Genomic DNA, 144,179 nt, shown 5'->3' on the forward strand with positions numbered 1-144,179 from the left:
CCTGTTAAAGAACATGGTGTGTCTTTCCATGAATTTTTCCTTTGTTGTGACTGCTAGTGTTTAAAATGTATTTAATTCCTTTCTCATTTAGTGTGTTCCTCTACATTATCTTCTCTTGATGCCATTACAGATTTGCTCCTTTTCCCCAGTGCAGCTTCTACCTGGTTGTTACATGTGCATATTGATTTGTGTACATTTACTCAAATCAATATGCACATGTATATTGCTATGGTTCTGAATTCTCCTATGCTCAGATTAGCTCTAGGTATGTGCATTTTATTACCAGACAATCTTGATAGTTTTCTCCTATTTCCATATTTATACCTCTATTTTGTTTAGTTGGATATTAAATAACAGTGATATATAAGCATTCATATCTTGGTCATACCTGTAGCGACAAAGTATCTAGTATTTTTCTACTGACACGATGCTGACTGTGGGGCTGAGGTATCTTCCATGAAGCCTGTCCAGAAAGTATCCAGCCACATAATGTGGAAAATGGGGACATGTATTGAAGAAGAGACAAGATACAAGAAATGTTGTACATAGGACAATGACGCCTCAGTTCCCTTCAAAGTACTTATGGTGGGACCTCACACAATTCCCCCAGTTGCCATCAGTAGCCCTGTTGTATTTTTCTGAAACTCATTGAAGGTCTGAAATCTCTTCCCTTTCAAAAGTGATTTTTAGTTTTGGGAAAAGCCCCCAAGTTGCAGGGCGCCAAATCTGGGCAGTAGGGAGGCTGAGTCACCTGGGTGATTAGATGTTTCACCAAAAAACTCTGCGTGAGATGTGATGTATGAGCAGGCACATTGTCCTAACGAGGCTGACAATTACAAACGGCCCATAGCTGTGGCCTTCTGAGTCATCTGAACAGTTTTTGAGGAGGAATGTTCAAGCCTAACATAAAATTTTATGCAGATTTGTTGCTCTACTGGCTCAGTCATTTCAAATGTGTTGGCCACACAGTACACACACTCGTTCATCTCATTCATTGCATCTACCACCCCCATTGACTAGTACAGTGAAGTCATCACTGTTCTCCCATGCACATTCCAGTCCACTCTCCTTGGCTACCAGTTTACATCGATGTTGTGCAAACCTCATTATATTAACAATGTCTGGGCTTTTTCCAGACAGATCTTGTATTATCTTATGATGTAAGCAGTATAATAAGTCTAGTAACCACCTATTACCCTAAACAGCTATTATGATATTATCATCTATATTTCCTGTGATATACATTACATTCTTTTGATTTATTTACTTTATAACTGGAATTTTTTACCTCATTCCTCTTCTCCTTTTTCACCCATCATTTACCCCTTTTCCTTCTGGCAATCATTAGTTTGTTCTCTGTATCTCTAATTTTTTCTCCTTAATTCCATTAATATATTGTATTACGTTAATAGATTTTCTAAATATTGGTTCAGTTTTGCATTCCTGAAACACATTTTACTTGGTTATGAAATATCTTTTAATATGCATTGTATTCTGTTCGCCAATATTCTATTTTAGATTTTTATCTATCAATGTTAATACAATGTTAATTGTACTTTAAAAAAAAATTACTTTATTGTTGTTCAATTACAGTTGTCTGCATTTCCCCCCCCCACACACCCTCCCACCCCAGCCAAACCCATCTCCCTCCCTTGCTTCCATCCTCCCCCTTGGTTTTGTCCATGTGTCCTTTATAGTAGTTCCTGAAAATCCTTCCCCCCACTGTTCCCTCCACCTCCCCTTTTGCTATTGTTAGATTGTTCTTAATTTCAATGTCTCTGGTTATAGAATTCTACACAGCAGAGAGAGAGAAGGAGTTCCTACCCTTTGCGACAGCATGGATAGAACTGGAGAGCATTATGTTAAGTGAAATAAGCCAGGTGGTGAGGGACAAATACCATATGATCTCACCTTTAACTGGAACATAATCAACAAAAGAAAGAAGCAAACAAAATAATTGTACTTTTTTGATGCAATAGTAGATTGTGATTTGATATTCTCATTTCATAAGAAAAGCTTGGAGCGTTTGCTTTTCTAAATATGTTAGTTATGTCTTTTCTGATATTTTTGTCCACTTTATAGTTGTTGAGAGAGGTAAAGTCTCCTACTACATCTGTGTTTTTGTCCATTTCTCCTTTTGTCTTCTGTAATTTCTGTTACATATTTATAACTGCACAGATATTCATAAGCATCATGCTTTCTTTGAACTTGCACCCTTTGGTATTATAAAGTGTCCTTATTCTTCTCACTTGATATCTTCTTAGAAAACTGAAATTCCTCCATGATTAATATTAAGTTCAGGACTGTTACTTTTTCATTTTTTGTTTGGATTTTTCTAGTATTTTCAAAATTTCTGAATTAAGTGTTTAGGTTTGTATTTTGTCTACCTCAAAAAGATAGTTTTACTTGTAGTTCAATTTGAAAACTTATTAATATGTAAGTTAAGCCCATTGCTTATATGCACCAGATATGTCGGATTTAATTCTGCCAAATTATTTTTATGTCATATTTTCCCTATTTTTTATCGTTGTTCAAAAAAGTACTTTAAGATAATCTATTTTTCTGGAATCCACTGAAATCAAAATTTTGTCTCACAAACTCCACTAAAACTGGTCTTGTTGGTGTTACTAATGACACCCATGTTGCCAAAAACATTAATGATATTCTCAGCTTCATTTTGGTTGAAGCTGTAGCAGCATGTGACAAGGCTAGCTATTCTAAATTTTTGAAACATTTGTTTTTAAATTAGCCTCTGACATAACACTCATCTCATGTTCTTTCTACCATACTGATTGCTCTGTATTATCCTCCTTTACTGGTTTCTCTGCCATATCCCACCTTTTCAATGTTGGGGGAAGTGACCCAAGAACTCAGGCCCTGAGTTTCTTTTCTCCTGTATTTACTTGTACTTCCAGAATGAATTCATCCAGCCTTAATGTTTTCAATACCTCCAATGTGTTGACAATTCTCATGTTCATACCTCAAGTCCGCCAGTCTCCTGGTCTTCAGACTCATGGACTGAATAACCTATTCCATATCTCTTCATGGATACCTAATAGAATCCCACTCTTAACATGATTAACACCAAACTCTTGATTTATCCAAACAGTGTCTCATACTTTCCTTTGTTAATAAATAGACACTTCTCTGAGGAGGACACACAGAGCTCCCAGAGACACATGAAAAAATGCTCAGCATCACTAGCCATCAGAGAGATGCAAATTAAAACCACAATGAGATACCACTTCACACCTGTGAGAATGGCCATCATAAACAAGTCAACAAACAACAAATCCTGGCTAGGTGGTGGAGAAAAGGGAACTCTAGTACACTGTCGGTGGGAATGCAGACTGGTATAGACACTGTGGAAAACAGTATGGAATTTCCTCAGAAAATTAAGAATAGAACTGCCTTTCAATATAGCAATCCTGCTACTGGGATTATACCCTAAGAATCTTAAATCACCAATTCAGTAGAACCTATGCACCCCAGTGTTCATAGTAGCATAATTCACAATAGCCAAATGTTGGAAGCAGCCTAAGTTCCCATCAGTAAATGAGTGGATCAAAAAACTATAGTACATTTACACAATGGAATTCTACGCAGCAGAAAGAAAGAAGGAGCTCCTACCCTTTGTGACAGTATAGATGGATCTAGAGAGCACTATGTTAAGTGAAATAACCCAGGAGGTGAAACACAGATACCATATGATCTCATCTATAAGTGGAACCTAATCAACAAAACAAACAAATGAGCAAAATAGGACCATAGACTTGGAAATAAGGAACAACCAACCAGAGGGAGAGGGGAGGGAGATGACGAGGGAAAGAAGGGGAAAGGGCAAAAAAAAAGATCGCGAATAGAAGACTCATGGGCATGGACAATGGTGGGGATTGACTGTGGGAGTTGGGGGGGCCAAGGCAGGGTTGAGCAATGGGAAAAAAGGTGGGACAACTGTAACTGAACAACAATGAAAAAATAAAAATTCACAGTGAATGTGACTGCAATCTCCTTAATGCTCCAGGAAAAAGAACAACAAAAAACAGAATAAAACAAAATTGAAACCATCCTTGACTCTTAATTTTATATCCACTCAAAGAGCATATCCTGTTGGCTCCAGTTCTGTGTATATCCAGGATTCTTTGACTTCCCACGACCTTTGCTAATGTGCTATTTTCAGCTACCATCTCTTGCCTAGACAACTACAATAGCGTCCGAACAGTCTCCCTGATTCCACCCTGTTTCTACTCTGCTTTCACTCTTGTCATGGTGTAGCTTATTCTCCACCCATCAGTCAGAGCTAAATTTAAAGTTTAAAAAAATATATTTATTTTTTTAGAGAGAAAGGAACAGAGGGAGAGAGAGAGGGAGAGAAACACTGATGCAAGAAAAACAACAACCAGTTGCCTCTTGTACACACCCCGACTGGGTATGCAGGCATGTGCCTTGACCAGGAATCCAACTGCCAACCTTTTGCTTTGCAGGATGACACCCAACCAACTAAGCCACACTGGTCAGAGCCAGAGCTAAGGGGATGGGGGAGAGGGATAAGGGGGGAAAGAACAGGAAGTGTCAAGTCAAAGAACATGTATAAAGGACCCATGGAAAAGGACAATGGGTCAGGAGATTGAATGTGTGAGTGGGGAGTGGGCAAGGCAGGGGATAGCAATGGGGGAAAAATGGTGACAACTGTAATTGAACAATAAAAATAATGAAAAAATACATGTCAGATTATTTTATTCCTCTTTCCCAAATCCTCCTGTCCTTCTAGAGAATAAAATTAAAAATCAACACCTTGGTTTTCAAGCCCTGGGTGATATAGTTACTAACGACCCACTCTGTGGTCTTATCTCTTTCAGTCCCTCCTTAACCAGACTCCACCACCTTCCTGAGGTTCTTCAAACTATCCTGCAGTGGAACCTGTGTCCTTATTGCCACGGTGCTGGCAATGCCTCCCACCCCCAATAACTGTACAGCTCTCTCATGTCTCTGCTTGAATGGCACCCCATCAGGGAACCCTTCCTGAACACCTGATTAAAAATAATACTACTCTTATACAATAAATATTTGCTGAATGGCAGAGTGAATTCCTAGGTAGATCTGAGGTTTAAGCAAGGTTTTTATCTCTTATCCCACGATACTTAAAAAAAAAAACAAGAATAAAAATGAAAGAAAAAATAAAGATAATCCCCTGGTGTTTGAATTGAAATAAGTTGCTTATTTTCTGGGTGGATCCTGTTTTGTGTAGCATGAACGTGCAGCCAGAAATGTGGAGTTTGTGAAACCCTGTGTGAAACCCTCTGTGGTGGGTAGAGATGTAGGTTCACTGTTAATCCTGTAGAGTTCTGGCCACACACATGCAAGCAGAGCACATGCTCCATATGGCGACAAGGTAAGATAGAGGCGACTCTCTGTCATCCTATTTTTTCTATTTGCATCCTTTGTTTCTTGCACGTTGTAAGCTGTGGTAATATTTCTCACTATCTAGCATAATGCTTACAGCACTTTTGGAATAAAGCAGTAGGGAATTTTGATCCAAGGGAGAAGCTGTCTCTGGGTTAAAGTCTGGGACTCTTTGATGTAGTCTCCAACTGGAACATAGAAAACTTTATTTTGTACTTGGGAGCAATAATACCATATTTAATTCAAAACTTTAAATTCTACATCTGCTCCTTTGAGCTTTGTTTAAAATTATTTGTATAGCTTCAATTGTAACTCTCATAATTTTAAACAAAGATTATGCAATGATAATATTTACTGTAGAAATGTCTGTTTGAAAGTAAGGTGAAACATATTACATTTTAAAATACCATTTAAATTGTAGAATCTGCATGGATGAACTCCATTAAATGGCAATGTTCCCAGTAGTGTGCTCTTTAAATGGATGCTCAATACACTTGTTGATATAAATTTATTTAATAATCTGATCTCTATTTTAAGGTAACGTTAGCTTGATATTGTGAATTCAATGCCATTTACTAATATATATCACACTTGATATTTCATCAGGTGACATACCTTCAGAGCTGATAAGTGATTACACAATGGGTGTCATTTATTCTGATATTCCAAACTATTAATGTAAACTACCAGTAGATCTCACAGGAATATGATTTTCTTATTTGGAATGTGGAAGATTAGATTTATTTAAACCCTAAGGTTTTAAAGTATTTATATATATACATCATCAATAACTACAAGGAAGTCCATGAGTAAAGCAAAGAGAATAGAGGAAATAAAACTGGCACCAAGATGGGTGTGTTGCATTTTGCAAGCAAACACTCTCCTAATGCAAATGTCTGAAGAGAAATATACTATTTATTTTGTAAAGTTTTATTTTTTGGTTTTTTTAGTGTGCTTTTTTCCATTACCATTTAGTCCCCTTATACCTCCCTCCCCCACCCCCCAGCAATCACCACACTGTTTCCATGTCCATGAGTCATTTTTTCTTTATTGCTCAATCCCTCCACCCCCTAACTTACCCTCCCCCCTTAGTTGTCAAACTGTTCTCCATCTATGAGTCTGTCTTTGTTTTGCTTGTTAGTTCAGTTTGTTCATTAGATTCCACATATGAGTGAAATCATATATTTGTCTTTCTCTGACTGACTTATTTTACTTAGCATAATGTTCTCCAGGTCTATCCATGACGTCATAAAGGGTAAAAATTTTTTCTTTTTCACAGCCAAGTATTATTCCATTGTGTAAATGTCCCATAGTTGTTTCATCTACTCATCTACCGATGGACACTTGGGCTGCTTCTATATCTTGGTGACTGTAAATAACACTGTAGTGAACATAGGGGTGCTTATGTTCTTTCAAATTAGTGACTTGGGTTCCTTTGGATATATTCCTAGAAGTGGGATGAATGGGTCAAAAAGTTGATCCATTTTTATTTTTTTGAGGTATCCCCATACTGATTTCCACAGTGGCTTTACCAATCTGAATTCCTACCCACACTGCAGAAGAGTTCCCATTTCTCCACACCCTCACCAGCACTTGCTGTTTGTTGATTTATCAATGAAAGCCATTTTGACAGGTGTGTGATGATCATTTTATAGTTTTCAAAATAGTGGTTTTACAAATTTCCTCCATTACCTTCTAAATTTGGCTTTTACCTCCCCCCATGGTTCCCCTTTCTCTTCATTTATATTTCTGCGAGTAAAAATTATGAAAGACTTTAAAAGGGTTAAAATCATTTTAATGCAGTATAAGCAATTAACACACTATAAAAACACATATACATAGTGATGCCTCATCTCGAAATGAACTTTTACTAGTTGAAAGCATTTTGTTTTTCAGATATTTCAGTGGAAAATAACATCAGGGAAACTGAATCCAATTTAAATGTCACTTTAATTCATTAGCAAGCCTCTATTCCATCTTAATTTAATTATTTCATAAACATCTGACAACAATTATTCTTCCAGACTATATTCAAATCTTTCACTGACTTGTATCATAATATATTGTAGCTCTATTATAATATTAAAATACTGTATTTGATATATATTGCATTCCTATAGTTTTTAAAATAGCCTAGAACACTTCAAAAGCTATATGTCTTCATATACTATGTCAGAAAATTAATATTTTTAATAGGGCAAAAACTGTAAGATTAGTGAATTGGCATTTTTTATAGTAGGAGTTGCTTAAATTTTCCGGATTAATGTAAGTGCATCATCAAAATCAAAAGAGAAATATGTCAAATATAGCTATTAAAGTATGAAATACCAAGTTCAATAGAACAATGGTCTTGAGATTGTTTTTAATAAATATTTTATATCTTATCATAGATATCTCTGTTAGTTCTCAAACTTCTGATGCTGGCACCTGGTTGTCTTTAAAATATTTACCAAATATGAAATTCCAGACCCTATTTTATTATAAAATCAGCCCAGACACAGTATCAGATATTAAGATGCATACATTGTTACATTATGTATTTGTTTTAAACATTCTTACCTAGTTTGCATGTATTTGGTTTTAGGCTATAAGACAGAATAACACAGTATTTACAAGCTCATCTTTCACTACAATTTTTTTACAAACTTCCAAGGTAATAAGAAACCCTATATCAATTAATATTCTTCATGTAAAACTTGCTAATTTATCTACACAGTAGAAATGGAAGGGGCAACATGGTTATCTACAGATACAGGGAAACCGATTCCCTGCCAGTTATGTAGTGAGATAGGAAAGCAGCAAGGTAGGAAATTAACTGATAAGGTTTTTTTGTAGTATCAACCAAGATGGATTCCTAATTATGCCAAAGTAGGATTGCATGTCACATATACTATTTATTAAGTCTCAAAAATGGATATGGCACAGGGTATAATTGTGATGTATCAGCAAATGAGTACCCAATATAGGAATTCTACTCGGTTGCCTTTGTTGTGAAGAAGAGGGTAAGTTGACAGGAATAATTAACTTTTTTTATCTGCTCCATTTGAAAGGGTAAATACAGGAAGGGTTAGAATATGCTGAGCAAAAAAACCAACTTCACCAATGAATATAAGATAAAGTTTTTAAACAAATGAAAAGCTAATTTTCCCTTCAAGTCTATAAGGTCTTTGCTAGGTCTCTAGGCAGAAAGAGTCAATTCATGCCCAATATGCATATGAAATTTTCAGTCTAATTTCTACACGAATGCATGCAGTAGTGTCCTAGAACTGGTTTATTCAGCCACAAGAATTGATTGTGGTAATCTTTCCTTATTTCCACATTCAGTGATGTCAAGTTGGCAGCTTGAAATCAGCCATGGTAGGACTATTTATACCATAGAAAGTGGCAAGCGTTACAAATAAGGGTTTTCCCCCATAGAGCTAGTTGTGAAACATTGACCAAAAACTCCTGAATTCATGGGAGTGTTTCTTTGTGGCAATCATTTAACATTGAAGTCATGGATCTAAGTCCTTGAGTTAGGAGTGGCACAAAGTAGTTACACAGTACTGCCTCTATTGTAAAATATAATCATTTAACTTCTCTGATTTTAAGACAATATTTTCAATATCATGGATGCTTTTCCCATTTAAGTGCTCACTGGGAAAGTCATGGCTGTAGCCTGTGCCCTCACTGATTGTGGACACCGTGTAAGATGCACTGCGAAGAGCTTCGGAGTGGGAAAAGCTTTTTCCAAATTGAATTTTATATTGATTCCAGTTTCTTCTCAGAATTGCTTGAACCTATCAATCCAAAAAAAAAAGAAGAAGAAGATGAAAAAAGGACAGGAACAATACATTATTTAAAATGAAGAGATTGTACAATAAAATAAGTTATGTATTATAAAAATATTTTAAAAAAAGCATTAATATTAATTAGTGAACAATATTACATTTTAAACTTAATTTAAAAATTAAATTGAGTGAATCATCTTTTTATTGCAATTACTTTGTACTTGTAGTTTCCATTAATATTTTTCTTTCCATACCTTATTTTTGAAACTTTAATGTTGAGTATAAATGTATTGTTGTGAAACAAATAATTAACCCAAACCCACTTATAAACATTTGTGTGCAACATTGAATTTTCTAGCAATATCTTTATAAATAGAATGAGAGGATGAGAGAGAGTATAAAAGAAGAGAGACAAGAGATAAAAGAAAAAGGAGAGGAGGTATAGGGAGTAGAAATTAATGTCATCATCATCAGCAGCAGCACCACACTTTTATTGAATGATTATTTTATGCCAGGTATTATGTTACATTCTGGGGAAAAAAACAGAACAGGGTTTTTGTCCTCATGGAGCTTACTAACCAGAACAAACAAAGTATTGGACAGATAATTACAAATGAAATGAGTATTGAGGAAAATGATATAGGTCATAATAAGTTGACTATGGTTTTAATTGAGCATAAGACACTAAGGTAATCTTCTTTACACTGATTCAGTGAGGGCAAATGAGAATATACAAATACATCTCCAACTTGATAAGCTGGGCATTTCCGGGGGTCTGATGAGTGAGGAGACTGGAGTGGTGGCCATCCATTTCTAGGTTATAAGTCTGTAAGCCATATTCCTGGGGCCTGATCTTTGTCTTTCCAAAGCATGTATAGCTTTAAAATTATCTTTCTCAAGCTCTCTACTGCTCTTTGATCTGTTCATTACTTCCACGAAGAGAATCGGAGTGTCTAAAGGCAAATCTCCAGAAATTTATGTACTATAAACATGCTAATGCAATAATTGTTTAACTTTTTACTAATTATATAAAATTCCTCAATTGTTTACTCAGTATATTCATGTGTATAAGTCAATATTAAATTTAAAACGGGGCTGGCTAATTTACATCTTTTCATTTTCTTGTTTAATAGATCAAAAAACCTTTGTTCTCCTAATTACAACCTCTAGCCAATAGGTATTCCTGGGTCGTGTGTGATTCTGTGGGGATCTTCAAAGTCCTGTTTGAGTCGCCCAAACTCTGTCACTTAAAATCACATTTCATGTTTGAGCATGTAGAAAAACAGTAGCAACAAATAGAATTAATGAGTTTCTTTAGTCAGAATTTAAAATGAGTTATTTCCTAGTAGCTTTTATCTGTTCTATAACTCACAAATTATGTAATGAGAAATGCAATACATTTGTTTTAAAAGATACATTGTTATTAAATTCAGAGCTTCAAGACTTTCAAGGTTATTTCTTTATATATGCTAAGTATACTTGAAAAAATAATTTTAGCCATATAATTTTTTAAATAAAATCATTTATAAGACCATAAATATAAATATCATGTAAACAATTATACTTTGTTTCCCTTATGGTTTAATAATATATTTCTAAATTCTTTAAATAACATATTTAAATTAAGGTAATTAAAAAATAATATTTGCATATGTAATATCTTCAAGAACATAAGGAAATGACAAATGCAATGGCTTTAGAGTATGACTTTTAAATAAATATTCAGAGATTTAAAACAAAAATGACTTTTTTCTAGATATTTCTAGATAAATATCTAGATATTTCTAAAGGGAATTATTTTTGACCCAGATTTTTATGCTAACCATTTCCTTACACTTCGTTACTAAATGATGGACTGGCTGAAGACATACACTATATATATTGTGGTTGAAAGGAAGTAGAATGTCTACGCAGCAGAGAGAAAGAAGGAGCTTATACCCTTTGCAACAGCATGGATGGAACTGGAGAGCATTATGCTAAGTGAAATAAGCCAGACGGTGAGGGACAAATACCATATGATCTCACCTTTAACTGGAACATAATAAATAGAAGAAAAAAGGAAACAAAATATAACCAGAGACATTGAAGTTAAGAACAATCTAACAATGGTCAGGGGGGAGTGGGGAGGGGACAGTGAGGAAAGGGGATTACAGGAACTACTATAAAGGACATATGGACAAAATCAAGAGGGAGGGTGGAGGTGGGGGAGGGAGGGGGGTTCAGCTGGGGTGGGGTGGAGGGATGGGGAGAAAAGGCACACAACTGTAATTGAATAATAATAAAAAATTAAAATTAAAAAAACATAAAAAAAGAAAGGAAGTAGAATGTAACTGTGTAGAAAATATTCCACATGTTATGAAGAAGCTGACAGGAAGTACTATCTTAGCTGTGAATGTAATACTTACAGTCTTAAGAGGGAAAGCTCAAACTCTAAAAGCCAAAATGGCTTTTGAAAAATCCGTTTGCTCTTGAACTGCTTTGATTAAGATTATCACCTTTTTTCTTCCTTGCACTTAAATCATCAAGCAACAACAACAAGCCATGGAAATCCAGTTTCCTTGAAGGGTGGGGACTGACTTAGGTTAAAAATGAGCCTAGTTAAAACCTACAGGCCTTGTAGACATCAGTTTGTATATGTAACAAACTGAAAACAATGTAATGTTTTCATTTGCTTCCTTTAATATAATATCACACCTGTTCAACAGAATTAAAGTGGCCACATTTAATGTACTTTTAATGAGAAAAATTTAATAGTGAAAGATAAGGAAAGTTGCCATTGGAATGGAAGGAAGATAGCCTGATGTTATTGAAGATATTAAACTGTTTTTCATTATTTTACATGGGTGTTATATAAATAACAAGGCCAACTGTTTAGAATATAACATTACAACTCTCTGTACCCTGTAACACCTGGCAGGGAACTAACTATACTTCTAACCTCACTCAATTAAAAGATATTAAGTAGGGATTCATTACAAAAATTCTACCTAGTTCTCATTATGGAATATGAATTTTGTTATGCTCAACAAAATTTTATTGACTTTATGACCACATCTATTCTCAGGTGTTGTTAAATGTGCTCCTTAGATCGGGAAGGGCACTTCTGATGACTAGAGTCCCTAGTTTACGCAGACAGTGCACAATTTTTGTCTGAGTGGACAAGAGATTAGGTGAATGTGGCCTGAACACTCATCAAGGCACAGTTATTTAACTAGTGAGAAACACAAATAGAAATATTTTGCCTAAAAATAAAATAAATAAAATGTGAGAATAAAACAAAAACACAGCCACTAAACTAAAGTAAGCTACCTGACCTAATGTGGAAAGCAAGAGGAAACTAAACCTTAGCAAATGATTTTAATACATGATGTAGTTGGAATCACACAAAATGAATTTGGCAGCTGTGTTTTCATGTCATGAGAGCGGGAACAACTAAGACGGAGACAATAAAGGCGGGGTTATAGTATTTCTCAAGATGAACATGAATCATACATAAAAGGAATTATATCTTAAGAGACAAAGAAAAGGGGACAGATACTGGAGAAGTGAAGAACTGAAAGATTTGGCAACAACTTGGCTCCAAGATTTTGTATTATTATAATTTTCCACTGCCAAAATTGTCTCAACTGTGGGACATGGCAGAAGATCAAGGTTGTGTCTCTTTTGCTTCCAGAGTGCAGCAAGAGTGTTAGGCAGTAGTTTAGATATTCCCTGGGCACTTTTTTCTAAATTAAAGGGCCAATTTGAGATATGAGCCCAACTAATGTTACCATTTGTTCATGTATTTTTGAAAATGAGTGACTCAGCAAATCTTATAATGATCTATAATGTATTGAGTATCTTCTGAGGGTGAAACATGGTGCTAAACACTTTATATATTCCTAGCTTATTTGAATCCTTGTGAGACTTGTGTGAGGAATTTGCTTTTACTTGATCTCAATGAACTTAGACACTGAAATACTGGGAGGTTCAGAGTTTTGCCCAAGATATATCGCAAACAGGAACACAGTGAAATCTGTGGGCTTAAATGCATTGCTGCAGCCGAGCTTTTATCTGACACTTCCACCTATTACAAGATATTTTATTAGTGATTATGTTTTGTACATTTACAACTTACCCTTTATAAAAATCAAATGTGTTTCTGCCGATGCAGTATATCTTTCATATTTCACACATGTTCTATGTGTGTTGTCCATTTCTCTATCATCTATGTTTAACTGTAAAATCCTATATAGGCAGTGAGTAGAATTATCTAATGCAGTTTATTCAATAATAAGTTTATAAGGGTACATAATTTCTGTTAGAATTTCTTATCAAAAATGATTTGTTTATTTTTCTTATTTGCATTTCGGTCTATACTTCTCATTGGCTTTAGAAAACAGTCGTTCTATCCTCTGGAGAGCAGAAGAATCATGGAAGTACCACTTAAAGATATCAAACATAGCCTGTTGTCTGACAGTCCTACACCACATTATCAGTAAATAAATATGTAACCCTGGCTGGTGTAGCTCAGTGGATTGAGCGCCAGCCTGCAAACCAAAGGGTCACCAGTTCGATTCCCAATCAGGGCACATGCCTGGGTTGCGGGCCAGGTCCCCAGTATGGAGCAAGTGGGAGGTAACCACACATTGCTATTTTTCTCCCTCTCTTTCTCTCTCTCTTTCTCTCTCTCTAAAAATAAATAAATAAAATATTTTAAAATAAATAAATCAATATATAAAATAAATAACTATATTAAAATTAAATATATTTTAATTTAAATTAAAAAAACAAATAAAGTTTTATTACATGCTAAGAGAAAGAAGTAAAATATTACTTAAGCAGAGGAAAGCAATATTTAATAATTTTTCATATGTACATGATTTCCATTATTGATTTGTGTTAAAGAAATGGTTGTTATAAAGTTATGCTAACTTTATATGTGTTTTCCATCTAAAGCTTTGTGATAAGCTTTGCTATTACCAAGTGTCCCAGTCTCACTCAGTTGCTGTCTGGATTTCTAAACTTTGTGAAAGTTTGCCAAAATCCTCCAACAGGTTAAATTTTCTCAAGTGGGTTAAAAACATATAGAGCTAAATCAATATAGTTCAAATTGCTGAGCTATAACACTGTTCATATGCCTAAGAAATATAGTACTACCAGTTTCTAAAATCCCTGAAACTTTTCAGTTAGGAAATACTTGGATAACAATGTTGAAATACCCAAGACTACTTCCCATGTTGCAAATTAGAGCACGCTAATTCTCTTAAATTTTCTAATCTACTACATATCTTTCTAATAAAACAGAGAGTTTAATTTTTAAAAATCTTTTGTATCTGTTGCCAAAGACCAGATTGTGGGCCAAGCAGGAAGAATTAAAAAGAAACAGAGAATGGGAAAATAAAAATGGGCCAATTCATTTTTCTGTTAGAGAATATGCATGTCCTATGAGGTTAAGGATTTCCTAGGACTGCACATAGGTCAAAGTTCAAACTTAACGGTTTAAAAGGTAGGTCAAAAGACTAGATAAATAAAATTCATTGATGAAATACTTTAAAGTGAGGCTGAACTTGCCCTAGCCTTGAACTCCAAAATATCCCAAACTTTTGGAAAGGAGAGTTGCATCTATGAAAAGAGATTCTATGGTTGTCTTTCCTGATCCAAACAAAATTTGAAATAGTTGTTCCTAGAGCATTCATAGTTCTATCTCATTTTTTAAAGAAAAAAACATTTTGCCAATATAAAATAATAGAAGGAATAACAACAATCACCATACCTCTCCATTAAAGAAGCAGAAAATTGTAGAGACCAAAAGACCCTGTTTAAAAAAAAAGAATAATATGATTCCAAAACAGAAAAGATACAGTACATTATTTGCAAGCAGTTCACTGTACATGCAGTCAAAAGTAAAACTATGTGGAAATTTAATACCAAATTTCTCAAGCTGCATTCTGGATGTAAGAACACCAGCCCCATACCTGATAGTGCACAAGAATGTGCATGATGTAGTCGTATACCTCCTCTGCAACCCTGCCTTCCGGTCTCCATGGAAGCAGCACAAATTCAATGCCCAGCAATGGCACCAGGATCAGAGTAGCTCTCACAGCTTTCATGTACAGATTGGATTCCACTTGGTGAGTGACTTTTAACTTAGTGACAAGAACACGTACAATATTTAATAGAAAAAAAAGATTCACCTAGAAGAAAAAAAAACGGCATAAGAAAAGTATTTCATATTTAACATTAAAGAAGCATTAGTGAAGGCTTTTTGATTTTATAAACCTTAGAATATGTTCAATGTATAAGAATGTGATATAATTTTATACTTCTGGAATTGTGATTTATTAATTTAACAAGTACAATGATTTTAATGGACTTAGCTTTTAGAAAAGTAAAATTATGGTAGAATTATTATGAAACACATTCAGTTGGGGGATATCTAAGTGTTTTTCTTAGCTCATTTTCTTATACAATATTTTTGAATTTTGCTCAGGTTCAAAAATAAAACTTTTAAATATTCTCAGCTCGAACGAAGGAAAGATTTGTTTTTAACAAATTCTAATTTTTAAGTATCTCTTCTGTATCAGTTCACATTAGGTACTTTCTGAATATATATTATACCATAATAATCATTTTCAGATTTTTGGTTTATTCTTTCTCTGTGTGTGTTTTTTGTAACGTTTTCCAAAGTCCTCCAAGATATTGCTGTAATACTCTTTATCCATAGAGTAGGCTGAATCACACACTTGAACTAGTTAATATTCAACTTTCCTCATTCTAGAGATAAACATTTGGCAGCCCACGGGGCCTTCTTATGTTAATTACTTTCTATAATTACATATTGACTATGTGTTAATGACTTTCTCCAAGAGAAAAAAAATTATCTTTGCAAGGGAGACATAAAACTTCAAAAATAGAGTGTGGGTAACTAAGTTACTCAGAAAATGGACAGAATTTTGGTGGAATATCTGTCCCTCCCCTGAATATTACATTCTGCCTTTCCTATATTGAGCCAAACAAGCATTGTTTACTTTCATCTATTTTCTCTCTGCCTGTTCTTTATGACCACGGACATTAACTCCAGAACAGCCCCTTCTTATGCTATTGTGCCATTGTCTTTCCCTTTTCTCTCACCCAGACTTGCTGCATCTGCGCTTGTTCTAATAATCCAAAACATTTAAATTATATACCAATATATAATTTATATCCACATACTTTAATAAATTGGAAAATAATGGCAGCATCTTATTTAATGCAGAAAATAATGAACAAATAACAGACGTTTGCTGATTTAAGACATGTGCTATGAAAATAACTGGGCATAAAAATATTCTGCTACTATTCTTAGAGAATTCCATGGGACATATGCTTCAAAACATAGCTCATTATAATCCTGATGGAAACACATCCACGAAAAGCAACGTGGTTACAGACACAAGAATGTCTCTGCTGAAGATGAAAGCAGAATAAGCCATTTCAACAGCTGTAAGAATGCCCTGACTAATCAACACATCAGCTGTTATTCCAGCCATACCACTATATTCTCTTCCTAAGCATTCAGTGCTCTTTTAAAAGTTTTGACTAAATAGAAAATACTACCCTACCATAGAAAAAATGATAACAATTCTCTTTTATCTGCTTATAAATTTAGAATATCAATATTGTATAATTATTGCAATTAGTACAATTTATGCAAAAATCATAAATTATAAAAATCAATAGAAAAGCTGCAATTTAGATGCCCATCACATAAAAATTTCTAAATGCAAAGTGCTTCTCCAAAATGGCAAGTCTGGTGTAAGGTATGAAACTAGAAACTAGGAAGTCATCCTACTTTATTTTCTGCAAACATTTCCATTTATTTTAAATAAAAGCTAGAACAATAATTTTAAATTTCAGATGAACTGTACCTGAATCTCATCTATCTTTGAGCAAAACTAAGTAAGAGAAGTAAGCTGTGTTACTACAGCACTCACAAAGTCCACACCCCTAGTAGGCACAACAGGCTGTTTTCAATCACAATGCCGCCGGAGGTCACGAAGGCAGGCAAGGTGAATCAGTTCATTGGTGGTGGGAGGAGTCTCAGGAGCCATTGCTTTGCTAGAACAGCCAGCAATCATTTAACTACGCACCAAAATGATCTAAATATCTCTCACTGAACCCAAATTAAATGTATCTCTTCAAACTTCCCCTTAGTAGAATCTCGAAAATGGTGTGGACACTCCAATACCATCCTGCTCAAGAGGAAATTGTGACAGAGGAAGTCTGAGTGGAAAGAAACTGATTGTGGTTGAAATCTTACTTATAAAAATTATATAAATATATGTGATCATGTAAACAATTGCTAGAGCCCCTCCCTGGACCTTGGAATTGACTGGGACCAGTGAGGGGCCCTGGAGCTTAAATAAGAACAGAACAATTTATCCTGGCAGAAAAATAGACTCCCAATCTTTTTTTAGGACAAGATTATGAAAAAAGTTTTATTCAAATAATGTGGATTTTTACTTCCTTTTTACTGAGCAACGTGGGCTATATTCCTATGTGATATCTTACCTTAGCGGCACTACCTACACTTTCCTCTCAGAGTTGATGGTGACAGGTTTTCCCCAAATTGTGTTATTTGCTGTTAAAATTTTTAATTTGCTAGGTGCTTTTACTTCTTCCTGAAGCTCTCTGATGTAGGCATTGAATCACACTCCGAATAGTCAGATCTCTTATAGTACAATTTCCCCCTGTATTTGATCTGTGAGCTCCTGGGTGGCCCAAACAATGTATCTCAATTTTGGGGGGGCTCTCATCAGAAAAGAATCATGCTACCATGTAGAAATGAGAAGTCAAGAAACCTTTAAAAGAATTTTTTGAGAATGTATTATATTCTATGTACTGTGTTAATTGCTTAATAGGACAAATTTAATCCTTACAATGTCCTCTGAGATATTTATTCTTATTATTCCATAAACACAGATGAGAAACAGTCACCAAGAGGTCAAAAACAAAACCAGCCTGAGATCCACATCAGTAGTGGTTAAATGAGGTTTCAATGCTAGGTCTTCTGAGCACAGAGAATACACAGCTAGAACATTTCAGGGTACAGCTTAAACAGAGCGTGTCATGCATGTCCCTAGGATGTGCAGGGAGAAAGAAAAGAAAAAAACCTTTTGCCTTTGAAATTTTCACTAGATTCTACACTAAGGAATACTAAAATTTCCATGAGACATAATAAATTCCATATTTTGATTTTTTGAACTGGTTTTCTTGTGTGGCTAGGCAAAAAAACAGACACTGGACAAATGCTACATGTTTTATACATGCCAGGCTGCGCACTTTTTATGTATTAACTCACTTAATTTCTTGTTTAAAAAATTAAGAGTCACTATTATTACACTCTCTATCTTACCAGTGAGGTACTTGAGGCAAATAGTGATTAGTTTAATGCCTTACAGTCGCACAGCAAGTAAGAGGAGGAGGAAGAATTTAAACCTAGGCAATCAGCCTCCGGAATTTACCTTTTTGAGATGGCTTAGCAATGATACATTTGGGAGTGGCTTGACCTGAGTTCACACATAACAATATACCAAATTGCAGCTAACAAATACAGTAAAATAACAGAAGAATATTTGTCTAAAAAACGAATCTGAAAATAAGGGTTAGGACACTTTGGATTTTGGCTGGGACACATATCACCTTTCTCTTTTTATATATAACCAAATGTCATCTGTAATTACACTCATACTATAATTACATGTTGTTCTTTAATGCATCATGAGAGAAAGAATATTATTTTGAATTTATTTCCCCAGTGAAACAACACAATAAAAGCTTTAAATGTGACTTCTGTTTCTTTGCAGCAACACTTAAAATGTGCAGTGCACTTGCAGTAAGTGATGATCATTATAATAATAAGACAACAGTTTAAGCAATACTCTCTTTTTTCAGATTAAAGTATTTTCTTTATTGGAGTTTTACTCTCATTACCGACACGGCCGTGCAGGCTTTCCTTGTTTGCCGGCCCTACTTCATGGATGGGTCCTCTGCCCTTCTCTGTTGTGCTCTGCGCCCAGGAGGCCCTGAGGTTCCTCTGACAACTGCCACCACCCTGGCTTTCTTACCCTCTGACATTTGCCGCTTTTGGCCAGTGGGAGGAACCAAGAAGCCAGAGCATGGCAAGGGAGAAGAGTGTGAATATTTCTTCCCCTCCTCTTTCCCACCAAGCCATGGTTTGGTCAGTGTCTGTGTTCCTCTCCCCAAGACCAGAGCTCCTGTGGGGCGACTGCTCCCAGAACATGTTCCCATCTCGTAACTGCACTGTCCCTTCTGCCCGCCTCTTGTTGTAGTGACAGCTTCCACTGTTGGCCCCTAGTGCTGCACCACCCCTTCGGATTTAGTCCTTTACTCTTCCTGCCAACACCTTTAATAAAATATAATGTAATGAAATGTAATGTAACTTAAAACACCTTCATCAAAGCCTTTTCAATCAAACACTGTGAGCATGTTGTCTGTGTCCACTGGGAACCTGAAGGATACTATAGACCAGATGACTCAGGATATGAAGTTAAATTTGAACGGTATTGAAAAAAGGAGAATTCTAATCACATACCAGGAAAGCAGCACAAATAGGGCCGTGGATAATGTAGAGAAGATGAGTATCAGAACTGATCCAGCAGCTGGGGCGGGGGCGGGGAGAGAAACAGAGAAATCTTGTTGAGGATTTGTGTTTCACTTAGGTCCAATAGAAATCAGAAAGAGATATTATCTTACTTGTCGTTATAATATAAGCTTCTGGCTACGGCATGTATACAAGCAGGAATCAGTGGAAATCCTGTAAATATCAAAAAAAATGTATAGGTGATCACTACAGATGGAACTCCTGAAATATGCTATGCAATGTGAAAACTCAGAGATTCTCTAGGAACAAAAATAACTGGTCACTTATGTTTATTGAGTAAATATTATCTGTATAGTCAACCAGTAAGTGTGGTAAAATATTAGCTATTTTTATTTTAAGGTTTGTGTGTATGTGTTTTCAAAATAAGCCATTTTGAATCAGTGGACTCCGGAGGCTACGTCTATGCATGTGCTGCCTCAGCCCTAAGGCTTGGAAGGATCCAGCATTCACGTATTTTCTGTAATATGGAATTGCCAATGTTTGGTAGATGGTCACCTGTGGAAAAACATTGAGACTGACTGACTATACAAAGAAAAGTGAAAGAAGAGAGAGATGTTTTTTGTATCAGAGATTTTGCATGTTCTGAACATTCTAAATCAGATCTTTCAAATACATGTTTTATAAAGATAATCTGAATGTACGAAAGACTGTGTATATGCATACATAATTGCACATGGGTGTATCTATGTCTATTGTCTGACAGGTTAGGTAGATAGGTACATAGGTAGGTAGGTAGATAGATAGAGAGAGAGAGAGAGAGAGAGATGGATAAATAAAGTATAATTTCAGTTATGTTTCTGGAAACTAGTCCTATTGAATTTATTTTCAGCATCTTGTATTTTGCATTATTCCTGTTTTATTTAAATGTTAGAAGTGTATCATTGTTTGCTTTGTGAATAATATCATGTCAGGAGATTTCATGGAAAAAATAGTTACGTTTCATGTTTTTTTCAATAACTCTTCCCTTTACTCTTAAATAAAATGACAATGTTTTTAATTTTTTTTTAACAAACATTTTAAAAATGGAAAGTCAAAGCTGGCTAAGCCCAATGTTCTCATTTTGCACACGAGGAAAAAGGAGACTCAGAACAGTACAGAGACCGGATCCTAATTCATAATTCTAATTCCATTGTTTTAGTCATGTAGTTAGCCAAGATACACATTGAAATATTAAATGGAAAAAAATTATTAGTAATTGACTTGTGACTACTGAAAACAATGAATCAGTGGTACTTTATTTAAATTTACAGCAGTAAGCAAAGGTTAATCACCTGGAATTACTCAAAATGATTAATAATACGTTTTTATTGTTTTATTACAAAGGAACTCTGCATCCTCCAACAGATTTCTTAATGAGGTGAATTAGCAGACATGTGTAATGAGACTTACCCCAGCCAAGAAAATAATACCACAGTAAGTGCTGCTTCTCCACAAACACAGCCACCACAATGAGTGTGTGTAAGTAAACCCCTTCGCAGAGCATCCAGAAGTAGTTACATCCCATCAAGTAAAGATGCATGAACTGGAACACTTTACACCCAACCTGTGGGAAGAAGAATGTAAAGCAATCAATATTCAGTTGTTTATCAATTTACATTTAAAGTGACAATCTAGTTTAGCTCAGTTATATAGAAACATGGAATTTTCTTTTATCTACACAAAATCTTACACACAAATGATTCAGATTTGTAAAATGCCAGTCTTCATTCTCATCTAATGGTACCTCTAAAGTTTTAGCCATTGACTCCAAAGATTTATAATGGTGTATTGAAAAGGAAATGTGTACATTCCAAATCTACTACATTTTGTGGATGCATTTTTCCCAACGTGTTTTAGTTATTATGTAATTTTGAATGTAAAAGTTTCATACATGGATGACTAACATCTATTTACATTTATTTTAATTATGTCTTTATGAACTCTTTGATTGTTGCATTCCATTGGAAAAAATCTGAATAATATATTAATAATTATAAAGGCAATTCATGAAAAGGGCCAAACACTTGGAAAGTCTTACATATTACATGCAAGATGTAAATACTTATTAAATATAATCTAATGACCCTATACTTTATCTTATCCAAATATAGGGTTTGAGGGTTTCATGTAGGTAAAAGGAAGAAAAAGTACTGGCTTTCCTTCCTCTTTTCCTGAGTTCTCCATTTTCTCTTGTCTACTCTTAAAGAGACAGGAAGAGGGAGATCCAATTTGGGGTAAGGAAAATACAAGGAGCAGGAGGTATAACTCTCTCAGCAAGGGACCTAAATGAAAACCTCTCCCAGAAATACAGGGCCAATACTTCCATTCACTCCAATGTCCAATCTGGAAGTCCATAAATATTTAGTGGCAATTATCATCATTTTTGAAGTAAATGTTTTTTTCACTAAAAAGAAAACTGGAAATGAAATGCACTGGAAAATAAATGTTGCATTATCAAAGAATAGTAATAACAACATTTGCATATGAGTTAGTTAAAAAGTATTTTAATATATTTATTTTAATTAATCCTTAAAATAATTCTGAGGCATGAGTTATTATTAATCAACCATTTCATAGATAAAAACTGTACCAAAAAGAATAATGACTTGCTAATATTCATACACTTCAATTAAAACTATACCCTCATTTTAAGACTAGTTATAAGACTAAACACAAGTCTTATAATTCAATTTTGTTTTCATGACTATACATAATGCCTTCTGATTAAAGGACATTTACAAAATCTATTCTTTCATCAAATATATTTTCAGATTGCATGACATTAAATTTTAAATAACATACCTTATGTCAAGCATAATACCATAAGCAAACTTCCATTATATTACAGAGAAATGATCGACTTCAGCTTCAAATTATCTAGTTTTTAGCTATTCATATTAATTTATTATTTAATTCCTACTTCCATTTTTAGAGTTAACCCATAAACTGTAGATAAAAAGATGAAAAGAACTTAAAACATGCTTCAGCAAAATATTTTTATGCTGGGTATTGATGATAAATACAGACAATAAATTTTCCAATGATATGTTAAAACTAAATATATGTAGTTTGTAATTCATGAGCTTGTATATAAATATAAGATTTAAAATCTCTTGCTCTGCAGCTTCATTACAGAGCTCTGAATGTCCTTGCTCCAGAGAAATTCACTCCAAAATGACAGAACATTGGCTGTGTTTTTCATACAGTTAATTATAGCCCAGCGTGTTTCCTCACCCCGTGACTTCAGAGTGGAACCTATAAAAAATTAAGCAATCCGGATGCACGTGCGCAAACAATGCAGGGAATTTTAGAATTTTGGAGATTACCCTAAAAACACACATAAAACACATACAGGAGCACTGTTTATTGACCCACCGAGTGAAAATTCCTTCTCTTCCCTGATTTCAGTAACTAGATAACTTAATCTTACAGTGTTCAAAACACTTTATATATACATATATACACACCCTTCCACAAATCCATATAATATTATAGCATAGGTATTTATATACTTTATGAAAATATGATTTTAAAAGCTTGAATATATTTGTATTTGTGCAGATATTTTAATTTAAATATAGCTTATGTAGATATGCACCTTACAAAAATATATACATTTGTATAGGGAAATGTTAGCTTCTTTTAAAAATACACTTATATTATGACAGTCTCTGTGCTTAGTTTTGTGTATCTTTTGATACCTACCCTAAAATTTTGTGCTTCCAAAGAAGTTGTAAGGAAAAAAGTATAAATGCTGAGACGTGGAGACTTGGTATAGCCCTTTAAAAACTTTATGATAATAAAGTTTAACAATTATATAGGGGATGTGTAACTCATTTCTCTCTGCTTTTACTAACTTTTTAAAGTCAGATACCCAAAATGTAATTTAAATTTTCCATTTTCATGTATCTAATTCCGTTTCCACTTTTCTAACTATATAGTTGATTTTTTAAAAATTTGATTGAGTAATTGTTATATAAACTCTTACGTCCTACCAGTAACAGGACTCTATCTATAAATTGAGGTGAAGATATGCAAAACATATATAGATAATTGAATCAAAACAGTGTTCTTCTTTTTAATATTCAAACATTATAACTTGAGGAATATTGAGATGTACTTACCTTTCTAGACTGAATATAGCTACATACATCCTCTGTATGACAGACCTTGAAATATACATGAGTACTGAATGACTTAATTACACACATAATCTTTACATCAGGACCTCTCATATCTCCCCTCTCACATCTTCCGTCTTTCTAGCTGACCCTTTGAACCTAAGGACACACCTCCTTTTACTTACAGGATTTGTGGCTACTAAGGCCTGGTTGTTAGCCACCACAGTGAATTGAATTATTGTTACAATAGAGTTGCAAATGAAGGAGAAGAACAGATTTTTGTGCAAAGTAATTCTTTGGCAACTGAGGCTCCTAAAAGACAAGAGAAAACAAAGTATGATGACATCATAATTCCACATTTTTAACCAATAATCATTCAAACAAGATGCATTCATAATTCATAAAAGAGCTGCTCCAAATTTGGAAGATTTTTCCCCCAGATTCACTCATGATAAAATCATAATTAGGGAAAACCTATAATTTCTTAAAACACAGAGATAAATGAAGTAGTTTAGGAGAGTAGACATATATAACACATACATAAAGATAGGAAATTTATCTGTACAAGGCCTCTACATAAACTTTTGTTAATCTTCAATATGATTAATATTTTAATTCATTCTGAAAATTCAGAAAGTAGGATTCAGTAAAGTTGATACAAAATGCAGCTAGTTAATTCTGAGAACTTTGGATTTGTGTGTCAGATTCCTACACAGATGATGATCTTTTTATTATACCACAGAGGTTGTTCTGTTTATATAGCAGCCACCATTAAATGAGTCTTTAGAATATCCCAAGCACAGGAATAAGACTTTATATCTCTATTAACAACCCCTTGGAAGTATCATTATCCTTTAATAAAATTGAGGTAATTTGCTCAAGGTTACAATCTTATTAAGTGATCTGTTGAATTTGAATGTTCAAGTTATTAAGAAAGTAATAAGGCTTTTCTTTTTTAAAAAATTATTTTATTGTTGTTCAATTACAGTTGTCTGCATTTACCCACCACCACTCCCCAACACCCCAGCCATCCCCGCCTCCCTCCTTTGCTTCCTTATAATATTTATTTAGTCACTTGTAACCATGTATTCATGAATAAGTGATACTGTATTATGTACTATGTTTAGATAATGGGAAAAAAAGTTTTGAATAATACAGAGCAAGATCCAAATCTTATGTTATTCATGTGACAGTGAAGGGTAAGTAGGCATGTCAATTACATAAAGTAATTCCAGATAATGTTATACACTTTTTATAAATTAAAATAGGATTAGGAAGTAGTTGAGGACTGTGGCCAGAGTATGAGGAATACAGATCTGAAACAGAAGATAGGGGAGAAAAATTCTAAACAGAGAAGGCATCCTGACTCAGTTTTTTTTTTTTTTTTTTTTTTAGCTAATGTTGAAGCTGAAAGTTTTTGAAGGGCAAGAAGGACAGACAATGTTAGTAGAGCATAAAGCAAAACTTCACATTGTTGTTTTCCATTCTAATATGAAAAAACTTAAATGTAAAGAGCATAATTTACAGAATGGCTTTTTGATTCTGAAACATATAATCGTTTGTGTTAGCTCTTAATGTTCCATCAACAAATGTTAAAAGCGCAATATCCAGTCATTCTTGGCTTTCGTTTTTCCAAGTTAGTAAAAAGCTGCTACAGTTTTCAGGGTTTACAGAGATAGTCATATCTTTCAGTACAGTCTAGCAAAATAAACTGTGCTTATAAGAGTGGAAAACCAAATTGCAAAATGTATTATGACTTTGAGAAAAAAATGCTATATTACTTACGTCTTGTATTTCATTTTACAAAGTTTTAATCCACTCAAATAAGTACATAGTTTTTACTCCAAACAATGGGTCATTAGTTATTTTGAAACAATTTGTCATTTTATTCTCATAAAATTTAGTTACGCTTAAGTAGCACTTATGTTTCAACTGTTCAAGCAAAACAGATAAAATACACTTATAAGGAAAGAAATTTCAACAGAAATATGTGATCTTTAATATTAACTTATAGTTTTTAATAACAAAATTACTGTTTAAAATAAGTCCAAATTCTTTAATTCAGCTTTACTTCCTATTTTCATTGCTGGGACTCTTCTCCATTAACCAGTAAGGCGATTGCATTAGAACGGGTTTTTGTTAAGAGTATGTCGACTACTTCTCGCTTCACTCTGTCATTATCAAATCTGACCCTCCAGCGGGGAAACGCAATACCTGTATTCTGTAATTGCAGTGGGCACATTTAAAAAGCTTTCCCACCAAGACTTGCATTACTGAATAGATATGTTTTCAGCTCTCACCACACTCAGTTTGAAGATGATGGATTTTATGGCACATTTATTAAAATGCATAAACTTGGAAATAGACCTAATAAGTGTAATCCAATAAAGTATTACATTAAAAACATAGTAATTAAATAATATCCAATGTTAAGCTGGAGGAAGCCATACAAGAGAATAGGATCTATCTCAGAAGCACAGTGCACACAAACTTACAATGAATGAGCACCAGGAGAGCTGAGAAAGCAAGGATGATTGGGGAAGGCACTGAGATGGACTGACTAGAAGACTATTTCTGAACTCAGCCATCGTCAAACCTCTGACAGTGTCAATATGCCACATTAAAGAAAAAAAAAACTTAAGTAAAAGTTTTGATTTGGCAAAACCTCAGGGTATGATTTACAGAGTAAGACTGTTTGCTCTCTGTTTCAATGTAGAATGTCTTTAAATAGTTAGCTTTGTTTAAAATGGATTTAAAGATGCCGTCATAGACGGTTTTCAGGAGAAAAATTATAGTTAAAAATGTAATTATGTTTATTCAAGAGAATAAAGAAACCACAAATGAGATAAAAGTTCACAATATTGATTGAAAGTATTCAGATATTATCTAAGAGAAAAGGCGAGAATTTGGCTCATTTGTCCTGAAAAGCAAAAATGTAAAACATTGAAGATTATTTTATTAAATTAAGAGTGCTTTGGCCCACCAAATGAATAGATTTTTTAAATTTATGCTAAATTTTATTTTGGACCTTTTCTCAACTACTAGAAAGGATATCATTTTCTATATACTTGTAAATATGAAACTTGGTTTTAAATTGGAATCAGTGCCTGAAATGTCAGCAAAATTAAGATGTTAAAAGAATCACTTTTTCCTCATACAAGTCAGATGTTATATGCACTCTTTTATGTGCAATAAGATAGAGCTGTTTGGGTTGAAAGAAAAAGCAGGATTTGCTATGCTCTCAGATTCTAAACAGTAATTAAAATATAATTTATGACTAATTCCAGTAAAGTTTATTTATTTATTTTTATCTAAAGGGTTCTGTTTTGTTTTCCCATTATGAGCCAGAGTCAGTGCTTTTCAGGGCTTGGCAAATCCCAAAGTTCTGTCTTTCTCTTCCCCTCCCTTTCCCTTTCTTTTTATCTCCTGCTCTCTTTCCTTTAATTGGCTCTAATATAAAACTGAAGTATATCTGATAGTGTTTCACATTTTCTGTTTCTAATTTAAAGCATGGATGAGTAGTATACTTTCCTTTCTCTAGACAAAAAAATAAACTGTATCTTAATTCAGTTTTTTGTGTGGTTCTTAGTTTTTATTAGGATGCATCAATTAGCAAATGGGAAAAAATGCCATCGCTACCAAAGACTAAGCAAGAATGACAGCAGTATGAAGAACTGGGTTAAGAAGTAGAAAGGAGCTATTGGTAGACGGTTTTTACACACGATGATTTTATGTGAAACATTAGCTCCTCTAGGAATTAGTTGGAAAAAGCTAACATTTCTATTGCTCTTGACTATATGAATATGCTTCGCCAGCCGTTCACTTCAGCATTTTCTGAAGTGGCCTTGGTCTCCCTTCAATCTAACTGCAGTGTCCAAAATTGTTTCACACAGATGCTTCTACTGATTAGCATTTTAAGGAATCTCAGTCTGATGATGGGACAACAAAGGCCACATAAATCCAAGGGATTGAATATTCTTATGCAGAATATTCAATTACAGAATATGTTGATGATTCTGATTTTAAATAAATTACATTAGGAAGACTAAACTTGTTAAAGCCAAGGATAACAAAATCAGGTCTGTATTTGATCTAAATCTTTGAAACTATTCCAGCTCAATTGTTTAGAATTGGACAAAGGTCACAAAAGTAGGCTTACTGAGGCTGATGAGACAAGGCCGGTGTGGTAGCACAGATACGAAGCAAACTGGATAGATTGGAGGTGTGTTAGGAGGTTAAATCCACAGAGCATGAGGAAAAATGATGGGGAAATTGAGAATGTGTCACTGAATACTCCTAAATTTCTGGCTAATAAAACTAAATGCTAGTGGTGTTATTTGTGAAGACGGGTCACGCTGGAAGAAAAACTGCTTTGGGTTAAAGAGGTAGATGTTATGAATTTGTTTTCAACGAGTTGATTTTGCGATACTTTTATGATTTCAAGAACCATAAAAAGATATATAACTTTTGAGCCCAATATCCCAAGTTTCCAAGAATATAGCCTAAAAACAGTGCAAAATATGGGAAAATTATGTCTGATAATGTCCATTATAGTGTTTTTTATAAACAGGAAAATTTGGAAGCAGTGTTAATGAGCAAATGTAGAGGAATGACTCAGTCAACTTTTGTCAACTTTAACTGATATATTATATACAAAATAAAATGGTTGTTTTAAAAACTCTTTAGTGACATAGAAAGTATTAATTATAAACACTAACATAAAATAGTTAAAATAATTTGTGCCTTACAATTAAAACTGTAAAAAGAAATGAATATGACACAACACTGAAAAAAATACAAGAAATTGCACAATAGAATATTGGAATTACAATGTACATATTTCTTAGTCTTATTTAAAATTAGTAACAGGCTTAATCTGTTTTTGATTTATTAATAATATTGCAAATTTAAATGCAAGTATTGTTCCTCAAAATTATACTTTGATTGTTATTAAGGGTTTCATTCTTTTCCCCAAAGTTAGAAATTTTTAAAACAACTTTTTTCTCAAGAATTTTGTAAAACAGTCTTAAAAATTCTTATGATTTCTATTTTATGCCTTTGGAGTAGAGGCTGGTGTACTTTATACTCATTCATAGTCTGATGTCCTCATGGTAAAAAAACTTCTAGCTAATATTAATTACACTTAAATCAAGTCTCTGTGTGTGTGTGTGGTGAATATGCAATTTTTGTGAACTGCGTTGTTTTTAAACTGTCTGGCCATTTTATTATACTAAATGAGAATTTGACATTTTAATTTCATTTGGTGTCTTTAAATTTAATAAATTAAATATTATCCCAGTTGTAGTGTCAAATTTTTACCAATCAGTGTGTTGGCATCAGCAACATTGTTTCGCTCTGTCAATTAGCATCAATATCACTGAGGACCTGAGTACTTTATTTAAAAATCTTCACTTTGTAAAATAGTTTATTTTCCATTTTTAGAACAGATATTTTTATTGTATTAGACAATCATACTACAGTTATTCTTACTCTGAAGATAATGTTCATTCCAAAAATGTTTTATAAGCTAAGGATGTAGTCAAGAATAAAGACGTGAAATTTCAATAAACTGTAGAGAAGCAACTGATATGCCACAACTAATTGGAGAGTCAGTGGCACAACTGGCAACTTGTTTTCAGCAAGAACCTTTTAGTGACTTCTTGAAAAATATAGTATCATCAATTTATCTTTAAGAAATGTTTTACATATTTTAAGATAAAATTTTCTTTCAACTTATTTTGACAAGTTTTTATGCAATTTACTAAGGAAAATAAATTGCATTTAAAAATGTGGCTTTATTCAGAGTGGATTTTTTATTTTTAGTCCATTTCCAGTGGTGCCTAGTGAATGTCATATATCAAAAATACTATTAAAAGGTTTCCATGTAGATTCCCTTACGTAACCGATGTTTAGGTTCTTAAGAAGATACAGGTTTCCAGAAATGGCAATTCTGATATAATTTCTAAATCCCATGACTTTGAACCCAAGAGAGATGATGGTTGGTTGGCGCATATATTATTTGATATACTCTGAATATGTGATGGACTATGGGCTAAAAGCTGACGCTCCAGTTACAGAGGTACCTAACATCCAGCTCTCTGATAATTTCTGGATTTGGATGATTTTGATGTGCCACGACTCTATTTGGTTCTAAAGCTGCCAGTGTTCCAAGATGATAGTAGAAGGAGAAGAAAAAGAAGGGGAAGAGAAGGAAGAGAATGAAATAGTGATGAAGCTGCAATAAAATGTAGCTACTCACTTTTCACATTGCACTATATAATTGTTGGTGGTGATCAAAACTATGAAAACCATGTTAGAACATAAAATATTATACATTTTGGAATTTACTTTCCTATCAATTAAAAACATCACTTATTGAATCAAGGAACTGGAGCTGACTCTCCCTCCCCAACAAAAAGAACTGTTATTTTAAGTAAAATTCAAGGTATAATTTAACCATTTAATGATGATTCCCCTAAACCAGAAAAAATAACCTAACCATAGTACATTAAGATTATTATTTTTAATAATAATATTTAAATGCTATTGTTATCATTCACACAAAATATCAGTTCCTATAATGCATAGTGTATACTGATGCTAAAATGGACCAAAAAGTTGAAAATTCAATTAAGAAAACCTATAATATCTGACAGTTTCCAAAGCAAATATACATAGATTTACATATTGATTTTGGCTCCTTTCTTACTGTATGACTTCATTTTTACATGCATACTAATTTTGTGAAGTTAAGCCGAAGATATTTCATCAATCTCCTTTCTATATATATTACAAAGTCAAGATAAAGGCAACACACTTCAAACATTCAATTCATTTTAAACATTACAAATATTCTATATTTCATAAACATGACACTGCATTCACCAAGGACAATTGGTACATTGAAAATACTTTATATGGACTTACTTGAAGTAAAAGAAAATGCCAAGTGATATAAGCAGCGATGCAATAGATAATCCATGTCCAATTATAGTCAGGTAAAACAAATTCAGTGCAGTCTACAATTTGTGTGAATAAAAAATGAAGGCTCATATTAATACTATAATCCTACATGTGTAGAAGATCAAATTCAATGCGATAAATTATGTATTTAAAAACATGATTTCATGGCCTTACCACTTAGCTTGCAAACTAATAAATACACATATACATCTGGAATGAAGACTATATATGCAAATTTATCCAGTGACATAAAAATTAATAAATCATATGCCCTTTTTATTTAAGAAATTAGAACTCACATTAAACATATGAAGGAATAAATTTATTGATCTAGGCTGTGTAATATACAAAACCAGCATTGTATTTGGAAGACACAGACAATTTTCACTATCATTTTGTGCACCTTAATTCAAATGGTATTTGATGATTTTCTTTTTGTTCTTCACTTAAATGCCATATAAGGCTTTCTTTGTCCACTGGGTCTCAGTTTTTCCCCTGGCAAATCTGAAGCTGAGACAAATATCCAAACAGTAACTCATAGGAGCCTATGATCTGTACATTCTAACTTTCTCCTGGTTTAGACCTTTTCTCTTTGGTTATTTTCTGTAATTCATTTATCTGTAACTTACCATTTTATTTTGTATTTTTATAATTTCCTTCCACCTGTTCTCTGAATAAGCAAAGAATGAATGAGTTATAATTATAAAGACAGCTGACAGTTTTCAAGTGCTTCACTATATGCTTGTTGGTTTTCTCAGTGTTTTCCTTGTATTAAGACAATCAGCATGAAAATTTTGAGGGTGGGTTTATTGTTATCCTCTTTTTATACATGAGAGAGGACTGAGGCAGAGAGAGGTTATGACTTGCTGAAGGTCACATAGCTGTTAAAGTGCAGAAACAGGAAGTTTAATCACTGTGACAAACTGCTTATTTATGTATATTATGTAAAGTGTGTAATATATAATTTACATAATATACAATATATAATTTATAATATATATTACATATATGAGAGATCTGTCTGGGAAATACCCAGTCATTGTCAATATAAGGAGAATGGTTCATGCAACAGCGATGTAACCTGGCAGCCAAGGAGAGTGGACTGGAATGCGTGTGAACAATGACAACTTCACTGCACTAGTCAGTTGGGGCGGTAGTCCCCATGCAGTGAGTCATTGCATTCAAAATGACTGAATGAGTAATGAATCTGCATCCAATTTTGTGTTAAGCTTGAACATTCCTCCATGGAAACTATTCGGATGTTTCAGAAGGCTGAAGATATGGGCAACTGGTGATTGGCAGCTTCATTAAGACAACATGTCCACTCATGCATCATGTCTTGTGCAGTGTTTTTTTGAGAAATATCAAATCGCCCAGGTGACTTAGCCCCTCTACAGCCCAGATTTGGCACCCTGTGACTTCTGGATTTTTCCAAAACTAAAATCACCTTTAAAAGGGAAGAGATTTCAGACTGTCGATGAGATTCAGGAAAATACAACAGGACAGCTAATGGTGATTGGGAGAACTGTGTGAGATCCCAAGATGCCTACTTTGAAGGGGACTGACACATCATTGTCCTGTGTACAATGTTTCTTGTGTCTTCTTCAATAAATGTCTCTGTTTTTCATATGACATGGCAGGATACCATCTGGACAGACCTTGTACATGTGTAAATATATGCAGCCACATTCTGTCAAACTTCTATTGTTGTGACAAACTGTGACTAACCTTGACTTAATATATGGTATTAAAAGCAGGAATTGGAGTGAAGGTGACCTACCAAGCCAGTCAGAATAAAAGCCTTCTGCTGAGGGACAGACAGAACTGCTTTAAAGCTCCTGGACTTGTATACAGGAGCACAGTTTGAAAATGTAATTCTAGAAATTCCATCACAAATACAAATTTTCTCTTTTATCACACTTTTAAAGTATTTTCTTTGGAAATTTTCATATTCCAGTCCTGAGCCATTGACTTGTAAATACACTATTACCTGGCAGAACTGCTTCCTAGGTATTATGATAGGAAACTAGTTAATTATTTCTACAAAGATATTGTTCTTATTGTTCTTCTCCAAGAATACCATGAAAAGGCTTTATGATGAAATGGAACACTAGCTATATTTCCTCCAAAACTGTGTTGATAACTATCGTTTTGAATAGATAGTGTAGGTTAAATTTCTTTTATAATTAGTACATACCTTCACTTTCTCATGTGTGTTAATATTGCACAGGGTATAATTTGTCCATGTTCTGTTGCTTAATGGATGTCTAAACCAGTTTCCATCTTGGTCACAGACCTTTGTAACTTTTTCTTTAAATTAAAAAGAAGAAAGGAAAATAATTTAGTTAACCTGGCATTCATTAAATAGAAGTCAGGGAGATGGTATGTACATTTCTGCTATTACCTGTGGGATCGAAGTCTTGAAAGTAATCAGGGCAGTGCTGCATGGACTCTGTGCCTGCAGCAACATCGTTCCAGCACAGCCACCCATCCCAGGTTCTGTTGCAGTAAATGCCTTAAGGGGAGGATAAAAATTAGGAATTACTGACTCGCGCTAGATATTCATGCAGACATAGAGTCTTAATGGGGGGTTCACACTGACGCAGAATAAAGACTATCTACTGAAAACGAAGACATCACGGCAAATCTATAGTGATGCACGGCTTAACGACGGGTGTATGTTCTCAGAGATGCATCATTAGAGATTTTGTCATTGTGCCCACATCACCTTTAGGTTTGTGTAAGTGCACTGGCCTGCTACACACCCAGGTGATGCGGTACACCACCTTCATGCATGCAGCTCTTGGCTGACGGGATCGTTATTATGTGGTACATGAGTGTACAGCAATTACTTGAGTTTTTCACCGTGCAAGTATTAGAATAACTAATTTCTAATTTTAAATTAGAAGCATCTGAAAACAATATGTAAAAATTTTAGCTATATACTCAGTAAATCAAATGATTTTTATGGGTTGTCCTTAACCATAAAGTAGTGATTAATCTGTGACCTTACACTTAATTTTTTTAATTATGGGAAATTAGAAATATTAGAAACATGTTTTATTTTAGAAACTGTGTTTATAGAGTAAGATGTTAATATTTTCTGAGGCAAATGAATGAATATTTCTATTTTACCCTTTGAACCCTGACACATACTTCTGTCGGCCACTCCACCAAATTCTAGTTCTTATGTTATTTTTCAAATGGTGCAGAGCGTTTAATATGCTCACATTTTTTCTCTTACCAATCTGAACTTAAACAATCTCTTACCAGAAACAGTAAATGTTTTTTAAAAAGTATAGAAGTATTAAATGACCAATTTTCCCAGTTTAACAGTCTTTAATCAAAGAAAGTAATTTTGTACCTTGTCAGGTAAACACACATTAACAGAAACCTGAATACTACATGACATGTTTAGTATTTTAAATTCTAAATAGATTTACACAGCAATCTCAGAATTAATCAAGCCCTTATGGAAGTAAAAAAATAATCTATTGGCCTGAGTGTCTAAATAATTCTAAGTTAAAAAAAAACTCAAATAATCTCAATTTTCTTTCCTGTGACTTTCAAATAGTTATTTAAGTAGTTTTTATCCATACATTACTAAGTAAAATGCATTTTGCTGCATATCAGAGAAAAATTTCTTGATATTACTTGAGAGACCATCTGATTAGCAACAACACTGGCAGCATCATAGATGGCAAGGTCCGGGATTTTTCAAACTGCATTGAATGGCATTTGAGTGAGACATGAGTAGGTAGGGATTCCATTAAAAAAGTTTCTGTGGTCAAATAGATTTGGGAAATACGACATTAAAATAAAGACAGTTCCTTATTGCAAGTCTTTCTAGAGTATTTAAAATTACAAAGTGCACTAATTAAGTTATAATAGGAAGACCTATTATGCAGTAATCCTAAACTTTATCAGAAAATTATTTTATTATGAAACCTTCATAAAGATACTCCTATTGTTAGCAATTGGATTTGAAGCCTAGTTTGACATATATCTAGATGATTTTGAAGGGGTTAATTTGATAGTTTAAGCTAATTACACAGATTTTAATGGAATAAAATGGGAAGCTAGATCAGTTAACACAGAATTTATAGACAAATATTTTAATCCTTAATAATTCACCCCCTATTTATCCAATATCAGATAATTTGTCATTGTCTGGCTTATTTATTTATTTTTCATCATATTTTTTATTCCCATTTAGCCACCTTATAACACCCCATCTCCGCTGCAGTAACCACACTGTTTTCCATGTCCATGGGTCTGTTTTCTTTTTTTGCCAGATCCATCAACCAGGCTTATTTTAAAGATTTTTTAACTGGATAAATGTCTTATAATAAAAATTTTCAAATAGATATATCCAACTACTACTTCAAAGATGAACAAACTATATTGTTCAGTTATATTTTTTAAAAGTTGACAATTGTAACTGAATAAAAATAAATTAATTTAAAAAATAAAATTAAATTAAAATTTAAAAAATAAAAATAAATAAATAAAAGTTGACCAATATGGAAAAACCACCTTTTTATCTTTATCATAGTGAGTTCATTTTGACAGTTACAAATATTAAAAATAGTCTACTTTAACATTGTATTATCAACATTGTATATTGAACTATCAAATATTTTTAAAGATTTATATTTTTTAACTGATAGTTTAAAAATATAAAATATCTAAGCTTTATATTTTGCTTTGTTTTATTGAGTCTAGCAATTTATATTTAAAGACAACTTTGTCTTTAAAATAGTAGATAAAATACAGGGCCTACTTCTGTTTTTTTGTTTTTTGCCTAATCTGGCCACTCTACTTGAGTTGACTCATCTTTATATCTTCAGAATGGAGGTGAATATCTGGCATTTAGTAGGCCATCAATAAATGTCACAAAAATATCTAAAGAATAACTTAATGGAAACAGAAGCACTTAGACTTCATTAACTTTTCTGCCAAATGTACTATCCAAAGTATAGGCTATGCAAAAAAAGTGTCATTTTATGATGCGAACTCCTATCAAGCAGCTTGTTAAAAAACACAATTATAGAAAATGAAGATCAGCTGTCATTTAATTCAAGACATATACTTATTTGATATTTTAAATATCATAATACCATAAAAATGTTACTAAATATCCTTATTGTGCATATTTTATGAGAATTTTGTAAAAGAAGAAAGTTTGTCATGAAGTATTCTTCATAAGGAAATAATTAAAACTGCCCAATATATCAGAGAAATTAGCAACTGACACATTTTTGCAAGGGACCTAAAAAACCCATAGTGAGGTAATGGGTTGGTTTTCTTTTAGAAATATCTCAAAGCATTTATAATTAAATAGTCATGTTTACCTTCTATTTGTTGAATGGGGTCTTGCATAATTTTCTGGTAACATTCAAATTGAGCCGTCATAATTTTATTTCTAGTAACACGCAACTCATTTTGTTGTTCAGGGCTCTCTTCTGATTCTGCTATGACAAGAATCTAACAGATTAAAAAAAATAAAATTTCAGAATTGTGAAAATGTCCGTTGTAGGCAATCTGTCACAGTGGAAAACAGTAAGTGCAGAGCTTGGTCAACTGGCTTTGGGGGAGATCCCTAATTGGTAGTATTTGCCAATTTCCCCAGTGAACCAACATCTCCCATATCACGTCCTCCTTCAAGCAATGTAAAGAATGTTGCCAACAGCAGAGAAGGGAAGAATAGTCTTGTCAATGCCTGGTTCTCTAAAGCTGCAGAGGCTGGCTTCAGGACTGGTGTGGAATGCAGACAGGGCTGTATGCATAATTGGCCACTATTTTTTTAACCTGTTCTGTGAACATAGGCAAGATATTCAACCCCTAAGCCTCCGTTTTCTTATTGTAAAATGGGGTAAAAGAATATCAAGATAAGAGGGCAGAGTATCTGGCACAAGATAATGCTCAAAATTATTGCCATTTTTATAATTATATTTTAATAATCAAAATAATAAGAAGTTCATTTGTGATATTGGTAAATAGAATATTTATTGTATGCACGTCAATAAAGGTTTTAGATGAGGTTTGTGCTGTGTTTATGTTCTTCCAATGTAGTATCACTATATCAAGCTTCACTTCCATTTTAAGTTGAATTTAGTCAATTCTAAATAGTAATATCCTGTGTGTGGCACCTCTCAGGTTTACCATCAACAGAACCCCATTGAACATTAACTCTTTCATTCTGCTATTGGTTTTAATTTCCTAATAAAGATTTATGCAGCAACTTTGCTGCAAAAGTATAAATGGAAATCCACAATGTCAAAAAATTAATACGTTTTTCCTGCTTTCAGTAAATTTATAGAATTGCATAAAATCAATATCATTTTTATTCTTAAAATAAAATCTCAGATTTGCACACTGTCTGAGGAATGGTCACAGTTCCTTAAACCACAGTAATCGGAGTGGTAATCTGGTACAGAATTACCTGCCAGGAAGCCAGTGTTGGCCTGTGCAGCTCATTGGCATGCTCAACGGAGGCTGGGAGCTGAAGAAACAGGAGTCCTGTTTCTTGACTTCTAGTGTATTTACCTATGATAACATCTAAGAAGTACAGAATTTGAACTGCTCCTAGATTAGAGAATGTTTTCAAATACAAATGCTGACAGGAATGTGGCCTTGCTTTTTACCAGTTTAGGTTTTCTATATTTTTCTTTGTGGGGTTTGCTTGGAAACACCACAGGAAAATTATTTGCTGGCACAGAGTTATATGAGATTATGTCTCTCAGCTTCTCATACATATAGTAAGATAAGAGTACAGTCATGGGTTTAACCTGAGACATTCTAGGCCATGAATGGGGTGGGGAAATAAAACTTTACACTGGCTTTTCTTTCTTTCCCAAAGATTCTATTAGAAGTAAGGACAGCACTTTGCAAGAAAAATTCTAATTAATGCTGTCACGGTTTTACTGTGAGACAGAAAAATACAAACAGTATTTCTGCAAATAAACATAAAATTAAATGTGTAAGGTATATGATGCCTCCAGTATTGCAATTGCTTTTTAGTCATCCTGGTCTACTCTCCACCTCCAGCCCCACGATCCCCGCAAAGACATGCAGGTGCACTTAGATGCACCTGCTCATGTACACACCTGCCCCAAACTTAGCATCAGTGCCTGCCACACAATACTTATTTGAATAAATGGGTGAGGAGATTAACTTAAAATATAGTGAGTGCATGATTCTGAATTGCTTTTTAATTAATGTAAGTCAATCAGTTGGCAGAATGGGAGAAAAACCAATAGGTTAGAATCTGCTTTTTTAATAGTTCTACCTCACAATCGACAGATCTTGTTGAAAATATTTTATCTACTATGTACAACAGCACTAAGAGTAGCTCTATTTTTGTTCAAACTGACAATTATTGGATTGGCCAGAAAGTTTGTTTCTTCCACAAGATAGCTCTAGTAGCACTTAGCTGTCTTTAACTTCATTCGAGACAATTTTGTTAGACTGTCTTGTGACAGCTGTCATATCAGTGTGCATTTAAAAACCATATCAAAATTGGTGACTTTTTGTGTAGCTGTTTTAATATTGAAGATGGAAGAAAATACACAGCATTTTTGGCATATTATGCTTTATAATGTCAAGAAAGGTAAAAACACAATGAAGTGCAAAAAAAGATTTGTGCTGTGTATGGAGAAGGTGCTGTGACTGACTGACTGTGTCAAACGTGGCTGTGCTGGAGATTTCTCGCTGGACGATGCCCCACCGTCGGGGAGACCAGTTGAAGTTGATAGCGATCAAATGGACACATTGAGAACAATCAACGTTATACCACACCAGAGATAGTGACATACTCAAAATATCCAAATCAATGAAGTTATTGGTGACAATGAAAAATGTGTCTTTTATTTTACAGAAAAAACCTAAAGAGACTTTTGGCCAACCCAATACTTTCCTCTGGTGTTTTGCATATTTGTATTCATTTCCTTTTCTCACTTTGACATTCTCCACCCAACTATGCTACCATCCTATAATATCTCCTATGGGCCAAAATATCTTCAGGTATACACTGAAAGAAAATACATTATTGCTGTGTTGATTGCAAATAAAAATCTACTTGATTTATGCATCAAATAACTGCATGACATTTTGTTGTGATTCACCTTTATCAACTATAGATATATTGGAAGTTAAAATAGAAATAATCATAGATAGGGAGATACACCAGAAAAAATTATGCTTACCGTAAAAAGAGACAGAAGAAATAGAAAATACAGCATACATCTTTTCTCCATCATTATTAATGCCAAACTAAAATGTTATGTAATACAAATCAAACTGCAAAAGAAAATGAAAAAATTTAACTCACCAATGTTTATGTAATAAATATACATGGTTCTCAATAGAAAATTTCTTTACACAATACTTTTCCTTTAATGATTTGATTAATAGTCTTATGTATTATAAATTTTAAAGCATTATGGCCTAAAATACTAAAGAAGTTAATTAAATACATTTTAATTTGTTTTTACTCATATTACAAACATGAATGCTTCTTGCATATATATTTTTAGTAATTACAAAACATCATGTTTTCTTTTACTTTACCAAAATTACCATAAAGTAATTAAAGTGTCAAAACAAATAATTTTACAAGACATAAAAGTACCAATTTTGATAGCATATTTACTTAAAAACTTTATTTTCTATAGATATTAATTTTATTTTTAACTTTCTAAATCTTCAATAATTTATGGGGAAAATTGTTGGCTAGTTTCTTGAAATGGCCTTGTAATTTAACAGAAGCTATTCTTCACTGAAGGATTCAATTTTTTTAAATAAGGCAATAAAAAAATCCCCTGAGTCACCTGCATTATTAAATTTTGCTTGCAGAAGATGGGCAGTACCAAATGAAAGTGTTTCTGTTAAATATTTCTAATGATAGATATAATTCTGACAAATAAAAACCGGCCTCTAAAACACCACCCCTTAGCTTCTTAATTTTAAGAAACAACATTTCTGGGGTGCAGTGTATAATGAAATGCTTACTCCCTACAAGGTGCACAGGCAACTGCCTGTCATAGTTTTTATGAGCTATAAATTACCCTGGTATTGCCATAAGGCATAATATTTATTTAACTATAAAAATGTTTTCAAAGGAGATAAAAAATTTTCAATCGATAAGAATTAGCCAGTGAACTATGGACTTAGCCTTATTTTATTAGGAAACTTGTCACACTTTTTCTAACAGGGCAAATGTTAGAATAAGAATTATGGAAACCTTTTCCACATGTTTTGTTTCTTGTTTTTATTATCACATGCAGTGAGAGCTCGCCATTAACCAGCAAATAGAATCTATGCCGTTGCTTGCCCTCACCAATGACTCACCTGGAAGCAGCTCGTCTTTTTAATTGTCGCAATCTCCCAAAGAATGTTTTCTCTTCTATCTGCTATACCGAGTTTTTATTATTAGTTGATTTTAAGAAAAATATAACCAAAAAAATAGAAACATTGTATTAATTTTAGATTTTAAATATCATGCATGTTGTAACAGAAGGAGAAAAAGAATCAAATTTTTACAATTTGCTAATTAATGAGTTGATATTTTAGTTTTTATTACATTTTACCATGAGAAAATCTAATTTTCCAATTCTTACATGCACAACTGTCTCCAGACTCAAATCACATTTTCTCTTGGATCATATTCAACGTTGTCCTGAAAAACGTCTTAAATCCTGGGGTCATGACCTGAAATATTGATTGATATAATGATTAATATTATTTTAATGAGCCAAAAGCATTTCCATGATAAATTAAAATAAAGAACATTAAAATGAAATTTTATTAAATTATTCCAATTTTTAGTCTCTGTTGCTTACATTATATTTGAGTTTTGTCAGATGTATCTGTTGTTTTCCATGAAATAAACATCAATTTTCATTTATCTAGGATACCTGGGACACTGAAAAATCTAACAGTATTTTATCTAAGTAAATTTCAAAAAACTATAATATGATAAAAGATTTTAAAATTAAACTATAGTTTAATCTTCCTTTGAATAACTTTCTTTGTCTAATCATTTATTGGAATGTGGTGTTACTAATCTTAGTTACATGTATCTATTTTCCTTTCTAGTATGGTTTCTCAAAGCCAGAAACCATATCTGCTTGATCTTTGTATTCTTTGTGACTGGCAGTTAATTTACATTTGCTGTATAAATGAATGAAGAAATGAACCAATAAAGTATTTTAAGATTTTAAACTTACAATCAAGAGCAATAATTGTACTGTCATTTTTTTATTTTAGAAGGTTTTACATAGTGTTTGAATCTATACTGACAATAAAAATTGGGGGAAATTTCTTATATAGGCATGTTTATTTTCTTACAAAATGGAATCCTAAAACTAATCAGATTTTGGGTTCTGTACTGGTTTGGACATTGAACAAACTGTAGTTTACTGTACTGATTTTGAAAGTCATAAAGGTTAAGCCAAATTTAAAATAGTATTTCAAATTTTTCTTATTGAATATACATAATACAGAAATATACAAATAAAAATGTGAAGAAACAATATTCTACTTGGAAATCAGGTAGGTATTTATGAAACAATGATGATTTGCACATGAGTAAATATTAATTACCTTTAATATGTACATGTGCTCAAAAAACAAACAGGAAAGTGCATCAAAAACATGTTTGGATTTTCTCAGACCCAATATATTTGAAAAATATTTCGCCCAGCACTAACACTTATTTTTGTTGCTTATCTAGTAAGCACAAAGATCAGAGTTCCAAAAAAAGTATCTTAGTGAAATATCTCTTAGTGTTCACTACATCATTCTGGCACCAATATTTTAAGAGGACTTTATTCAACTCATAAAATATTTATCAATGCAAATAATCTCACTTTTATCCACCTTTCCTCCATTCCCTGGCAATCTGGAAAGTGGGCCACTAGGAACAAGGGCATATGTTGCACTGTGTACACTTGTAGCACTCCTACTCCAGGGGCAGGTCTATGGTCCCCGGGGTTATCAAGGATGCAGCAGCAAAGTTAGGTGGCAGTCTTTCAAACACACGGTGAACCCCTGTACTCTCTGTGAGATCTGGCAATGTCCATTGTACGTTGTGATCCGATTCACTTGAGTCTTTTGCTCTGCGAAGGACCAAATGTCCCTGCCAGCAGCCACCGTGGCCAGTGGTAGTTATAGAGGAGTCACCCCTTTCAGGAAGAGTTCTGTAGATCAGTAATGGAAGGATCATGACATGCAGATGACACCATTGCAGATACATCTAAAGGTCAACTTAATTTCAGTCTCATATTGGTAAATGTAATGACATGATTGTTATCAGGAGGTGTATGTTTTAATGTATGGAGATACATGTTTAATTGTATTCCTTGTTTTAGCTCATTGGTTCTTTGTGTACTGCCTTTCACATGTTCATCCAGCAAGTGGTCCTTTCCTCTGTATTTAGCTTATTCCAAACTTACTTTTACTGAAATACATCTGATAGTAGGAAACCAAAGTTGTTAAGCAGATCATTGCAAATCTCTTTCAGATCTTATTAAATTCTTTACTGACAACTGAGATGCATGTTGCCTCGTGAAATATAGTAGTCTTAATTTTGAGGACAGATCAAGTATTTAATAGAGGAGGTCCAGTTGAATGACTAAATCTGCCAATGAATTTTTCAGGTGTGTTTAGGTTTGTTGAGTGAGAAAAGAACTTCCTAAAAATTGAGAATGCTCCATTTTAACTCAAGTGAATTTGGAACACAATGGTACTATTAGCAGTTTACTGGCATTTTCTCTAACTGCTAGCTAGCCTCATAGCACTCATAAGTACTATTGATATTTTATTTTCACCACTCAAAATTAAACAACCTGGAAAATTTGGTTCCACTATTAGAAACAAAATAATTTTTTCACTGTACACATGAATAAAAATAGCTTATTTCTAAATAGACTTTGTGGTGCTTGCCCAAAGAATCACCAACATAAAATAAAAATGATTTATTTCATCAGAGAAAGAACTTTGAGAAATAAAGCATGTCCTAAAATCTCAAATAACTTCCTAGTCACTCAGGGCTTTATTTTTCACAGACCTACATGTTCAAAGAGACAAATTTTAACCAATCTTCTTGGCTTACTTCAATGTAAAACCATGTCTTATTTTACATAAAAATTAAAAATAAATGTGACAATCAATGCTGATTTATCAGAACCCAAATATGTAAACCCTATAAATGCATACCAGTGCCTTGCAAACATGCTTCTTCTTTCCACAAATTGTCATTGGTCCTATGTATACTTTCCATTAATTTACTTTCCTTTATAATAATTCTTATTTTTAGTTGTATTGCCTAACCCTAATTCTAAAAGTACAACTTTCATCTTCCACTACTCCATTTCCAAGATATCTTAGATTATGATAGGCCCCAAGCCATATTATTTTCTCTATTTATTTATCCAGTCACTATAAAATTGGCTAACAGCAGCATTTCCTACATCTATCTTATTTGCCATTAAGTATCCTGAACCTTTGTGTGAGCAAAGTGAGGTTATTCCCTATCTAGTATGTGCCTTCGTTGATGGTCTATTATAAAAGCCACATTTCTTCTGAATCTAAACAAGGAATAAGCACTCATCTCCACCCCAATATGCCACACCTGTATGGCAAACAGAAATGTCTCTGTCATTCTCCACCATGTAGAACAGTTGTGCCACTGTGAAAAATGCAAAGTGAATTATCCTGATTACCTTCTATTCTCTCCTCACTGCTGAAATGTTTTGGCAAAGTATAAGTCTTTGTACTAGAATTATCCTTGCAAAGTACTGTCTTTACTTCCAATAGAATCTTTGAGAAAGAAATGCCAAGGTAAATTTTCATTTCTCATTCCCATCACAGCATAGAATGGCCCTAACAGTTTCAATACATGAAGTGGTAAGAAAAACAAAACATAAAGAAGCTTCCCTTTCTTAAGAATCTGTTACTGATGTAAGAAAGTCAAACTATACACCCTTTTTTATACACCCTTTTTTCTATAATATCGTTTGGGGCATGCATTATTTTTAGGTGATTGATTAAAGAGGTACACAATCACTAATGGAGCATAAGGTGTTCCTCAAAGTGTGGGTTCACAGCTCACTTCCATCAGAATCACCTCCTGAACTCCCTGAACATGTCTAGGTCCCACCACTGACCCTTTGAATAAAACTCTTTAGGAGACCTGGGAAATTTCCAATCCCAGTTAATAGCTGAGGAAATCGTTGGCCTGTTACCTTTTGGGAAATACAATATAAAAACATCATCTTCACTGGGCCATGCTAAAACCTGGCCATATTTATATTCCTCTGTCTCTAAGCACTGGCCAGAAATGTTTAAAAAGGACTATCAAGTATAATACAAGCAAAATATTCGGCAATGTTCCCAGGCACAACCAATGTCTTAGAACTACCAGAGCAAGTTAATCAAATATGTATTCAACAGTGCATCATGTACCGTTGTGATTGAGTGAACACAGTAAGAATTGGACACGCATCAGGGTCATTTCATGACTCATAACCCTAGCAGAGTGGGGGCACACAGAGGGTTTTCAGAAAGGGTGGTTTAAGTATATTACTTATAGAACGAGTTTAATGAAGTTGAAGAAAGATCATTGCCTGGATTCTGCTCAGGGAAATTTGGATTTAGTTCATTTTGACTGGGGCCCAGTGATAATATAGGCGATAAAGGTGGCCCTCAAGTGAATATCCAGCAGGGAAATGGGATTTCAGATATACGACCACAAAGAATTGAATTTGGCCAGCAGTCTCAATAAGTCTGGGTGGGGCTTCCCTCCCAGACCTTGAGAAGAGAACACAGCTCTGCCAACACCTTGATTTGGGCCTCACGAGACCTGAAAACTAGACAAGCTCATAGGACTTTTGACCTATAGAATTCTGAGATAGCAAATGTGTGTTGTTTTAAGGTACTAAATTTGTGGCAATTTGTTATAGCTGTAATACAAAAGTAATAAAAATCCTTACCTAATTTTACTTAACCATCCAATTTTTGCATTATATTTCACATTTATTCATCAAACACATTTGTATTTTTCTTCTATTAATTCATGTTCTCAGTAATGTGCCATATATATATGTATATATAAAATCTTACATTAATAAATGGTTTGACAGTTCAAATTTGCCATTCTGATAATGCACCAAAATAAAAACCACATGAACTGTCTTACTTTCAAGCACTTCAAAATGCACTTCATATTAAGAAATACTTCTAGAAATTCAATTAGTCCTCTTATTTATTGAGCATCTACTTTCATCTAGTTATATAGGGATATAAAGAGACTATATGTTAAGGTTTCTACCCTCAGTGAAAATATTTCTCAGGTGGGAGAGCAGCAACGTTATGCTGAGTTTAGGGACTTCATGCATTATTTTAAATGCAGTCTGTAGGGATCATTCTCGATCTCGATTTAATAGGAAGTTGGTCCTGAGCCTCAGGTACTATTCCATCATTCAATGAGCTTGAACAAGTTACATACCTTCCCAGGTATCTCATTTGTAAAACAAGGGTAGGATAAGCCATATTTAAGTCTTGAGTAGAGGTTCAAAATTTTATGTAAAGAAAAAAAATGGTTAGTATATAGAAACAGTTTTGTTCAAAGTACCCCAAGTCCACAATATCCTTGAAACCATGTAATTCCTGACACTATTTTTTTCTGGCTCAGAGATTCTTTCCCAAGGTCTCCTACTGCACTTGAATCTAAAACAGTGAAAAGTGGACCATTTGGCTAGATGATTTTGCTTTTGTTATATTCAGGAATATAACAAATTCAGGAATTCAGGAAAATTGTATCTTGGCCAAAAAAATTATATCTAGTTCCCCATTTTTCCATACTGCCTGTTCTTAGAGATATTCACACTTTCGAAAGGGCATTTGGGGAAAGTGTAGTTCTCTATTCTCCACTGCTGAAAAGTGACATTGGAAAAGCAAATATACTTCTTCATAAGTCTCCTTGGCAGGCTTCTCAGAATGGAAACTGATCAGTTCATATAAATCAAGCTAAACTTATTGCCATCATCACTGGAGTAACCTTAATGCTCCTGGGATTGGAAACAAACAATTTTTTTAATTTTGGCTACATCGGTTTTTTATCTCTTTTGCATGTATCAGAAAATGAGCTAGGTAAAAATGTAAAAATAATGGAGTGCCAGAAAGTACAGGACATGTTAAGAAATGATTCAACAATGCATAAAGTCAAAAAGTAATCAATACAATAATAAGAAAAATTATTAAATTTCAGTCATCAAAACCCCATGAATGACCTATTACATGAAAGTATATCTAATGAACAAAATAAACTAGTAAGCCAAATACGGACAGACTCATAGGGAAAGAGCGGGCTGACAGCTGTTAGGGGGAAGGAGGTACTAAGTGGGGACAGTGGAGGGATTGAGCAAAAAAGAAAAAATAAAGAGAAAAATTCATGCATATGGACAACTGCATGGTGATTGCTGGGGTGGAGGTGGAGGAGGTGGAGCAGGGTGCAGGAGGGATTAATGGAAATGGATGGACACTTGACTTGGCGTGGTGAACACACAATACAGTGTACAGGTGATGTGCTGTAGAATTGTTCACCTGAAATGTATAAAAATTTGGTAACCAGTGTCACCCCAATAAATTCGATAAAAAGGAAAATAAAAAAGGATAAATCTAATAGTTAATTTTAAAAAGTCAACTTAAAACTATGATAAAAATTTCCACAAAGTTTTTGTTTTTTGAAGAGACCTGAGTTTAATTATAACTATTAATTCTACATGTAAGAAACCATATATTATAAATATTGTAGCTTTGATTAATGATACATTTTTCCTTTTTCCAGAGAGATATTGAAATAAATAAAGTAACATCCAACTGAAATTTAATAATTAACATAATAGAGGGACAATGTGTGATACCAATCGCAAGTAGAGGCAGTATTTGCACTGGTTATAAATATGAGTTAGACTTCCTGGTTTTTAAAACTAAATAAGCATCATACTTGCAAGTTAAACCACCTCTGCGAAAATAGTTTTTTCAATTGTAAAATAGTCCCTAAAGCAGAAGGCTAAATGAAATAATGTACAAAAACTTTTAGACCTCAGTAAATGTTAAATATTATTATTATCATTATTGTTATATCACATTAAAATAATTAGATATATAAGTTTATGCATGTTTTAAGCTATTTGCCATAATTTCAATAGCACTGTAAGTGAAATTAACCCTTATTTCAAGGTGGTGGTCATACTCATCTTGAGTTTTTTATCTTCTGCAGAAATAATATGATTTTTTTATTGTCATTTAAGTCAATTATGAGAATAACAAGCAAAACAAATGACAATAAGTATCAGTCAAGGTAGTATAACTGCGTATTTCTTAGTACTGAGCTTATATAAACTAAAGCTCTAGCACAGTGTTTGAATACATTATAGTTAAACAGCCATATCTTAAAGACTATAATATGCTAATCCAAATAAAATCAAGATATTAAGCCTTCCAAATTTGACTTTAATTTAATGAATTTATTTTTTATTTTATTTTTTTAGAGACAATGACTCTGGAAGGTAATGACTTTTACCTCATGACAAATTTGACTTTAATTTTAGGTTGACTTCGATAGTCAACGATGAATTGGGAGATATATATACACACACACACTTTCTCTCTCTCTCTCTCTGTCTCTCTCTCTCTGTCTCTCTCTCTCTCTCTTTACTTGTTTGTCTAATGAGCATTCCAGGTTGAATACTTAAAAACTATTAAAGAAGGATAATACTGTAATTAAATTTGGGACTTGATTTTACACTCTGAAGTAGTTTTGGAAATAATTTTACCATAACTAGCCATTTTGGGCATAACTAGCCATTTTCCAGTAATTTTGATCACTCTCTTTATATTTGAAAGAGGCAAGTGGTCAAAATCTCAGTTCTATTAGTAAAATGTGGGAGGGTGCCTGAGAGAAAAATGCTTTGTACTTTGATGGAACACTCTCCCTCCAGGAAATCTAAAATGGAAAAAAAAATGCCTCCTAGAGGAATATTGAAACAAAATACATCTTTCCAGCTCTTTGGTCTAAGAGCTTTACACCTATTTCCCTTCCACAAAGTCAAATTCTATGTGAAAACATGTTTTCTTTCACAGACAGTAAAATCAGAAAATATATAATTCTGCTGGAATTTTAAGTAATGTAGTAGTAGACCATCATCAAAGTTAGGGTATTTTTGTTATTTAGAGCTTCCAATCTTTCTCAAAAATTTTTTATACAGTGCCTACTAGCAAGCCTCAGCATTTGGGATGCATGGGAACTCTGTTGGTACTGGGGATTCAGCCCACCTTATCTCTTCTCACAAAATGAGCCTCTCCTTCCAACAGGAATTCTATTCCCTCTGGTTCAAGTGTGGCTGCCCTTCTGGTCACTGAGGTAGGAAGTGACTGAAATCTGGTCAGACTAGCACAGTCCTCTCATTTGGGTTGGCTTAGGCACGGAAAAGTAGTCCAAGCCATGCCACCAGAATACTCCCTGGGACATTACCGTTAGTGTTATCAGGGAAGATGTTCTCTGTCTGCAAAGCAAGTAGGGCATGGTTATTGGCCCATGTATCTTTTCTACCATATAAAGAAACCTATTAAAAAAAAAATAAAGCCAAACAGAGGCATTCAGCTTATAGAGCCAGGGATTGGTGGAGAATCCTATGACATTACTAGAGTCCTTGAATCTGGCCACACCTAAAATCAGCTACTATAATAGACTTCCTCATCAGTGTAACCATTAAGTTACATTTTATGCCTGAACAGGGCTGATTTGGAGTGTTGTCTCTTGCAACCAAAATGTTTGTAACTAGATTGTGAAATGCCAGTGTAGTGGAAAGATTACAAAGGTTCCATATTTCATTCTGCCTACCTTACAGAGTCTGAATATTCTTGGGCTAGTCATTTTGCCAGGCCTCAGTGTCCTGATCTGTGAAAGGATGACTTTGAGCTTCCTTCAATTTTGTAATCTAAATATCTATATATTATTTTATTTTTCACCAAAATAGGGCATCATTATTCATTCTCTAATCATATTCCAAGCCTAGCCAACAGGAGTTCAGAAATTAATTTTTCCCCCAACAAGACTATGGAATGATTGTTTTTTCTCAGTTGGAAATAGATTTATTAATATATGCCCTTGAATAATCCACAACTATTATGTTTTGTGGCAAGATATTTATAGTCCGCTCAAAACATAAATGCAACTTTTAGATGAAAACATATGAATAAATTTTTATGACTTTGGTTAGCAATGTTTTTTTAGATATGATTCCAAAAGCACAAGTGACAAAAATAGATTAAATAGAACTACATCAAAATTAGAAACTTTTGTGTAAAAAATGATACCATGAAGAAAATAAAGAGGCTACACAGAGGATGGGAGGGTGTATTTGCAAACCACATATTGAATAAAGAACTTGTATCTAATATATATATCTATTACATACTATATATAAAAAGTTATGTATATATAACATATAAATCTTGTTTTATATATATACATATATATATAAAACTTTTACTACTAAGTAATAAAAAGAAAAACAACTCAATTAAAATTGGGCAAAGGATCTATGTAGACATTTCTCTAAAGAAGATACACTGATGACCAATAAGCACATGAAAAAATCTTCAACATCTTCAGTCATAGGGGAATGCAATTCAAAACTGTGGTCAGATAGCACTTCATACCCAGTAGGATAGTTACAATAAAAAGGATAGACAATAATAAGTGTAGAAAAGGCTGTGGTGAAATTATAACCCTTATATCTTGCTGGTGGGAATCTAAAATAGTGCACTTGCTTGGAAAATAGATTAATAGTTCTTCAAAATGTTAAACATAGTGTTCCTATATGGCCCAGAAATTTCATTTCTAGGTATATACCCAAGAGAAATAAAAACACATAGCCAAACAAATTCTTATATATGACTGTTAATAGCAGCATTATTTTTATTTTTATTTATTTTTACTTAAAAATATTTTTTATTGTTGTTCAATTACAGTTGTCCCAATTTTTGCCACATTACTCTTCCCTGTCCTACCCACACTACACCTTCTACATTAAACCTCCCCACTGTTGTCTTTGTCTATGGATCCTTTATACGTGTTCCTTGATGACCTTTCCCTTTCTTTCCCCATTATCCCCCTCTCCACTCCCCTCTGTTTACTGTTAGCTTGTTCATTACTTCAATGCCTCTGGCTATATTTGGCTGGCTTGTTTGTTTTATTGATTAGGTTCCACTTAAAGGTGAGATCAGATAGCATTTGTCTTTTACCACCTGGCTTATTTCACTTAGCATAATGCTATCGAGTTCCATCTATGATGTTGTGAAAGGGTAGGAGCTGCTTCTTTCTTTCTGCCTCATAGTATTCCATTGTGTAAATGTACCACAGTTTTTTAATCCATTTGTTTACTTGATGGGCCTTAGGCTGTTTCCAGCACTTGGCTATTGTAAATAACACTGCTATGAGCATTGGAGTGCATAGATAGTTTCGAATTAGTGATTTGGGATTCTTAGGGTTATAGTCCCAGCAGTGCGGTTGCTGGATCAAAAGGCAATTCTATTTTTAGTTTGTTGAGGAAATTTCATGCTGTTTTCCACAGTGGCTTCACTAGTCTGCATTCCCACCAACAGTGCACCAGGGTTCCCTTTTCTCCACAACCTCTCCAGCACTTGTTGTTTGTTGATTTGTTAATGATGGCCATTCTGACCAGTGTGAAATGGTATCTCATTGTTGTTTTAATTTGCATCTCTCTGATGGCTAATGATGCTGAGCATCTTTTCATATGTTCCCACAGGAGTGGGAACCTAAAAGCCTCTCAACTGATGAATGGATAAACAAAATGTAGTATATATATACAATGGAGTATTATTTGGCAAATAAAAGAAAGGAGCCCTAGTACATGCTACAACACAAATAAATCTTGTAAACATAATATCTTAAGTAAAAGAAGCCAGTCAAAAAAGACACATGTTTTATGATCCCATTTATTAAATATTCAGAATAGACAAATCTTTAGAGACAGAGACTATATGAGTAGTTGCTTAGGGCTGAGGGATATTACTAATGGGTACAGGGATCCCTTTAGGGTGACAAAATGTTCTAAAATTAGATTGTAGTGATACTTGCACAATCCTGTGATTATACTAAAACCATTGAATTGTACACTGCAAATTGGTGGACTATATGGTATGTGGTTTATATTTTGATAAAGCTGTTTTCCTTAAGGTAATGCCAAAAAAGTATATGTGAATCTAAGGGAAGGTTTCTGCTGAGAGGAACATCCAGTTTTCTCTCTTTCCTTTGTCAACAGGCAAATAATGTTCACATTGTAAAACAAAACAGAGTGTCCAGAAACCTATGTATGTTAACGAGCATCCCATGGATGTAAACTCTGAATTGTTCCTCAATTTGATGCATTATTTCATATAAACAACAAAAGTTGTTTGTTGTTTATTCCATAACAACAAAAGAGTAGCTATTTTACATGCTTGAGACTTTTGATTTGTAAGAAAAAGGATATTTCCACTGAAATTTGATTTCAGAACCTACTTTTTAATTAACACTAAAAATATTTTCTCTCAGAAATAAATTTTAGCTTATAAAAATTATTATTAGATATAGTTGAGGCAAAAGGTATAGTGGTATAGAAAATTTCCCTTAGGATTAAATAGGATCTCTTTTCTCCTACCAGTGATTTCTTCTTTTTCTCCTTTTTTTACATTTTCTACAGTCTTTAATTTCACTTTTTTATAGAGGTGAAAAATTGACAATTATATACAAAAAGTAGATATTTTTACTCCACATGTGACATATTTTAATTGTGTTATTACAAACAATAATGACAAAACAATAAAAACAATATGGAAATATTATCAAGAAAGAGAAGAGAAATTATTGAACTTTAGTTTATTATTAGAAATTTATCAGGATTGAAAATCTTATATTCCAACTATTTCCCTCATATGGAGTTATTACTAGATAAAATAAAATGAAGGAAGGATGGAAAGAAGAAAAAAATGAAGGAAGGAAGGAAAGAAGGAAGGAAAGGAGGAAAGGAGAGAGAAAGGGAGGGAGGGAGAAAAAAGGAAGGAAAGAGAAATCAATGTGGATGTCTTAAGTAAATGCACATTTCATATAAAATTAACTCTATTTTCCATTATTTTTATAAAGAAGCAAATAGAATGTTGGTAATAATGAAGTTTGTTTCTTTTTTTTGAAATTTGTTTTTTTATAGGATTTTTATTTCTTATAGTCATTAAACATAATTCCATCTTAGTATTTGTAATTTATTTATTTTTCTTTTAGGCATATTTATTTAAAACCTAATATATTCCAAAAGCTACATTAAGTACCCTAGATCCAGAAATGCTATTATTTCTGCTTTCAGAGATAATCAAACCCTGATAAGGGGGAGACAGACATGTAGAAATATGAATGATAAAGTATCATAAGTAGTAAATAAATAATTTTAGTGCCTGATTGATCAGATACAATGATGCAGTTTACATGACAGAAATATCTGTGTGCATGTATGCATGTGGAGAGAGAGAGGATATGAAATTTAAATGGAGTTTCAAAAAAATCAGTAATTTGAAAGTGCTAGGTGATTGAAAAATACAGTACATAAGAGACGGGCCTTCCCGGCAGACAGGGAATCATATTAAAGGTGTTCTCTTCTGTCCTTCTGAGGAGGTTTTCACCTAGAATACCGCTCCGATTTAGTGGTGGTGCAGGCAGGACTGCTGTACGGAGCAGCGCTGAAGCTGAGTCTAGGCTCGGGGAGAGGGACCTGATGCTTCAGTAGCGTCTGGCACGGGCGCCATCCTGAGAGAGAATGACGTGCATTCCAATATGTGCTAACATGGTTGCCAAAAAAGAAGAATAAAAACTATAGGGGGATAAAACAGTAGAGCACTATGACAAGTTTTCATTGTAGAAATTGAATGATGAACTCAGAGGGCAACAATGAGGGCAATGGTAGAGAGACAAATTGAAATACTGCAGTGACTTCTAAGTGAGTGAGGCAAGAAAATAATCATAAAGCCTGGAACCTGGAACTAAGAACAAAAATAATAGAGACAGAGAGGAATATTTAAAACTCAGAAATATTAAAAAGGTTTAATCTATGAGGATATATGAGAACTTAGTATAAGAAACCTAAACGAATTCCCCAAATTCTAACATGAGTATCTGGGTAGGTTCTAATTACTAATACAGAGGATACAGCAGAAGAAAAGGGGTGGTGGGAAGATGCCTGAGTGCAGATAAACATTTCAAGAAGAAAGCGTTTGGGAGTGTTTGTCTTTCAGGGGTGCCCGACCTGCGGTCCGCTGCCACAGGCAGCCTAGGATGGCGGTGAACGTGGCCCAACACAAAATTGTAAATTTATTTAAAACATTATGAGATGTTTTTGTGTGTGATTATGTGTTGCAATATATTTAATGTGTGGCCCAAGACCACTCTTCTTCTTCCAGTGTGGCTCAGACTCCAAAAGTTTGGATATCCCTGGGTAGTTCTGGAAATCAGTAAGAGAGGGCCTCAAAACAGGAAGTTCACATCCATTATCACAGAGTAGAATAGTAAATGGTGACATTTTGTCTAGAAATACTGTCATAATGGGAAGGGAGTAAACAGTGTATTCAAAGAGCTGTATATATACATTGAATTAGAAGACATTTCAAAACATCAGTATTTAAGGAATTAAAAGTGATAAGAATGTGTGTTGATAGAAGACAGAGGTGGAGTTTTCTAGGGGCAAGGACTGGAAACAGGGATGATCAAGGCCTGTGTGGGTGAAGGTAAGGGTGCAGTCTTGGGAGGAACTTGAGATTCCTTGGGAAATTAATGAATGGAAACCTAGATATGTGACTTGAGACATTTGCTAGGCACACAGTCCTATGATGCGTTCTACGCACTGCTTTAATTTTGTGCAATCTGAACTTGGCTTATTTTTAATTATTTACTCCTGTGACCAAGTCTGGATTGCAATGTAAAAATAGATTGTCCAGTGTGAAAGAAGTCGCACAGGAAGATGCTCCTTACTGAATTAAGCTGTGTTTAAGTGAGAATTACTGCTTAAGAACAACACGTTCCCTGCGAAAAAAGGATGGCAAATCCATCTCAGAGACTCTAGCCTTTATGGAGAGCTCTTATCAACTGAAATGTATGTTTTTTCCTGTTTCACAAACATGTTCCCAAAAGACTTTTAAAATAGCTTTCTTTCCTGCTAAACAGTTGTGCCAAGCACTTTTTCTGAATCTCAGTCTTAACTGGACCAGGATGTGTTAAAGAAAAAAATGCCCTGTCACACGTGACATGGTGTGGTAGGCCTTAATAACTACAGTAAAACATTTTCCTAACCTAATTGTCCCCTCTTTCACTGATCCTTAAGACAGTGCATTTTCAGGAAAATGCAAAATACCCCAAGGAAACAAAGCAAGAACACTTTTGAAAACACCATCATTTTAAATCTGAAAAACCTGTTCACTAAAATAGAATTTTCTCCTAATGTAAGTGAAAACCATCACGACAGAAAATGTGTTTCTTTTTAAGTTAAATAACCTCAAAAATATGTAATGGTTCTTAGGTAACTAGTAAGTTGATTGGTTTTTTGAGCAAAAGAATCACAGCATCCTGATACCTGTTCTGATCCCTTTAAGACAAATCTCATGCATTGTTGGAGCATGTTTCTCAGACTACAACTCGGGCTGCAGTCCTAGGTATGCCCTGCCTTTCCATGAAGTGTTTCCCTATCAAGAGTCTTCTCTGAGCAGCACGAACAATAGCAGCCTCAGGGGAAAAAAGAAGATGGAAGTAGCTAAAAGATAAACACAGTCTGATGTGATGGACACTGTAGTAGAGGCTGTGGCTGGAAAAGTTGCATGTGGCTTTCTGGGGCGGGTGTTAATACATCTATCTGAACAGCATGCTGCTCTTGGCAGCAGATTACAGCAATTAAAAAATTACAGTAGAGGACTTGTTTCGGGAATAAAAAAAAAGACAGGAAAACAATAGAAAGCAAGATGCAGAGCAGAGAGCGCAGGTTTTTGTGTGGATAGTCTGGATACCGGCTGCCGTATTTACTAAGAGAATGGAGGCAGAAACCTAACCTGCGACACTTATGTGTGTTTCTGTAGCTCTAAGAGGGGCACAATACACCACTTAAAATATATTGTGGGGGTTAAATGTAATAACCAACATAACCTACCACCGTCGGGAAGGTGGCAGGAGAAGTGGTCTCTCTCTCCCCTCCAGCAGAAAGGGAATGGCTTGGTTTATTTAAGTTGGTCCCAGGGACAAAATATGTACTTTTGAGTAAAATTATATGTGAATATTTAACAATGCCAACTCCCTCAGCATTTGTACTATGGACACTGTCTCCAAAATCACTTGTCCTATCAGAACTACTTTGCCCTTCACTTAACACCACCGGCTTGCATATATGGTAATAAACCCCAGTGCTGGAGTCTCTGCTTTCCTTTAGGTCACCCAGGATGATGCTATTAAGGAGGCGAAGTTTTCTATGCTTTGTGAGCACATGCCTGGGAAGACTTCTGTGTTTGCATAATAGACTGTTGGTTTTTGTTTGCTTAATCATTTTCTGGAGTAAGAAAATCTGTGACACAAGAGTATCAGATCCACTACCTGGAAATAGCAGGGGTTATTAGCTGGAGATAAAATGTAAATGGTTCAAGGAGAAAGAAGAGCCTGCGGCAGATATTAGTTAAGCTTATTTTGTTCTCCAAAATAATTAGGGCATACATAGTACCACCATAACAGAATAATTAAAACAAAATAATTAAGTTCCTGTTATTAATTTAATTAAAATTATTATTTATGTTTTAAAACCTAACGTGGCCTTTTAAAATAAAATATCACCAATATGGGGCTGTAAAGCAGCTGGGTTTTATCATGTCATTTTGTATTGTCACAACTTGATTCTGGACCCCTCCACCACCATTGCAAATAAAAAAATAAAAAAAGAAAGACAGAAAAAAACTGATAAGCTCTAAAATAATTTCCTATGTTGTAAAATTGCATATATTTTGATTTAGCTCTATTTTACAAAAATTATTTGTAAGAAAATGTATTTTTTAAAACATGGAAATAAATTCTTTCACTGGTACATGCACAGAATATTCAATTCACAATTCAAACATAAATTTTGTGTTAAATATGTTTGTTATGAAGAAAAACTGAGGAGCTTAGGAAGATTCTGCCTCTGCATGGCAGAGGATGCCTGTTGGTAAAAAACAGAAGAGTAACTACTGGGAAAACTAACATTACTTGTCTGTTTGTTTATACCTATGATCTTTGGAACTAAGCATTGGTTGTAATGCTGTGGTTGATACTTAAAATGAGTGACTAATAAGTTTTTCCGAAAAGGTATGGTTTGATCTCCTTTTGCAGAGATTGTGTGTGTGTGTGCACTTACACATGAGAGACATATAAATGGAAGGCAGAAGGACAGGTGTCCCTAATTTATTTCCTATTCAGGGAAGGAGTGTTAGAGTCAGTGGCATTAGACATCAGATGTAAGAAGAGCAGGGTTTTGAAAGATGTAGAACTGTTTTGTCCAATAATGCTAATGAAGCTTTGTGAGGGATCTTAACTACTGCCTTTACAGGACTTAACTGTGGCCCTTCCATCCTCGTGAGACTGAGAACCAGGGGAGCAGTGGGTGTCAGCAGCTAGTTCCGGGCTTACCCTTGAACCTGTCTCCAAGGCCTCCTTTTCTCTGACTTTTGAGGGAGCCAACACCAGCCCCACCTTATCTCACTTCTTTCCTATAACATTTTGAGAGAACCAAAGCAGAGTATTATCTAGGCTCTCTCCTGTTGCTCTCCTGTTGCTTCTTCTGCTCTAAATCCTTCCTTTATATGACTGTCCCCAACTTTAATAAATGTACTCTCAAAATCACCTGACTCGAGTTGTGAAATCTTTCCTGCACAAATTCAAGCACACACACACTACCGGCTGGACTGGGGATCCTCTCCGCGCCCTTTCCTGTGACAAAGCTACCAAGAAAATTTTAGTAAAAGAAATTAAGTAATTTAATTATTTAAAATGATTATACTTCAGTGGTAGCTAAAGAATGCTAAACCAAGGGAAAAGTAAGATATACAAATGTAGCATTTTCTTTAACATTTTATTTCATTCTCTCTTCCTCCATGCTCTTCTTATACAGTTAGTAATTCAAAGAACATTTCATGGGAATATAGAATTTGCTTTTCCCTAAAAATTAAGTAGCAACTACATTTTAAAGAGAACACAAATAAATTAAATCAGGGTACATAAAATGTTTACAATTAATCTTGGTTAAAAGTCCGAAGTTTTTTTTCTCCCTTCTTTTCCTTCCCCCTCTCAGTTTTCTCCCAGGACTGTGGCAGTCACTTACAGCGCTTTCACAAAGGAACGGTCCACCTGGGAGTGCCTTTCATTGTTTGCCAAACAATGATGGCGAATAGCTCTGAAATCCCTGGGAAAAGGTGTATAACATTCAAGTCTTTTCCCTCTATCCATTAAATCAGCTTTTTAAGTTTGTTTTGATTTAGGAACTAATCTTAGCAGAGAGTAAGAATTTTCCTCTGTACCAGTAAAGGAGTTAATATTGCGATGTAAGCATCTGTGTGGTGGGAGTGGAAGGGAGAGGGAAAGGGGAGGAGGAGGTGGAGGACGCAGAAGAGAGGGAGAGAGAGAGCTAGAGAGAGAACAGTCCATATCCCACATAGGGGAAGTAGCACGGGTAAAAAAATAACAAAGACAGGGGCGGAAAGCATGAACATCAAATGGGCATAATATTTACATCTCAGAATTTCAAGTTTCAAGTAGATGAAACATTTATGTTGTTTCTCCTGACATGATATATTATTATATGTGATTATTGTCAGCTGTTATATTTTAAAACTTTATGTAAGGAAAATGCTTTCTGTCTGATTTTTTATCATAATGTTTTATCATATTTTTTACCAGTTAATTAAATTTTATGTTTCCCTTCCCAAATGAGGAAAGCAAAAGAATGTTACAGGACTATAATATTATTTAAGATATTGTTATTCACATACCAAAAGGACAAAAGTAGGTTTAGGGCAGACTAAGTGTCTAGCAAATAAAGAAAATTATTCTTCCCTTTAGTAACTGTGACAGAAACACTACCTAAAGTAATTATTATCAGTCTGACCTTGAAATAGTCTTCTTTATTTATGCTCTAACTCATGTGTTGACAGCACTGGGGCAAATGTAAACAAACAAACAAACATATTGTGATTTATGTCTCAGTAAAAAACAAAGCAAAACAAAGCAAAAACACACAGGGAAACCTAGTGTAGCTTTGCTCACATTTATATCTCGGGAGAAGTGAGAAAGATTATTTTTTATGGAGTTAGTTGCTGATTGTGTCTGATTTAAAGTGATAATATCTTTGCAGCTATATAACTCAGGCAATTATTTTATTCCTCTTATCTTGATATTCACATAAAATGGGAATGATTATATCATATTTAGGGCTGATATATTGCATAAAAATTAGTCTGTAGTGAGCTAAGAACATTTTCTGGCACATTAATAAGCACTTTCCTTTACATCAGCACCTGCCTCTCCAGTACTGGTTTTCCAAGCAGCAAGCAGCTGGACCTGCGTTCAGTTACAATAATGCAAATTTCATATTGAATATCATCTACTCTCACCCAGCAGGAGAAAAGGAAAGCTGGGACATCAACACAGAAAATATTTTATGTATGTGAAAATGTTACTTGTGGAAAGAGAGTTCTCTTTTTAATTATGTTTTATTAGGGTGTGAGTATGGGAAAGTTATATCACTGTAGTTGCCCAAGAAAGTCAACTAGCATTTTTGTGCAAGGATGTTTTTGAATTCTTCCATGTCAGTCAACAATGATTCATTCTTAAATATAAGAGTAACTTTAAGTAATCCAGTTCTATGTAGATAAACACATTTTAAGGCTCACATATTAATGTAGGCAGCATCTAATCATAATGGATTCATTTAAAATCCACTTTGTAATAAGAGAGGTCATAGCTATTAGTGGCTAAACCTGTAAGAGGTTGAAAACACTATCTTTCTTCTATTATAATAGAATAAGTAATGCCTAAACTCAAAGTACATATGTGACTCGTGGCTAAAAATGGCATCTGACTGGCAACTACGCACTTATACGCTATCCGCTATCTTTATGGCAACTACACATTGAATGCATAGAAGAAAATCCCATGGAAACACTGACATTTAAGGCAGCTTTTTCCCGGGACTGTGGAGTCATACCAGTTAATGTGGAGCTGGACTCGGGAACAACCAGCGCCTACCCAACAGACAGAAAGTCGGCACACACATCATCCCAACCTCATTAACAGCTCTGATTAGTAAATGTGTTTTTGTTTTTGTTTTAAGGCAGCCAGAAAAACGTGTTCAAACTTTTTGTGTTTCATCCAGGAAATTTATTTCCCAGAAAGAAAGAAAACCATTTTGTTTATTTTTTGATTAACTGATTGACTCAGGAATAGATACTGGGGAAGGAATCATGGGGCAATAAGAGCAATACAATAAATACACTGAAGTTCCTGGAGAAGGGGTTGTTGTGCACTCTATTGGCCAGAGTGTGAGTGCTCCAGATGACAGAATATGGGATAAAGGGGATGAGACAATCCCACACACAGGAAACTAGATAAAAGCGTACAGAAGCAGTTCCTAAATATTGGGGCTTTGGTTAAAAACTATACTTATATATTTGCCTTTGAACTGATGACATGAAAAGGGATTTTGATGAAATCCTAGAGATCAGGGAGAACAGCCAAGGCCAATTCTCAAAATGTGTCTATTGGCAATAATTGTATTTTCAGATCATGAGCAGCAGACAAAATAAAATAAACACATTTGTTTTTTTAAAAAAGCACATTCTTGAAAAATAGTGAAGTATAAAGGAAAGAAATCCTTTTGGAGAATGTGAGGGAAACTAGAGTTTTAAAAATATACTCATTAATATAGAAAGATATTTATAAACGATTGTATCTGATAGTGTCTGTGACAAGGAACTAGTAGTGTTTCTGATATCAGTTCCACATTCAGCCATGAAAGGGTTCTTAAGTGCGAATTGCTCATAAAATATTTGGCTGAAAAATTCTTACCGCAGGGCTGATGGGTAAGACAATGTTACCTGATTTAAATTTGGGGATTAGTGACATGCAGAAGATATGGATGATTATTTTTTACTTAAGGGAATGAACTCAGTTATTACTGTGATAACTTAAAAATTTTCAAAGTGCTCCTACCTATTTCAACTCCATCTTCTTTGAAATAATTTTTTAGAAACCGTTGGCATTATGAATGAACTTATTTCCCCTCCAGACATATATGTTGAAGCCCTAACCACAACGTGACTGTATTTGGAGATAGGCCATCCAAGGAGGTGAGGGTAAATGAGGGTATAAATGTGGGTCCCTAATACAATGTAATTGCTGTCATCATGAGAAGAGGAAGAGACACCAGGGATACTAGCACCCAGAGAAAAGGCCAGGTGAAGACAAGTGACACATGACAAGCAAGGAAGAGAAACCTCAAGATCAACCAAGCCTGCCACAACCTTGACCACGGACTTCCAGCCTTCAGAAATTTTAATTATGCTGTTTAAGCCACCCAGTCTGTGATATTTCTGTGTGTAGCCCTAGTGGACTAATACAGTTGGGTTGAGTCAGTTCTTAGGACTTGACTCTATACTGAAACCTGGAGAAAAAGTTCCCAAAATTTTATAAATGGTATTGTAAAAATTATTTCACTTTAAACACATTCTAATTAATAAATAGACCATTTGATTTCTTAAAAATTAGAACAATGAGGTATATTTTAATTCACAAAAGAGCAATTTATATTAACTAAAGAAGATATTTACTGTATGTGAGGTTAGATTTAACTGAATTAAAGGCCTTCCTTAGATTTTTAAAACTAGAGATATAAATCTACCCCTAAAGAATCTATGATACCTGCCTGAAGGCATTATGAAGATGAATAGCATAATATTAAGTCATTAAATATAACAGTTTACAAATGCTATGAATATTAGTTCTGGAAACATATGATAATTCTTTTGGAAGCAGAAACTGGCTCATATGTCAACTTAATCTTCATTTGCCCCACTAATCATGGAACCTTGACTGCTACTGTCACGCCAAACAATACATTTCTGTTAGAAATTACTCCAAAATCTACTAGATGAAATAGATGCTAACATTTCTAAGACAGGTTTCAGAATAAGATCATTAAAAATCATTTTCATGTAGTAATTGAAGTTAAAACCAACTGGTAATATTTCATGTTTTTGAAAGAGCATATCTTTCCCGGATACAGAATATAAAGCAGAGGTTTCTGGTTTTTTGCATTGAGTCATTTTGTTTAAAAGTATTTAATAAACTAGTTCTGGAAGAAAGCCAAGTTCTTTCATGATATTATGACATAATATTCATAATGTATCTTGGAAAATTCTCTTATTTATTGAACCACTGTTTTTTCAAAGTGCAAAAATAACATTATAATGAAACTAGTTGAAAGTTTAGCTCTGATAGACTGAAGTCTTAACCATATTACTTCTTCCTTTGAAAAACTTTTTTTAAAAAAGAAATGAACCAATAGGGAGAGGCAGCTGTCCTTGTGGTGAAGATCATTATGTGAGGTCTGTCCAGAAGGTGTCCAGCCATGTCATATGAAAAACCGAGACATTTATTGAAGGCACAAGATACAAGAAACATTGTACATAGGACAATGATGCCTCAGTCCCCTTCAAAGTAGGCATCTCGGGACCTCACACAGTTCTCCCAATCTCCATCAGGTGCCCTGTTGTAGTTTCCTGAATTTCACTGATGGCCTGAAATCTCTTCCCTTTCAAAGGTGTTTTTAGTTTTGGGGAAAGCCAGAAGTTGCATGGCGCCAAATCTAGGCTGTAGAGGTCATGAATCATCTGGGTGATTTGATGTTTCTCAAAAAATACTCTGCATGATATGTGATTCGTGAGAGAACATGTTGTGATGAAGCCGCCAATCACCAGCTGCCCATAGCTGCAGACTTCTGAGTCATCCTAATAGTTTCCATGGAGGAATGTTCAAGCTTAATGCAAAATTTGATGCAGATTCATTGCTCTACTCACTCAGCCATTTTGAATGCAACAGCCATGGAGTACACATGCTCACTTAGTGGTGTCTACCACCCCCACTGACTAGTACTGACGACTAGTGAAGTCGTCATTTGTTCACACAGGCACATTCCAGTCCACTCTCCTTGGCTGCCAGGTTACATTGATGTTGTTCAAACCGTTCTCATTATATTAACAATGGCTGGACTTTTTCTGGACAGACCTTGTACAACATGATGCCTTTGCCAGGTTTCATGTACTTGCCTATAGCTACAAGACAGCTGAGGGCAGAACAAACAAAATCTACTAAAAGAACACATTGAAATTTCTTATGAATTCTTGTCAAACACTGCCAAGAGGAAAACAAATATTTAAGGGCTGTATACAACTTAATTAGGAGTCTAAACTTGACAGGAGGTAATATAAATTTACATTTCAGGAATATATACGTATCAGGGGTACCTTGAATGTAAAGGAAAAGAATTCTGAAATGTACATGTAAGGGATATCAGAGAGTAGAGGTGTAAGCTAAAGCCAGTGTTCAGAAAGAAGAAGTAAGAAAATGTCTCGGGCTATTTATACATTCATACAGTAATAGTACATGTTTAGGAGTTTATTTTTAAGAAGACAACATATCAGAATGCTCTGCATGGGTTTTGAGAAAGTTTTGAGTTAAGGGGTTCAAGGCTATAGGAGAATTTCCTCTGAACACAGTAAAGGTTATCTGAGAGTGTGTATTTACAGGAATGTACATGTTGCCTTTAGAACTATCTACACCAGGAACAGATTAATTCTTAGGATTACATAAATCATCAGCAAGACCTCCCATGTGAAGGTAGCTATATTCATTTTTCCCATCTGAAAATAACTTTATCAGAAACATCACATACTTTCTTATTGCCGGATGACTCATGCGAAAGCACAAGCTACTTTAAATTAGATAGGTAATCCCGTAGTCCAATTACTATTTTCATAAATTCAAAAATTTGAAACCTACTCTTGGTCCTATACTATTTAAATATTTATCTTAATCTTATCTAAATAAACTCTTCCATGTTTATTCCCGTGACTGAAATCCAGTCAGGCCCCAGGAGCCTCCGGGTACCAAGTCATATTACCAATAATCCGCAGGTTCCCGGTTTTATCTGCGTCTCAGCACTTGGGACCTCCAGCACCCTTTCAAGTCCCAATTTGCCCTTGAAAATCCCTAAACAGATGCTTCATAAACTAGTCTCTTTTGTAAGAGCAATTCACAGCACTCTTTCCCTAGCACTCTGACCTCTTTTGGGTATGCCCTCTGCCCATAGAGTCTCTGGAAATGACTTTACTTTTGCCATTTCTTACTACTTCATCCCCAAAATTGTATCAGAAAGACTATCTCTTGAGCTTCTCAAAGTCTTCAACTCTCAACTCTCGGGGTACTAGAGTCCTGTTGTATGTGCAGAATTGGTAGAAAGTGGCCTTTCACTTTCTATCTGCTGTATTGTCCCCTGGTCACCAAGACAGCACAGTTCCTGGCCAGAGTTTACTAATTCTGTCATGAAAATATCTCCTCCATCTTCAGCCCCCTAGATACTGCAGACCAGTTCAAAGGACCAGTAAGGCATAGGCACCATGTCACCCTCTGAATTTAAGTGCCCATCATCATGGGTCAGATCCCTCAGACCAAAACAACCTCTTATTTCCTTCTTCAGCATCAGAGTGCCTTTGCACATTATTTCAAGCATATAGATGTGGGTGGAGAGTAGTGGGAAATGGGGAAAAGGAGCACTGTTTGGACTAAGCATCCCATCCTGTTTCCAGTAACTAAAAAAAGGAGAGCAGAAATTGCCCCAAATTCATTGAGGTAGCATTCAGAAATCTATGAACAAAATATCAAAAATATTATAAATTATCATGAACCAAGGTTTAATTTGGTATTTTTATAACAATTGATATGAGAATTAAAAATAACTGAAATAGTAACAGCTACCATTTATTGAGTGTTTACTGTGGTCTAAGCACAGCCGTAGGCAGTGAGAGCCTGCTATCACTTTCAGTTCTAAGGTTAATGAACTGTTACACTCTCCCTTTTATGTATCCAGACAAGGAAACTAAAGCTTAAAGTCCTCTCACTAATGAAGTGGGAAAGCTAGGATTACAACTTGAGACTCTCTGACTTCTAAAACACATGTGCTCCTAACCAGAACTACCTCTGGACCCAGTGTATTTCACTCCCCCAAATAGTCACTGGCTGTAATATTTTGAAGTTTAGATGAAGCAAAACCATCACTGAAAGGCCAATGTTTGGGGAGCATTTGCTTATTGTGAGTCCACCACCATGATAGATCCTAGAGAGAAGATATGGAAATAAATAATCCCCATTGTTCTTTTATATTCAAGTCAGTTTCCTTTATTTTAAGAGCATAACAAATAAAGTATGCTTCAGGAAAAGATGGACTATGTTAAATAATACTATGCAGCTTTTGCCTTGAAACTGCTCATTTTCTGAGTAATCACATAAGACTTGAGGTCTTTCTGACTCAATAGTATCTCTTTTTAGAGTAAAACAGTACACAACATGGTCTTTGGGAGATTATATATAGTGGGGGTTTTCTTGGATAAGTCACACATGTGTGACCAGTTAACAGTTTAGGAGAATGGATCCTAGAAAACGTTTTTGACTGGTATTTTCTCTTGAAACTAATTATACACACAGTAAGTACCTTTTTTTTTTTGCATGTAATTCTTGTGAAACACAGACCACTTGAAATGATTCAAAACCGAACATCAGGACCCAAGGCTTAGCTCATGCCATGGATAGCAATTAAAGTTTGAGGAACCTAATAATGGTTCATTGAAAATAGTAATAATAGTTTTTATGTGATGAAAACCAATTATATTCATTTTTACTTATTATTTTGTTTAAATATTATTTGTTCATGTTATGAACAAAGTCATCTTGGTAACAAAACCTTTTCTTATCAATGAGGGCACTCAGAACCAGAAAAGTGACATGTTTTGACTACTCTCATTCACCTGGTCGGAAGCAGAGGAGAGACTGGAAACATGTCCCCTAACTCACATCCCTTTTGGTGACCCCAAGCTGTTTCTGAGAACTTACCTCAGGGATGTAAAACCCTGTGAAACAGCCTCCTCAAGATGAAGCACCAGCGCATAACTATATCCACAAGCGGTCAGGCATTCTTCATCACAGAGATTTTGATTGAAAATCAGTGTGTTTTCGAAAATATATTTACATATGGTTGAGGTAGATTTAGAAATCAATGACTAAAAAAAATCAGTGACTGTAGAGTTACATTTAGTGAACAGAATCTGTGCTTTGGCTTCTTTTCTATCTCACCAGTATTTGGTGTTTGTTAATGAGTCTGGCTTCATCTTGTGTAACGGAATATATTTTTTCTTCAATCCTCTTTCAATATAAAAACTTGTGTAGTTAGTTTCAATCAGTTTCTTAAGGCCTTGTTGTTAGCTAGGTCCAATTTGCTACATAAAAAGAGAAAAATACAATGAAATGGCCATTGAGAAGCCTGAAATAGAGCGCCCCACAGTCTCTAAGCACCTGTGTGCCTCTCTGTTCATTGAGCAGCCCCTCCTCACGTCAGGATACGGAGAGCAGTTTCAGGTCATCTGACAAGGCAATGTTTCTCCATGGAAATGTCAATCACACTGCTGGTTTGAACAGGGGCTGCACTGAAACTGTGAGAGATGTTGTCACAACCTCTCTCCTGAAATTTAAAATAATACATCGGCGTGTTATGTGCTCTCAGAACCTGACAAATTCCATGGACACTGGATTGGATGTGAATTCAAAACAGGGTGGTCTCTTGAAGTTTAGATTTAATAATATGTGACTATTTTTTTGAGAGCGTAATGAAAGATTTAACAAATCTGTCTAATAATAGTGGGGATATTAGAGCAAATATCAGAGAATATTTTATTAAGTTTTAAGTTTAACAGATAAGAAAATATCCAGAAGAATGTGGGGAAAAAGTAAATTTATGGAAAAAAATAGAGTATTTCTTTTAGATAACTCTTTTTTTGGCTTAAAACAATGCAAATTTATTCTTTTACAGTATTGGTGGTCAGAAGTCTAAAATCAAGGTGTTGGAAAGGCTGCGTTTCTTCTGAAAGCTTCAGGGAAGAATCTGTTTCCATGCCTTTTTTAGCTTTTAGAGGTCAACTTCATTTCTTGGCTTATGGCCTCTTTTTCCATCTAACTTCTAAGATGCATGATTAGGTGGTCTGTGGCCATTTATACAATAGTCAAGCCAAGTGTTTGAACAGAAATAGATACTAATTCTGGTGGTGACACCAGGTTACTATTTTGTTTCTTTTAGCCATCTTTTTATTTGCCTGCTTCTCTAGTTTTTATTTCAAAAAATGTACAGGTTGTATAAAAAGCTATAATAAGGATCTTCTAGTTCTATAAAGTTTTAAAGTTAATATATTAGCTTAACAATAACCCACAGCCTTTGGACCAACTATAAAGTTAATATATTAGAAGATCAAATATGGGGCTTTTTAAAGCTTTATGCCCAGAAATGGTACCAAAGAGCTCCAGGTTAGAGAGAGAACTGAAATTAGAACTCACTTAACACATTTAGAAAGGACTTATAAGAGAAAAAAAATACTCTCCCCAATTTACTGCTAAAATTTTTCAAAGACAAATTTGACCTTCAAGACAGTTAAAAACAACAATAACAGAATGTAATAGAATTGTTCTGGCTACAAAGATGTAGTCCTTTCCTAAACCAGCCACTAGAAATTGTGAACTAAAAAATATAGTCTTATTTTGTTCTTAACTTAATACATGTTTGTGAACAAACATACTTCTTTCTCTTCATTTTTATTGCATGGATTTTTTTCTCACAATGTGTTTTAAATCAAGGACATGTACTTCAAAGTACATGTATGTATGTACGTATGTATGTACAGGGTGGGGCACAATGAAGCTTACAGTTGTTTGTGTGGAAAACAATACAATAATTAATACATAATAATATAATACACTGTTTTGTGTACTCACAACTATAAACCCACTTTTGTCCACCCTATATGTATTTTGTAATCATACATAATTTTCTACAAAATGTCATGCGGAATCTGAGATGTTATAAAACCAAACCACTCAATAATATTTCCCCTGTGAAGAAAACATAACACCTACCTTAATAGGATATTATAGAAAAATATTTTTATGATCTGAATGTAAAGACAAATTCTAAGGTCTGCTATGATTCAGAAATCTTACTCTTATGGTGGAAAAAAATTGTCTAGAGCATTTTGTGACTTGCTTGTGTGTGTGTGTTACTACATTTTCCAGCAATATGGCAGATTATGTGGCACAGCACTGTTTCCTGGATGCTTTGTTGAATGTCCAAAGGCTTTAGGAAAACTGAGAGTAAAGAGGGAATAATAAACTTTTTCAGGAAATAAGCAACTAAGATTAGCATGCTTTTTAAAGTGGAATACCAAATGATTTGAAGAGAAGTGTTACTAATTATATAATAAAAGTGAAAAACAAGTTTATGTGTGAGATAATAAAAAATGATAGATTCAGCATGGCCACAATTTTTTCTTCATATATTGATACTTTCCTGCTTAAAATTTAATTAACAATAGCCAAATTTGTTTTAAAAAACATGAATATTCCCAGTGAGGAAATTCTTTACAATGAGAGTTGATATTTATTAGTTACTCAAATTTCTCTTATTTTTTATTTAAGGTGATCTTTGGTGTCATACAGACAAAAAACTTAACAGAAGTGTTGAATTTTCATCTGGAGGTTTGGGAGTCATGGAAAAGAGGCCACAGCAATAAGAGTGGGTCCAAAGTCTTGCTTGAGTTAACTAATTGTTGCCAGTCCTATTTGGCAGGCTTATTGAATCACAGCTTTAGTTTCCTTTAAATCCAGGGTCTGTTTATCATCTGCAGGAATGTTTTAGATTCAGCATTTTAAAGCTACAAGTATTAGTGTTGGGTTTTCCTCTGTCTTTATCTCCAGCAGTCTGGGTGAGCAAAGAACTTTTAGCTACAGCAAGAGCTTCCTGTAAAATACAGTAAATGACCGTGCTTTCCTCATCTGCCACATAGTTTCTTTTTCTTAAGTCCTAGTCACTTCTCCACTAGTTTAGGTAGACATTTGCTCACTTTCCCAGGAATCAATAAGTGTAAATGTGTTTGCATTTTTTATAAGTAACTGGTAGACATGTAAGTTACGTATCGTTAAGTATATTAGCAGGACTCTATATGTTACTGCTACAAGCCACAAGGTAGAAAGGTTTCCCATCTAGCCATTTATAAGTACATCATGACTAATGGAAAACACAGACAGGAAATTAGATAATCTCAGAAAGATATAAATATGGACAGTTTAGGAAGGGCTGGCTGGAAGTTAAGTATAAGCAGATTTATAACTCTTGTAGGTATAAATGAATTGTGGCTTAACCTGATTGATAATTTCACTTGGTCACATTCATGCTAGGCTCTGCACAGTTTTGGAAGATTTTATCAAAACTGATGCATTCCATAAAAAAGAACTAATTTGCTTTGATAGCTTGCTTAATGAAGGCCTAGGAGATAGGATGGGAGATAATAATAAAATGTCTAAGTGAAACAAGGATTTTTTTTGTGAAAGGGAGCAGTGTTTTGTTTTGTTATTTAAATGGAGTTTTGCTACATAGAGGAAATCTACATCTAATTGACTATTTCATCTGGAATGTAACAGACTCTGGCTGATTCTTAATCATAAGTACGGGCCTATCCTACTGGACAAACTTTTCAAATATGATTGAAAACCACTTTTAAGATAAATACTCTGTGTTCAACTAATTGCTTATTTTCTGGGTCAGTGCGTCTTGGCAAAATACTATGTAGTTTTCCCACATCTAATAACAAGCTCTTCTGTTTTAGCAAATGTGTAATGTTCTTCATTATAAAAAAAAAACCCCTTCATTATAAAAAATAAATATAAGCTGCTTATTAATATTCATACATCCCATATATAAATCATTACATATATACCCCAGTTGCAAAGGAACTTTCTTAGCATCCTGATAATTTATTGTCCTTAAAACAAAAAAGAAGCCTTTTTGATATCTTCCAACCCATTCATTACTTGCAAAGCCTTACATTTATTTGCTTCGAAGCAGAACCAACAGCTGATTTCCACGATACATATATAGTTCCATTGCCTTGTATCCAATAGATATTTATAGATATAAAATAATTTTTTTAGTATGTAAAGGCATATTTTTACTAATAGATGCAAAACCTAAAATGTATAAAGATGCTTAATTATCTACCAAATCATTTATGAATGTAATGTAGTCATGGTAATGAATAATTCCAAAGTTTAACTGAAAATAAATAAATGAACCCCAGTATGCAAACTCATTGTGTTAATAAAATTTAGTAAGTATAACAATTTACCTAAGTTTCAAATCAATGATAGAAAAGATAAACAATTTAATGAATATTGTCCATCAATTTTGGGAAAAAATTACATCTGAGATTCAGTTTTAGTTGGATTAAGATTTGAATGTAAAAATGGACTTATTAAATTATTATTATTTTGGAGTCAGAAAGAATTTTCAGTAAGATTATTAAAATTTAGTGATACTTTGTAATCCTTCTACTTTCAAAATTCAATTTGGCCAGAGATATTCTCCTTATTTATTTTTATCTCCCACCTTTTATTCATTTGTCAATTTCCAGAGTCTAGTGAATAATTATGTAAATAAGCAATAAAAATATTTTAAGTTAGAAGAATTGAAGTATTACAAATCCCATTTGTTACAAAGAACTTCGGATGACATTTTATTTCTAGCTTGTATCTTTAATTCAGTATAGTTATAGTCAGAGGTTCAGAATCTCAGAGAGCTTGAATGGACCTGAGAAGTCTTACAGTATAAACTGCTCATTTTACAGATGTAAAAAGTAAGAGTTCACACAGGTCTCCACTCCAAGAAGACAAACAACCCAATTAAAAAATGGGCAAAGGACTTGAACAGACACTTCTCCAAGGAAGACATACAGAGGGTCCAGAGACATATGAAAAGATGCTCAGCATCACTAGCCATCAGAGAGATGTAAATTAAAACCGCAATGAGGTACCATCTCACACTGGTCAGAGTGGCCAACATAAACAAATCAATAAACAAATGTTGGAGAGGATGCGGAGAAAAGGGAACCCTAGTACATTGTTGGTGGGAATGCAGACTGGTGCAGCCACTGTGGAAAACAATATGACATTTCCTCAGTAAACTAAAAATGGAACTCCTTTTGACCTGGCAATTCTACTGCTGGGATTATACTCTAAGAATCCTGAAACACCAATTCAACCTATGCATCCCAATGTTCATAGCAGCACAATGTACAATTGCCAAGTGTTGGAAGCATCCTAAGTGCCCATCAGTAAATGAGTGGATCAAAAAAATGTGGTACATTTACACAGTGGGATACTATGCAGCAGAGAGAAAGAAGGAGCTCCTACCCTTTGCGATAGTATGGATGGAACTAGAGAGCATTACGCTAAGTGAAATAAACCAGGTGGTGAAAGACGAATACTGTATGATCTCACCTATGATTAGAACCTGATCACAAAACAAACAAGAAAGCAAAATATAACCAGAGACTTTGAAATTAAGAACAAACTGACAGTAACCAGAGGGGAGGTTGGAGGGGATCATGGGGGGTAAAGGAAGAAGGGTTGCCAAGGAATACATATGAAGGACACAGGGACGGAGCCAAAGTGGGGTAGGATTGAGGGTGGGAGGTGGGGATGGCTGAAGTGTGGGGTGAGTGGTGGTGGTGGAGGAAATGGAGACAACTGTACTTAAAGAACAATAAAAAAAGAGAAAAAAAAGGTAAGTAGAAGTTCAGGAGAATTTGTTGATTCCCTTCATGTCTCACAGTAGTAGATGAACTAAGACTAGGAGTTCCCTTACCTAAGTCTCATCTCTGTGATTCTTTCATTAAGTTAAAATTAAACCATCTATGAGTCAAGCTAATATGATAGCAAACTGCAATCCTGGTTCTCAATGATATGTTTTACTTTCCCCAGAGATAAGTTTTCAACCCCTTTATGCTGGATTTTGTCATATACATTTGCAGCTTAAACACCTTAAATTTTACATTTTAGAAGTAAAATTTTTTAAATTATAAAATGGGCATATATATGTATATATAAAGTATGTATATATCTACACATACACACACACACATATCTTACCAATAGTGTGCAAGTCAGAGATCAATCTAATGAAGAGAAAGAAGTTTAAATTTGGATCTTTTATTTTTTAAACTACTTCCAATTCATTTCCTTCAAACTATTCAAAAATATTAGAATTTATGAGTTGAAAAGATACTTAGAAAAAGTACTGTGTACTTCTCTTAATTTCCACATGGAGATGACTGTACACAGAGAGTGGAGGCCTAGTAGGTTCTTTGCTCTATGTCTTCGTTAAGCACAATTGAGGCCTTATAAAAACTGGTCTGGCACCACTTCACAGAGAAACATCCAGGAAGAGAAACCCAGCTGTCTGATATAAGTAGGTATTTAGAGCATTCGGACCTTGCTTGAAGGAACAGTGAGTCATATGAAGTGCAATGTGCAAAGGAAGCTGACGCGTAAAAGGATAAAACAACAATGATGAGCTCCCAAAGACATACTGAGGGACAAAGAATAATTATAGAGGATCTATTTTGGGGTCCAACAGAATGACTTGGGAATTTAAAAATCAGAAGAAGAAATTATGTCACTCAAGTTTGATTTAAAATGAAATAATTTAGTACCATTTACTTATTATTAATGCTATTATAGTTATTTGAAGTTAAGTTATATATAATTCTGAGAAATCTTTCTCACTATTGTTGACGTGTTCATATTATCCTCAACTTCAGTGGAATTCCAACACGTTACTTGGAAGTCATGAGTGTTCTGCTGTAACATATGCAATACCTGAAAGTAGGGCCGTCCAGAGTTTTGACAGGTGGCAGCACAAGTGGTGGGTGTATCATCGTAGTACCCTGGACGACAAGAGAACATTGCTGTGAATTGGGTTAAAATGTGAATAGTGAGTAGTGGAATTTTACAGAACTTAAATTTTTGTAGTTTTTTTTGTTAGAATCTTAAACATTACATATTTTAAATGCTGATTTTAATGGGAAGTTGGTTGCCACCATACGAACCTGCAAGTAAACCAGAACTTTGTTCTTGGGACCTTACTAATTAAGAACGAGGGTAGCAAGGAGCACGAACATAAAGGATGATCCCTATTATCCAAAAGTTTAGCACTAGGAAGGAGGGTGCCTTAACATTTTCAGGAGAAGGTTGTTTCTGGAAGAAAGAGTAACCTGGTCAAATGACTCAAAGGAAGAAATGATGGGGGTGGTTCAAAGTGCAGAGAGAGGATCAACACGATCAAAGAGGAATTAGTGAGGGGGAAAGAGAGACAGAGACCTTGCCGCAGTGGGAGGCAGAGGCTGGACCACATCGGTAATGAGATCTACCTTTCCTTAAATATTATCAACAAGTGAGGTTCATCCGCTGCTAAACAAAGACTTCATGTGCATAAATGTGTTTTATGTGCATCTTCTCGGACTCAAACTGATGCTGAGATCAAGATATAGGTATAACCTAGTTTACCTTGTTTCACATTTACATACTGTTTAGACTTGCAGAACTTCAAAAATGTCAAAATTGCATTTGCACATTATTTATCTTCATTAGCTTTTTGGGGATTTGAGATGCTTCTATTGATTTACCCTTATGAATTACTGATTTCTGCTAATTCTAATAATAATCTCTGAATTATTCTGAATTATTGCCAAGGATTTCTATGCAGTCAACATGGGTCTTTAAGTGAAAACTCAAAAGCAGTAAGAAAACCTATGTTAAAATCAATCTAATCTCTGCAATCAAATATTTTGTGATAAAAATATTTTAATTATTTCATAAAATAACTAATTTTTACAACTTTATTTTAATAATTTGTTATACAGTATTACAAATTGTATAGTTTATGTTACAATAGGTTCATGATCTGATCATATTAAAGATATGTGTATTTTTACATTAACGAGCACTGTATTATATTTAGAATCTGGATGTTCTACAAGCTATTTTGAAAAAAATAAAACTCTTGTCACTCTCAGCCTTTGCTGGTATATGTATGGCCTACAGAAGGTTCAAAGTTGAAATTTATTTTGAGCATTTTCCCAGCTTGCTGGAAATGGCACTAGAAATAGAAATGACATGACATGTTATTGTTTTTTCTTTTCTGCATAGTTCTAGAGGTTTAATTTGTCATCGCAGCTGAAAATGCTGTGAAATAATCTTTCTCCCCTTTTGGTGATTTGGAATAACTAGAAAACAAATATGTCAATGGTTACCTCTGGCTATCAGAAAATTTGTTAATGAGTTAATTTTGGTTAGTACATGTATTTTACATATTAATAAAATAATGTACATGTCATCATGGTCTTCCACTTTCCTGTGTATCAGTACCAAAAAATATTAATATTCAAGAAGAGAGGATACAGAAAAAACATTATAAATTCTTAGTGAAAATAACAGAGATACCTACAACTATAAACAAGACAAAACAAAACAAAACAATCCAACTGATTTTGTTAAAGCAGCCCCATTGGCTGAAGAGATTACACAATGACTAAAATCAACTAAAACGTAAAAACCCAGAAAAGAAATACAGCAAATAAGAAAATAGATAAATCTTTATCAAGAGAAAATCAGAACCTTGAAGAAATATATTGGTTAAATTCAGCTAATGGGTATAAGAGCATCAAGTGGTTTCCAAGTTGAGGAAGTATATGAAAGACACACACTTTAATGCCTTCTGTGATGTTTTCATGTATAGGAAATAATTTTTACCACAGTAGAAAGATAATACCTCTTTCAAGAGATTTTAAGTGAATAAATTATTTTAAATATTCAAAAGATTATAAAAAACACACAATACATGCCATTACACATTTGTGCAAACTCATAGAATGTATAGCACCAAGAGTGACCTTTAATGTAACCTACTGACTTTGTGCAATCATGATGTGTTGATACGGGTTCACTGGTTGTAACCACTGCACCGCTCCCATAGAGGACACTGAGGACAAGGGAGGCTAGGCATGCATGGGGACAGGGGGTATATGGGAAATCTTTGCTCCTTCTCTTCAATTTTGCTGTGAACCTAAAAGTGGTTTAAAATATAGTCTACAAAACACACACACACACACACACATCTGAATGGAACTATTCACTTCCTTCCTCTTTATTTTGAAGGAGGTTTTGATATGTATTTGATGGGATTTTTGAATAAAGGGAAATGGGATGTTAGGAATATGGTTCTCAGCGTTATTAATCTGTGTCCTTCTCCATGATGAGAAGTACTGTTCATGCCTTCCCAGTTCTGAGAGCAATAACACCTATTCTCTCTATTCCCTGGGTGTGCTAACCAAAAAGAGATAGTCCTTCTCTAAATAATTATAAACAAAAAGTGGCTTAACCATAATTCTCCAAAATTAAGTTACTGCTATCCAATTAGAAACAAATGTTTCAGAGGGAAATTTTAATTCATTTTACATACCAATCTACTGGGATTCACAATTAAAGCAATGCATATTAAAACTACAAGATACTACAAACACCCACCAGAGTGAGGAAAATTTTATTAAAAAGTTTGTGACAGAAATACAAAGTCTCAGAAAGGATGTGGTGCGATGGAAAACTCATACGCTGTTGGTAGGAGTATAACTGGTATAAGCACTTTGAATTCCTAGGACCCTGAAATCCCACTGACAAGTGCATTCCTTAGAAAAACTCAGGCACATGTGCACCAAGACAAAGTATAAAAAACTGCTCATCACCTCATTGTTATGACAGCAAAATGGTGGAAGCACTCCAAATGCCTCTTGGCAGAAGAAAGGATAAATACCTGTGATACATGCATACTATGAAACTCTGCAACAATGAAAACAAAAGGACCACAGCCCCACTCATTAACCGGGGTGCATCTCCAAAACACAGGGCTGAATGAAAGAAGCAAGTTTCTAAAGACTATATTCAGAATGATTCCACTTCCATAATAGTAAAAAGAAAAACAGCAGAACTAAGTTGCTTAGAATTCATGTAAGTGTGGGGAAGCCATGTAATAAAGCAGGAATGGTAAGTATAAGCTTAAGAGAATTGTTTACGTCAGGATACGTGTATGTGATGATCAAGAAGGAACAAGATAGACAACTGGGGTCTAGGTATTGGGCATTTATTTATTGAAACTGTGTATTTATGCTCTACATAAACTATACGTATGAGATTTACAACTGTTACAAAGTTTTTTGTAGAACAGTATGAAGATTATGATTCCTTACTTTGGAATTATATATTGTTGTGGACTTATGGATCAAAATATAAAAATGCAGTGTATTTGGGATAGGTCAGGGTGGAAGGGTGGAGGATGGGACTGTCTGACAGTACAATCCAGGTAGAAAGTTTACTTCTTTTTGTCAGAATATTGTTTAGATCAGACCTCTCACAATATAAACCCTTAACATTTTACCAATACGATTTGGGTGTGTGAATTCTATTTGGCTTTAGGTTACTTTCCAATTTATACAGAGAAAATTTTGGAACACCGATGATGAACACCTAGGACACGTGTGTGTATTCCAATGAAAGAGGGGCCAGCAAAGTTGTACTTGCATTTTTACCAAGTTCCTAAGACTTAAGTTAGGATATTCAGACATGGGAAGTGTGCCCCCGAATCAGAAAAGTAATAATTCTCAAAGCAAGAATTCGAGAGAAAAGTAATATATATGAAGTCTGTCCAGAAAAACTCCAGCCATTGTTAATACAGAGTCCAGCAGAAGTAATTCCTGCTTGAGTGTGGTTGGTAGGTGATAATATGGGTGTAATATTTAGAGTTTTAATTTGAACATATCACCTAAATGTTATATGGTGTGCTTGAGTGTGATATTGTTATGTTACAAAATTATATGCTTATGATTTTGTATTAAAAGATTTTGTAACAAAAAAATTGCATTATTTGTGCTGGACCCTGTGTAATGAGAATGTTTGCACAACATCCATGTAACTAGCAGCCAAGGAGAGTGGACTGGAATGTGTGTGTGTAAACAATGATGACTTCACTGTACTAGTCAGTGGGGGCGGTAGACACCACTGAGTGAGCATGTGTACTGTGTGGCCATTGCATTCAAAACGAGCAAGTAGAACAACAAATCTACATCACATTTTGCATTAAGCTTGAACATTCCTCCATGGAAACTATTTGGATGATTCAGAAGGCTGCAGTTATTGGCAACTGGTGATTGTCAGCTTTATCATGACAATGCACCTGCTCATGTATTATGTCTCATCCAGAGCTTTTTGGAGAAACATCAAATCATCCAGGTGACGCAGCCTCCATATAGCCCAGATTTGGTGACTTGTGACTTCTGGCTTTTCCCAAAACTATGAGTAAAAACACTTTTGAAAGGAAAGAGGTTTCAGACCATCAATGAGATTCAAGAAAATACAACGGGGCAGTTGATGGCAATTGAGAGAACTGTGTGAGGTTCCAGGGTGTCTACTTTGAAGGGGACTGAGGTGTCATTGTCCTATGTACATTGTATCTTGTGTCTTCTTCAATAAATGTCTTTATTTTTCATGGCACATGGCTGGATGCCTTCTGGACAGTCTTTGTATGTCTTATTATTTACATGTAGTTCAGTGTGAATTTGTGTTTATCATTTCATTATTTAGACATGTGTTTGATCACTCCTTTTTATTGTTATTGTAAATTTGAACATAATCATGTTATTATGTTTTATTCTAACAACATCCAGAGCTCAGTAGAGAGAAAACTGTTTTGGGGGCACACAGGGGTCACCTGAGCATCACCTCCCTCTGTATGCTGAGCACGCCCTGACTGATTCCATAGGTTTGAAATGAGCAAGGGGTTTGCATTTTACCAAACAGCTCTGCGACTTTAAATGCGGTGTGATTAATGGAGCCCAATTTCTGGACTACCTTTTGAGAAACTGTCCTAGACAGACTAAGTCTTGCCAAGGACATGCAGACGCTATGAACTCTCCACTTTAAAGGTAAGTCCTTATCTTGACCAGTTGGGTCCAAGCCTTAGACCCTGACGACTATCCAGGAGGTGGTGTTTGCTTCTCACAACTTCTTCACAAACATTCCTCCCCACTTATCAGAAGTAATAACCCCGAGATTTAGCATTCAACCCCATCTCTGCCAAAAAGATAGAGAAAGTGTTCCTATCCTAAATGCTAGGGCAAGCAGCTGGACGGCATTTGCATACTAACGATTTGTCCATGGCAATGGAACCAAAGTATCTCCACATCTTAACTGATGCAGTTCAGTGCTGTGTTTTTATTTCCTAACCTTTCTGGCAAATACAATATGTCTTATTGGACTAATTATCTTTTTTATAGCCTCTCCTTTTTTAACTCTCTCTTGCTGTCTTTATTCTATTCATCCCCCATTCTTTCTCCTTTTTATCCCCCCTGGTTTCATTTTCTTTTAAATTCCATCCCTCACTTTGCTTTTATTCAGTATTTTTCACTTGGTAAGTAATAATTTCTAAGTTAACTACATTCTTATAGTCATATATCTTTATTTAGGTGAAAATTTTTCTGAATCGTCTCTGTTCTCTGTTTTCCTAATTGGTCCTTAATTCCCTAATCTTGATTCTTTTAGTTCTACTTTCATCAACTTCTGGGTGAATCTCTAAGCCCTTCACCTTGACATTTACCAAGACACCTGTGATAAAATGAGGTCTTCTGGCTTCACTGCAAGGAAACAAAGTTTAGGCTGCATAAATTTTTAAATTTTATGTTAAAATATTTTATTTATTTATTTTTAGAGAGAGGGGAAGGGAGGGAGAAAGAGAGGGAGAAGAACATCAGTGTGTGGTTGCATCTTGTACAGCCCCCACTGGGGATCTGGCCCACAACCCAGGCATGTGTCCTGACCAGGAATCAAACTGGTGACCCTTTGGTTCTCAGGTAGGCAATCAATCCACTGACCTGCACCAGCCAGGGCTAAAATTTTTAAATTATATGATTAAAAACATGCAATTAAGAGAGGTGTTCCATGAAAACAATGGGAGCCATCTACTCCTTCAGAAAAAAAATGAGGTGAGGATGTAGTACGAGGAATTAGTTAAAATAGGACTAATCAGAAAATTGTTAATAACATTTCTTTGTGAGCAACATAACGATATACAAAATTGACTTATGGTTATATCACATGCTGTAAGTTAGCTGGTTGCGTCTCCGACATCACTATAGATCTCCTGAAACAGAGAGAGTTAACACAGTCAAGGTGATCCAGAATGTGTAAGAACTGAACAACTAAGATGAACATGAATTTTATTCTAGTTAATTTTACCTCCTTAAATCCACCGAACAATGGCAAGTCAATTGTAATATTTTGTGAAACTTTTCACAGCAATTGATTGTTAACGGTTAATTTAGTATCAGCTAATTACTCAGACTTCAAAACAGTCTTTTCATCCTACAAGTAACATTCTATTACAAAAGTCTCTCAGACAGAATGCGTGGTGCCTCCGGAGAATCTAACGGAGAGTGAACAAATATCTTGGCATTGCTTTTTTTCCTGAACAGGACTACTAGGAGTACCCACTTGTTACTGCAGGGACTGATACTAGCTTGAGAAAGTGTGAAGTATTTCTTCTCACCAAGAGAAATTAGTCATTTTTGCACTTCAGTTTAAAGTGCAAAGTACTGGAAAATTCTGTCAAGGCATTTTTATTGTAAAGTTTCAGTGGCTTTTCCACTATTTCATCAAGCTCATTCAATTAGAAATTGTCACTCTTCTCTTTTTAAAAGTAGAGCTGTTGTATCTTTATTATTATTATTTTTGTCTATTTTAAGCTACTTGGGACAAAGAAAATGCATTGTAGAATACTGGGTTGCAATGCTGTATATACACATACCAAAAATAAATTAAATGTAGAGTAATTCTTAAAACAAAATACAATTTTTGTTAAGGCATTATTATCATTGAGGTTTTGTAATAGTAACTTTATTGTAAGTATATTGTCCAATAATGACCACATCAAATAAAGTCAGAAAGTTCAAAAAGTTGTTTTATAATTTACTTTATGTTTTGAGCAATACTTCATTTAGGACAGAAAGTTTAATCTAAACTAGTTTGTTGCTTATGGTTTCAAATCCAATCAGTGTCTTATTACATAATATAATGAAGGATAATAAAATTACAACCTTGATGCATTTTATATATGTATTTTCTTGAATGCTAGGGATGTATTTTGTGACTGTATTTCTCAAAAGAAAATTGCCATCTTCCTGAAAGACATATACATATCTGGGCACAGATTCTGGGCGGATGAACAATCAGCACTTTGTTTTAAAATAAAATTAAATTAGCTATGTAAGTCTCAGACATATGCAAACTCTAAATTGGAAAAGAAAAATATTATTATACATTGTGAATTGTGTTACTCAAAAGGAAGGTCTTGGCAATAATCCATCATGAGACTCTCAAACAAATCAAGATTTTATTTAATAACACATGTATACATGTATAGATATTTCAAATTATAAAATAGTACTTTGGCTTTAAGTATGGAAAACTTCCCAAACTATCCAATGATGAAAGGTCATTCACAGTTGGTATTATGTTTAGAATTATCGTTAAATATTTAACAATCAACAGTTTTAAAATACCTGATAAAGTATAGATTAACAACCATGTACCTTATCACTTATCAAACAGATGTACAATTTTTTGGCAACGACACAGAATTTGTGTTCCACCATATTGCTTTTTCGCAGGACTTATTTTCTTCTTACAATTTCACTGCTAAGTTTTCTTTTTTACCCTCCTTCTATAGACTTTTTGTGTTATTGTCCAGAAAAGTAATAAGTAATGGAGTAAGGCTTTTGTTGGGAGGCAACAGTTGGCAAGTCTGCCAGTTTCAACAAGAAATTCTGCCAATTTTAGCCAGTTTGGCCATTTGGGGAAATGCTTCAAAATTTTGTGTTAAAATATTGAGCAACCTTCTCATGTACCCTAGTTTGAAAGGTCACTCTTTAGAATTCAGTGAAACCTAACACTAAATATATTACAGAGGCATCTTTGCTAATTTATTTTTCTTAAAAAAAAATGAAGGGATAAATATTAGGTTGACCTAAGAATAATAAAATGATAATTAGTTTCTGAATATTTTCTTTTTGGCAATGTGTAGTGATTCTAATATCTCCAGAATTTCAGCTCGAGAGTCTATATATACTGCATAGAAAATCACATAAAGTCTCTACGCAGTTTTTTGTGGAGACTAATATAATGAAAAATTTTCATTCATATAATCATTTAAAAATTATTAAGTTTATTGGGGTAACATTGGTTAATAAAATTATATAGGTTTCATGTGTACAATTCTATAATACATCATCTGTATATTATGGTGTGTTCACCACCCAAAGTCAAGTCTCCTTCCATCACCATTTATCCCCTTTTTACCTTCTTTGCTTCCCTCCCCAACCCCAACCCTCTGGTAATCACCACGCTGTTGTTTGTGTCTGTGAGTTTTTCTTTTTTGCTTAATTGCTTTACCTCTTTCACCTGGCCCCACAAATCTCCTCCCTCCTAACAGTTGTCAGTCTGTTTTCTGTATCTATGATCCTGTTTTTATTTTGTTTGTTAGTTTATTTTGTCCATTAGATTCCAAAAATAAATGGAATCATATGGTATTTTTTTTCCCCTTGACCGGCTTATTTCATTTAGCATAATGCTCTCCAGGTTCATCCATGCTGTCCCAGAAGGGAAGATTTCCTTCTTTTACATGGCAGAGTAGCATTCAATTACGTATACGTACCCCAGTGTTTTCCACTGATGTGTGCTCGCACTGCTCCCAAATCTGGGCTATGGTAAGTGACACTGCAGTGAACACAGGGGTTGCACATATTCTTTCTAATCAGTGTTTTGGGTTTTTTGGATATATTCCAGGAAATGGAATTGCTAAATTTTAAGCATTTGCCAATTGCAGACATTTATCTAGGTCCTAAGGATGTATTAGTGGGGAAAAAATAAAAATGAAAACCAGGCAGAAATACTTGTACTTGTAGAGCTTACATGTTAGTGGTATGGAGAGAAAATTAAAAATAACATAGAAAATACATCAATTATACTAAGAGGTTTGTTGCAAGGTGATTGTTGTTATAGGAAAAAGTTAGGACAAACTAAAAAAGCTGAGTCTGAGTAAGATGATTGTGATGGTGTAGGTATAGGTTTTTAAAAAGTGATTAGGATAAGCCCCATGGAAAAGTTGGTATCTCAGTAAAGCCTACAGGGAAGTGAGGGACTCAGGCAGATGGATATCTGAGGGAAGAGCATTCTCCATGCTCATTAAAAATACCCCACAGACAATTTTAAATCCTCTTTTAGATAATATGCTTTCCTTTAAACTTCTGCCAATTGGCATTAGAAGTACTACTAAAAAGTAAACTTGTCTGCAGGTGAAAGATGCGATAAAAAGAAGAGACACTAAAGCTGGCATCCTGGAATCATGAGCCAACAAATAAGAAAGATTATCATTTTTTTCATGTTCAGGTGCTATAACGATCGATATGTAATGAAGAGTAGGAGAAGAAGATATGACAAATTTATAGTTACTCAGATGATTTATTCAAATAAATGTTTCCTCATTAACTTCTATTATGTTCTATATCAATAAAGTAACATGATACACATTGATCTTTTTTGTTTATTACAATTTAATTTAATGCCAATGAGTTATTCAAATTGGAGTTGATATACTGTGATAGCTCTCCAGATAAGAAAGCTAAAAATTGTATTTAGAGACTTTTCCTTCCATGATTATAACATTATGCAATTATGTCTGGAAGATAAACATACACCAGGATGTAGGACAATACTTGAAGTCTAAACAAATTTGAGTAATTAAGAGCAAAGTATTGTCTAAGTGCAACAATCTAACTTTTTTTAAGCGCATGCTATTTCTAGACTTACATCACAGACTTAATGAAAACCTTTGAGGACACACTGAACTGGAGTCTCCTGTTTCTAAGTTAAGAATCCACTAGACATATTTAGCTTATTCAGGCCTTTAGCTTCGGAAACTACACATAATGTTATAAGTTTTGAACATGTAGTCTTTTATGATGCATTTGGTACTAGAATTGAGATAGTTGAGAATTTATAATCTCGAAAGTGCAGAATTTTATGGTTACTGGTGTCGTGGCGGTTGAGAACTCGGTAAACAAACAGCTTTCAGGTTAATCTGAAACATTGCACAGTTAGTGGATTTTTCAAGGATGTTTGAGTTATTCAAAAACTCAAATATAAACTCTGTTAAATTTGATATTTTTATTTGCAAGAAAGTATGCTGGAATCTGGTCATTAAATATGCACATATATTAGTTTTATGATCAAAAGACTTTGCAAGTCTTTAAAAAAAGTTTTGGGCTGATAACATGGAATGCAGAAAAGGAAATTTTTTGGAAAATGTGTAATTAGGGAAATTAACTATTGTGAATAATTCAATTGGGTAAACATTAACAATATTTAGGAAAATTGTTATATGGATTTCACTCTAGTCGGCTTGTTTTAGATGTTAATACTTGCTCACATCTCATTTGAAGACCTTTCTCTTCAAATTAATAAAAGCAAACATTCTGCAAAGTTTTATTCTTAAGAATATTACTTTATTAACCACATTTTTGTGTCTTGAAAAATATTTGATACGCAGGTATGACATCGTTGGTAGATTTAGGGGCAAGGAGTTCTTTCTCTTAAATCATGGAAGGTCAAATGTGGTGGGTCAATATCTTCATTTGACTTTGCATAACGTCAGCAATAGAAGGTCTAAGGTGTATAATATATGCAATAGCACAACAGAGTAGTTAGGTTTAGGGTCACAGTAGACATAGTTAAAACCAGAGCTTTTTCAATGATAATTGTTTGTCTTTGGGCACACCATGTAATTCTCTGAGCTTAATGTGTAAAAGAATGAAAAAATGGTTCTGTTTAATATACATTTTTAACTTGTTAGAATGAAGAAACTTTTTAAGTACTCAAGTTTTATAGAAATTGTGATTAACAACATTAGTTTCATTAGGTTCCGGAATATATTCCATGATGACAAAAGTGTGACCACTCTAAAAGCTTTAGTTACAAACCACACTTGTTCACTTTCCCTGTCTTTTGCAGAGGTTGTATTCTGATTGTCTTTATGTTGATTGTGGAATGAGTTTTTTGCATAGAAATATGTTACATCTTCAGCACTGCTTACAAAAGGTTTATGATAAGCACTATAAATTGTCGAACACCTACTAAGTCTCAAGTGCTGGGCTAAACATTTCCCATGAATTGTTGCATGCACTCCTCTCAAAACCTTATAAAACATTTGGATTATCGCTACCATTTTACAGATGAGAAAAGGGAACTAACAAGTGGTAAATCTGGGCTCTTATGTAGATAACCTGAGTCCAAAGTCCATTAAGTTGTACTTAATATAGCTCATATTTTAACTATGGTTTTCTTTATTTTTAATTTTTTTTGCAATTGATAAGAAAGTAGGAAAAAATAATTTCTTGCTGAGCACACAATCTCATGGATTAACCAGGAAACCTAAGATTATTTACTTTACCATTGTTTCAATACAATGGGACATTCTACAGTTGAACCTAAGGTTGTGGGAACAGCATCTATTCACACTAGGGATGACTAGAGCAGCCACCAATTGGAAAAGGAAGCTGAGTGGTTAGGAGCATGAGCTCTGGGGCCAGATGGCTAGGATTCAAGTCCTGGCTCTGCCACTTTAGCTATGAGATCTTGGACATGTTACTTAGGATCTCTGTGCCTCAGTTTTGGAGTTTCTTATCTGCAAACAAATATAACAATACCCTTAGGGCTTTGGGGAAGATTAAGTGAGTTTATACCTTAGGGATTAATAATGGACATGGCACATGGCAAACCCTCCACACTAAATAATCTTAGCAGTAGCAAGCCATGCTTTAAAAGGGGTTCTTTTGTACGAGTACAGTGTGGAAAAATTTACCCACTGCTAACTTTGGGAGAGAGTGTTATAGCAGGGAAGGCAGACTCTCCTGTTTGAGGTAAAAAAAAAAAAAAAGAAAGAAAAAAAAAAATATATATATTTGTCCCTCAGATCTCAGAGATATGTACCCAGCAATGTATCCACCATCTAATAATATTAAGGACCATGGGGTAAAGCTGAGGATAAATATATATATTTACCCAAATAAACTTGACAAGTTCCAAGATAGTTTAGTTAGTGAACTGGGAGTGTAAGGAAATTGTGTTTCACACATCAAAAATGTAGCAATGTCCTTACTACCTATGACATGAAGGCTGTCTGTCTGTCTAAGGTGTGCTCCACTCCAGGCAACTGCTCCAAACAACGGTACCTAAATTTATAATACAAATGCATGTTTTAATTTGCCTTAGCTAATAAAGCACATTGTCGTGTTTTTCAAGAAGATTTAAAACCAAAAGGTTTCATCAAAGGCAAATTTTTAAAGAAGACATATGTGTTGTAGATTGGTTAATAAAAATATGGAAATGTGTTACTCTGATACAGGTTTCCATTATCTAAGTAAAAACAAGTCTCTTAATTTGCTTCACACTTGAAAGTAACTATGGAATTCACATCCACCCCCCAAAAAAATCACAGTTTTATATTGACATTTTTTTTTATTTAGGGAGCGAGAGATGAAGGAGAGAGAAACATCAGTTTGCTCTTCCACTTACTCAGGCAGGCATTGGTAGATACTGTTATGTGTCCTGACCGGGAAGCACGCAGCCTTGGCTATGGGGACAGTGCTCTAACCAGCGGAACTACCCAACCAGGGCCTTGACAACACTTTTTCCCCATAGTTGTCATCCTCCTTATTTTCTCTTATGACATTATATATTTTTCTCCAGTACTGAACCAAAGTTCCAATTTCCCCTTTAAAGTATCCTGGGGAAGGGATGAGAAATGAATTTTTATGTACAAACCTGACTTATCAGGTTAATTAATGGACATAGGTTCAAATTAATTCTTATTTTTTAAATTTAAGAAATCAGTAATTGGAGATAAGACAAATTTACTTTGGCTTTGATTGATGAGACCACACCTGTGTGCTCATGGGTATGTGAATGACCCTCCATGTGACGGCACTGTAGGGAGAGGGGTGCCCTTACAAGTCACCTAGTTGTGACTTAGCTATATCGCTACTACTTAATACATTTAATGACACACTCAGAAGTTACTATGGTTTCATGAGAAACACATGAGCTCAGGTTAACCTAAAAGTAACAGAGAAATAAGTGGAAATTCATGCAAAATGTTATGCTACATTTTTTTAATTAAACATGTTTCATGTTAACAGAAATAAAATTTCTCTGAAAATTAGGCTCCATCCAATAACCCCCATAAAGCACAGAGCTGTAGCATCAACACCGCAGGGGTTGTTTATTTACTTAGATTTATGGTGGGTTGAGATGAGATTTTTCTCCTTTTAATTTCAATAAGGTAAAATATAGCATACATTCATTTTAAACACTATAGCGACCACTTTGAAAACAATAATATGTTGGTGAGTTAGTTTCACATAATACTGTTTCTTTCAAGTAGGCAGAATAATTTAAGGAAGAATCATGTCCTACAAAATATTTGCAAATTAACATCTAAAAAAATAAGAGTAGTATTGTAATATACATGAACCTAAACTCAGTTCACAGCAAGTGACTCTAATTTATTTTTTAATAATAAAGACTTTTATTGTGTTTTTTAAATTAATTTCTTGTTTTTATACAATAAATTCAAATTAAAAAATTAATTTGATTTTGAGATTTCTCAAATATGGGAAAATGCAGGGATTATTTGATTTAATGAACAATATTATAATCTTAATTTGACATAAAAATAACCTGGATTATTGAAGACTTTTCTGTTTAAATTGCAACTGAAATACGATGCACAAAATATTCTCTATTCCTTAAATGGATTTTGTTGATATAATTGTCACATTTAATTCATAGGTTCTTTTTTCTTAAATCATGCTAACTCGATACTTATATTCCAAATTTTACAACTAAGTGTGTTCTACTTATTATTTCTTCGATTTTTTACTTTAAGGCTATGTATCTTCAAAATTATAACCCAACTTACAAGTAGGTAAACTAAAATTAAGGTGTGAGAACTATCCAGATACTGAGTTACATATTTGCTATTGATGAAAGAATTTCGGCAGGAATGGTTTTCTATGGGAATAAAATAGAAAAAGGATTGAGATAGTTGGTTAGTATGCAGATCTGATCTTGTATTTCTGGTAAATATTTATTTTATACCTAATTGCATTAGGACATTTTCTGACATTAAATAAGAGGATTTGTTGAATCATTTAATAGTGCAGTGTGTTAGACATTCTTTGGTGGAAAAGAGAGCTTCCCTGAGAGATTATAAACATTTCTAGTGCATACATAGACTTCAAAACCAGACACAGACAAGTGTTTTAAATGGTTGTGCACAGGTTTTGCATTTTAAGTGTGTTCTCTGACATTCTAAGGGAGTCAAGAAAAAAGAGGAGCTACAAAATTGACCCTCTGAGAGTTTTTCTTAACATCTTTGCAACCATACAGCTTATGTTTGTGGGTTAAAAGCCTCTCTGAATCTTAAACAAAGATAAGGAACAAAGCCAAAGACTTCCAACAATATTCTTTGAATATATTTGTTTTCTGAAAAGATGACAGCATAACCATTATATCTCTAAAAACAATTAGTTTTTAAAGCTGTATTCAAATTCATAGAGCATGAAGTAAGTTTTGTTTAGTGAATACATATGCTAATAATTTAAAAATATTTTGCTAATTTTTCTATGAAGTTCTAGAACAACCCTTAAATATTAGTTACTGATTTTAACCATGTAGAAAAAAACTGAAAGCAAATTATGATCTAGAAATATATAATGATGTATTAACTAAAGTCTCATGAGTTTTTACGTGCTTATCAAAGAACTTTTCCACATTAACACAAAGCACATAAGGTAATCGTTTTAGTCATAATATTATTTTTTAACTGAAATTAAAAGTTCTGTTATGCTTGAAAAAATAATGGAAAAAATGATTTTCATAACTTTGCTAAGGTGTTGACTCCATTTAAACCTCATTATATTTACGCATCACCTGTGAGTAAAATATATATACCTTGGTCATTCTTTAACATAATTTTAAAATTATAGGGAGTGGGTGATGAGGTGGGGGGTTTAAGAAGTACAAATAGTTACAGAGTAGCCATGGGGATGTAAAGTACAGTATAGGAAATGGAGTAGCCAAAGAACTTATATGCATGACCCCAGACATGAACAATGGTGTGGGGTTTGCCTAAAGGAGTGGGGTTGCTGGGCACAAGGGGTAAAATTGAGACAGCTGTAATAGCATAATCAGTAAAATATAATTTAAAAAAATTACAGGCCCAGTTTTAATATTTTTATTTTACTGTTCTGTTTTTTCAAAACATATTGTAAACATTTAGATATTTTAACTAATAAGAATAACATGTTAGCATATGCTAAACATATTTTTTAAAAGACCTTGTAGTAATAACCAAAGCATATTTCTTGAAGATATTTGAATATTGCAGGTAAAACATAATTTAGCTCACATTATTCACATAATTTCTCAACTCTGTCTCATTTTACCTATTTAGAACTGGCCTTACGCTCTGTGCTTGGTTTTGTGATGCTACAGGTTAATATCATCTAGAAAAATAAATTAATTCTTTATGGTTTGAAAGCATACTTTGATGCTCTCACATTCTCTTATCAATGAAAAAGCAAACAATATAATAGTGTGAATTTTTACTTCATGCTTTCAAACATTTGAAATGTTTATTTCAAATACTATTTTCTCAAGTAATAAGTCTTTGCCTAATGACTGTCAATATTCATTGCCTAGTGCTTTACAACAGTATTTTTTAAAAATAAAGATGACAATATTATTAATACAATTATAAAAATTTAATTATGCAAGGAAATTATAGGGTTTGGTTAGCAATTAAAAGAATTTAGAGAAGTTTGGGGAGTTCCAAACTCGATATTAACATAGTACCTTCTTCTAAGAAAATAACCTAAATTAAAAATAATGTGTTTTAATTTTTGTTACTAATGCATGGCATTGGGTTAGCCATTTAATGTGTTCTTTCCATATCCTCTTCTAATTTTCTAATGGCTATTTACAAGGTCACATTCTAAAAACCCTTTTTCCATTTCTAGCCATGTGTCAGGGAACTCAATACAATTAATAATACAAGGGAGACAGGAAATCAGCCGCAGTTGTTTAAAAGAATCAGAAAAATAAGACTGAACTGAAGTTTACATTATTTGGAGAAATGTGCGGGCGGGGGGGGTGGAATGAACATAAAATTACCAAGGACTTACTCAGACAGTGAGTTTGCAGCCTACCACTAACGTGCTGGATCCTGGGTGATTAAGCACAGGGTTTCTGCACTGCAGGACATCTTGCAGAGTGTGATCTCATTTAGGTAAGGAAGTGTATGCTCATTACATCAGCCAACGTAATTGAACCCGAACCTGACACCTACTTTTTATTAAGCAACAACTTTATGATATCTCTATACCAACAATATATTAAGTAGATTCTATAGCTTTTTAGCATCCAGGACAGCTGTGCTATGGAAAGAAGCATTAACAGATGTTTTATCTCTACATTTCAGTAATATCTATCCTGAAGACTCTTTCTTTAAAAATGCAAACTTTAATTTCTGTTTATTAATCGGATACACTCATTTGGAAAACGTTTGCTACTTTCCTTTATCCGCAGTTGGTTACCTCACCATCACACTCTCCCCTCAAAAACTGGCAGAAGGTCACCAGACAAATTGCAGGAACCCATTCTCTTAGCTAAAGACATTTGAAACTAGAGTTGACATAGAAAGCTGAGCATTTTCTCAACCCCAGCTGCTTTTTTCCTTTGTAGTCCACCCCACTATCCAACACAGCAGAAGCAGTTCAGGCTTAGCAAAAGAGTACTTTAAACACATCTGGCAAAAATGAACAATGAACATTCCATTAGTCCAATAGTTGGAGATAAATAGAGGTAAAAGAAATACAGGAGGCAAGTATAATAAACCCAAAGCAATTACTTTCCTTTGAATTCTTCCTTATGTTCAATGACAGAGTGAGCCTCTGAGACCCCAAAAGGAGTTATTCTTTCACCCCTTTCTTAGAATACTGATTATATGGAAAGTTTAAAGGTACTTCCTGAGGGGAAAACTATTTTCCAGCTGTTAAAATTCAAGCTTAGCTATTAGGTAGGGCTAATTTTGAAAGGCATTGTTCCCTGAATAAGATATTTCTTTAGAAGTATGATTTTTAATCCACCTAGATTTTTATTACTTGCTAAATTTATTTTCTGGACTATCACTATACATGACACTGTCTAATAGTAAAACTATTTTGTCTACATTTTGGGGTAATATACTGTGGTTTCTTTAATGTGAAATAAATGAGAATATGTGTCAACATCATTTCAATGTCACTGAATTCTACAGTAGAAACATGGCCAAATTGCACGAGAATACTACTCAGAATAAATGTACTTATTTTGAAGAATGCACTTACCCCCAGCTCAGCTCCTAAGGCAATTCTTGCTGAAGTCTTCTTAGGAGGGAATTTGATCTGAGATTCCACAGAAGAGATTTACCCCCAGGCAAGGTGGGGAAGCCTGAAAGCCTTGCAATGGGATCCTGCAGGCAGCGTGAGGTCCAGTCAGCAGAGCTGGAGGATCCTAAAGCAGGAGGTGACACTGTCTGCTGGAGAGAAAGGGTTGCTCTGAGTGGATTGGAAGTGTTGTCACATTGTGAGTGCTCACAGCAGAAGGGGAACATCAGAGCTTCCTGTTACATCACTCTGACCCCGCCTGCAGTTAGTGTTGGGTTACTTTCTTTCTCAAATCACACACCTCAGGAGAGCAGCACTCCTTTCTTATTCTGAGACAAGAGCAAGAAGCAGCCTGATCAGACAGAGATCATATGCTGTATGAATACACTGTTAGCAGCAAAAACTGGCTGGATTTCACCTTGACTGTTAGAACTTGTCAAACAGAGCCGCCTGTGATTTGAAGGGATTCTGAATGTAATTTTCTGTTCAGAATTAAAAGTTAGGGGAGTGTGTGTGTGTGTGTGTGTGTGTTGAATTATACTTTACAATGTATCCAAAGAAGTTATTTTCTTCATATGTGAACGCAGAAAAATATTAACTACATCCATCATCATTCATTCTCTGATCCAACTCTTATTAATTTGGAGCTTTGATACTAAGGGCTATTCCAGGATCAGTTTTCCACAAAAAATTGAAGAAACTTTATTCTGTAGATTTTTAAACATGTTTTGTTTCCTTTTGACATTAGTATGTGTGTGTTTTTCATAAACAACACCACTGTGTGTGTACATGTACATGTGTAGAATTATTTTTCACTGTATGTGTATTAGAGAAAATATACTTGAAAACATATTCATAAATTTAAATAAATTGCACATATATTTAAAATCTGATGTATCATTTATAAAATTAAAAACTATTTTATAATACAACATTTATACCTCAAAGAGCCTTAACAAAAATGCATTTAATTTATATACATGATATTACAAAACAAAGTTTGTAACACGGAATTTTTTCAAAAGCTTCACCTCAAAAGATCATTTTTTCATATTTGTTTAATAAATCATTGGAGAAGAATGTTTTAAATTTGAAATGTGCTTGTCTTTTGATAATATGGTAAGTGGGTGAAGATGCACAGTAATCATCATTCCTAGAACCTAAGCAGCATTAAAAACTGCTTAATTGATCTGAGCTTCAAATTTCTTATCTGTAACCTAGAAAAGATGGAACAAATAATATCTAAATCACTTCCATCTCCAAGACTTTGAATCAACAAAGTATGTAACATTGAGAAAGAAATAAGATATTATGATGTTCATTCCATTCTTAGGAACCTTGGGATCAGAGGCACCGAGAAATTGGTGAGTTCCTGCAATTCTGAAACAAAGTGAGATGCTCACACTGCTTGTAGACAGACCAACAGAGGAAAACAAGGCTACAGGAACTAAAGGGATATCATGTTTCTGAAGCACTATGCTCCTGTTCACATTTCTATTACCTGGACCCATGGAATAAACAGTCTTTGATTTTACGATCAATAGAATCAAAGCCAGTAAAAATATACACATATAAAAATAGGATACATACCAACCTCTATCAATTATAGTTAAACAAGTTGTAAGAAGCTGAGTTATACCTATTTGTTTCCTGGGAGATAGACAATAATCAATGGGTTACATTGCCAGGTTATTGAATATTGTATTCCCCATCATGGCTTGGTTTGCTTTGCCTTGGGAGGCTGGTGAGACGCTGTTTAACTTTGGGCTATTGCCTTCAGCCCCTGAGAAGAAAAGTCAATGGTGCAGGTTATTAGTGGCTCCATTAATCAATGGATCTTTCATCAGAACACCAATGTGAAAAGTCCTAGGTGAAAGAAAGCTTTGCTCAGTTCTGCTGTGGAGAGAGCACACTTCTCAGGGAACCACTAAGGAAGAAGTAGAAAGCCCTCGGATTGGACCACGAGACATGAAGTTCCCATCCTGATTCTGATCCTTTCTAGTGTGACCTTTGACAGAACGTTTGATGTCTTGATGTTCCAGTCTTAAAATAAGGAGCAGAATCAAGTAAGAGATTTTAATATTGGAATCACTTCTGTTCAGGAATTCTCGTATCCATGATCAGTGTAATCTGTTCTAGACAGAGATCAATCCATAGCTTTGAATTTGAGTTATGGAAAACTTAACTGATTGTATTTGTCTAACACTAGTAAAGTCCAGTGAATGAAAAAAATTATGCTATGAACTCATAAGAGTCAAATTTTAAATGAATGCTCTTTCTCCTCTACTATGCATCAAGGGTATACTATCTGGAAAGGCAACAGAAATTATAGTATTTACATTACTATATGTATTTATATTACTGCTCTCTATATAGAATGTCTTTTTAGTATTTTAAAATGTGTTTCCCCAAGAGAATCATACAACATATCAAAAACAATTGACTGAAAATCTGCCAATTCTGTTCATTGATCCTTAAGTTCCGATGGATTTGGTTCTTCCAAGGAACTCGTCATTTTCTCGTAGACCGTCATGAGCTCTCCCTCTCTAAAAGGGGTACATGCTACCGGATGTAAAGAGCTGGCACTGGCAAATGAGGTATGTCATGGACCAAATACAGATGAATATTTAAGTACAACCCAATTAAAAGGGCTCATTTAAATGAGGGTACAAAATGGACTTCCTCAGGGTGAACACTCACAATTAGGGTGAGCATATGCTCCAGAGTGCTAAGGCCGTCCCAGTTCATATTTCCATGCTCAAAATGGTCCTGGTTTGGATAAAAAATTACCTACGGTCACCCTCGCCATACTTATCCAAGTGGTACGTAAATATGGAGAATGAGTCATTCATTTGGGAAACTCAAATCCCCTTTCCCCGAAAACTTTAAAATAGTTCTTCCTAGTTCTAGGCTAGTTTTAGTTGGCCTTGATAAAGATTGCCCTTTCATCTCATGATATGTATTTTGGTGAATATATTCTGAAATGCTTCTTATTTGCCGAATATCAATCTCAATCATGATCTAAATGATTTATTTAACTTTGCATGTATGCATGTTGACCTAAGTAGCATTTGATTAAATGGTTGTGTCTCATACTTTGCTTGAAAATTTAATTGTTAAATTATAAAGATGCCAAATCGTATGAATGTTTTCTCAGTACAGACAATTTTATTCAGCTATTGTGATATAACTTGTAAAATTATTTGCAGTTGCGATTTTTCTCTTCAATAACTCATTCATGTTTAACCTCAATCTATTATATACAGTGAATGTTTTTAAATAAAAAGGAATGTGAAACTATACATAATGCATACATTAAAGCATAACATGATGTATTTGCCTAAAAATTCTTAACCCCTTCAAAAAAGCATCAAGTCCTTTTTCTATGCAGAGTGAGTAGTCGGGCAGCTATGGTCTCATCCTGCCATCTAGTGTTAAACATTCCCAGATTACAAAAACTTCTCCCTTAACTGAAATCATCATAAAATTCTCTCTCTCTTTTTTTTTTTTGTATAATGAAAAATCTCCCATCAACTAGGGAAAACTCCTTAGCAAATATTTTGATGCACATGATAACTAGAGTTATATTATATTATAACTCTAGAGTTATATTATAGAGGTACTTATTGTAGACTATACAACTCAAGTATCAGCTTACACATTGTGGAAAAAATATGTTTCATAAAATATTTAGATGCAAAGGCAATCTTGAATTGAGTAAATGTTAAAACATAAGTTCAACCATACAAATTAAAATGACATTTCACCTTTTGCCTTTCAATACATGCTTAAATATTTGAAATGATCTAAATGTAGACAATTCTGAAGCCCCTGCCTAGGCTATAGGACTAACTCCTACATACCTGGTGGGAGATACAAATCAAATCTTCAAAAGCCTACAGTGGAGTGAAAGGTGTCTCTCAGACCTGGAAAACAGGCCCTTACAAACATGGAAAACATTTGTTCTATCACTGTATGCCAGAAAAAATCAATCATTGGCTATAATCCTGTTCTAACTGAACACAGCTGACATTTTAGAAAGACAGCATTTAGGTGCATACTAATTATCTCTAAGATACATCTCTATAAACATACGTTTTTCATCAGAGAGCAAAGACACAGCCATCCATGGACACATAGTAATTGATCATATACCAGGTGACGTATGTTTGGACAGATACTGGAATCCAAAGATTGGAAATAAGGACTTGACTCTTGCTCTGAAGGAAAGTACTTTCTACCCCAAAGTAGACATTTAGAAAACTATGCTTATTATTGCTCATGCTGTTCAAATACTCAGATCGCTGAGAAGTAACACACTCAGTGACTGAAAGAGATCAGGAATAAGTGGATAGGAAGGCAGGATGAATGGAGAACCTACTTCTTATAGAGAAATGTTTTCTCTCACGGTGATAATTAGGTGCTCTGGAACCTAAAAGGCAAGAGACATAAACTGTTTCACAGATTAGAAAGAAGTGGTTCCTTGGTAGAGCTTCTCAGAAGCAGAGACTGAGAGAAGGGTTTGGGTGCCCATGGTTATTGACGGAGCGCTCTCTAGATTTTAGAGAAGAACATTAAGGGAGTGAATGAAGCAGGACTGGGAATACTAATGAGGTGAGCAACCATGTGACCTCAGCTAAAATCTGGGCTTGGCCTAATTCAAGGGGATAAGGGTCTGGAGTGTAAATTGCAAGTCAGAGTTGTCCTCCCTTGAGGCAAGGAGATGTGTTTTTAGAAGCTCCTTGTTAGTCAGTGTTTGTATGAGGCACTCTGGGGGTGGGGAACATTATTTCTAGGGAAAGTAACTACCGTCAGCTGAGGACAGTTTGGGGCAGGATGAAGCTGGGAGGTATTGGCAGCCAATTCCCCCAGCAACTAAGAGATGAGTGCACCAGCTCAAGAAAGAGTATGTGGGAGGGGCATCAAAACAGAAGACATCTGTAATAGTGTTGACAATAAAAATAAAGCAAAAAAACCCAAAATCAAAAACAGAGTTTACTAGGGAGACTATTAAAAGTAAAGAACACCTGTTCGAGTGTTGCACCTAGGTTGTTCCCAGGGTCTGGAGACCAGTGAACAAGAAGAGAGACCCATGTGAATACATCAGGACTTGGGATGTAGGGCCTGTAGATTGTGGTAAGAAGTTGTATTTTGCCCTATGTACAATGGTCCATGGAGTTTAAGTTTCGTGCTTTCTTTGGGCATGGCTGGGTGTGGTGGAGTGGTAGGCCTGGGGTGAGTAGCCAAGTACAAAAACCTGTCCCTGGAAAAATTTCTATGTCTTTCAGCAAAGTTATTAGTTGAAATTAATGTCCACAATGCTATCCATATGGTATTTGTAGATATTCAAAAAACAAAAACACTGCATTTGGAGATTCTCCTTTAGGGGGATTCATTATAAGAAAATGTAAAAACATTCAGTTTGGGGGTGTATTAATTAAAGTATTTAACACTATCTAGTAGTACTTTCTCGGTTTCTGTTCTGTTTTAGGGGAAGTTGAGGAAGAAACATAACATTGTTGATGATCGTATTTTTTCCAGAAATATGCTGTTTTAGATGTTTTCTTTAACTATGTGAAGATTTTATTTCAACTTTTTAGATGAGGGAACTGAATCTTAGTTTATACAACAGGAACTTGGTAAAAAAAAAAAAAAAGGAACTTGAAACCTAAGTTGTTTGGTTTTTAAATCTGTCCTCCTTCTTTATAACATGATGTGCAAAATATTTAATCTGGCAAACTCCTTCAGATATTTTTGTAGGAAATTACATGGCATATAAGTGAAAGGATGTTAGTTACTGGGGTTTCAGTGAGATAAGTCTCACTGAGAACAAGGAAATAACGGGAACTGGCCCGAGAGGAAGACACAGCACAGTGTGCAGCACTTACATTGCACGTCACCACCAGGTCAGCTGTCTTCCTATTTCAATATGTCTGAGGTCTGGTTTCTATCCAGATCACACATTTCCAACACTATTCATATTTGGATGACAGTGTACGTTTCGGAATGCTTGGAAGAATGGCACAAAGAACGATGATCATTTTTAATTTAAAATTTCTAAGAAACAAAAGATATTGAAATATATTTAAATGAGTTCTACACAATGAACATAGATTTATTAGAAAAATAGAACATTCACTGATTTTGCCCTTTTGTATCCATGTCCAAAATTTCATGTTAAAAATATTATTAGCATCTCTTAGGCAATTACCTCAAAAACGTTGAAAATTTTTCAAATTAACAAATATATGTAATTTTTATATTTTCCTTAATCTTGTTAACAGAAAAAACACTTTATATTTATGCTCCTCATTCTGCAATTTATAAAATTTCTACTCCACCAAACAAAGTTTATCTAAAAGTTCCTTCTCGAACTTTCCATGCCTGACTTGTTTGAATAATTGTTACAGCTGAAAAAGACTGTTTTCTAAATTTTGAAATGTTAAATATTCAACAGGTGGTAACATCAATGGCTGCCATTGTGTTGAATACTTACGATGTAGCGAGCACTACGCGAAGTTCTTTATGGGTGTGCTCATCTTTGCCGTCACAACCATTTCACAAAGAAGAGAGAAGATTAAGGATACCGAGGCTGAGTGAGCTAAAATCCAAGTTAATTTGAAGCCAAATCCCATGTTTATTATTGTGTTTTGTTTGATGTTTTACTTTTGTTCCACAATTCTTAAAAATATTCAGTTGTGTCTGACAGTTTATGGACTGCCAGCAGAGACAAGAAAAGCTGTGTACTGGATATCAGAGATTTTCTCCACAAATGACCTAGATGGTGGGCGCATTCAGTGTGTGTGTGTGCATTCAGTGTGTGTGTGTGTGTGTGTGTGTGTGGCTTGTAAAGGAGAAAAATAAAAGGGAGTTAAACAAAAATTTTGCTAACCTATACTTATCTTTAAAACTTTAAACAATTTATCATTGAACAGTGGCAGGTATTTTGAGTAGAAGAAATTTTAATTGTTTATTTCTTCATCTCTGGAAAAGCCATTTCTTGGCGAGATAGATCATTTAGGTATCTCACAGCTGTTCGCGTTTTGAAAGTCTCTGCAAATCTCTCTAGAGTGATTTACAAATTTTGCGGAACATTCTGTTTAGAGTGGGGAATATTTTTAAAAGAAGGAAGACTATTGGAAAGTCAAAATTCTTGCATTCCGATTCCAAAAATTTACTAAGGGGAAGGAAGTAGCAGCTTCCTCTGGCTTCTAATTCCACTGCACCTGCAGTTTAAAATAGAGAGTTCCATAAATTAGAATCGCACCCTCTGAGGAAATACAGATTAAATATGGATAAAGACCCTGAAGACACAGGTTTATAAGTGACTTAGCTGGTGTTATCTCATAGTGAGAGAACAACAAATCATCAGTAATGTTGCTAAGAATGGGTTAGTTATGGCTTCTTAGGATTTGCTTAAAACTTATTAGAACAAATTGTAGATTGAAATAAAAGAATGTGGTACTAGAAATAATTTATTCTTCACTAAATTTTGCTAGCTCTTTGAAGAATGATTTTAAAAGAGAATAAATACTTTAAGAAATGTTTCAAAACTTTCCATGAACTTTAAGTGCCTAGATGGCAGTGTAAATTGGAAGCACATGTATCATTTTCTTTAGAATGTATGTAATATTGACAGAGAGAAAGTTAATCAGAAATGTTCTTCTAATTGTAAATAACCCCCAAATGTTAAGTCATTTGGAATCTCTCAAAGTGAGTGGGTCCCTGTGTAAAGTAGTAACTTGGACACTTATCATAAAATCTCTTGATGTTTGGGGATCAGGCAGGCACTGAAAAAGGAAATCTGTTACAGGTGTCAATTTGTACATGGCAAATTGCATCGGTATAGGCTACTTTTGAAGAAATACAGCAGATCACCGAAAATGACCATATTATGCTAGAAGAATGTAGTTATGACCAAGTGAGGAGCTTTGCCAATGTTGGTTTTTTTATTTTTAATCAGAATATTTTTTACATATTTTATCTCACTGTTGGTGTTGGATACATTTAACTAGAGAGCATTAAATATTTTATATTTATTTTAATTAATATTTTAGCAAAGCCCTATAGGAACATAAGTGAAAGATCAATTAGCATTAAAGGCTAAATAATCTGTCCCATTTTTGCCATTAAGATGTACATTTCCATCTTTATTTCTACTTCCCTCTTGTATGTGACTTATTCCCCCACATTCTCCCTTGTCCTTTGTGAATTTTCTCTTCATCACTAGTATTTGAAGTTCTTTGTCTATCTGTGTAGAGGATGGGTTGAGTGGCTTTGCTTTTGTTGGAAACAATACATTATTTCAATAGAGAAAATCTATGTTGCTTATTCTGTAAAGTCCCCCTCCCCTCTATTTAGCTCTTCTATTTTTTCCTGAAAACTCTGTAACTTCAAGGATTGGCTCCTTAATTGATATCCTAATTTTCTCATTTTTTCCTATCCCATTTTCCTTTTCTACAGCTTTTTCTTTCAATGGCTTAGAGATTTTCTTCACTTTTCTTCTAGCTACTGATTTTAAATAAATGTGAATTGTTTTTAACATTTTTCCTTTTATTAATAATACTCACCTGAGGATATCTTTATTGATTTGAGAAAGAGAGAGAGAGAGAGAGAGAGAGAGAGAGAGAGAGAGAGAGAGAGGCACTTTGAGAGAGGCTGCCTCCTATATGTTCTTTGACTGGGGGCTGAACACGCAACCTTTTTATTACATGGGACAATGCGCCAACCAACTGAGCCACCAGGCCAGGCCATCTTTTTTCCCTTTATAATCCAGGGTTTTTGTGTCTTTTCTCTGCATATACTAATTATAAGGGTTATAGTAAATAGAAAAATACTTAGGTTTTTATGTCTCTTAAGAACATAGTATTTAAATTTTCTTTATGGAGTTTTTCTCTGAAAGTTTTTTATTCATCTTTTGTGTAATTTACTGTGAGGTATGTTAGTATATGTGTTCTGTTCTGTCTAGCACATATTCTCTATAACTTTTCTATTTGGTATATAGTAATGCCATTGATTTCATATGTTAAAATTGCATAGAGCAATGTGCTGAACTCCAATATTAATTCTAATTGTTGTTTTAGATTCTCTTGGATTTTCAGTTATGACAACAATATGAAAATATATCCAATGCAAGGTTTGTACCTCATTTCTACTTCTTATCATTTTTTATTGTCTGTATATTTATGACTGCCTGGATATGTTGAATGGAAAGCATCTTGGCCTTATTCCTGGGTTTAATGGGAATTTTTCTAAGTATTATATGTTTATCAGATTAAGGAAGATCTCTCTGGTTTTCAAAGTTTTATCCATGAAACAAGAGTTGAAATTAATCAAATGTTTTTCTTTATCCATTGAAAATAGTAATCTGACTCATAATTTTTCATAGTTTTAATGCTTTATTACATTAAATACTGATGAAATTTGAACCATCTTTACATTTCCCAATAAATCATCAGTATTACAGTATTACAACCTTTTCTTTTGCCTCCTGTACCAGTTTAGCTGAGGTACTAATCCTTTTTTAAAAAATTGAAATTTTTCTCATCATGGATTTTTTAGTTAGTTTGAAAGAATTTTTTAAAAGATTTTAAAAATGTATTTATTTTTAGAGAGAGGAAGGGAGGAAAAGAGGGAGAGGAACATCAATGTGTGGTTGATCTCGTGCGCCCCCTACTGGGGACTTGGCCCTCCACCCAGGCATGTGCCCTGACTGGGAATCAAACTGGAGATATTTTGGTTCTCAGGGCGGCACTCAGTCCACTGAGCTACACCAGCCAGGGCTTGAGTTAGTTTAAAAAAAATATTTCTCTTAGCTACTCACATTTTTTATGTCCCCTCAAACTTTGTGCCTGGAGCAAGTGCCTCGCTTGCCTCAGTCTAACCCCAGCCCTGACCATCATATCACAAATTTCAGACAGTGCTTATCCCAGCTGGGAGTGGGATTGTGAATCAAATGTGGTCAATCAGTCTAAACATAGTGTTCGGGTCAAGTCTAGTGAAAGGACATTTGGGTCAAAGACAGTGAGGCCACGATTTTTTTTCTTCTTAATGAAGACTTTAGTTCTTACAGCAGGTATAGGTTCACAGTAAAACTGAATAGAAGGTTAGGAGTTTTCCCATGTATCCTCTACCATGACATGTGTACATAACCTCCCCCGTGATCGCCATCTGCACCCGAGCGCTACGTGTGTTATAACTGTCGACCTGCACTGACATATCACGACAACCCCAAGTCCACAGTTTACCTGAGGGTTCCCTCCTGGTGGCGGACGTTCTGTGGGCTCGAACAAAAGTGCAGTGGTGTGCTCCCACCACTGTGCTGCCCCACAGAACAGTCTCACCGCCCCAAACTCTGCTGTGCTCCACCTGTGCATCCCCCCCAATGCTTGGCGTCACTGTTTGTTTTACTGTCTCCATAGTTTGCTCTGTCCAGAATGTCATATAATTGGAACCATATGGTACATACAAAGCCTTTCCTGATTAGTTCCTTTCACTTAGTAATGTGCATTCAGTTTTTTCCATGTTTTTTCATGGCTTGGCAGTTCCTTTCTTTGGGGCACTAAATAGTATCTCACTGTCTGGATATATCACAATTTATTTAGCCGTTGACCCACGGAAGCACTAAAGGGCATTTTAGTTGCTTCCAAATTTTGGCAATTATGAATAAAGTTGCTAAAAATCTGTGTCAGGTTTTTGTGTGGACATAAACTTTCAGCTCCTTCAGGCGAATACCAAGGAGTGTGCTTGCTGAAAGGATTATTAAGATATGTTTTAGTTTTGTAGGAATCTGTCAAACTGTCTCCCAAAGTGGCTAAACCATTTTGCATTCCCACCAGCAATGTATTTAATATGAGTTGCTCTTTTTCCACGTCTTTGCCAGCATTTGGTGGTACCGGTGCACCTAATTTTGACCTTTCTAATGTGTGTGTAGTAGGGGCTCATGGTTGGTTTCCTTTGCATTTCCTTGATGACAGAGGATGTGGCACACCTTTTCACGTACTTATTTGCCACCTGTATTATCTTCTTTGGTGAGGTGGTTCCTAAGGACTTGGCCAATTTTTAATAGAGTTGTTTTCTTACTCTTGACTTTTAAGAGTTCTATTTATTTTGTCTATTAGTGCTGTGTCAGATGTGTTGTTTGCAAATATTTTCTCCCTCTCTGTGGCTATATCTTTACCTCTTGGTGATGTCTTTTACAGAGCAAAAAGTTTTAATTTAATGAAGTCTATCTGGTCAATTATTTCCTTCATGGATAGTGCCTGAGGCTTGGACTTCAATTCTTTGAGGTAAGGGAGTCCAAACTTTTCAAGAAAATGTTTCCCTAAAACAATGTGGGCCTTCAATTCAGAAAGTATCCTGAAACTTTGTGAAATTAGAAAATAAAGGCAAAAATATTTGGCTGCAGAATCAGGGGTAAAGATAAATTGAGTTTGATGACAGTATGAAGCCCTGATCTATCCATACTTAAGTCAAGTACTCTGGCCTTTTCATTTTTGTGGTTAAATATATCTGTTTTGTTTTTGACTGTTTGGGTCAGAATTTTTTTCATCTGTGAGCAAGTTGATGAAATCATATTCATTGTCCTAATGCTCTACTTTATTTATTGTCCTATGATTAAAGATATACAAACACCTCCCTTCTCCCTCTCCCTCATGAAATGAATTACCAGGTATCACTGCTCACTTTGAAAGTTGTCTGAATAATTCCAGCCAATTCACCAATGTGTGTTTAGAGTAGTTCTCACATTGGATGTGAGGGACTGATAAGATCCAGGCTTCCTGCTCTGCATAGCAGAGTGTGGGAAAAGCAATTGAGGTAGGTCTAAACTAAAGCCCTTGAGAAAGAATTGAAAGTCAAAAGTGGAAAAAACTAAATCGAAATTATTATTTCATAAAAACCAGACAAAAGCAGAAATGACTGATAAAAAATCCAAAAAGTTCCCTAAATAGGGCAACTGTAGTGTTGTTTTCTTCTTTTTTCTGGTATAGAAATGGGCCGGACCCACTTCAGCAGTCAGGCTGGAAGTCATTTATGTAAGGTATACTTCCATGACATATATATTGAAGTATATACGTCATGTTTATAAAGTTATGTGAGATGGTTTGTAGAATTGCAAACATAATGGAGTAAGTGTAGAACATGTGGACTGTAATGCACAGTATACTAGTTTGTGTGACAAATGTGAAACATAGCATAGAGATGCACATGTGTAATTAAAAGGGAATTATTAGGAAATTCAAATGAAAGGAGGTAAAAGTTGATTGGATCTAGTGGAACATTTTTTATTTTTGTCTTTGGACATTTTATCTTTGTGATAACTGAAGAACACTACATTATTTTTGAACTATGAGAAACTTCATGAATACAGCAATCATACTTTATTATTCAAAATGTATAATTTTTTCTTATAGTGTAAAATATACAATCATTTGAGCAGTTTTTAGAAATGACTTTTTAAAATTTTGAGCAGAGATAAAGTATGTAAAATTGATACATGCTATATAATGTAATCCTTTACAAATTTATATTTGTATGCATTTGATTTGCAAAACAAAACAAGACAGTACTTCCAGGGGGCTTTTTGTTTAAAAACACAGTAAAAATAATATCTGCCTGCATTAAACACTGAAGCCATCTTGATATAAGCTTCTTTCTTAAGATTTTACTTCTTTATTTTTAGAGAGAGGGGAAGGGAAGGAGAAAGGGGGAGAAACATCAATGTGTGGTTGCCTCTCACGTGCTTCCATCTGGGGATCTGGCCCTGGACCCAGACATATGCCCTGACTGGGAATTGAACTGGTGACCCTTTGGTTCGCCAAATGCTCAATCCACTGAACTACACCAGCCAGGGCTTCATATAAGTTTTTTCTGACTAAATAATGACCCCGTGAATGTTTATTAGAGAAAACAATTAGTCAACTTATTACCAAACTAAAGAGGGGTTCGGCTACCTGCTGCCATCAAAAGGCAAACTCTGGAGGCAGAGGCTGGTGAGAACGGAAAGGGTTTTTATTCAAATGCACAAGGATCTGGAAGGATGGGGGACTCTCAGTCATCAGGCTCATCTTGTCCATATCACACACACACAACCCCACCATCCCCAGCAAAACCAAAAAAAAATGGCAGTGTCCAGAGTTCCTGCTTCATTTTAAAGTACAATCCTTTGGAGCCCAAGGCAGCTAAGTGGTCATCCAGGTAGCTTAGTTTATTCCCAGCTTCTGTATGGCTTCAGGCTCCCTCCTGGAGTCTGAGTGGGGTGCCGGCACCACCATTGGCCATGTGGCTTCTGGCAGCAAGGCCCCATGCTCCTGGGTGGTGGAGCTGGCAAAGGCACTGGCAAATGCTCCACTAGGTCAGCAAGAGAGAGACCACTTCCTGGAGGCCATGGGCCACACAACTACAGTCCCATGGCCCATGGAGAGGGCAGGTCCCTAGCAGCAGACATAAGAGAGTTTCCTTTGTCTTCCTGGGTTTATATTAGTTTCAGGTGTGGAATAGACCAGGTGATTCCACATAATAACCAATTAACTTCCTAGATTTCTGCATGCTCTGCAAAGGTCCACGCCCTGACCAATCCCTATTTTTTCTCCAGGCTAGACTGACAGGCCTCTTTGGTCCAACACCTCTCCCTGTTGGCATTCTGACCTCTGTGGCCCCTGTGCCTGCCTTCCCCAGTATCACACCCAATCAGGTACTGGCAGTGCGTAGGAGGGCTTTCCCCCTATTGAATTATCTTGCTCGGCTTGCGTGTTCTCAGTGCAAAACTTCCTTGAAATTCAACATCCTTGTCATGGCCCCGGGTGGTCTGTGCAGCTATTGTCTGGCCACTCTCCATGCCCTCAGTGCCTGGATGAGGAGCATGGCTAAGTGCAGAAGTGGCTCCAGCTGCATCTCCTGGGTGGCCCCTCCTTTTCCTGTCCTTAGTCTGGACAGGCATCTATTGGTATCAGATTCACCAGTGTGCTGTTTATATGTCCTTGCTGGCAACTTGCTACTTGACTGAAGGAGACTTTACCCTTTCTTCAAAGCTGTTACTACCCATGTATAAATGACAACAGAACAGAGTTTGCAAAGGATTTCGATTTCCAAAAGTCTCAAATTCTCATTTTAAGTCAGTTATTTGTGTGCTGGATATTTAAAGATTTAAAACTGTTCTTAGGTGGACAAATTAATAGTATTTTGCAATGCTGTAAGTGTGATGCTGTGGGATGAAAGTGATTTGTGAATGTATCCTAGGACTTGTCCTGTTGTCTTGAAACATCAGCTGGATTTTATAGCTTCCATCAGCTGGACCCTGACTTCTGATGAATGGTCTGGAGAATGTCACATGTTTCAAATGGAAAACAGCATGAATAAGCTGGGTGATTAAGAAATATTAAATGAATAGTGAATGCCATTTAACTAAATTGAAGAAGATAATTCATATCTTGAAATTAAATCATGGGGAGTAGGGTGGGATTAAGCGCCAAAAGTGAGTCCTTGGAGGATTTTTAGTGGAGAAATATACTGAATTAATTCATAGGAATTATCAATACTGAAGTGAAGAATGAAGTAGAGGTAAAAAACCTGGGAGTTGAATGAACTTCATGAAAAAGGAAGCAATAGTGATTTGGGATTGATTAGATGTAGAATATAAGAGGAAATATGAAATAAAAATTGGGTTCAATCTTTTGATCCTGATGAACAGAAAGAATAATGATACTGTTGCTAGAGAGTGGTCATTAAGCTAAACTAAATGGATGAAGTGATTAATTGTTTCTAGATGACAGGTTCAAAGTTAAATGTGAAGTGTGAGGTGAACAGTACAGAAAATGAAATGTGTAAGAGGCTGTAGAAAAATATAACCAGAGACTTTGAAGTTAAGAACAATCTAACAATAGCTGGGAAGGGGGGGGCAGTGGGAAGAGGGGATTACAGGAACTACTATAAAAGACACATGGACAATACCAAGGGGGAGGGTGGAGGTGGGGGAGGGAGGTGGGTTCAGCTGGGGTGGGGTGGAAGGATGGGGAGAAAAGGCATACAACTATAATTGAATAACATAAAAATTAAAAAAAAAGAAGCTATAGAGATGCCAGATTGTGTGTGGCTCAGCAGAAAAGGAAGAGTGTAGATCCGGAATTAGTGCATTAACTCCAGAGAAATGCTAAAGCCCCAAGAGTGAACAGTGCGTGAATTTTGTAGCAGGACCTTTCTGAGACTTTTCTTTTCCTCTTCTATACAAATAACATGCTTTTTTAAAAAAATTAAGAATTATTTGTTGCATGCACAAAATCTAATAATGAGTGAATGAGTTTAAGGAGGTTTAAATACTTTTGGTAAGAAAAAATTTTTCTTAAACAATGAAATTAGGAAGTACATAAGCCAAATTTCCTTTAGCCTGCCATGAAAAACTTCCCTTTTGTAGGAAGTTTCTTCTTTTCATGATGTGTATTTAACACATAATTTATTCAACCACCTTTATTGATATAACGGGTCATTAGTGAGCAAAAGAGAAAGTTAAATCAGACAAAATCAGGCTGGCAAGTGACAGAATTGACGATTCTTTGTTCGAATGTGGTTTGGCTCAAGATCCTTTGATGCCCATTTTTTAATTGGGTTGTTTGTCTTCCTGGAGTGGAGTCGTGTGAGTTCTTTATATATTTTGGAGATCAGGCCCTTGTCTGAGGTATCATTGGCAAATATGTTTTCCCATACTGTTGGTTCTCTTTGTAATTTGGTGCTGTTTTCTTTAGCCATGCAGAAGCTTTTTATTTTGATGAGGTCCCATTTGTTTATTCTTTCCTTTATGTCCCTTGCTTTAGGGGATGTGTCTGTGAGGATGTTGCTGCGTGGAATGTCTGAGATTTTCCTGCCAATGTTTTCCTCAAGGACTTTTATGGTGTTACGACTTATATTTAAGTCTTTTATCCATCTTGAGTTTATTTTCGTGTATGGCGTAAGTATAATAGCCAAGTACTGGAAGCAACCGAAGTGCCCATCAGCAAACGAGTGGATCCAAAAACTATGGTATATTTACACAGTGGAATTCTACGCAGCAGAGAGAAAGAAGGAGCTTATACCCTTTGCAACAGCATGAATGAAACTGGAGAGCATTATGCTAAGTGAAATAAGCCAGGAGGTGAGGGACAAATACCATATGATCTCACCTTTAACTGGAACATAATCAATAGAAGAAAAAAAGCAAACAAAATATAACCAGAGTCGTTGAAGTTAAGAACAATCTAACAATAGCCAGGGCGGGGGGGGGGGGGGGTGGGCGGGGACAGTGGGAAGAGGGGATTACAGGAACTACTATAAAGGACACATGGACAAAACCAAGGGGGAGGGTGGAGGTGGGGGAGGGAGGTGGGTTCACCTGGGGAGGGGTGGAGGGATGGGGAGAAAAGGCATACAACTGTAATTGAATAACAATAAAAATTAAAAAAAAAAAAGATCCTTTGATGCACTCGTCAATGCAAAAGGAGAAGTATGTCTAGGGAGGGTAGCCTATAGTAGAAATCTACTGTTACCAGGTCTTTCCAAATGCACGAGTGAGTCATCTTTGTCAGAAGAAGGTGCTTGTCACCATTTTAGATGTGAAAATCCAAAAGTGCTTGTTTTTAATGGCTACATTTCTCACTCTGGGCATGGGCTCTGCAGGAGATCATCCTCATGTACATTGTATATACATGTAGGAGCAAAACAAAGAAGTGACAACATATTATGAAATAGATGAGGACCAGAAAGAAAAACAGACTGATGTGATGTGGCCAGCCCTCTGATAATTTGTCGTTAAATGGTAAATAGAAAGGGATCAAGAGAATAAATAAATTCATAGTAATCATTTAATAAATTATAACCCTAGAATTGAGTAGATTGGAAAGGAATGCTGATGAAAATGTATTAATAACAGGAAATATATGCATAAGAAATTCATGAAAATATTAATTAAAAAGGATTTTAAAAAGTAGAAATAATAGTGAAAAGCTTCATCTAAAACATTTAGATGTTGTAATGATATCCTATTTCCACTGAATGCTTCTTTCTTTTTCTTTTAACTTTGTTTAATCCTCCTTTTGACACTTTTTTGATGAAACCTATAAAACGAAAAGAAACAAATTTATGCATGATAAAATGAATATAAAGTGCTTCTCAGATAAGGTCAAGTTAAAGGAGTTCATCATCTCCATGTGCTTATTATATGAAATGTTAAAGGGATTTATCTAAGAAAAAGAAGATAAAAATATGAACAGTAAAAATGACAGCAAATTCACAGTTATTAACAACCACATCTAAAACAAAAACAAAAGAAAACTAAGCAAACAACTAGGACAGGAACAGAACCAGAGAAATGGAGATCACATGGAGGGTTATCAACAGGGGAGTGGGAGGGGGAGAGAGGGGAAGAGGTATAGAGAATAAGTAGCATAAATGGTAGGTAGAAAATAGACAGGGGGAGGGCAAGAATAGTGTAGGAAATGTAGAAGCCAAAGAACTTATATGCATGCCCCATGGACATGAACTATAGGGGGAGAATGTGGGAGGGATGGGGTGGGCAGGATGGAGTGGAGTGAAGGGGGGGAATGGGACAACTGTAATAGCATAATCAATAAATATATTAAAAATGATTTATTGTGTCACTTTATCTAAAATGTCCTCATTATCTTTTAATATTTAACATAACAAATGTGACTAGTTTAAAAGCCTCTATTTTGTCTATATCTTTGTACAGGACAACCTATTTCTAAGAAAGTCAGTTTGCAGATATCAAAGTTAGGTAGAATGAATCAACATGTTTATCTTTATCATTTACTTTCAGTTAGATGTTCATGATCATTTTATTAAAAACATAAATGTGTGGCTGTGTATGACTGGTGGAGTATAGATGATTTTATTTACATCATCAACACTATTCTATAAATATGTAATTTTTATATTCAGAAGAAAATATTTAATTTTGTTCATTATAGAAAGCTTAAATATATTAATATAATCCTTTGAAATGGAAATTTGGTGTGTAAATATTAAAAGAATAAAGTTACTTTTCCATTAATTATTTTTCTATGAAGATACATTAAGAGAAATTGCAGGTAATATCCAGCAATATTCTCTTAATGTAGTTGAAAAGGGAACATTTATTAGATAAATTATAACACTTTGTTTCTTATAATAAATAGAACTAATTTCACATTTTTCATAGATTAAAAATTCATTTATCCTTTGAATAAAATTGTTTTCTTAACAGTAGTGAATTAATGCTAAGAATGTCTTCTCTACCTTTTCTGCAAGCCCTCAGACATGATCTTTTGGAAGTAAAATTGTTTTCATTCCCTCCACATCCACTGTAATTAAATGGGAGACATGTCCCAGTAACTGAATCGTAGTAGAATCTTCTCACGTTTGCTTTACACAATCCTCTGTCTGCTGGGGTCAGACACCAGGAGGGGCTGCGATAGCCTAAGAACATGAAGAAAACATAGTAAGTCATTATATGATTGTTAATCTGAGACTTTCATGTTACTGTTTATAGATGAGTGCTGTGGCACTTATATGTGAAACAGTAACCTAAATAAATAAAAGTAGTACTTAGTGAAATTCATGTATTTCAATTCCATGAAAATGCTTAACCAATCCCTAAGCATCTGCTAGACTGAGACCTCCAATAGATGAAAAACCAGATACATTTGCTAAGGGAAAGAACTATGAGTACTGTCTATATATATAACAAAAATCTAGTACATAACAAAAGCAACAACTATTAAACAATTTAACTTCTGATAGTTTGTCAATGATATACCCTAAAAACTATTAATATTTCCATATCATTTGTTCAAGAATCAACTTTTAAAAAGTCCCGATGAGCAGCACCCTTACTTGTTCATGAAACACTGTCTAGAATTGAAAAAAATAGAAATAATCTACATACCTATACATGAGTAATGGAGTGTACTACATTAAACATCTGCAGTTGATTCAAAAAATATAATACTGTGCATATGTTTTAGAAATAAGGTGTACATATGAACAAACATAATAACATATCTAGCAAATAGGATCAAGTATAATCATAAGACATAATGGTATAGTAATATATGTTTGCATATGGGAAAATTCGGGGAGAAGATAGGTACCAAACTATTCACAGTAGTCTATCTGTCTTCTTCCCCATTTCACAGGCATGCCTGTAAACACAAAACTGTCTTATTTTTCTCAGACCGCCAGTCCTCATGACAATTCCAGTCATGTAAGAGGCACACGATATTTGTTGAACTGAAGTTAAGTACAATGTCTCTACCTCAGGTTGGAAACATAGGTTTGCAAGTCCTCTGATTTGAAATAAGATTCAAAGACACAAAACATTTATTGATATTTTATAATTATGTTTTAGTTGTATCAGTGTTTTATGTTATTTCAGAAACTCATAATATTAAGTAATTAAATGCAGATGCTTCAAATCAAGGCTTTAATTGTATTAAAATTATCACTAATAAAATATGTATAAATAATACCTCTGATTGTTGTATTTTTTCCCATTATCAATCTCCATTGACACTAATCATCATCATCAATTATTAATACTTTTAGCTCTTATTTTGTGTTAAATAGTAAATTAAACATTTTATATTTTTCATCTCAATTCCCAATCTTCACTAAACTTTATGAGGTATTGCTCTCCACATATAAGAAATGAAGAACCTGAGGCTGAGAGTTGTGTGATTTTTTTAAAGGCCACAGAAAGTTGGTAAATAGAAGAACTAGAATTTAAACCCATATCTTTCTGCGCATAAAGCCAACACTCTTAACCACTATGATATGTCATCTGAAAACTAAGAAGAAAATAAAAACAACTAAGCAAAGATATTTTTTGATTATGAAATAAAGTTGTCACAACTTTCTCTTTATACTCGATTTCCCAAATTTCTCTTCTTTAAAGCGTAGGTTCGGAATGTCTTTGAATGTCTCAGATGCTTCATACCCTCGGCTACCTGTGTGAAGTTGGAATGTACCCAGTTTGAAGAGGAGAAAGATATCCAATCAAAATAGACAGCAGACAAGAAGGCGGCAAACAAGTCTGAGGAGCAACGGCGCTGAGCCGAACAGTATTCAGAGTGCTCAAACATTTAAAGGCAAGGAGTACTGGGTTGTCCTGTTCACTGTGGACTGATTCTAGAAATGATAGACCAGACTTCCTGGCTTCTGTGCACTCTGTGATCATATTTGCATGGCCAGCCAGATCCATTTAGTGGCATGAAGATGTGACAGAAAACTCAAAACCTCATTCTGTAGTGTCCGTAGGGAAGATAGAGTTGGGATGTTCCTAATCAACACATTTTATATCAATGCTTCCCAAATTCATTCCTGCAGAGATCATCCGGGAGTCAAGAAGAAAAAGGGCAGTCGTTACTTTATACACAACATAGAGAAGCTTTTCTGACTTGTTCCCACCTCATTCCTGACTTGCCGTATAATAGTCAACACTGAATCCATGTATAATAGGGAGTTTTTTTAGCAGGAAACATGTGCCATCAAATTAGTCTTATTAATTTATAATTAAGTTTTTATTTTATTTTATTCATTTGTGGATCGGTTTTGAATTATAGCTGTATCACAGTCACAGGCGTAAGAAGTTACTTTCTACTATCTTACTTGTTCATGTAAACTTAACGTCTTCCAAAATTACTTGGTTTCCAAATTGGAAGTCTGTGATTGTTCTCTTTTAAAGATACCTGCATATTATTTTAAGTTTTAGAAATACTTCTCTGGACAAATCTTATGACCAGGGCAAACATTCATCTTTGTTAAACACCAGACACGGTCCAGGAAGAAAGGGATTAGCTAAAGTAGTCAGTGGTCACCTTGGGGACTGGGTTTTGATGGCAGCAGTCTTGGCAGGGAAGTGCTATATTTTTGTTTCTCACCATCTCCTCTGACAGGAAGTAGAAGGTCTGATGGATCCTCTCCACAGGTTCTTAGCTATTTTTGGAAAGCCAGCTTGTCAGAAAATCAGCATGTGAAACCCCAGATTCACCACGTAGGCATACTGAGATTATGAGGGAAGTTTTTATGCTTCCTGGTCTGAGAACACGTTATGAAAAGTAGAATTCTTCGCTGGGACTGTGGAAGTGAGTTGTCAATGAAAAGGGGCTTTTCAGAAGCGTGGACAGTGCCAGTGGCTCAGCGTGGTAGGCAGCTGACTGTCTACCGGGGGTGGGGCAAAACAGGTTACCGTTGGGGGTATTCTTGTGTAATTATTTATTAATTATCATATTATTTATTATTAATCTACTTTGGCCAGCCCTTGCATATTATATTTTTATATATTATATATAGTATATCTGAAGTACACATCTGATCTCTGTGATCATTTATCTATCCATCCATCCCTAGCTATCTATATGATGTGTATGCCACCTGGTTTTCCTGAGTCAGTATCAGATTATGCTTTTTTTACCCTTTTTGTTGGGGGGGTATATTGTGTCTCTCCATATATGATTTTCAAAAATGAAATAATTTAAAAAAACTTTTACATATCCTTTTTCTACAAAATTTTACAAAGTCAATTTTCTGTCAATACATACATATTTAAAGTAAGTAAAACATTTTTTAGCATCCCATGTTCATTTTCATTAGTGTCCCAGTTTGGATTACACATGACTGCTGAGGTTAAACTACATACAAAGGACTGATGGTCTGAACAAAGCAGGTAAGACTGAGAATGGAAGAGACAGGAATAGATGTTTCATTGGAAAAAGCCGTGGAATATAATGACTGGCTAGAAACAGAGAAGTGACTAAAGTCTGCCATGCCCTCTTCTGGAATAATTGGGAAAATGGTGTCAGAACTCTGAGAGTTTGAAAAGGGATAAAAATTCCAAAAATACAAGTCTTTTGTCTTTGAAGCCTGTGTTTCTTCTTTGTGCCAGGATTCTTAGCTCAGACAATTTGCTCTCACCTGTGCACAGGTGCATGCTCAGAAAATATGGTGTAAAAATCCCTTCAAGACAGAGTTGTGATCACCCAAGTAGCCTATTAATACTGAAATGTGGAAGTAAAAGGAGAAAATGAAACCTCAATTATGCGTAGTATGAATTCACCTATCTCGACTGTAGGGGGCTCACTGGAAAAATTATTTTCCCAAACTCACTGCAATATTATGGAAGTTAAGAATAAATAACAATTAAAAAGAATTACCAACCATTTCTAGTAACATTGAACAGAACTTCTAAAATGCTTGTCCAGTATCATTATGAAGGAGAACTATTAAAATTATATTTATGTACATCTCACTTAATAACTGTAACACAATCTAGCTACATTTTTGGAATATTCATGTGCTCTGCCTAAGGTTTATTACTTAATGTAAAGAACTTTAAATGAATGATATTCTATTTATATTGTAGACCATGTACTATTCCTATAAACTGAGTCAAAACCTTAAATAATTTTATATCATTTCAAAAAACCTAATATTCAGAGAACCTTTCACATTGACTAAAACCTGGAATGATATCAAAAGTGGCTTTATAGACCTGAGCAAAGCCCTTTGAGGAGTGCAGCAGGACTAACCTAGCTGTAGAAAGGGCAGGGCACGGTTGCCTTGCTCCCCTCTGACACTTGGATGGGATAGAGGAGGGATGTTGTCGGTCTCAGATAACAGAGCGGGACAGCTGCACTCCCACCTTCTGCATCTTGGATGAGGAAGAGAAGGGATTATGCATGTTTTAGGACGAGTAGAGACAGACCTCTGTCGTCACCCTTTACCTGGTAAGCCACCCTTCACACCGAATTTACTGAAGCATTGCAAAATTTTCATGTTTTAGATAAGAATGTTTACAAAACAAAAGAAGAAGAATATATCATGCTTACAGAAAAAGAGGGAAAGGGATCAAATTGGGTGGAAAAATTTAGATTTTGAAGCAAATAAATATAATAAAGTAGTTCTAGATAAATAAAGGAGGCAATACGCCCTAATTTTAAATGAAGATATTATGAAAGTATCATCCCCTAAGTGTTTATTATTTTAAATAAAAATCCTCTTAATTGAGCTTTCTTTTAAATTCAAGTTGTGAATTTTTATGGCTTCCTTCATTAATCGTTTACTTTCGCAACTGTTAATTTATTGATGACTATTAGTGCACGTCTAATAAAAGCAGAGAGAGGGCATTTATCAGATAGCATTTAAAAGTCATTTATTGCCCTGGCTGGTGTGGCTCAGTAGTTTGAGTGCTGGTCTGTGAACCAAAGGGTTGCTGTTTTGATTCCCAGTCAGGGCACATGCCTGGGTTGCAGGCCAGGTCCCCAGTGGGGAGTGAGTAAGAGGCAACCACACATTGATGTTTCTCTCCCTCTCTTTCTCCTTCCCTTCCCCCTCTCTAAAAATAAGTGAATAAAATCCTTTTAAAAAGTCATTTACTGCTAAAAATAGCTGAGTCATACCATATGACCCAACAATTCCTTTTGTGGGTATTTATGCAAAGACAATAAAAGCACTAATTTGAAAAGATATATGCACTGCTAAGTTCTCTGCAGCATTATATACGATAGCCAAGATAGGGAGGCAACTGAGGTGTCTTTGATAGGTGAATGGATCAAGGAGATGTGGTATATATACACGATGGAATATTATGCAGCAATAAGAAAGAATAAAATCTTGCCATTTGTGACAACATAGGTAGATCTAGAGGGTATTATGTTAAGTGAAATATCAGACAGAGAAAGACAAATACTATATGGTTTTACTTACATGTGGACTCTTAAAAATCAACAAACAAGCAAAACAAAACAAATACAGACTCATAGAAACAGAGTGAAAACAGGGAAGGGGAATACAGTCAATGGTATTGTGACAAATTGCACAACAAATGATCACTAGAATTAGTGGGGTGATTACATTGTAAGGTAAAAAAGTTCCAATCACTATGCTGTACACCTGAAAGAAATATAGGCAATGTAAGATTGTATACTAAGTTCACTCAAATAAAAAAATAAATTTAAAAACTCATTTACTTTCTCAAACTTATTTTCTTTTTTTCTTCTTTTTATTTTGGTAGTGTATCTTCAAAAATCATAATTTTCATAGAGTTCTTTATAAAACTTGAAGGCAAAAGCATGCTCTAACCTACTCTAATCTTTTTTAATGATAAATGCCAACATTCTCTATTTGAATTAGTACAGTGACCTGAACACAAAATATTGAAACATACTGAAAACTGATTTCACACATTTTTTACTTGTAGTTATATTTCATCACATGTATATTTAAACCCATTTATAAGTTTGTCATTCTAAACTCTCACACCTTTCACAGCAATAAGATTGAGCATGGTTCTCAACACGTGATATTTACCTGGACGAAACAAAATGTCATTGAAAGACACAGGGCTGGAAGGATACATAGAAACAATTCAATGAAACTATTTAGTTTTAAAGATAAAAAATCAAAACTACAAAGCTATTTATCATTATTTCAGACAAAGTGGTCTTTAAAAATTTAGACTCAAATCTGGCATTGAATTCCCTGCTCTCATTGTAGACACTAAGGACCTTACGGCCTTTTGGATACGCCGTGCGGTTCCAGTCGCAGCGAAATGTTGCGTGCCCTTTATGACATCCCCCGCATGTCAGAACGTGGCCGAAATGCCTACACTTTAGAGGATTTCATCCTGAGGCACTCAATTCATTTTTGAAACTAACATTAAAAATAAATACAGGACGAAATTTATGCTTTAGATTTCATACATTAATATGGATTCTTAGGCTGCATGGTGGGAGATAAGGAAAAATGGAGATGTGGGGTGGGGGTGGGTTGAAATGGCCAGGACTGCGGGTGAGGCACGAGCAGAACTTAATTCTCCTCTAACATGACAGTGTTTCAAGTACAGAGAGCATTCATGCTGTTTGCTCTTGGATGTCACGTCTCCTTACACTTTCCAGCCCTGCTGTACACATGTTCGTGGTTCTCAGGGCTCTGTGACGTCTAAGTTCTGGCATTCAAGGCTGAAGCAAGTCCCACAGACATGATCGGGTCTGTGTGGGGCTGAGCTGACTTTTAGATCCCTCATTCCGGATGAGTCATAGTCAACAATTTGCAGTGCTTTAAATCCATCTGGGAGAATTGTTGTTTACTTTCTGTTTGCATACTTGCTTATTATTTTGTCGTAAAGAGAGATGCTCAAAGACGTCCTGACTCTGAGCCCCGTCTGATTCTCACGGCCAGGGTGGAGAACCTCGGGCCCAGACACTAAGTCTCTTTTCAGCCTCAGATTGCAATTTTAGTAGCCACAGAATGCTTTCAACTCATGCCAAGTTCCCATTTCACACTTGCATATGGACTAAATCTAAGTAAAATCTCCAGTTTCTGAATGACCACGTGATCTTTTAAAACTTGGGTAGAAGTAGGACCTTACATTTATCCCATTAATTATCAGCTTTTTAGGCTGTTTTGAACTTTTCAGATATTTGTGGTTTCCACTTATATTTTCCAGTGCTTTCTCTATTTTCACAGCTCTGCAATTTTGTGGGCATAGTTCCTCTATGATTGTTTAAATTTGAATAATAAGTTGACAGGGTAGAGCCCAGAAAATAGTTCTGCACAAGTCCAAAAGAAAATTTTCTTCAAAGTGACATAATCTTTGGGGATAGTTATTCAAAAAATTCTTAATTTGTCCTGGGACTAACAGCAGAGACTGGGTCCGATGTCACATGAAGAGCACTTACATCAGCCTCTGACACACTGCTGCCATTGTGATTTGAACATCAGACATTGAGATGATAGTTTATAGAATCATTTTATAAATTAAATTTGGCATAGACTTAAATATCATGTGATATGGAATCAAAAGCCCATTTCAATGCATATGTAAAAATAGATTAGGAAAATTATTACTTTTCTGATATTAAATGTCTTAAAGATTTTGAATCTCAGTATTTTAACACACCTATTATTCAATAAAAAGAGAGGTATAATTTTTTTAAAAAATCATAGTTCTAATATGCATTCCACTTTTATTGTTAATATGACAATATTTCTCTGGCAGCAAATTAAAAAATAAAATAAAATTCTTACCCAAAGTTGTGATAGGCTTGGTAGACTGGGGTGTCGAGTGGCCATTATCGACAGGAACAGGCTGGGTGCTGGTATTGTTCACTGGAAAACATACAGTCAATTAAAGTGTGAGACACCGTCACAGGCTCATAAACAAAAGCACAGCACAGCTGTTGTGGTAAGAAAAGCAAGCTTTTAGAAGTTTTATTCACATGGCTATGTTAAATTAGTGTGCAGTGGGTCTTTTAAAAAGTTACACATATAAAAATAAGATAACATTTTCATGAGTAACTTTGTGATTGTTAGTAAAAAAAAAAAGCATGAGGTTGAATGTTTAAGTCAATCCTTCAATAAATTTTATGGTCACATAAAACCGATTGATTTTAGGTGGAAGTTTCCAAAGAACTACTTGCCCTCAAATTTCTATAAACTTAAGGATTTCAGCAGTCCTACTCTTGTGCCTAAATGATAATACAGTTTTCTCAGGTAAGAAAATTAAATAATGTAACTTAAAAATACTCTGTTGGATTTGTGGAAACAATTGTCCTTGTAGTTAGATTTCTTAAATACCTGTGTTTAAATATTTTTTTTAACATAATGACTAATTTCTATCAGATTTGCGTGGCTAAAACAAAAGCTAAGTAAACTTGAACATCCTGTAAGATGTCATGTTTTTCAAAACATGCCTATAAATGAAGTAAAGTCAAATGAGAAATGAACTTACATGGATTCTCACAGGTGTTCTTGCATTCTTCCAGTGATTGGAAGTTGTTCATGTTGCCCAGGCACCCACCGTATACGAAGCTCTCACACTTCTTTGACTGGTTGTTATAAAAATACCTAATGAAATAGGCTCGACAGATTCCAACCTCTTCTTCCAAAAAGCAGAAATCTGGCTTTTCTAGAAATTATAAAATATCAGAAAACAGTACCCCTTTTTATAAGTAATTTATTTATGTTAATTAAATTTATAAGAACCTAGTTGTGTTGAAGTTACTTAAGGAATAAATATGAAAAATTAAAAGTAAGGTAAAATAACTTTTCAATGCTACAATATTAAAATTATTGTATTTACTGTGACATTTAGAATAAGGAAGATGCAACTACTGTCACGCATTTTGCTATTTGAATTTCAAGTCCTAAAGTTTTCACAGTAAATTAACAGGGCATTAATTATCAACTGTTTTCAAAATTTGAGAGAATAGAAGATACTGAGATATTTTTACCCTTGGATTGGAAGTATAAAATATTATTAGGCAAAAATTAGGTTTGGTTATTTTTATTAAGTTTATGTGTATCAGCATTAAGAAAGGTCTATAAATATTTCATTTGTTTAGGTGTGAGGTCTCATTGGGGGAAAAGTGTAGTGTGTTGCTTCAATAAGAGATTTCAATTAAAAACTTGGAGAAGCTTTGAAGGGTATGGGAGCTTTTCATAGCTATTCTTAGAAGTTCCTGAATTCTTATGCCGGGTCTAATATCTGTGATCGGTAGGACACCCTGCACCTTGGTTTCCTATTCTTCCTCCCAGTCAGTGGAAGGGCTGCAACAGTGCAAAGGCGGAAAGGAAGCAGATGTTCAGGGGTTGCAGAGGCTTTGGAAAAAGCCTCGCACCCACCCTCTGTTAGCGCTCCAAAGCAGGCTAACCGCAGTGGTCACAGAAGTCGTGCGACTGTGATTCACGTTACAAGCTTTGTCTACAAGCACACTCTGTAAATAAGACAACTGAACTTAGTTTTTAAATTATGATAATCTCAAGAAATACTGCGCTTGGAATTTTCAGTGCAAAGCTTTAATTTCTCCATTTCCCCCTGCAACTATAGTACCATAGTGGCAAAAAATGAACTGTAGTATCCTTTTAAATCTTTTCTTTACATTGTTTTTTATTGTATTTGTTTCCATTAACCTTTATCCCACCTATACTCTCTTCCCCGACTCCCCCCACAATCATCACGCTGTTGTCTACCTGACTGGCCTATCTAAGGAAGCAATACTCAGGAGTGTTTTACTCTTAAAAGAGTGTTATTTAATAATGCTAATGATTTCTGCAACAGTTTCAAATCTGCAGAAAAACATATATCCTATGAAACATTGTGTTATCAAATAAGACATCCTATTTTAATATAGCATAAAATATCTATTTTATTTAATTTCTTTAAGTTCCAAATAGGAAGTGATTTATTGACTCTCATTTCTCAAGATGAATATTACACTTATTTACATAGTAACAATTTCTTATACTTAAGTTTAACATGTGGGACAGGAAAAACCCCCATTCAATTTGTATAATACCTTTCTTTGTAAGACAAAATTGCATTTAATTATTATCAGTTTGATTTGTTTTGGTCTCAGCATGTACTTCTTATGAAATTTTAAATGATCTTTAAGTATATAACAATTCAGTGTTCAGCAAGAAGAAGTAGTGAAAATATTTCATGGAATCAACAGCAAACAGTGACAAATTATGCTCAAAAGTATAATTAATAAATTCTACTTCTGGAACTTGCTATTATTTATTTGACACCCTGTTCGAGGACATAAATATATTTTAGGACAATGTCAGGACTGCACACATAAATTGTTTTTGGTTAGGCCTACAGTTTAAAATACTTTTGGTTACAAATCAAGAAATTTATACCCCGTCTTTGTCAGATAAAGGGACATTGGTTTGGAATCTGCACGCACAATCCTTGCTCTGAATTGAGGCCCCACTAAAATGTGTTAACAGAGAGAACGCATAGTTAAAGTTCTGTACCAACTGCTACAAGCCACGTGATTTTCACTCAAATTTTGTTTGAGGCTACATATTTAACAATTGTCTTAAACTCAACTTTCTTTCAAAAAAATCATGCCTCACAATTCTCAGATATATCAAGTAGCAATCATACTGAACCTGTACACAAACCCTAAATAATACTGACAAAAGCAATTATTTATTGTTAAGTATCTTCACTTACTTTTGCTTATGCTTGTTGACAACTCAGAGATATATCTATTCAGGGTAATATTGGATGAAATTTGCTGACGCCACACAATGCTGAGGTTATCAAGGGATTGGAGATCTCAGAACTAATGTAAACTAGCAATATCTAAGTGACTATTTGGGAGATGTTAAAACATCATGTGTGTGGCTGGCCCTGGATTGTAAGTATCACTAAATATCATGCTGCATTAGAATAAGAGTAAACACAGAGTTTAAGCCTTCCTTACCCAAAACTATGCATGTTTTTTATAATTTTTCATTTTATCTACTAAAATAAAACACCATTTCAAAGATCACATGGATTTATAATGAATCTCATATAAGAGAAACCTAATAATTGAATTTGTAAGTGCCTTAAATAAATGATGCTAACGAGCATACAAATGAATATTCACCTTTTTGCAATGCTGTCTTTGCCTTTCCAGGCTTCTTCAGATAATCTGCAAGAAAAACAATGTATGTGTATCAGTTATCACAATTTATGAAATAACGGGATGAATTTCAGTTTAACAAACTAAGATGATATATTCATTATCATTATTCTTACATAGAATATTAACATATTTCATTTTATTTTGTCCAAATATTATATTATTTTAACTATTGCAACCACAAAACCATTTCATTTTATCATTGTAATGTCTCAAAATCTGTGCTAAAAGATCCAATACATTTACAAAAGATAAGAATTCATGTGAACTGATGCGGATCCCAGCCTGTGGGATCAGTGTGTTGTGGCTAAGACGAGACAAATTCACACGGACTACTGAGTCCTGTGGAGGAAAAGGGATGGCATGGCCACTCCCTCAAGAGGAAAGCACCCAACCCTTGCCTTGACAGGCTTTTGTTGTTTTTCTGGGCACATTACATTGAGGATGATCCCCATTTACTTTGCACAGGTTCGCTTTAGGTGGTTACAGAAAACAAAAAGGATGTTGCTAATTATATAAAAAAGGAAGGGTATTTGCAAAAGTAAAGGGAAAAGTGGTTAATCTGGTTACACTTGTCCTTGGAAGATTTAGCATAGATTTTAGGAAGTACTTTAAAGATATGCAGTAAACTTTTGCTGCCTCAATTCAAGGTGGGGGAGTTTTAGCAAAAGCAAGCCTCATAGTGGCCTCGGTACAATGCAGGCCTGATTCCCCATGGGAGAACCTATCTGTGGGCATGGGTCCTGTGTGCCAGACCTTCTGGCCTTTCCACTGGCCTTTCTGAGTAGAAACTGGGCCCACGCCATGCAGAACAGTCTCCTATACTGAACTATCCCAAATACCTGTGATTACAATAGTTATTTATAAAATAATGTGAAACGTGATATTTACTCAAACTGCTACTTTGCATATAAAAACAGATAACTTCTATAAATTTGAAAATACAATATAACAGTAACAATATGAAAAGTTGGGTTCAGTGAAGTCTACATGGATCAGCATAGATGGTATTTCTTTTCTACAGTATTCCTAAGTTCCTAAGAGAATGATTTAACTTTATACATGTATTTCTGATCTCTAATGAAGCTCAGAGTTTTCTAATTAGTAGCTAAGGATAGCCTTAAAGTGGCTTCTCAGATTCCTTATCTTGATGGGGGGAAGTTATGATGTCGTTGCATTGATAAGGTCTAACTCAACGTGACCAACAATGTCTTTCTTGCCAACTCATAGCTGCTGAATTGCAAGCACTTCATTACAGACATAAAAACCTGGTCTGCCAACCTAAATGCTTTTCTTCCATTTTTATTATGAAAAAGCATATAGGATAATAAATGGGGCTTAATATATTTTATAATGACTGATATAGAAAAATAAAAACCAATAGTGAACATGAATGCTGAAAATAGGAAAAAATGTGAAAGATTTCTTGAAATGTTTACATGGTTTAAACTTATTTTTTCTAAATTATCAAATCTATGATGAGATCTAGTAGCCCCAAAGGGCTATCATCTCCCAGGATAGAAGTGTCCCCAGAAACCGACCTCTTACACATTTTTCTTTGCACTCTTGCAGACTTTCAAATCGATTCTCATTTCCTTCACATCCCCCATACATAAATTCTTCACACTGTCGAGTGAAAATATTGAAAAAAAATCTCTTCAGCAATGCTCTGCATGGGCCTTCATCTGCTTTATATGCACAATATGAATGTACAAGTTTCAGTGGTGGTAACTCAGCATCTACAAAATAAAACATAAAAACTATAACATATGATCCTCCATCAATGTGGTAATAATGTTCTTGGCTTCCTTTTTATTCCCTTTTTAATATATTCTAACTTTAAGGAAGGGTACAATAAACTAGGCTGAAATAAACCATAAAAATACATTTATAGCTATCAAAAAGGTAGTTAAGGTTCATAACTTCACCAAATGAGACAGGTTTTGTCAACTACTAAATTTTAATAATTATTAATAATCAACTATTATGGGAAAATGTAGAATAATGGTTGACTATTATTCAACTATGAAAAGAAAAGGTAATTTTTCCAGACTCTTGTTATTGTTTTCGTCTGTGCCAGGTGACTGACTGACATAGAGTGGAATAATAATTGTAAGGTAACTGATGTGCTGACGTTACAAATAAATAGAGACCTCTTTTTTAATTGAGCCATATTTAAAGGCAGTTGTTAATGGAAAATTCTTTGAATTCCCCTCCCTAACCCACAACTGTGACACTTTTTATGCACACACACAAAAATCTCTTTAAAAGCAACAGTGTATTCGTATTCATATATGTATGTATATATTATGCTGTATTAAACCATCCCCTAATTATGAAAATTTAAGGGTTTGATCTATCTACCTCATGGTAAATTCTTCTTACTTATCATGGTTCTTTCAATATGTCTAACAATTTTGAAAACAGTTAATACTTTCTATGTTTGCAAATATAATGAAGCAATTCTTCTGACTTTGAGTTACACTTTTATTTCCTAAGTATTCAGTCATTTCGTTTTAGTCACAGAAGAATTTCCTGTACTGGGGAGGGGTGATTTGTACATACAGAAAACTCAGCTAAAGTTTTTAAATTTGATTTTTATCAAGTCTGATAATAACAGAAGCCTAATTTAAAACAATTGCATTTGTTTATAGAATCTACCAGTTAAGACAGACACTGGAAATTGTGATTGGTACAAACACTAACTTGACAAACCAATTTGTCCTCTAGGGGGCAGCAGTATTATATCAAATTAAAACTAAGTATAAATGTTTTTAAAAGTTTTTCAATGCACAATACAATAATTTACTTTGAAGCAAGGAAACATGAATGCATGCAACTTTAACATTTTTACATAAAATAGGTTTGAAAGTGTGTTTGTGAAAGTATGATCATCTAGAAGGAAAGTCTGTTTTAAATTTCCTGTAGTTTCAAAACTGCATTTTTGAAAGAGAAAATATGTATGTCATAAAATTTGGACTAGATACTTTTATTAAATCTCTCCTACCCTTCATACATTTGTCCTACTAATCTTGAATTGATGTCAAGTACTAGCCATACTTAAGTAATGTTAAAACTATACAAAATATTATTAGCAGAAATATTACAATTAATTTTCTATATGAGTTATAAAATGATAAGTAGGCTTTGCAATCTTGGAATGGTTAAAATATAGCTTTATATGATAACTGGTAGTACTGTGCTGTTTGATTCACTTGACAGTTTATATGAACATATATGTAGCTTTTAATTTTTAAAAATCTGAGTATAATTTACTCACCATATCACACTTTTGATTAATTTGTTAACTGAATTGAATTTTATTTTAAATCAAAATAAATTGAACCAACAGAAATTATAGAACAATAAACATTCAGACCTAAATTTTAATAAGGCAGATAACAACAGATTTATTATAACACATGTATCTTTACCTACAAAAGATAGCTCCAACTTATATTGCCATATATATTCAGAAAAACTATTTCTTATAAGTCAATAATTTATATTAGGTTCCTTCTCATTAACAATACCTCTACTTCTACTCTTAATATATCTGATCATCATGCCAAATCTTTTATTTTACATTTTCTGTATTAAGGACATACTCACCCCAAGTACAACCTGCTATTTAGTACTTTTGCCATCAGGTGGCAGCAGTGCACCATAACAGTGAAACACTGTAGCCTAGTTGTGATACCAATAGTTTATACTATTTTTTTTCAACATTTTTTCATTGCTGTTCAAGTACAATTTTCTGCCCTTCCCCCCCAGCCCTCCCCACCTCCCTACGCTGTTTCCACCCCCTCCTTGTTATTGTCCGTGTGTCCTTTATAAATGTTCCTGCAAACCCTAACCCTTTCCCCCTATAGCCCCCTTTACTATTAATAATGGCAGCTAATGTTTACTGAGTGATTGCTATGCTTCAGACATTTTGTAATTATGTCACTTAATTATCACAACAAACTTATTAGTTAGGTATTATTAGCTCCATTTTAGAGATTATAAAATCACACTGAAGAAATAAGTTGTTCAATTCACGCCATAAGTGATGACTTTTGAATTACCCCATGTAGTTTTACAGTCCATTTCTCAGACATTCTTAATAACGAGTGATATTGTCACAGATCTGTGTGACCGAGACTTATAAAACGGCACTTTGATAAAGCAAATTCAAGCAAATTCATTTTAAAGAATCCAAAAAAGCTTTCAGTGATGAAAATAGGTGTTGATATTACACCAGTCTCATAAGAGAAACACTACGAATTAACTCTTAGGAATTATTAACTCATTATTCACCTTTCTATCTCAATGTATGTTTCTTACACGAATCCTGAATTTTCCACAGTGGGCCCGCACTTGAACTCAGTGACCCTGCGTGAGGAGTGGACCCAGTATGGTGCCTGTCCACCGAAAAGGGTGGGAATCCGTCTTGTTTTCATTTCTTACGGTGGAGAAATCTTTCGAAAGTCAACAACCTTGTGTTGACCACGTGTCAGACACTGTGCTGTCTCGCAGAACAGAGAGCAGTAAGCGTTTTAGGTGGCAGCTGTCCCCTTTGTATGTCGTGCAGACACCAAAGATTTACTCACACAAATACTCAAGAAGTTCAGGGTGCTCTGCAGGTGTACAGTGAGAGTCTTACCCTTGTCCGAAGGGGTCCGGGACAACTTTCCTGAGCCTTGACACTGAGACGAAGACAGTGTTGACAGTGACAAAGGTTGATCAAAGGTGGAGGGATTAGAACATACATACAGGGCAATGTCAGAAGAATTTAATGTGACGCGACCAAATAAATACAAATATGGTCTCTATATAACCTTTTTTGTGATTGAGTGTTTTACTTTACATCTCACCATCTGTGGATTATAATCTTACTCTCCTGTCCCCTGTCCTGAATGTTAGATGGAAGGCAGCTGATAACATTCGGGGACCCGCAGTGTTTGTGACTGTTCAAATGCTCGTTCTCTGGGATGTGTTTGGGAACCTAGAGCTTAAGGCGACTTTCTAGGATCTGTGTGTTTCTGTACTCGCTGATGAAAGATCACATTTCTCTGGGAACCAAGAGCATACACTTGTACTCTTCGCTTCCTCTGTGTCAGAAAATGAGGCAGATGTTTTCTGCAGTTGATATAAGAACCACAAGAATGTAATAAATTATATAGCTTATCTATAGATTAGGACACTGGAGTCAGGGAGTTTATACAACTCACCTAATTTTACAAAGCTGCTGTGTGGCAAACCACACATTCAATTAGGTCTGTCCGACTCCACGTCTTAGAAAAGACAACCTGACTTGCCCTAAATCTCTGCCAATCTCTCTCCCAGTCTAAGGGAATTTTTTTAAAGCTTATCACTACTGTTTTTAATATTATCATTTTTGTATTTTGGAAAAGTTAATTCTTTTTAAAAAGTTTTTTATGGCTGTTCACTTGTAATTGTATCCATTTCCCCCTATTGCTTTCCCCTACCATACCCACCCCCACCTCCCACATTCAACCCTTGCCCCCGGTTGTTTTGTCCATGGGTCCTTTATACATGTCCCTTGACTTGCCCCTGCCCCTTCTATTCCATTTCATCCTCCCTGCTGGGTGGACTGATTAAACATAATCTACTATTGACTTAGAAGAGGAGCAGTAAAATCTTGTATGTTTTTCTATAAAATGATAGTACCCCATTTCAATTAAATACTATAATTCTATAAAATGACAGCATGACCTTGGCATAATGTGATAAATGGTGTCACCAAAACTGAACTGATCCAGGTGTGGGATCATGTTATGACAAGGTGAATTAAAAACAAACCAGCCAAACTCAATAAGACTACACAGCTGGTCAGTTAAGTCGTCTTCAGGTCTAGCTTTAAAATAAAAACGTTTCTCTTATGCCACTGGGTTTGGTCCGGGTTTATCCAGAGATCTAAACTTTGGTCTAATTAGTGGTAGGTTAATTCTAGTTTCTTGTCTGACTGTGGCAACAATTTCAGGAAAGTCTTGCTTAATTGGCGTGCAATTTCTCAGTCTAATTGAGGGAGACTGGACTGGGGGAATATCGGGAACACCTGGACAGAATCCCCTTTGTCTTCCCAAGATGGGGTTGCTGAGTTTTTCCCTCGAGGGGCTTAGTTTACCCTCCACGTTCCTACTCTACCCAACCTCCAGAATATTAAATCCCTTTTGAGAAATGGACCAAATGAGGGATTGGAACCCATCTGAAGATGACCAGATTCCAACCAAATTCTATTTATTTTTTAGGTTTTATTTATTTATTTTTAGAGAGAGGGGAAGGGAAGGAGAAGGAGAGGGAGAAAAAAATCAATGTGTGGTTGCCCCTCATGCGCCCCCTAGTGGGGATCTGGTCCACAACCCAAGCGTGTGCCCTGATTGGAAATCAAACTGGTGACCCTTTGGTTCACAGGCCCGTGCTCAATCCACTGAGCTACACCAGCCAGGGCCAAATTCCCATTTTTGTAATGCACATTATGGCTTTCACTTTATTGAATAATGTCCCATCTTTTAAAATTTGTGTATATACACATATGTTTGTGTGTGTTTGTATGTATATATATATTTGGTGTCATATAACAATAAGCCTTTGTTTTTCATTTCTGGGTAGGATTTGAGTGACCCTGTTGATCCTAGCTGGGCTTGCTCTCACCTACTGGTTATCTGGGCTCATCTGGCCTTGGCCTGCGTGGGTGGCTGGGCTTCAGGCTGTGGGTCTGGCCACTGCAGATCTTCAGATCTGCCCCAAAGAAGGGATGCAGCATGTACCACCTGGTCACTTCTGCAAGCCTGGGTCTCCCATTTCCAAACCTAGATGAGCTCCCTTCCTCTGTGTATCAACAGCAACGCCCTGTGCAAGCCTCCATCTCTTCACTTAATACCTTGTACTGAGATAACCTGCCTACCCTCCCGTCTCCTGTGTGAAACTGAGATTCCTGAGAACCCGGGGTCAGTCTTCATTGCTTCCCTAGTACCTACCAGTTTCAGGCACAAGTATCTATTCAGTCTTTATCCAAGGAAAGTGCACTGAAGAAAATCACTTTAAACAGCTTTGAAAGTACACAATAAGAATGTTTTTATGGAAATTCTTTGTACCTTAAAAGCAAACCTACAAATACAAGCTATCACTCTGTTCATAAATGCTTACCATTACCAATGATGTGAGTTTTCCATCAGTTTACTAGTTTACCACAAAATATTATTTTAAGAAAAAAATAAGTCTATAATAATAATCACTTTACAGTCTTTCCTTTGTTCTGTTGTTTTACTGTTAATATTTTATTTTTGGATGTGTAGCTTTATGGAATTAGAACTGACTTCTGTCCATATCTTTTGGTGTCCTGCTTGACTAGATTCTCACATTGCACTCATCTGGGAATTTCTTACTTGGTGTGTAAAGGCAAAGAGAGAGAGAAAGAGACAGAGAGTGAGTGAGAGACAGACAATGGCTGAAACCTCCGATACCTGCAGTTCCTTTTCCTTCTCACACTTGTCCAGCCAAAGAATGACAATGAAGTTCACAGAGTTCTTTGTTGAGCATTTCGCTCCTACAATTTTCCAGAGATAACTCAATATTTAATGTTATGGGCTGGGGGAAAAGTCGTCCTTGCTAACGTGGCTTCTTTTTGTGGAGCAAGGTTTTGTTTGTTTGTTGTGACACATCACATCATATATATTTCCTAAGAAAAATGTCACTTTGACAAAAACTAATTTGCCTACACAATGGAAAAAAACTATATGAAATATTGGGATTACAATTGAGAGCTTTGACTAGTTTAAAAAGAAGAATGCTTCTAACATTTTACCTGGAATGTTAGAATATTCATCTTCCTCAGGATTAAGATCTTCTTCATCTTCCTCATCATTAAGAGGGAGAGAGGCACAAGTAAACAGCAGACATACAAAAATCCAAAAAATCAGCTTTATCTTCATTGTCCGAATCACCTCTGCAAACCAAACCCAGATACATCTAATAAATAATGAGTTAATGTGGAATCACCAATAGACTAGTAGGAATCATATGCATGCCTCCAAATATACATTTTTGACATCTAATGGGTGTTCTCATACATCTTTGTCCACAAATTCCATGAAATACACATTCAGTAAATACATCTAATAATTTTCAGGTACACATTCATTTTGCAACCTTAAAAATAGCAATTAAAATCACAATAATTAAGAGACATGGCTAATTGCTGGTCAACATAGCTAAGTAAGTATTATGATCCATTTTCATATGCAATTCTATTTGCCACATCTTCCTCACAGCTACTATTTTCTTTTCAGTTAGTAGTAATTATATTTTAATTTTCTTGCATTTTTCGAGTATTTTATTAATGCAACTTTCAATTCCTGATCTGTCTTTCCTTTTGGTCTGGTCCTTTTTTAAAAAAGAAACACCATGTAGGGAATGACTGTGGGAGCAGTGGGTGGGCTGGGTAGAGGATGGCAAAGGGGGGGAAATCGGGACAACTGTAATAGAATAACTAATAAAAAGAAGTTAATAAAGGAAAAATAAAAAGAAACATGTTTTCCAATTTTTTATTTTTGTTTCCTTTCAATACACTTGTTTTATTTTTAAAATAATTTGTTGTGGCGACATTGGTTCATAAAACCATACAGCTTTCCAGTGTATAACCGCTTTCCTAACCAAGTCCTCTGAGGTTACAAACCGAGATGCTGAAAAAGAAACGTCCAACATTCCAGCGGTCCCTCATCCCAGGTCTTCCACCCTCAATTTGGGGGCATATCTCATTCAAAAGTTTCCTAGAAAACTGACTTTCAGGGATAAACCAACACATCTACATTCTAAGGAAAACCGATTTCAGCAGCAGATGGATGTTTCCTGTTTCCAAATGATTTAAAGGCCATAACAAAAAGTAATGGTAAAGGGCCTTTGACTGTTTTTGACAGGCCATTTCTTCTGTGCGTTCGAAGGTGAACGGAAATGCGTGGTGCTCACCCAGCTCTGCAGGAAGGGAACGGGAAGGAGCGCGTGTGCATGCCAGCCTCTCTCCCCGCACAGCCGGGACGGGAAGAGCGTTCTCACCAGTGAACAAGTGCAGGACAGACGTTCCACCAAACAGGTCAGAGAACTCTCTGTTCGTGTGCCCAGTGAAACCGCTACAGTACACACCGTTATGGTGCGGGGAGTAATAAAGTGACACATGCCAGGTTGCTCTCAGCTTCATTGAAATCACTGTGAATGTATAACGTATACATTCATTTTTCTGCAACAGTTTGGAAATGTTAAGACATATTTGAATTTGAGCCAGAAGCAGTGTTATTATATCCCTTCTAAATTGTATCACAAACTACTTGAATACACAAATATACATGTATGTATGTGTGTGTGTGTATAAGATCCTACTACCTCAACTTCTAATCTTTATCTTAGTTTTGTAAAGTATTTTTCAGCGACTCTTCTGTTTCCATTGGGTTTTTTGAGATATATAACCTTGTTACGCTTTGAGGGTAAAACGCACGTGTTTCAATCCCAGGGCTTAGGGAGCAGGCTGCGATGGGGTGGCTGCTGAAGAACATGGTGAGCGCTCGGTGTCTAAATCCATTACGTTACTCTCTTTAAAAATGGTGGCCTAGAGTGTTGTTCAATTTTAGTAGTTTTAGACTTTCCTTGGTTGCAAGGATCCGAAGCCAGCTGGGACACCGTGGGTCAAAAGTTCGTAAGTCATTCATTGTAGAGAAGGTCGAACGATCCAGGACTAGAAAGGCAGGTTTGAAGCCGGACCTCAGAAATGTGTAGTGTCAGGGTCCTGACCCCCAGCGCTGCTGTTGCCCTCCTTAGACAATAATCTCTGAGACGACACGCAGCACGTGGTGGGTTGTGGGTGGTGGTTCTGGTCTTACTTCACACCATGATGACCTGCTTGAAACTAAGCTGACTTTGAAAACCATTGAGTAGATGTAACCAATAGGTCAGTATCTCAGCATCCACCAGTTTAACAGTATAATCGGTGTATTTTACCTACTGTTTGACTTATATTTTCCTACTTTAACACTTATTGACCACATTTTTTCTACAGAAACACAGTTTTTAGTATTTTGCTGACTTTCTGTCTGATTGATATGTTATCACCCAAACAACTATAGCATCACTTGCAAAGGTACTTGCAAAAACTTTCATTTAAACTTTATAACTGTTCAATAATACAACTCTTATGTGTTATGTAAAGTTTTCTAACACAGAAGTCAGCTTAATGAAGTTCATGGATAGCACAGGAATGGTGATTAATCATTGACTTGGTATATGTATAATACCAGTGTCTTAATAGGTTAAACCTACAGTCAGTGCAATTTTGTACCTGGTTTCTTTCAAACATCTCACTCAAAAAACCATTTGTTACGTGAGACATATCAAGATAAGTTGAGACAGTTCAGTCAAAAATGCTCTAGGCATTTATTTAAATGTATCTTCCATGGAAAATCAGTTTATTTTAAAGAAAATTTAACAGATGGATTGTCAGTGTCTTCTTCAAAAATCCAAGTTGAAGCAGATTGTCCATTATCGTCCTTTTTAAACCAAGTATAATGTTTGCACCATGAAAAATAGGTGGTCACACGGGTTCTTGGGCTGGGCACCTGTCTTTGATGAATTGGCTTCAAAGTCTCTTGCTAAATACATGCATTTCCAAACTTATATGACAAAGGACTATATTCCCATAATATATTTTTGGAACATATCTTGAGAAATAATGTTATAGATACGGAGAACTCAGTAGATTGTCTGAACCAAAAACACATGTAAAAAAGTGTGATGTGAGTCGTGCTTTAATAAATTCCAGGGTTTGTGAAAAGACGTTGAGAAGGCAAAATTATAAATGGAATTAACAGCTAGTATGTCTCAGAGGACCAGACTGAAATTATGAATAAGGGCCATCAGTGGAACTATAAGAAAAGGACAACTGTGAGAGACCTTTAGAATTCAGTGTGGATAAAATTGAGTAGTTGAGTAGATACCGGATATGAAGGACAGAGGATTCAAATACATCTGAAGTGATTGAATTGGTGTGCTAGTCACACAAATAGGTAAATTAATATAAGTATTAATTGTTTTGCATATAGGAATACATCCAGTTCTGGAAGGTTACATTAGACATTACAAATGTACCTGTAAAAAAGCAGTTGAAGACACAAAGCAGGAACTGAGATATGTGTTGTTGTATCATTATCATTGTGAGATAAGATAATTTCTCCAAGGAAAGGGTATCCTTTAAGTTATTTCTAGCTTTCCTTTGAACTTCACTTCCTGTCATTCTTTCCAAAGCTACTCAGCTTTCTGGGCACTGCCCCCTAATCCCTGGCTCTATTAAAACTGCTGATCCTGGAACCAACTCTACTCATTTTAGATCTAGTACTTTGAAATTGCGATTTCCTATTAACTGGAGCATAATAGGAAACACTCTATTGCGGAAACACTCTTCTACAAGATGTTGGAAGGGAAGGCTCCTTTCTTCTGGTCAGAACCCTTGCCAGATGCCCTGTTGTCCAAAAGACCTTTGAGCACCATTTTTTAAAAATGTCACCAGCAGTTCCTCTGTCATTATCTATCCCAGTAACCTGGCTTTTCTTCAAAACTTTTAACATCTTTTTAGTATGGAGTTATAAGAGGTCTCTATATATTATGAATTAGTTCTTTTTGTTGTTGTTCAGTGAATTAGTTCTTTGCCAAAAAATATACCATAAAGATTTTTTTATCCAGGTCTGTGGCTTATCTTTTCATTTTCATACAAGTATCTTTTGATGAGCATACATTTTTAATTTTTATAGTTTTGTTTTCAAAAATGCAAAGCTCTTAGTATATCCATCCTTGGAGCTGTACAACCATTGCCAGAACCAATTTTAGAACATTTTCCTTACTCCAGAGGAAATTCCCCACCCTTTCACATACCACCTCCCACACGATTTCTCCTTTCCCAAGTGCCTAGGAAGCCAATAATCTACTTCCTGTCTCTATGTATTGCCTAATTGTGGACATTCATATAAGTAGAATAATACAATATATGACCTCTTGCATCTGGCTCCTTTCATTTGGCTTACTGTTTTCAAGGTGTATCCCTGCTGCAGCACATATGGGCACCTTATTTCTTCTTGTTGCTGAAAAGTGATATATTGTATAGATATACCACTATTTACCTATCCATTCATTACTTTATGAGCATTTGTGCTTTTTCTACTTTTTTATTATTATCACTAATAAATATAAATGCTGCTATAAACATTTGTGTTCAAGTTTTTGGAACATAAGTTTTCATTATTTTTGGGTATATATATCTAGGAGTAGAATTGTTAGATCATGTGCTAATTTTCTTTAGTCATTTGAGGAACTGTCAGACTAGTTTCCAAAACAGCTACACGGTTTTACATTCCTACCAGCAATGTCTTGCTTTGCATTTTTGAATAGCACTGATTGCCAAATATGTATTTATTTACTTACATGTTTATTGTCTACATAACTAAATATTTTCTATTTTTAGTGTAGATATTTTATAATATTGACAATTTTATGTTCAACACTAAAATAATGACGGACAAGTAATACTTGATGAATATATTAAGAGAAGCTTTGACAGTTCACATTAGATGGCAGTACCGACCTCTGGACATATCCCTGCAGTTTTATTTATTCTTACCGACCCCACCAAAATTTAATAGATTAGAAGCAAATACGATGGAATGGCCATCCACCCACACTTTTTTGTAACTGCACCGTTTGTTTTGCTTATTTCACTATTCTAGTGGTATGAAATATTTCAGTTCAAATTTTGTTTAAAAGAAAATGTAACACAAATGTAGTAGATTTCATATTTATAAATTTTTTGCTTAACTGATAGGTATTTTCCAGATCAAAGAAAGAAGACAATGGTGATTGCTGAAATCCAATCAGAACAGATGGCACGAGTATAGGAGAGATGACTGAAAAAAGATGAAATTAGCATATAGGTAATTAGTTAAGAAAATGTATTTTTTGCTTTGTGGGTACCATGAGGCTTCTATATGGCAACATGTACCCATAAAAAAAGCAAAACCAAAGTAAATACATAAAAGATAAAGACAAAGAAATGCAAGTACACCACTAAAGAAAGTCATCAAACCACAGAGAATAAGTAAAGGAAGGGAAAAAGGAACCACAAAAACAGCCAGTAAACAATTAATAAAATGGCAATATGCACATACCTATCAATATTTAGTTTAACTTTAAATGGACTAAAATTTTCCAATCAAAAGAAAGGGTTTCTGAATGGATAGAAAAGCCAGTGCCATCTACATGCTGCCTCTGAAAGACTCACTTTAAATGTAAGGATGGCCCAGACGGAAAGTGAAGGAATAGGAAAAGATATTCTATGCCAATGGAAACAAAAAGAAAGCTAAATTCACAACAAAGAAAAGAGATTTTAAAACAAAAATTGTAACAGACAAAGATGAGTGTTTCGTAATGACAAGAGGATCAATCAAACAAGAGGATTTATAACATTTATAAATACTTCTACATCCAACATGGGAACCCCTACATATGTAAAGCAAATATTAACAGACCTAGAAGGAGAAAGAGACAGAAATACAATAGTAGTAGAGGTTTTTCATATCCTACTGACATCAATGAATACATCATCCAGACAGAAGTCAATAAGGAAACGTCAACACCAAACAACATATTAGAATAGAGAACTTAACAGATACATACAGAACATTTCATTCAAAAGGAACAGAACATATTCTCAAGGGCACATGGAACATTTACTAGAACAGATCAATGTTAGGCTACAAAATGTCTCAATAAATTTAAGAGGATTAAAATCATATCAAGCATCTTTTCCAAACACAAAAGTATGAAACAAGAAATTAATTGCATGCAGAAAACTGGAAAATTAGAATGTATGTAAAGATTAAACAACATGCTACTGAGCAGCCAGTGGGTCAAAGGAGAAATCAAAAAATAAAAAGTACATTGAGCCAAAAGAAAATGGCCATGAAACATATCAAAATTGGGGAATGCAACAAAACCAGGTCTTAAAAGATCATAATGATAATGCCTTTCTCAAGGAACAAGAAAACTCTCAAATAAACAACTTTATACCCCAAGGAACTAGAAAAAACAGTTCCCAAGTTTAATAGCAGAAAGGAAATAACAAAGATTAGAGAAGAAATAAATGAAATAGAGACAAAAGGCAGTAGAGATCAATGATACTAAGAGCTAGTTCTTTGAAAAGGTAAGTAAAATGATAGGCCTTTAGCTATATTCACCAAAAAAAGAGAGAGAGAGGGAGGATTCAAATAAATAAAAACAAAAATAAAAGATATGTTATTAACTGATGCCACAGAAATATAGAGGATAATAAAACTGCTGTGAATAATTATATGGAAACATATAAATTCGTAGAAGAAAATCAACCTACCAAGACTGAATCATGGTGAAATAGAATATCTGAGCAGAACAATTATTAGTAAGAACATGGTATCAGTACTCATAAACCTCCCAACAAGCAAAAGTCCAGAACCAGATGACTTCACTGGTGAATTTTATCAAACATTCAAAGAAGAATTAATACCAACATTGCTCAAATTTTCCAAAAACATGGAAGAGAAAGGAACTCTCCCAAACCTATTTTATGAAGCCAACATCACCCTGATATAAAAACTAGACAAGGACAACATAAGAAAGAAAACCACAGGTCAATATTCCTATCACTACAGATGCAAAATTCAACAAAATACTGACAAACTGAATTCAACCATATATTAAAAATGTACAGTATAATCAAGTGGGGTTTATTCTAGAAATGTAAGGATGCTTCAATCTCCACAAATCAGTTGATGTGATACACCACATTAACAAAATAAAGGATAAAAATCATATATATGATCATCTCAATGGATGCACACAAATTATTTTAAAAAATTTAACATGCATTTATGAAAAAACTCTCAACAAAATGAGTATAGAGGGAACATATTTTAACACAAAAATGGCTGGCGAACCCACAGCTAACATCATACCCAATGGTGAAGAGCTGAAAGCATTTCCTCTAAGAGCGGAAACAATGCAAGGATGCTCAATCTTGTTACTTCTATTCAACATAATATTGGAAGGACTAGCCAGAGCAATTAGGTAAGAAAAAGAACTAAATGGCATCCAAAATAGAAAGGAAGAAGTAAATGTTCATAACTTGCAGATGACATATTATATATAGAAAACCCTAAAAACTTTCAAAACCCAGTAAGAACAAATAAACAAATTCAGTCAAGTTGTAAGATACAAAATCAATGCACAAAATCTGTTGCACTTTTGTACACTAATAATAAAGTAACAGGAAGAAATAAAAAAAGTGATTCCACTTATAATTTAATCAAAAATAACATATCTAGAAATAAACTTAAGCAAGGATATGAAAGGATATTGAAAACTACAAGATATTAATAAAAGAAACTGAAGAAGACACAATAAATGTCAAGATAATTCTGTGCTTGTTCATTGGAAGAATCAGTATTGTTAAAATGTACATAATACGCAAAGCAATCTGTAGGTTCGATGCAATTCTAATACATTCTAATGTCATTTAAAAATGCAACAAATAATCATACAATTTGTGTGGAATGACAAAAATCTCCAATAACTAAAACAATCTTGAGAAAGAAGAACAAAGCTGAAGCAGTCATGCTCCCTGATTTCAAACAATAGTACAAATCTATGGTAATTAAAACAGCATAATTTTTGCATAAAAATGGACACAGAGATTGATAACACAGAATGGAGAGTCCAGAAATAAAGCCACACATGTGTGGTCTATTAATTCATAGTAAAGGAGCCAAGAATAAGCCATGGGGAATGGACAGTTTCTTTATGTGGGAAAAACTGGGCAGCCACATGTAAAAGAATGGAACTGGACCACTGTCTTACACCATACACAAAAATCAACTAAAAATGGATTTAAGACTTCAACATAAGACCTAAAACCATAATCCTCTTAGAAGAAGACCTAAGTAGGAACCTCTTGGTAATGATTCTTTGAAGCTGACACCAAAAGTGAAAGCAATAAAAGCAAAACTAAATAAGTGGGACTATATCATACTACACAGCTTCTGCACAACAAAGGAAACCGTAGACAAAATGAAAAGATACCCTACTGGATGGGAGAAAATATTTGCAAATTGTCTATTTGAAAAGGAGTTAATATTCAAAAACACATAAAGAACTCAAACAATTGAATCGCCAAATTACAAACAGTCTGATTAGAAAATGGGCAGAAGATTCAAATAAACATTTTTCCAAAGAAGACATACATGTGGCCAACAGGTACATGAAATGATGCTCAATATCATTAATCATCAGGGAAATGCAAATCAAAACTACAGATTATCGCTGCACACCTGTAGAATGGCTATTGTCAAAAACACAAGAAATAGTAAGAGTTGACAAGGATATGGAGGAAAGGGAACCCTTGTGCACTGTTGGTGGGGATGTAAACTGGTACAGCCACTATGGAAAACAGTATGGAAATTACACAAAAATTTAAAAATATGACTACCATGTTATCCAGTATTTCCATTTTTGAGTATTTATCTAAAGAAAATAAAAACACTAATTCAAAAAGCTTTATGTGCTCCCATGTTCATAGCAGCATTATTTATAATAACCAAGATATGAAAACAACCTAAGTGTCCATTGATAGAAGGATGAATAAAAAACATGTGTGTGTAGATGTACACACACACACACACACACACATGACATTCTGCTAAGTCAAATTAATCAGACAGGGAAAGATAAATGTTATATGATCTCACTAATATATGAAATAAAATAAATAAACTCATAGATTCAAAGAACAGATTGGTGATTACCAGAGGCAGGGAGTTGGGGTGGGGGAAATGGGTGGAAAGGGTATAAATTTATTTTTAAAAATATGTGTTTAATATAGTTTATGGATAGGTTGAGGTTAGGAAGAATTTGGAATATGCTTGAAAACTAAAGTTAACAAAGATTATTTTCTCCTAGAAAATTTTGTGTTTAAGCCTGGAGTTGAGATTAGAGAAAGTCTGTTCGTTGGGAGAGTTGTTTTTCTCTAATTGGTATTTGGCAGGGTTAATTATATGACCATGTTTTGATAACTATGAAGGCAAGAAGGAAGGAGGTCTAACAGGATGCAAATTGCCTATCAAGCATTATTAAGAAATTTCCAGAAAAATATTTTTTGCAATTTCACCATTTATTTATGATATTAATATTCTCAAAAGAATTTTTGAAAGAAAGAGAAGTCCTCTGTATAAATCTACAAAGTGAGGAGCCAACATTGAAAACGGGATCCAAGTCCATTGGGGCCAAAATGTTTTTGTAATTTGACTTTGGTGTCTGGAAATGAGAGAACAGCTCCAAGGAATGGCAATGGATATTGATGAGGCTAAGGACTTCTGACAGGATTCAAAGAGCAAAAAGGGTCACAGATTTTGGAAAAGATGAATAGTAGGCTAGAAATATAGCATTAGATTTCTAGTACCTCATTTTGGAAATACATGATACGAGTTGTAGACAGTTACTGATCTGTCATTAGTTGTGGGGTACATTTTCCTTACTTCATCACCTTTAAATTAATCTGTGAAATCACATATTGTGTTTATGTATATATGATCAGCCTGGTGCTTATATAGTTTCAACTTCCTAGTTCAGATTTTCTTTATCACATATTGTTGCAACTTTTAAAAAGTGTTACTATGGATCTCTAAGCAAATAAGTACTTTACCATGTCTAGAAGAAAGAAATTTCATTTTGGCTGCATCTATTTATGGTGTACTAGTGAAAAACAGGAGAGACAAAAACCTGACCCCCAGGAAATGAGAGGAAATGTAACTTGAAGAATAATTCCAATTTTCTGCTCAGCAGTGGCTAATGCTATTCTCTCAGTGTTGACTACTTCCATCAACTCAATTGGCTGATCAGTAGGGTGCCTGCTCTCTGACCACTGCAACCTGCAGCCTGTTTTTACCTTTCACCTATGTGCTTTCTTGGCTGTTTCTCATTTTGGGTGAGTTTGCAGCACTGTAATACCAAGGATAATGAATGAAGAAAGAAAACATTAGAATAAAACTATAATGGAAGGAAGGAGACAAAAAAGCCTTTAGGGACTTTAATAGTTATATCCATATTCTTTTATATTTTGAAGATTACTTTTATAAGTAGTAATCTTCAAAATATAAAAGAATATGTATATTCTTTTATGTATATTCTATAAGCATTTTATTTTGGCATCAGGATTATTTTCTATGACAGTAAAATTTTAAAAATTCCAATTAATAAATGGGTGAAGGTCCTGAATAGACATTTCTCCAAAAAGCACATACAGATGGCCAAAGGACATAAGAAAAGCTGCTTAACATTACTAACGATCAGAGAGATGCAACTTAAACCACAGTGAGAGATCACCTCACACCTGTCAGAATGACTATTATAAGTAAATCAACAAACCACAAGTGTTGGCAAGAATGTGGAGAAGAAGGAACCCTCCAGCACTCTTGGTGGAAATACAGATAGGTGTAGCCACTGTGGAAAGCAGTGTGGAGTTACCTCAGAAATGGAACTGCCTTACGACTCAGCAATTCTACTTCTGGGAATATATCCAAAGAAACCCAAACACTGATTCAAAAGAGTATATGCTCCCCTATGTTCATTGTAGCATTAACTACAATAGCCGCAATTTGAAAGCAGCCCAAGCGTCCATCAGTGGATAAGTGGATAAAAAAGGTGTGGTTCATTTACACAACAGAATACTACTGAGCCTTAAAAAAAGAAGAAAGTTTTACCCTTTGCAACAGCATGGACAGACCTGGAGAGCATTACGCTAAGTGAAATAAGCCAGTCAGAGAAAGACAAGCACCATAAGATTTTACTCGTATATGAAATCAAATGAACAAAATAAACTACCAAACAAAGAAGAAACAGACTCACAGAGAAGGAGCAGACTGACATCTGTTGGAGGGGAAATAGGTGAAACAGGGTCTGTTATTTCACCTATTTCACCTAAATAGGTGAAACAGGGTCTGTTATGTGGGGCTGGGTTAAATAGGTGAAGGGATTAAGCAAAAACAAACAACACTCATAGATGCAGACTTCAGTATGGTGATTATCAGCGGAAAAGGGGTGAGGGGGGAAAGCAGAGGTTGCAGGCTGGTAAGTGATGATAGAAAGAGACTTGAATTGGGTGCTCAACCCACAGTACAATACGCAGACGCTGTATTGTAGAATCATATGCCTGAAACCTATGTAATCTCGTTAACCAATGTCACCCCAGTGAATTCAATAAAAAAGAAAGAAACAACTAAAATTAAGATGAAATATTATGAGGTTCTGGCTACATGGTATACATAGCACATTTATTTTAAGAAATTACATGGGAAGTACAAAGTACAAAGATATATAATTATAAAACATCGTTTCTTGTAATGACCGTTTTTGAAGTGGTTTCTTATCTAGTAGGTTACTGTGTCTTGACCTAGTGCTATGCAGCCCATTGAGCAGGAACACTAAATTGCTGTTAGACATACATGATTTTTTTTCATGTATGCTTGAAAATAAATCAACGGCATATGCTTATGGCTAACAAGTGACAGGTAGGACTAGATCCTGGACTTTTTTCAAAGCATCCTTAAAGTAAGCAAGATTTATGGACTAGAGATCAAATCCAATTCAGGAAAATATAGTTAAGTAGGTTAATTATGTGTCATTCTATATTCATTTCTCTTTGAAATATTGCCAGTATTGTCACTTAAAGAAGACGATTATTCCCTGGCTGGTGTGACTCAGTGGACTGAGTGCTGGTCTGCAAACCAAAATCTTGCCAGTTTGATTCCCAGTCAGGGCACATGCCTAGGTTTTGTGCTAGGTCCCCAGTAGAGGTCACATCAGAGGCAACCACACAGGATATGTCTCTCCCTCTCTCTCTTTCCCTTCTTCTCTCTCTAAAAATAAATAAATAAAATGTCTTTAAAAAAGGAAGATTATTAGCAATATAATCAAATGAGCTACAGGATAAAAATGGGATTTTCTGGCTGGTTAATCCTACAAGAACTAGTTAATAACTAAAATCATTTTTTAACATGACCATCACTATAATTTTGATTCACTGAGTTGCCAAAATCTATCCCTAGTATAAAGTCTATACTTGTTTAATGATTATATTTATTACTGTATCAATATTTCCACATCACTTTATCCATTTCTAGATCTATGGGAAGTTCATTTTTGGCCCCAACCCCTAGCTAAGCATATCAGAGAAGAGCACCTGAGCATAGGACCCAGCAGGTCACCCAGCCGTCAACACGTGAATGAATAGATTAGAACCAGGCTACTACACAAGGGAAACTCTTTAATAGAGGAACTTGAAAACCTGTTTTCTCTTTTTTCCCAAACTTTAGAGGAAATAGAAACCACATGTATACACACACACCCCTAAATATTGGCTGAAGGCCCAAAATAAAAAGAGGAAATTCCTATTTTATTAAAGCCCCACTTCAAACATGTCATTATAATCAGCTCTTGAATTATCTGGGATTAAGTTTCATATTGTAGAGTAAGTCTTTGTTTAGATTTTCTCTCTAGATGCCTACTTTTAAGCCATTTTTCTTATGGTGGGGTGAAATAACAGTTTGTTATGTTAATAACAATAAATCATAATTCAAATAGCAATTACATTAATGGACACTCATTATTATTTTTCTTCGCGTTTGTATCTCACACTCACCCTAAAATAATGCTGTTTTCCTCATTCGATAGAGGACATAGAGATCCAAAATGATAGAATAACTTCTCCGAGGAAACAGGTTGTAAGCGGCAGTATAGGTGCTACCCTGAAGGAAATGCCTTCAATCATTGTTTTATACTGTCAGATTTTTTTAAAGTGTTGGCAAAGACAATTTAAATATTAGTAAAAATTATACTTATTCATTAATTTGAGGATTGGTCGCTGTGATTTGCTGTCACAAAAACGGTAAGTAAAGGTATGAAAAAGGCAGTACAGATCTGAGTAAGGCAACCACCATCTGACAATGGAATTGTGTTCTCAACCATGTTGGTAGGGTAAGTTTTCTTGAACTGTGAGCATACAATGCTATAAATGAAGTTTATGTTGATAGGCCAGATAATACAAAAAATGAATTTAAAAAAAGAACAAAGGATCATCAAATGCTAAAAATCGGCAACCTTTAATGATTTAGTCCAGGTTTAAGGTTTGGCATGAAGGATGAATTAGACCCCCTGGAGGTGGTTTTTCTTTGCTTTCACTTCAAACCAGCTGAGAAGACTTACATTGGATCTTCACTAGGTAATGATAAAAACGATTTTGTGTATAAAGTTCCTAGGAGCTGTCTTGGTCTACTAGGGCTACCATAACAAAATACCACGGGCTGGGTGGCTTAAGCAACAGAGATTTATTTCCTGCAGTTCTGGAATCTGGGAACTCCAAGACCAAGGGGCTGGCTGGTCAAGTTCCCCGTGAGAGCTCCCTTCTTCGCTTGCAGGCACCCCTTATCTCTGTCTTTCCTTTGTATGGACACACATATATAAATCTCTCTCTTCCTCTTCTCATAGACCTCTAGTCCTCTCAAATTAGGACATCACCCTTATGACCTAATTTAACCTTAATTACTTCCCAGAAGCCCTGTCCAAATACAATTACACTGGGGGTTGTGGCTTCTACAGATGAATTTTGGGGTAGATGTGATTCAGTCCATAATAGGGCTTTTTTTTTTTTTTAAAGAAAGTGCCTCTAAACTTGTTTAGTAAATTTGTCTAAGGAAAAAGGCCCCCTCCTTTTATCAGGCTGCGGGAGAAGATGTATGAGGTCCGGAATGTACTTTTTATATGTAAGCCAGTTATTTCCTTTCTGTGCAGCTACAGACTTTCATCTTCTGTTTCTTGATGGACTATCAAGCCTGGGGCAGGGCTGGCTGTTGCCTACAACATTCCTGTAGGAAATGCAGAAATCACGTGAATAAGAAGGACATCTGGGGTGCTGTTCTCCCAAATTAAGTGTTTTTGGTTTTATTCCTAAAATAGTGCATCTGTTCTGAAAAACAATATTTGTTCTCTATAAATCTCCTCTAAGAAGAAAAGTCTTTTTTAAGTTCACACCAAGAAGAAAAAGACTTGGCAGGTAAAGTAGACCCTCACTGCCTCAGCCCTTCTGTCCTGCAGCTCCCCAACTGCAGTCATCCATCACATGTTAGCGAGCAGAAGGCTCTGCCCTGTGCGTCCGTCTTCTAAGCTGAAATTCAGGGATAATTTTCTCTCAGCTCGTTTGTTGCATGGGCTAACTATGAAACAACTGGACAGTTTTATATTAAAATTACAGAGTCTTTTTGTAATTTTGAAGAGTAAAGTTTGTAGAAAAAGACTGTGAAGGCTTGGATGTGAAGTGTGTAGCATTTGCTGCGAGACTTTAGGAAAAGAGTGGTCATTATCGCTATTATGGAAAAGATGTAGAAACAGTCTTAACTGCAGCATGGACTCATGCTCTGACTCAGCCACACAAATGCTATGGGAACACTGCTTCTACAGCAAATCTCTGCTCAAATGGCGTTTGCTCAGAGTTCTTTTTTTCAAGGTTTTATTTTTTTATTTTTAGAGAGAGGGGAAGAGAGGCAGAGAAACATCGATGTGCAAGAAAAACACTGATCGATTGTCTTGTACATGCCCCAACCAGGGACCAAAATCGCAATGCAGACATGTGGCCTGACTGGGAATCAAACCTGTGACCTTTCATTTTGTAGGACGATGCCCAAACAACTGAGTCACACCTGTCAGGGCTTAGAGGCCTTCCTATTGCACCTGAAAAAAAAAAATAGCTCCGCGATTATGTTCTACTTTGCTCACATTTCTGTTTGTAATTACTGCACTTATTCCTATGTAACACAATACATGTTTCCTTGTTTACTATCTGTCTTTTCTGTCCTTAAATGCAGAAAACAGTTCTGTTCCATCTGGTATCTAACAGGAACTCAATAAATATTTGTGGCACAATCAATGAATTAAGGAATCTATAAAAACTATTTTTCACAAATGTAGAAAGGCACTGGAGGGATTCAAAACAAATGTATAAACAGAAATTATTTGAAGCCACATGAATGAAAGTGAACATAATAGACCTCAATTATAACTTACTCCTCCATTAGAGAAGACAATAAATATTCACCTAATTATTGATTCCTTTTCCCATCCTCACTTCTTAGGAAACCTGCTAATATTTTCTACTTGTAAAACTGCTCCTGAAACTTCTGTCAAATGGACAATGATGGAGTCACACTAGCATCTGTCCCAGACTGACTTGCCTGGCTTGACATGGGTAGACACCTGCATGGGGGCCGGGCAGGTGCTGTTCTACAGAGAGGGGTGAGGTGCAGACCTCCATGGAGGGCCAACACTACTCTTGTTCTCTTTCAAAATGGTTTAAGGACTAAAAATAGATGAAATGGAGCAAATAAATATGTTAATATTCCAAATGGAGGGCAAGGCACCATGGTAAAATTACATGAAAAGAATGGATAAAGGAAAGAATAAGAATGATGTAGTTTGAATATCAGTATGGTGCTTTCTAGTTGTTAACTAGAAAAAAGTGTTAAACATCTTTGAGATTTAAGATTTTTATTTGTTAAATGAGGATTATATACAATAATCTACTGGCGTTGATGATGACTAAGATACTATGTGTAAATCACACAGCAGATAGAGATCAACTAAGCAACAATTGGTGTTCATGCAGAATAATATACTTTAACGAGGGAAGATGCATTAGGTCAATAAGATAAGGGATGTACCTGTGTCATTTCTTTCAACTTTTAAAACTGTTGTTTCAGTCACCTTTTAATGCAACAATCATTCTCTGTCAGTTTTCGCTGAGAGTAGGTGAGTTGACTATGTTCATAATTCAATTCTCAGGGATAGATAGCCTGTGCCCAGTTAAGGAATAAGTTTATAAATAATAAACTCTTCATTAATCCACATAATATGATGAGTCCATTTTTTTACAGTGATTGTTTTAGACATTTTTACATGATAAAGCTCTGGCCAATGAGATTAAAGAGGAAATATGCTATCTTCCAGGGTTGGGGATGGGGTACTTTTAAGAGATTTTATTTTTTAGAAGCGCCCTGAGCTAAAGATGACCTGCTATGAATGAAGGAAATAAAATAATGGAGGAAACCTGCATTTGTGTTAAATTAACCAGTCTTGAAGCTTCCTCCCTCTGTACGTTGCATAATGTGGGATGAATTACCCCGTTATTTAAGCCACTTGTGCTATGACTTTGTCCCACCTCCCACAGCCACATGCAACTCAGCTGAGTTATTTTGCTCTTTCTGTTTAAACTGGTTATTGACCAATGCTTTTCAACATTTTTAATTCGAGGATGCTTGAAGGATGGGAAAATAGCACTACAACGCTCACCCCCCCATTTTTATCATTAAAATGGTTTTTAAAAATTATTTTATTGTTGTTCAATTGCAGTTCTCTGCATTTACCTCCCACCACTCCCTCCCCAACCCAGCCATCCCCACTTTGATCCCACCCCACCTTGTGTTTGTCCATGTGTCCTTTATAGTTGTTCCTGAAAATCCTTTTCACCTTTGCCTCATTATCGCCTCCCAGCTCCCCTCTAGTTACTGTCAGATTGTTCTTAATTTCAATGTCTCTGGTTATGTTTTGCTTGCTTCTTTGTTTTGTCAATTAAGTTCCAGTTAAAGGTGAGATCATATGGTATTTGTTCCTCTCTGTCTGGCTTATTTCACTTAGCATAATGCTAAACAATGCCTGAAGTTCTGATATGAAAAAGAGTCAGATTTTTAGATTTTTAAAAATTATATCAAATATAAAGATAAAATATGGGAAAAATGAAGCAAAAACATTTTGTATCTGATAAGTAAATTAATATTAGAAACATGAG

The 144,179-nt window shown here is 34.9% G+C and overlaps 2 protein-coding genes across 7 annotated transcripts in view; both read right to left on the minus strand.

The window, feature by feature from the left end:
* Positions 1-7,187: 7,187 nt before the first annotated feature.
* Positions 7,188-90,003, minus strand: CALCRL (calcitonin receptor like receptor). 6 transcript variants are annotated; one of them, XM_053918838.1, is made up of 16 exons: positions 89,748-90,002; positions 72,022-72,089; positions 40,502-40,592; positions 40,233-40,291; positions 39,089-39,182; positions 36,236-36,368; positions 33,286-33,396; positions 33,079-33,191; positions 30,846-30,937; positions 24,104-24,230; positions 21,208-21,361; positions 19,911-19,971; positions 19,750-19,816; positions 15,131-15,349; positions 14,929-14,970; positions 7,188-9,182 (listed from the first exon to the last, which is right to left on the minus strand). In XM_053918838.1, the coding sequence occupies exons 5-16, from the start codon at positions 39,140-39,142 to the stop codon at positions 8,955-8,957; spliced, it is 1,401 nt and encodes a 466-aa protein (XP_053774813.1). In that variant the 5' UTR covers positions 39,143-39,182; positions 40,233-40,291; positions 40,502-40,592; positions 72,022-72,089; positions 89,748-90,002; the 3' UTR covers positions 7,188-8,954. The 6 variants fall into 6 exon arrangements, with proteins under 6 accessions (XP_053774813.1, XP_053774812.1, XP_053774816.1 ...); XM_053918837.2 differs by having other exon boundaries at positions 40,233-40,294; XM_053918841.2 differs by lacking the exon at positions 40,233-40,291 and having other exon boundaries at positions 89,748-90,003.
* A 16,217-nt stretch (positions 90,004-106,220) lies between these two features.
* Positions 106,221-144,179, minus strand: part of LOC112305841 (tissue factor pathway inhibitor) — a 43,935-nt gene continuing 5,976 nt past the window's right edge. The window contains exons 2-8 of the mRNA XM_045196243.3: positions 127,038-127,178; positions 120,769-120,966; positions 119,192-119,236; positions 116,539-116,715; positions 115,836-115,916; positions 108,048-108,227; positions 106,221-106,867 (exon numbers count right to left, since the gene is read on the minus strand). Of these exons, the coding sequence (XP_045052178.2) occupies positions 106,773-106,867; positions 108,048-108,227; positions 115,836-115,916; positions 116,539-116,715; positions 119,192-119,236; positions 120,769-120,966; positions 127,038-127,164 (903 nt within the window). The 5' untranslated portion in view covers positions 127,165-127,178 and the 3' untranslated portion in view covers positions 106,221-106,772. The remainder of the gene's footprint in view (positions 106,868-108,047; positions 108,228-115,835; positions 115,917-116,538; positions 116,716-119,191; positions 119,237-120,768; positions 120,967-127,037; positions 127,179-144,179) is intronic.

This window comes from Desmodus rotundus, chromosome 2, assembly GCF_022682495.2.
Source record: "Desmodus rotundus isolate HL8 chromosome 2, HLdesRot8A.1, whole genome shotgun sequence".
Lineage (NCBI taxonomy): Eukaryota > Metazoa > Chordata > Mammalia > Chiroptera > Phyllostomidae > Desmodus > Desmodus rotundus.

Coding starts and splice junctions, on each gene's coding strand:
- CALCRL (XM_053918842.2), bottom strand. CDS start 39,142: ATGATGGAGAAAAGATGTATGCTGTATTTTCTATTTCTTCTGTCTCTT. Junction 30,938..33,078: donor ACACACATGAGAAAGTGAAG/GTATGTACTAAT, acceptor CACAAATTGTAG/ACTGCACTGAATTTGTTTTA. Junction 19,817..19,910: donor AGCTTATATTATAACGACAA/GTAAGATAATAT, acceptor CCCCCGCCCCAG/CTGCTGGATCAGTTCTGATA.